At 46.3% G+C, this 144179-nt stretch overlaps 1 protein-coding gene across 7 annotated transcripts; it reads right to left on the reverse strand.

The window, feature by feature from the left end:
- Positions 1 to 8209: 8209 nt before the first annotated feature.
- Positions 8210 to 109891, reverse strand: TP63 (tumor protein p63; the record flags this gene model as incomplete). Of its 7 annotated transcripts, none has more annotated exons than XM_082767283.1 (14): positions 8210 to 11208; positions 12463 to 12556; positions 13446 to 13590; positions 14414 to 14571; positions 25148 to 25284; positions 26223 to 26305; positions 27082 to 27206; positions 28054 to 28163; positions 28492 to 28607; positions 30286 to 30472; positions 59745 to 59999; positions 91632 to 91764; positions 92520 to 92648; positions 109830 to 109891. In XM_082767283.1, the coding sequence occupies 14 exons, from the start codon at positions 109889 to 109891 to the stop codon at positions 10912 to 10914; spliced, it is 2031 nt and encodes a 676-aa protein (XP_082623409.1). In that variant the 3' UTR covers positions 8210 to 10911. The 7 variants fall into 7 exon arrangements, with proteins under 7 accessions (XP_082623409.1, XP_082623408.1, XP_082623412.1 ...); XM_082767282.1 differs by having other exon boundaries at positions 27070 to 27206; XM_082767286.1 differs by lacking the exons at positions 91632 to 91764; positions 92520 to 92648; positions 109830 to 109891 and adding an exon at positions 88208 to 88348 and having other exon boundaries at positions 27070 to 27206.
- Positions 109892 to 144179: the final 34288 nt, after the last annotated feature.

The raw sequence follows: 144179 nt of genomic DNA on the forward strand, positions 1-144179 counted from the left end.
GTTTTCAAAAAACCCTTCTGGCCCTGGGTGAGGCAGGAGGAGCTGAGTGGTTTCATGTCTATCTGCTCCGTGACAGTTACCTGCCTACAGCTCCTCTGAGCACAGGGGCCGGGCAGGGAAAGCTCAGCCACTCCACACAATGCTTTTTCCCTTTTTTTTTTTTCCCTTTTTTCTCCCCCTCTCAAGAGCTTTGAAAGCAGCTCTAGTGTGCGCCCATCAGTTCTTGCTCTGCCAGATGGGTTTCCACAGCTGCAGGGAAGGACTTTGTCACCAAATGTCACTTTAGCCCTGAGGAGCTCTGAGCGAACAGCTTCACAACAGCCATCCCCACACCCAAGTGTGGTCCCCATGGACAATTAGGGATGGGAAAAAGCATACAGGGATCTTTGCCTAGCTGTGCCCTGTGCTTCCCCAAGTATTGAACCCATATATTGCAGCAGCTCCACCAGCAAGTTCCTCCTCTTTTTGCTTGAGTTTCTGCACCGGGAGCTGCAGCGTTAGCCCTGCAGCCCGTGACTCCACTCTTCCAGTGCCTCGACGTGGCCTGGAGCTGTAGCAGCACCTCTTGGGAGGAACGAGCACAAAGCCACAAATCACATTGCTCTGGGAGCCCAACGAAGCCGTAATGGTTCCCCTTGAGGTGCGAGGCACTGCATCCTTTCTCCCTTTCCACGCTAATTACGCCGAAACAAAGGCGGGACATGCAGTGCCAGGAGCATTCCCCAGGCAGCGAGTCCTCCACCCAGCAGGATTAGGTGGGAGCCCCAGAGGCATGCGCACAGCATGCCGGCTCCTCTTGCTCAACCACCGGCGCCACAAGACAAATGATAACAAACATCTCCTGCTCTCCTGATGGGCCCAGCAGCAAGAGGAAATTTTCCAGGTCAGAAGCTGCTGCTGGGCAGCCCATGCCCCGGGTGGTGTGGTGGAGCTACCAGCCCTCAGCAGCTCTTTGGACCAGCTGTGAGCACCACCTAACAGCAACGCCAGCACACGGTGCTGCTGCCTTGGGCTCTCCTCTGCTGCCTTCAGAGTGCAAAGTGCAGCTCGCTGCTGGCACATCCACCTGCCCAGGTTCTGGCACTGCTGCTGGTGCTTTCTTCAGGATATCTTAGAGTTTTAAGGAAAAAAAAAACACAAGAGGACTCTTTGCTTCCCCTTCCCTCGGCAGCTGTGCATCAGGCACCATGATGCTGGGGTGTGGTAGCTGTAATAATCAGGCAGTTGTGGGCTAATAGGATCAATGGCCAGAGGGGTCAGGTGTAGGGCCTTTCTGCACTAGCCATAGAAGGGGAAAAAAAGCAGGGTGCTGCCTGGGAGAATAGGTCAGCTCTGGAGCATCACCCAGACCTTTGTCCTGTCCCAGCTGGAAACCCAGCCAGCATTGCTCCTCTCTCGCTCACAGCCAGCCAAAGCAGCATGAACGGAAGGAAAACCTGGCCCAGGATGTCTGCCTGTATGAGTATAGACCATTTTCTGCAGCTCAGTTTTGGAGGTGTGAAGCAGAGCCTATGGTACTGCAGTGTGTGCTCGGTGCCTTCCCAGCCCCTGTCTCTGGCCGGGCTTCGTCCCCTGTGAAATAGCAGAAGCCCTGTGCTGCTTCCCAGACAGGGGGGCACCACTACAAAACCATCAACCAAAAAAAAAAGTTAAAAAAAAATAAAATTTCCATCAGCTCTGTCTGCTCCTGAGGGGCCGCAAAGTGCCTTCATTTCCACTGCCCCACCTGCCCACCTCCATCTGCCTGCTGGCATCCCCGGCAGGGCTTTCGTTCATGTCCAATTTCCTTACCTCCCAGGCAAGTCTGAAATAACCCCAGACAGCCACTGCCCATGGCCAGACCGTCCCTGACTTGTCTTAATTACTCCTTGCTAATAGCTTTCCCTTGGGTGAGACGATAAGGCCGGGTGGAAGGCGTTGCCCCATCCCCTGGCTGCGGCTGGCCGAGTCATTGATGCCACGGCTGAGCAACCCCAGCACGTGGGTTCGGTGCGTGGGCTTTTACCATAAGGCCTCAGCCTTCAGTGCAGGGCACAGCCCAGCTGGCTGGGAGCCGTGAAACACTGGCTTCCCGGTGCCCCTAAAACAGCAATGTCGAGTCAATAATTAAGCAGACATAAAGGGGGGAGTATACATTATAATAGAAGAAACCGTCTTGATGCCCGGAGGACTTTATGCTGGAAGGAAGCTTTTCTGAAGGAGAGCAAAGTAAGGTCGTTGTGCCCTCAGCAACAGGCAGGCGCGGCCACAGGCTGCTCCCACCCAAACTAAGCCCTGCTCAGGGCTTAGCAAGGAGGTTGTGGCTTTGGGGGTGAGGTTAGAGCCAAAACTCCAGCAGGGAAGGGATCGGCTCATGTGCACCAACGCTCAGGGCTGCTTGTTTGTTGGAGTGCAGGAGCCCTGCATCACCTTCAGAGGGCCAAACACAGGGAGAGGTGCTGGGCTCCGTGCCACCGGCACCTCACCATGTGTTGGATGTGACCCTCCAGCTCCTGTTTGGGTGAAGGACACCCCCATGACAACCCTGGTGAGTACCTTCAGGTTGGCATCTCCTCCCCAGGCTCAGCACAGGCTGCTTGACCATGTCCTTGGCACAACGGGTGGATGCATTTATCTCGCATTTCTCCATGACGCATGGATAATTTGATGCAATTGTGCATCCACCCACACCTTTAATTAATCAAAGAGATTTTTTTTTTCTTCTTTTTTTCACGTAGGGCTGTGCAATATTTTGTTTCCTAACAGCCCTGCTCCAGAGGACTGGGATCTGTTGTAACATTTCTTACCCAATTGCAGCGCTGAGGGCTATGCAGCCAAGAATTTGGATCACATGTGTAGAAATCTTCAGCATTGTCTCCAGAGGCGATTTCCAAGGAATCAGAAGCCAAATGAATCAGAAGCTCACAGAAGAACTGGGGGGGAGGGGGGGGAACACAACAAAAATCAACCAACCAAAAAATAATAATAATCAGGCAAAAGCAACTTCAGGATGAAAATGGGAAGAAGTCAGCAGGTGCCCTGGGATGATGTTGAGGAAGGCCGGGAAAAAATGGAGGAAATCAGAGGCTCTCCTGGAAAATTGTAAAACACTGCTCTAGGGCATATCTCAAACCCGTTCTAAGGGATCTCCCCAGCAGCTTCCCTTTCAGAGCTGCTCATCTTGCAGCTGCTGATGGGGCACAGAAAAGTGCAGCCATGGACAGAAGATGGCCAGGTATGACAGCACTAGGAAATGCTCAGACTGAAGGCTGAGAAGCTGAAAATAAACGCCTGACATCTGCATGTCCTCACCTTGCAGCTGAGCAGCCAGCTCACACCGTTGCGCGCACCGGAGTGGTTTGGGCACCCTTCCCTTGAGTCTCCCTGTGGGCCACAGGAGGGACCTGGAGGCCAGGGCACAGTTGAGCAAGGGGAGCACCTTGGTGAGAGCAAGGAGCCCATGTGAGCTGAGCACCAGATCCTGCAGGAGCACTGCCAGTACATCCTCTCCATGTAAAACACCCCCATAGCAAAGCCCTGCGCTGCGGTGGGCACCTACCCGCTGCTGGGAGCTGCGCTCACGTTTGCCCCCAGCCCTCCCAAAATCTCATACGGTTCCAAAACAGGCAAGGTGAGCTTCTAAAGCACGCGCCAGCAAACTGAGCCAGAGCCAGCAACCCCAGCGGGGAGCCCCGGGGGGGAGGCAGCACCCCGCAGAGCCGTGCAGGTGCACAGTGGGGTGCTGGGTGCCGCGGGCGGGTGGGCCCTGGCGGGGTGCCGGGCTCCCCACCCAGACTGGCTCAGCTGGCTCCTGCGGTGGCGTGGGAGCCCCGAGCCGGCCGCCGGTGCTGCAGCCAGGTGCTGCAGTGGGAGTTCCTGGCTGCGGCGTGCGCTCGCTGCAAAATAGCTGGTGGTGTTTTCTCAGCTGGAGGAGATGCGTATCGCTGGGGCAGTGAGGACTTTTTTGCATTTTGCAGCCGAGGTGCTGCGTGCATGGAGGGGGAAGGTGGAGCGCGTCTTGCCCTCGGGCCAGGCACGCAGGGTGCTGCTGCAGGCTGGCCGAGGCTGCGGGGTGATGCTGCACCAGGGAGCCACGCAGGGCTGCTTCCCTCCAGCCAGCCTCCCGGGGTGCGTGAGCTCTGGCTCCAGAGGCAGCTCCAGGCAGAGGTTTTTGTCAAGCCAGGGCACAGCTTTAGCCTTTTGGCACCCAAGATCTGCCCGGGGTGAGGGCATTTGGCCCTGCTGCTTTGGCCGGGGACAGCTTCATGGCTTCGCCTTCTGCCTTTCCCACTGGTGCCGGTGCTGCCTGGCATGGGCACTGCTCTGGGGGATCCCTGGGTGCACAGCAAAGGGAAGGAGAGCAGCACCTTTCCCCAGATGCAGCTACAAGAAATGCTGCTCCAAAACCCCCACAGGTCACTCGTTTATCCAAGCCATGCAAAATGAATATCCAAGAGGCACCGAAACAGCTGCCGCGCATGGGATGGGTTTTGTGTGTGTCAAAATTAAAAATAATAATAATAATAATAAAAATGCAGTTCTGCAAAACTCGGCCACGCTTCTCGCAGAGGAGCAGCCCGGGGCGGGGCACAGCGGCTCCGAGGTGGGGGCTGCAGCCCCGTCCGTGCTGCTTCGGCCCCGGGGAGCCTGGAGCGCGGCCCCGGCAGAGGGCAGTGGTGCCCGCCCGCTGCGCTCCGCTCGTCTCGGAGGAAGCCCCTGCGACAAAGGAGCCGAGGAATGCGGGAGCGAGCTCCCCTCGTCTCTCTCTCTCTCTCTCTCTTCTCTCTCTCTCTTTTTTTTTTTTTTTCTATTTAATTAAAAAAAAATATATATATATTTTCACTTCTGCTGCTAGATATTCATTTCGAGAGTACTGGCTGTAAAAATAGAATAGGAAAAGCACCAGCTCTTACCCAGGTCTCCCAATATTTTTTTCTTTCTATTTTTTTTTTCTCTATTTTTTCCTTTTCAGCTCCTGCACCAGTTTCTTCTCTGCACGTGGAGCCCTGCAGCCAGCTGCTTGCCTGGCACACAACTCTGCCGTGGAAGCTTCTCTGGCAGAGCAGCCCCGAGCCTTAGGAACCCAGCAAAGCTGATTGCAGGGACAGAGCCATCCTGCTTAATATTAACAAACAAACTTCGTCTTCCCTTGACCTTTATGCAGGCAATAATGAGACCACATCTTCCAGGGCATGATTCAGAGTGGGAAGCTAATATGTTCTGAATGGCTCCCCGGGGACTTTCTTGCCACTGATGATGCAGGGAGCCTAATCTCCTACCCTAGGCAGTTGGGAGAGACAATGTAAGCATCTCCCTTGTATGCTGTAATGGTTGGTATCAGCCCAGCTGCCTGTGAGTAATTGCTGAGCATGCCAGAAGGCACCCACCTCATGTTAGAGCACGCATCCCCACCGTCGGGGGAAGTGGCACAGCCAAAAAAGCCGCTGGCTGCAGTGCCTGTGTTGGTGCTGAATGCAAAGAGCTGTGCACTGCAGTGGAAGTGAGAAAAAAACACAGATGAATGCTGCATGAAGACCCTCCCCAAAAATTTAGAGCTTTCAGGCCAAAATCCAGATGCCCGTGGGCTGTGTTGGGTGTTGCTGGGGGAGTGGGGTGATGCCCTTTGGCTTCGGTGCTGCAGGCACCCGGTGGCCGCACGCTGGCTCCAGGCTGTCCCGTGGTGCTCACCGTGCCCCAGGGGCAGGCAGATGCAGCCCCCCCCCAAGCTGTGTGTCTCCTGCCCCTTCCCCTCCCACCCCCCAGCAGCTTTTCCTTTACTCTCCCCCAGTCGCAGGCATCTGGCTTGCTTCATGCAGGCAGAGCCGACGGCTCCTGAAACACAATGCACGAGTCTGTGGGAGTGTTTACAAGGAAGTCAAAGCATTTTAACAAAACCAGCTGCCCCTTCCTCCCCCCAAAAAGGAATCGGACTGGCACACGTCTGTGGGGATCCCAATTGCCGATCTGGGGCAGCACCCGGCTATGCTCACCCAGCAGCAGGGCACAGCACGATGGGCAGCACCCACAGGCAGGCGCAGGGGGCTGTGGAGAGGATCCAGGCCCCACTACCAGAAACACATGCATGTAAACACACACAGGTACACAAAGCCAAAACCACCCAGGCCCACAGAGCTGATATTAATGGCTTGTGCTCAAGGGATAACATATCTAACCCAGAGAGCATGAGCATACAAAGAAGAGGGACCAATGGGACAGCAAAGTTGCAGCAAAGGGTAACTGCCATATACCTGAGTAAAATATTGGCACTTCATTCCTAAGGAAGCAAGCTGGGAGAAGGCTGAACTAGTCCTTGCTGACAGAATATATCTTTTCCTTCACATTCATCTGACCTTCACAGCCAATGTACCCGAGCCTCAACAAAACGGCTCCAAAACTCCAGCCTCCTCCCTCTGCTGTGTGCTCGGGAAGTCAATTCCCTGTTCTCATGGATCACAGAGAGCCAGAACATCCCAGGCCTCAGGCTCTACTCCAGCCTGGCTGCCAGGCGAGGCTGTAGGGCCCAAACTAGCTAGCTTCAGTGTGCTTAGGAAACTTCATACCTGCATATGAGTTATCTCATTATCCAAAGACAAAATTCCAACAGGAAGATGTGGAGGATGAAAGGGAGAGCATTAGCTTTGGATTCCTCTGCACCAAAACCATTGCTCTCGTATAAGCAACGCAGAAGTTTCTAATCTAGCGATGGTTCACAGCAGACAGCTATTGCAATCATCAGCAAACATGTTTCAAGCCTATCTGGTTAATGGAAACTGAAATCTTATTTTACCTGATTCAGTTTGCTCATCTAGAGGCAAGGAGCCCATCAGCTGAAACAGCAAGTTCTGGCAGTCATCGCAGCAGCACTTCTCTCTTTGAGGGTAGCATATTAGTTTTCAATAGCACATTCAAGCAATCCCTGCCTATCCAAGTGGAATAAGGGCAATGATGCCTCCAGCTAGCGATAGCCAGAGACAAGAGCTTCTCTAAGCCTTTGGCCAAAGGGAAAAGCAGCAGTGACCAGAACCAAAGAATTCAGGCAGGCATTCCCTGCCTTAATGGTCAATGTGAAAGTAACTCCCAAGAGAAGCGATGGCATTTTCCTCTTTTAAGATGAGTTTTTCCCTGACCTTTTGGTGCCTTCCTGAGCCCTTTCCTCCAGCCACAACCTCAGGAAAGCTGTAGGAGGCAGACATGGTTTTATACAGAAACCACTGATGAAGCTGGGCCATTAAGGTGATAGCCCATCAGACTGAAGCAGTATCAGGAGGAACCAATATACAAAGAAAAAAGCAAAAGGTAGAAGAGAAGATGAATGTAGTGATGCATGAGGTCTTTGATGTAAGCTAGGCATGAAGGACAAGCATCCCCAAACTCCAAGGGTGGTGCTGGATGTGGCAGTGCGAGGCTATTTCACAAACGGAGAGTAGGGAAAAGGGTAGTACTGCCCCTGCTTGTCCAAAGCCCAAATTCTCTTCTCCCCACCCCACGGGCACACAGCCTTGCCATGTTTGAGGAGGATTTTGAATATAAAGCATTTCCCCATACCCTGCTCAAAAACAGAATAAAGGCTGAAAGGGGAAAAAAAAAAAAAAAAAAAAAAAAAAAAAAAAAAAAGGAACTATGCAAATAATCCACAAGCCAGAAGCCTCTACCTTTCAGGGAAAGGCCTACAGGGGTCAACCATGCAATGTGCCAGAAACATGACAGATGTGGATGTGGTGACGCTTCGTAACACGCCCATGCAACATGGATGATACAGAAATATGAAAGGTCTCCCTGTTGAATGGGAAAGGTTTTTTAATAAACAAGAAGTGGATGCCTGAATTTCTTGCTTCAGCTATCTCAATTTTAATGGTGAACATGAAGCCAGCTCTCAAGGGAAGTACACAGAGAGGGGATTTTCCCTCTCCCCAGTCTTTGCAGAAAGACAGACTGAGTGTGCAACTTAATGGACCTAAGGTGGGACTGCATGAAATTTAACAGCCACTGAAACAGCTGCAGGTCACATCAGCCAAACCACCACCTCCTCAGCCTCTGTGTTGGGTCAAGGTACAGCTGCAAAAGAAGTGACTGGTGAGCATCTAAGGGGATTAGACAAACACACACATATGCAGAGGTGACGCTAGGCCCCGCTGCTCAGAGGAATAAGCAGCAGCACAGGCTCCTGCTCATTTCCAAGGCGGCGCACAGGCAAGAAAGGAAGCTGTTCGGGAATTCAGCATCATTTTCAGTCCGGCTTTTATTTTCATCGACTTCAACAACAGGGTGTTCCAAAACACACACAAATCCTGGTGCAGGCAACACTGTCATTGCTACAAGCATTGGTAGATCCTCAGCTCAATTAACCCACGGGCTTTGATGTATCAAAACAAAACAACAACAACAAAAATAATCACAGCTCTACAGGGGAGGGTAAAAGCTACAGCTGTTCAAACTCACGTGAAGATCCCAGTTACACATAAGTGCACTCCGTAGTGGTATACAGTGGAAAGAAGGTTTTCACAGCATATATTTTAGTCACTAGTGATGTAGCAGAAAAGCTCCATCTTACTGCTGATTTGAAAAGCAGATACTAATGTTCTTGCGCCCAGACTCTGGGCACGGCATTAACTGCATTAACCTTGGTAGTCAGAAGCTTCCTAGTTCCTAGAACGAAGGTCATGAAGGCATCAATATTTGTACAGTACTGAAGCAGCTCAGAAGGATTACACAATGGAGATGCAAAACCACGGAGGTGAGAAGGGCACAACCCAGCTCACCTCCAGGACCTTGCAGAGTACCCGCACTAACACTTTCCCCACGCTAACACTGCCCTGCTGAATGAATTCTTGCATTGAGTCAAGAGCAGGCTGACTCGCTCCTTTTGTAGCATACTAGAATGAAAAAAAAAAAAATAGACATAGTAAGTTTTCACACTGAGCATGTTAAATACTTTGAAATCTAGGACGCTGCTCTTTGAAGTGTTACAAAACAAAATGATAAAACAGGCTTTCGGTACCTGCCCCCTCCCCTCAACTGCAAAGTAACACGGGAATCTCAGTATGAAAAAATACAAATATATTTGTCCAGTGACGACGCCATTTGTTACACAGTATACGGTAAGCATTCTGCATAAAAACAATAATTAAAAAAACAGAAAAACAAAAAACATTTTAACGTGGTTCTGTCAGACCCAGTAGCCCAAGAAGAAATAAAAATTGGCATGTTATGCTGTAGGAAACAAAAATTACACATACAAAAAAATATATATACAAACTTTACAAGGTAACCATCTTACATTACCGCTCAGAGCTATCCAAAATAGGCTTGCACAGTTACCTAAAGGCAGTCTTTGAATGCAACCTGGCACAATGGACAGATGGAGGAGGATGCTAACAGTGTCGATTATGTGAAATAAGAGGCACACAGCAGGGCCCAGAAGACAGCCACTGCATTGAAACAAGATTATTTGGTTGTAGCAAGGTAGGATGACAAGTCCTTTAAAAGCTGCTTCTTCCATCTTTCTCCAGTAAAAAAACAAAGCCAGGCTTACTGTTAACAGCAAAAGCCAACCTGAAAGCAGCAGTCCTGAGCCAAGCCCCTTGCTTTAGTTTTTCCAGTCACACTACCTTGGCCAACATAAATGTGAAAATGTTCAGTTACTTGTCCACAGTATCACTGGCAGTCAGAGGAAATGCCTCAGAGCACAGCTGCTGTTCAACCAATGAAGAAAAAATAACAGAAAAATCATTTTTTTCATGTAAACAGGACTTCTGCAGTAGCAACACTCATACTACCACAGAACTGGTGTTTGTTCTGAGGCTGCTGGAAAACGCGTATTACGTATATTTTTTACTCTGCACTTTTTGTTGCTCATTATTTAGTCTATAGTCCCCAGCAACAAAATAACACATTCCAGGCTACTACAGGCATGTCTAAAGACAGCTCTACTTTAATTAACCAATCTAACAGTCTAAATAAAGAATTGCCCGTGTTCTGGGTAGCTGAAGCCCTACAAATCAGTGTGCAGCTCCCAGTAAGTCCTCTGGTCAGAAGACAGGCAGGCAAACCCTTGTGCTAAACTAACCAGGCGGCATATGTGGCAAAGCCTAATTCTCTAGCTTAAGTTTCAGTAGTAGTACAGAGTGGCTAATGTTGGGTGGGGGACAAGAGTCAGAATTACTGACAAGTGTCAGAATTACTTATGGCTGTATCGGCATTTATATCCTGACCAAAGCAAACCAGGATATACAAGTAGAGCGTACATTCAAAATGAGAAGAGAAACCAGGTTTGTTTTTCCCCTATAGAATGCAAAGGAAAAGGAAAAAGAGGGTTGCAGGTGGCCATAAGCTCTGGCCTGTCCAGCAAAGTGCATGTGCTGTCTCCGCTGGAGAATAGTACACATGAACAGAGCGCTCAGCTCTGGGGGAAGAGGCTGTTTAAGTGCAACATTCAGCAGACCAATTCCCATTTGTTTTTCAGATGAACTGTTGGTTTGGTGGCTTTGGGTATTGATTTTTACTTTTTTGGTTTTGGCTTTAAAAAAATGTTTAAACCTTCCTGCTTTTCAAAGTGGGATTGCTGGATGAGAGAGAGAGTTTGCAGGTCAGGACACCCACAAGGCGTGTGAGGATTCAAAAAGTCAAGAAAAGAAGCCCTCTCCCCAAAGGAAAACATGAAACAAGGACAACGCCTTCTCAAGAAGGCCAACGGCTTTCAAGGAAACGCCACCCGCCTTCCCCCTTCGCTCAGCTCCTCCTCTTGCAAGAGCTGGGGTGGAGGCTGCGGTCCAGGAGCATGGCCTGGGCAGCGCCAAGGGCATAACTAGCACGAGCGAGCAAGGAGGCTCCCTCCGCCCTTCGTCCGGGGGTGCAGTACCAAGCAGAAGGGAAGACAAAACGAAGGGCTGAGCAGTTTGTGGCTGAGGCGGGGCGGAGCGGGGTCTGCGGAGCTCACTCCCCTTCCTCCTTGATGCGTTGCTGTTTGTTGCGCCGGGCATCCATGTCGAAGTTGAAGTCGTTCCACTCGTCGCGGGGTGGGAAGGAAATGGTCTGCCGGAGCGTGAAACGGACCGCGTCGATGACCCGCTCCCCACGGGTCTCGCTGGAGCCCACGCTGACAGTGGAGGCGCCGCTGGGGGTACGCAGGAGGTGGGGAGGGGAGGAGAAGTCATGGAGCTGCCGGTGGTCCAGGATGCCCTTCCAGATGGCATGGCGGAACTGCTCCGGGATCTTGAGGCTCACCAGATCCTGCAAGGCAAGGAACAGGGCTTAACAGGGCAATCCCTGGGCAATCCAGGGGGTCTGGGCTCCGGTAGAAGCAGCCTCTGGGCCACCCTGCAGATGCTTAATTATTAACCCACGGTGGCTGTGATGCACTACGGAAGACAAGTCACTGATCCACTGATCCTGCAGGTGGTGGTTCACTGGCTCACCACTCCTGAACAAGTATGTGTAGCTGAGAGGCAGCAAGGACTGATGACACAAGGTCCCTTTGGAAGTGACACATTCATGCATAAGATATGATGACCTATGATGAAGCTAGAAGTTTAACTGGACTGCAAGGCCTCCAAAACTCCTTTGAAGAGTTCTACTGGTTGTCTGTGGTGGGGGATGCTGGACTGCAGAAGTTCAACAGCTTTGAAAAGTTCACTGTTCATTTCAAAGCCTGCAAGAGGATTTTAGAATTAAAGTTTGGGCTCCAATATTCAAAGCTCTGGGTCTGACTCTACAGAAACTGCCTAGATGACTTGAACAAAAGTTTAAGACAGAAACCTAAGCTTAAAACATTTGGATTTTGAGGCCCCATCAACCTCTGCGGGTACTGTACTCGAGGGCAGCCTTACCTAACTCTGGGAAATGTGACATTGGCTTTTGAAAACAAGTTAGCATCCAGCTTTGGTTAATTTGGGTCAGCTTTTCTAATTAGAGCATCAGCAGAAGGAAGGCAGCCCAGCCTAGGAAGCATCACAGCCTTGCAAAGTCTTGGGGCAGAAAAGGGAGGGCCAATCTCTGGAGAGCAGCAGCACAGGATAGGAGGAAGCAACCCTGCAGCAACAGCCATGCAAGAGAAAAGGCAGCTGGGCCGAGACATCAGTGGCAAGGGAAGATTGTTAAGGTAAGGCCAGAAAACAGAAGCAGGGAGGGGAAAAACGCAGACCACTTCTGGACAGCCTACTTGTCTGCAGGCGAGTGAGGTGTTTCAGAGGAGCATAAACTGAAACCAAGCCTTGCAGATTTAACAGGCGTGTGGGCTGGGGCCACTTTGGGGACTAAAAAGGACAGCAGTGGGGAGGGGGAGATGCACTTTCTCTGTGCCAGGCAAGGTAGTTACAACCACCAACTGGCACCGAGTCCAGCCTCTATACCTCCCGGTAAGTTTTCTGTCGTGTGCAACAGTCTTAAATCAAACTAATCACATAAAAAAATCCTGAGTCTGGATTTGACCTGTTTCTACAGCAGGGCCAAGACTGCAAACAAAGGAAATGGTGAGGAGTTACTTACATCCATGGAGTAATGCTCAATCTGATAGATGGTGGTCAGCCCCTGGGTCGTGAAATAATCCACACAGGATGAGCAGCCCAACCTCGCTAAGAAGCTGCAGAGGAGGAAGGAAGGAAGGAGAGAGAAAAAAGGATCACCCTGGCTGCAACAGCCCAAACCACAGAAAAACCAAACACTAAGCCAACCTGCAGCAACAGAAAATGAAGCTTTTACCCTTGGCTTGACCTCCTCCAAGACATCCCAGGCCAGCAAGCCACATCGCTGCCACACCAAACAAATGAGGGAGTCCTTCAAGGTTGGCTCCTAGTAGACAACCCTCATGGCAGCACCTTGCCTTAGCCGAAAGCTGGTGCTGCATCCCAGATGTCAGGGCAGGAAGGCTCCCAAAGACCTTCTTGCCAGGTTGACCCAGAACGTAGCTGAGCCCATGGCAGCACGCCACATAGACAGAGGGCTTCACCAAGGCGGTTGGTCTGGGGCTCAGACACATCATGCACCCACAGTACTTCAAATCATCACGTTCCTCTCTAAGTATAAAGGATCGTGGGGAGCATTTTTCAACCTGTTTGACTTCATGGAGGGCAGACGAGCTGCATCTCTAGGGAGGCTGGTTGTACTTCTGACCCCAGCCACAGCTTGCTGCATGGCCACAGAAGAAAAAAATACAAGTGTCAGTTAAAAAAAAAAAAATCTGCAAGACTCCCTGGCTTATTTCAGGGTGCCCTCTGCTCCACCAGTCCAGCAGATGCTGTATCCCTTGGCTTTCTTGCAGTCCTACTGTCCCTGTTTCTCTCAGCTGCTCAGAGTTGGGAGGGTTGAGGCTCAGGGCCCAGAGGGTGGCCCAGCCTCAGGCCTGCCGAAGCCCACTGGATGCAGAACTCCAGGAAAACGGGGTGAGGGACCTGGCAGGGGCTATTCAGGCTCCCGGCACGAGGCCTCTGCTCCCCATGGGTAGATGTGCTGGGCAGCCTGCTCCTGCTCACCTGACAATGCTGCAGTCTGTGGGGTATGGAGGAGGGGGAGTGCAGTGGGACGTTGAAGGCATGGAGAGGGGAGGAGGCAGCGCCTGCGTGGGGCTGAGGCCATTCATGTCGCCGGTCATGGCCATGTGGGTGCCCATCATGGGAACTGGAGGAGAGAAGGAGGAGCACATTGTTACCAAGGCATCCCTGCACCTCGCCTCACCCCCAGCACAGCGCAGCCCACAACCCAAGCAGCCTTAAACCCTCACACAGAGGAAACTCACGAGGAATTTAAGGCAGGGCCCCAACGACTGCACAAGGACCAGATGACAGACAGTCCTGCAGGAGCTCTCCCCTTGCCGAAGCCACTGCTGGCAGCGCTGCCTCTGCATCACCTTCCCTTACAAACAGGCTCTGTAGAAACCTAAGCAAGCTGTGGGCATCTCATCTTTCCCTGCTGCAGGAAAGGAGCAGGACTGAGCCAGCAGAGTAACCCAATACAGAAGCCAAACAGCTTTGTTTTCAGAGACACTGAGCACCCGAAGGGGATCAGCAACAGGTGTGGGCGAGAGCCCAGTGCTTTTGAAATTAAAAAAAAGCAGCACTTCTTAGCCTCCAGAACCATGTCTGTCATCCTGGATTTACAGGGCTGCTGGGCACTCTTCAGCAGCCAGGAGGAAACAGGTTACAGAGCTGGGAGCTGCAGACGTTTCCTTTGAAACTAAGAAGCGTCTTAATTGAAATGAAAGAAAGTTTGCCAATGTTTCCATCTCCTCTGCTGGGAAGGTCTTTAAAGACAGACAACAGTGCAGCCAGCAAGATTTGCAGCGTGAAGGAGCTCTGTTCACCCCTGTGAGGCTCAGAGAAGGATGCTGAAGCCCGGAGAAGACTTGCCCTGTGGCACAACAGCACCTCAGAAATGTCCAGTCTCCTTCCCCAGACCAGCAAGGAGCATGCATGGAACAGAAGGAGGAGCAAGGGTTTCTTACTGTTGGTTCCCATGCCGTCAGGGATGGTGGTTGGGGTCAGGGCATTGCGCTGCTGGGGGTTAATTAACTGGCTGACCGAGGGCAGCTTGTTCATGCTGTTCATTTTGCTGAGCGGCGGCGAGTTGGAGCCATAGGACGACTGTGACTGCATGGAGGTCCTGCAAAGCAAGGAGATGTTACAACAGGAGTCACAGCATTTGATTAACAGTGCACATCCAAGGGGATACACATTTTGTTTGTAGCAGGGTGAGGTCCTGCTAGCAAAGTCACTGACACTGTGGGAATGCTGTAGCTAAAGATCATCAGTGAGAGTTAGCATGAACTAAGCATTTTCCCCACATATTCTAGGAATTTAAAGAAAAAACGGTGCAATGCTAAAGAAAAAGGGCAGCTTTGCTTTTGGCTCAGATTTTGTATTTAAAGAAAAGTTTCTACATTACTTTTTCAGTTGAAGAGAACATACCCAAAGCCACCACACAGCTGCCAGAGCTTGGAAAAATGTTTTTCAAGCTCTCTTTGTGGTCAAATGCTTTTTTCCTAAGAACAAGAACTAAAAAAAGAAAAAAAAAAAAGCTATCTCAAACCATCCTAACTACCCCTAAATCTGACGGCAGTAGCATTTTTAGATCAAGACACATTTATCACCTTGGTTCCTCCAAAATTCAGTTTTTCATGTAATCAGGCTGTTATCATGTCTATATAAAACCAGAAGACAGACTCCACACACCTTAGGGAATGGACACCTAGATGCAACTTTTGTTGGCATTAAAAAACCTGGTATCCAGACCTCCAGACCCCACAGGCTGCTTGCAGAGAGTATCAGATTCCTGTAACTTTCCAGCAACACCGTTGACCTCCCTCAAGTCCAGACAACCCCCAGCTCCATCCCGCATAACCCCGAACTGGGCCAGAGACTTGCTGGCAAGCTCATCCCTACCCAGCCCCGATGGTCCCAGCTGCAATCCCACCTCGTAAGCGATCCGGAGCATGAAAACCGGGCTGCTTCTGAACGGCAGCCCAGCTCCGAGCTCAAGTTACGGCTGCGGCATCTCATTTGGAGTGGGGTCTTAGTCGGAATATGCAGAACACGACCATTAGAGCAGGCCCAACAGTACGCTTGGCAGGGCGCTGCTGGGCCGCAGGAGAGCAGGTTCTCTCTCTGCACACCAAGGGAGCTCACAAGACTGGGCAAAGACGCTCAGGAAGCGGGCACGCTTCCCAAACACGACATAACCCTCGCACAAACCTCCTTGCTGGGCTTGCAAGGAGCCCAGCGCCCATCTGGCCATACCAGAGTGACCCCATGGTGAGTGAGAAAGGGCACATTCCCATCTGATTCCCCATTGAGAAACTCGTTTGTCTGGGTCTAACTGGCTACGCCAATTCCTGGGAACTGGCTCTCCTTCTATGCAAAGGGAATAGTTATTAAAATAAGCAAAGTGTAAAGGAAAGAAAAGGCTTATTCTTGGGTAATTTATTAAAACCTTCAGCACTCAAGGTCAAGTTCCATACAATTACATCGTCTCCAGCTTCCTGCACTTTTTAAAACTTGTAACGTTGGGTGGAGAAACATCTATGCTAACAGGCTTGAATATCTAAGGCCCTGAAGAAATGTTACTTAATTACACAATTACAGGAGGTGCAGAAGGGTGTGAACTGTCCTTTGGCAGTAAAGATGCAGGACAAGATCCAGCAAACTTCATAGACTCAAGGAAGTGGAAAGCAGAAGCAGCTTCGCAAATTAATATTAATGATGGCAGCAACTCCCAGGGGGAAGTGAAACTGAGCCACGAAGTTCAGGCCCAGCTTTTCAGAACGAAGGGAATTATTCAGATCGGAGGTTTCACTTCAGCAATTATAAAAGTTGAGGCCAGTCGTAAGATTCGAGTCAGACGGACACTACCCTTAAGAGACCTCCAAATTTCGGACTAGAATTAATAGTTCTGCTTTGCAAGTTCAGGAACCTAGACTAACTGAGCTTCAGCTGAAATTCATATACACCTGAAGAAGCCCCTTAGGGCAGAATCTGCATGCCATGCAAGTGGGGAGGTCACCGTGTACAACAGCCTCCACAGTGAAATTCCAAATGAAACCAACAAAGGCTTCCCAAAAGAGATTTATTTTCACTATTTAAGCTCAGGGCAGGTTTTATTTTAGAGAGCTCATGGCTCTAAACACTTTTTTTTGGATACCTGTAGGTAAAGAACAAGGTTCTCCAAGGAGGTCAGTAGTGGGCCTAATTTTTCTCTCAATGCCACCAAGAGTGATCTCAACAAAACTAGTTATGCTCCTGCAGAACACTGGGGGAAAAAAAAAGTGAACAAGAGCCAAAAGCACCCTATGCAATATGAAAAAAATACATACTTCCACTTACAGCTTAAGGACTCCATTCTCATCTCTTTTGTACTCATAAGAATCAAGATTAGCTCTATTAAGACAATTAAACTCATGTCAATGAAACAGGACAGAAACAAAAGCATTTTTCTTTATACCCATAATCTTTTATACTGAACTATTCAGTCACATAAGCAGACATGAAAGGTCTAGATAAAGCCATTTAGCCAAAGAAAAGTCCCAAGATAAACCAAGATGCAAAATTTTATTCAAAATTAATGTCACACATCAATATAGCAACAGCCTCAGAAACACAAGAAAATGTTTTTGGTATTAAACACACAGACTACATGGTGTTTTGAGGATTCATTTAAAATATATTGCTTTTTTCTCTTTTTTTTTTTTTTAAACAGGTATTATAAGAATGTCATGCACAGTGATTTTCATTAAAATTATACTTACTATATCTCAAGAAAGATTAGAAGTAGGAGCATTAACATTTCTTTGATATCAATGCCAGCAAAACACATTTTAATATCAAGGTATAAGGACTTCAATTAAGAGACTATTATGCTTCTTGGAACAGTCTGATACAAAAGGCACTGAGTCACATTCTGCAACTGATTTTTCTCTCTTCAAGAGGCTATGTAATTATTTAGCCAATAACATTTGTAGTTATGCAAGCTCATATGAGGGCAATCAACTCTCACGCTTCAAGGCATATACTGATCATCTCAAGAGGTCAGGAAGGAACTTACTCTCTCCCACATATGAAGCACAGTTCAGTTCACAGGTTACCTTATATAAATCTGTGCTTTCCCAGCTCACTGGATACCAGCCCTGCACCAGAGGTAGAAAACTGCTTGGATAGACCAATTACCTGATTCAGTAGCCAAGTCCTTGAGTCCTCATTCACATTAGATGAGCACACCATAATGTAAGCAGTCTTTATGCAAATTACGAAGGTTCCCTAAGTGCAGGAGTAGAGCAGCTCAGGGTTGGAGAGTTCAAGATCTCACCCGAGCCCCTGTGCCTATGGCTTGCTATCCCTGAAAACTTAAGAGCTAGTTGCAATGCAGAGACCGAGGAAGAATTGAAGCTGCTCAGTTCTGGGCCTGCTTTTCCTTACAGTGGCCAGAGCAAGTGCATCAAGGTTTACATGGCAAGTTCATACATGGTCTATATGCCCAGTGGCAATTCTTTTTCAAGTAAGGTTGCCTACTGCATTGCATAACTCTGGGATGTCACTGATGCACTCCAGTAATGGCACAGAAGGGACAGATGATGCTCAGCTGCACTCATCACTTAGTCATGAAACCAGACACTAAAAAGCAACATTAAAAAGCAAGGAGATGCCCTTGCTCTCCACATCTCAAAAAGCTGCAGTTCTGTAACTACCAGTAGTGCATCTTTTCAATTGCTCAAGTGATCTGCGTGCTTGGTAGCCAGCTGGGAGCATGGAAAGGAGGAGCTCTGATGATGGTCACTAGGCAGGCAGCAGCTACAGCACAGGGCAAATGGTAGAAACAATTCCCTTTACATTTCAGGTATGGGAATTTCACAAGGCAAACAGTGAATGAAGCTTACCCTTCAGGGAATAAAGTTATGATACAGGGAGCAGACATACATTGACTAGTTGATAAAGACTGATACAGCCTGGGTGACTGCTAAGGACCACTTAATCCACTCAGTTATTCCTTGAAAGGAAAGAAGTTTCCTTTTTTGAAGCACCAGAGACAAAGGATCAAAAGAGAGTTGAAGGCTGGTGGCATTTTTCCCCCAGCTGCAGAGGACAGACTAAAAGGCAACTCTAACTCTTCCAGCTCCAAGTTATTTAATGGAAAAAGCTACACTTTCAGATAATCACCTAGTAGCTGGAAAGGAAACTGAGTCACCATTAAGACCATTTTCATAAACACCCTCTTAAAAGTAAAGAATACAAATAGGAAAGACATCCCAGAGAACAGTGGGATCCAAATAATTCAATTGCTTGTTTGGAAATCCCAGGTGCTGCATTGCCCACAATGGTACACGAGAATTCCCACAGGTCAGACCACAGGACAACTGGAACATGAGCCAGGATCTCCTGATGAGGGGCTGTGGGTGCCTCATACCTCCTGGTGGTTTGCTTCCTCAAACTTTCTAGTGGGCAGGCCCTGGAGTACAGTTCTGATTGACATTAGTGTACCCCTATCCCAGTATTTCCATATTGGCATCCACAAGCAGACAAAACCAAGATCCAGTGATGAACCTGTGCTGGAAAGACAGACTGATATTGCCAAACATAATCCCACATTTATGTTGCAGTTGAGGTTCAGATTCCCAGCTCCCACATGGAAAGTAGGGGTATTGCCTTTCTTCTCCCAAATAAAAAGGCACGGTAGTATCTTTTCTGTGATCTTGAAACTCTTCCTAGAGTTTCCAAAGTAAAGAGGCACTTGATTTGTCTAACTTTACACAAGAAACAATGGTAGAACTGCAACTCTATGAATAATCACTGCTAGCATTTACTTCACTATTTATATTTAATCACATTTCCGGGGGGCTCTTCTGCATCAGCCCTCCCCTATGGTAGAACAAGTCTTGTTAAGACAATGCAGGAGATATCCAGAGATGGAATACAGCTCTCAAGAGATTTCAGTGCGAGTCATCACCTGCTCAGATCACAGCTCTGCTGCCTGGAAGCAGATGATGCGATGTTCAGAGATAAGAGTCTTCTCCCACTGCATCAGGCATTCTTTCCTTGGTGGGTGGCCAGGAGGCCCGCTCTGCATTGGAAGGCACCTCCTCTTCAGGCTGTGCCTAACCACAAGTGTGTCAGTGCTTGGTATGCACCTGCTCCAAACAAATCCAGCATCAGTTGAGCTGCAGGCATACAGGTCCCCATTAGCATCGATCCAGCCACCGACTTGCTATTCTCATGGGCTACTGATCGCTGGCATTTGTGTCTGAGCTCTGCTGGGCAAACACCAGCATGCAGGGAGCACCTTTCAGTAAGTTCTTCATATTTCTATCTCCCACAGCCATGAACAGCAGCAGGTTCCCCCAGGAAAGATGCCACTGCCTGAGAACATAAGTCAAAGTACACTTCTCTACCAGCATTAGCAGTTGGTTTTCATGTGAAGACAAGCCAGAGCAAGCACCATCTTGGCAGCTCCTTCCCCATCTCCAGTATGTGCTCCTCGAGCCACAATCAGCAATGCCAGTTTAATTCCATAGCGTGTTACTTGCCTGTTCATCATTCTTCCTTCATGCTGATCTGGGGTTGACACTTAGAGATGAAGCTTCTAAAGGATGCAAATCCACCTTGTCAAGCCCCATACAAACAACTTTCAGAGGCAGAGTCTGACACAAGCAGTGCAAGGATTTACAAGCCCTTGCTGAGAAAGTCTCCTGCACAGGAATTGCTAAGCCAGTCTATTTATGGACACAAAAAGCAAGAACAATGGCCACTGACTGCAAGATTAATGGACAAGATGGGTATGGCTTAAGGCCACTTGGCTGAGTCAACTGCAACATATGCTGGCACTGCTTTCCTTTGAACTGAGGTCTATAGTGACTGGGTAAAATGTAATAGGCTTAATGCGTGCTCCAAAGCAATATGGTGCAAAGTCAGAGAGTGTCATACAGTCTTCCATACAATTTTGATGCATTTTAGATCAGACCTTTTATGATTAGAAATAAAGGGAAACAATTCATGACACCAAATTAGTGGGTGTTTCTACAGAAAAAAAATTGATTTTATATCTAGTGCCAATATAATTACTACCTCCCTCTGTCCAGCAGTACAAATACTTCAGCTACTTGCACTATTACTGCATAACTGGCATTAAAACAGGCCCAACTGATTACCACAGACTTTAAACACCCCACCCTCTTCCATCCCCCCAGCCCATGAATACTTTAATTTAAACAAGACGAGGCATTTCAAAATTGAGACCTGCTCAGAGAAACCCTGCTGAGTTTCACAAATACAGAAGTTAACAGGAAAGAGTATTAACAGATTACAAAAACAAGAAAAAGTTACACCAGGAAAGACAACATTGTGGTTCCAGACCTCCCAATGCCACCGGCAACAGCTAAGAGATCTGTAGAAGTGTCTGTTGTTTTGGCAAACTTTGAGTCCCTTCAGGAGATTACTCTACGTACTCCCTTGCTATCAGGCTGCATATTTGCCCCACTGCTCCTAGTCCTGCGAGCTGGGCAAAGCCACCCTGCCAGCTCGGTTTATGGATATACTGATGGTTTTGGGGGGCTGGAATGTTTTAGGATGGTATCGGTTTGTTTGGGAGAGTCTCTCCTTGAGTCCATGAGTTCACTCCTGAAGCAGGCCGAAAGGAGACTGTAGAGAAGGAACCAGAGAAAAGAAGAGATGAATTTACAGAACCCTTCATCAGACACCAAGAGAGAAACAGCCACCTTCCAACCTTCATGATCACAGAATGGCTGTGACAGAGGGAATAAGCAGACGTCTTTGCACCTACAGTGAGGGCATGCAACAGGCATATTTAGAAAGCTGGAAAGCCCCGGATACAAGCAAGTGCTTGGCAAGGAAGAAAACAACTATTTGATATGGAAATCAGATTTCTGTGTCCCAGTCTCACGGGTGCAAACAGTGCTCTGATACTGTTCCCAGCAGCTCTTGATGGGCTGAAGAAATATGAGAAGAAAAAAGCACTCAGCCAAATAGGAAGAAGAGACAAGCAGCTTCCACCAAGTTCATTTCAAACTTCAGTTACTTGAAAAACAGACACTGCGCTGGTACTAGGAAGAGAGGATTGTGCCTACTGTGAAAGGGCTGTAGTGATTATTTCTCCAGTACTCCCTCTTTCAAACCAAGGGACTCTCTGCACTGAAGCTGAAGGGTCCCTGGGGCTGCCAGCTAACACAAAGGCAATGCACCCTCAGAGCCAGCGAAGCGAGCACTGCATGTCTTCATGTGCCTAATCCCACACTTGTATTCTAACTTACTTTAATCTTGCTAATTCTCTAGTGAGATATAGAAATACCAAAAACTTGCTATCCAAGTGCCTTGAGTTCACAACACATGCAAACACAGCACTACAAAAACAAACCAAGCCATGCAAAAATCCAGTAGAGCTTCCACACCAAGACAGAGAACAACCAGGTGGAGGCATGAAGAACACCTTCCCTGCTGGCCTCCTCCCTGCCGTGGTAGGCACCAGACTCCTTGCAGTTCCTGTCTCAGCTGGAGCACATGAGGCACTGGATAGCTCTGCTTTGTCACACCTCACTTATGAGGTTAATCCCTTCTCTTTTGGGGAATGAACTGTGCTGCTCACTAGATTGAAAGGCAGCCAGTAGGTTGGTAGCTGCAGCCCCACTAACATGAAAGAAATATTTACTAAGGCTGTAAGAGCATGCTAGGATAAGAGTTGTTCTTAGTAGGTGTTGGAAGATTCTGCAAACTCCCTTCGATCATGTTATTACACATTCAAACGCAGGCTGTTCTGAAAACAGTGCTCAAAAGGGTTAATCCCTTTTTGTTGAATATGAAGAAGTGCTTTCCATTAAAACCTTGGAGACTGGGTAGTTATTCCTTGAGAATATTGACAGTGTATTTCACAGTAGAAGATTGAAAAAACTTCCCCTCCCCATGAAAGCGTGGGCCACCTCTGGTATCTCTGAAAACAGGAATTTTCTGGTGTTTAAAACCTTTCTGTCAAGTATTTGCCAGTGGCAGACCTTGAAAATGAAGCCCTCTAAATAAATGTGCTGCTCTTCAAATATGGGCCCCAGGATTTGGCAGTGAAAAAGGAAGAACAGAAACTGCAGCAAAAAAAATAAAACAACAAAACACCTTCCCACCTATGATCATGAAGGTATTTGGCATAACAGTAAATAAGAGAAAACCATGCACAAAAAAGCAAACAGAGAGAGGAGATGAGACAGAGAAAGATGTGGTCTGGAGCAACGTGGAGCACTGCAGTGTTTTTGATCATCTTGCGGGACGTGGATCGTCACCAGATTTGTCCTTTGTATTCCAGAACTGCAAGACAGCTTTATCTGTTGGCCTGTCAAACACAATGCTGGTCTGTTTGTGCCTGAGAGCTATTATACTTTTAAAAAAATCTGGTCTAGAGGAAATAAATTACCTTTCACCATGATATTATCATCCCTTATTTTTTCTACTCTTCAAAAAAAAAAAAAAAACAAAAAACGCACATGTGGTTAGCTAAACCTGCTTGCACACGATTGCTCTTATGCAAGCCAGTTCCTACAAATTACTTTCTCTCCCCATTCTTACAGCAAGATCTCAATTTTACAATTTTTTTTTTTTTTTTTGGGGGGGGGGGGGTGCAATCATATCTATCGAGTTTCTTCAGCCAAATTTCCCTTTTCCCTCAACACATTCTTTCAGAATTAAACATATATCCTGGTTTATTGAGGCAAAAGTACCAGAACCCACATGCACCTAAGAAGCTGATGCTTGAACATGCATTTCAGCATGGAGGACCCTACTTGATGGCAAGCTGTCAGCAGAGACAACTACTGTAACCCTGGACAGACAATGAAAAAATTTTTTCACCCCACTCCCAGCATCCTTAAGAGCTCTTAATCTTTCTCTCCAGTATCCCAGCACACTCAGCAGCTGAGAAAAATGAGTATATAACTGGACAAGTGCCAGGAGACATGCTAAAAGAAGTTTCATTAAATTAAATGGCTGGACTCATGCACACTGGTCTTAAAGGTAACACAAATGCCAACTTCAGTTGCCAGGAACCCATCCTATTGATATAAGAAGAACAAAAACAGTAATTATGGCAAAGCAACTGTCACCACCAAATGAAAGCTGTCATCTGCTGCTGTCCATTTCTGCTTACAGAACCATTTCTCAGTGGAAATGGCTGTAGTTCAGGTGGAGCTTTGAAGACATGCAGCTGAGTGCACAAAGGCCACAATGTCTAGCAGCTAGTAAATACAAGTTATAGTATATACAAACGGCTCAGACAACCGAATTTTACTTTATTACTTTTAAAAAGCATCTCAAAAATTGCCCAGAGCCCCTGGATGCTCCAGCCATTTCAGCACAAGGCTTTAACATCTCTGCAAGACTACAGCTGACACTAAGAACACAGGTCAAAATGTGAACATATGCAGAGATCTGGCACAAAGCCGTGGTATTGCAGAAGTCCTGAGACAAGGCCAAGGCACCAAAATAAATCCCTACAGGCTCAAATGGGACTTATGTGGTGCCTTGGCCTTGTGCTAACCTCTGCAAAGGAATGAGTTATACCCGCAGCCTCTTGACGCGTGAGCTTACCAGTAGGAACGCGTGAGATGCTAAGCACTACCGCTGGCGGCTACCTACAGCCCGGACGGCTACTTGCTGTCACCCGATACAGCAGGTGAAGCAAGGCCCATGAATGACACTGCTTACGGTCTGTCTGGGAAGTCACTCTCTGAACCAGCCTCTGCAACTGTAAAGCATTAGGAACAGAGAGGAAAATGGAAACCAGACACTTATTTGGCGCTTCTTCTCCCCATCCTCCTGCCACTTACACCACCCAAAGTAATCCTTGCGTAGCCCTGCCAGCCGAGTTCAGACAGGGACTATGTCTGCCTGAATGCAAAGTTTCTTACACACTGTGTGGAGAGTCAGTGACAAAGTACTTTTTTTTTGGTTGAAAAACACTTCAAAAGTGCACACAAAGAACCTTTTTTTGAAATGCTCATTGTCTAGAAAGCAACTTGATAAATGTTTTACCCTCAATCGTGATTTTCAGCTTCCACTGTTATAGCTCAGGAACCTACAGAATTTACATTTCACTGAAAGACAGACACAGACACCAGCCCTTCAACATCAGCAGTGCAGCAGTATGGTCTGAGCACTTGGCCAGGCTGGTGCTCACAGTCCCAACCATGTGTGCTTCTACAAAATGCTTTGTGAATTCCCCTGAGGAGACATGGAAAGGACTTCCACATTCATTGATGGTTCTCACAAAGAAGATGGGAGAACAGCACAGACCACTTTATGTTTCCCAGCTTGGTCATGCACATGTATCGGATAGAGATGGACCTGCAATCAGTCAGGGCCTGCACTTAGGGAAGAAGGACTGCTTTGCCCCACTGCACAGACAGGCAGGTAGGTTGCAAAACCTGGATTTCAAACTCAGTCTCTCAGGTTCTGGTCCAGAAATTTGGCTTTGTCCAAATTCCTGGCATTGATTTCCATCAGCTCTGAACACAGGGTTAATAAGCAGTTCCATACTGTTGGAAAGGATTTTTCCAGTGTAGTACGCTAGGAGTGCTTAGCCCTTGGTTAAGCACCTTATCCCTATAAACCATCGCACAGAAGCCTTCTGTGTCTCTCTCCTCTCTCTCCCCCTTCCCCATCATCCTTACTGCAGAGGTCACTGCAAACACACCCATACTCACTGCTTCTGGAGCAAGTGCTGGTGCTGCTGTTGCTGCTGCTGCCGGTAAGTCTCAATCGTGTGCTGGGGAAGGTACTGCATAAGTTCCAGGGACTCTTTGATTTTTAGTAGCATTTCATATGTTTCTCTTCCCCTCACCTGGATCACAGGGAAAAGAGTGAAAAAAACCTTGAAGGACTGCATCTAGAGTGACAGCCATCTTTGAGTTGTAGATTAAGTAAACAACCAGTGCAGAATGCAAATACTGTTTATACTCAATGCATAAACAGAAAACCCGCTAAGCCTGGTGCTAGAAGTACAGCAGATAAATGTAGAAGAGCTGATAATCTGACACCTCAGGCTAGTGAACATTTTGGGGTTATCATCTAGCTTGATGTAAACCTACACTAACCATAAATATTATTTTGGTCCAATCCATTAGACAAAAAATGTATTTACCTGCCTCATATCTGGGGATAAACCTTAAGTGCTTTACAGAAAAAGAGTAAGGAGTTTGGCTGGTGGGTTTGGTTCTCCCTTCTCCCTTAAGGGCACCATGGGGTTTCCAATTTAACTCACATAAACATGGTCTATGGGCAAAGCAGTTCAACAGAAAGTTAGAGATCAAGCTTGCCCTTTCTGTTCCTACAATTAATAGAGAATATTTTGCCTCTATCACTCCAGCACAAGGGCAGCACATATAAAAGGCACAGTAGCATCCACCTTTGTCAGCAAAAAAAAAGCAGAATTCAGCACATAATTCCTACAGAAAGCTCAGGAGCCACAGATTCAAAAGTATCTCAATACTCAGTCAACACCTCCAAGACGATGATCCTACCAGGCCAGACAAGTCCTTTGAGATATTCTTATATACCTTGCACAAGCCAGACTCAGGTCAGCAAACAATGGAATTTCCTTCCACATTTTTTGTTTAGAACATGCATTTAAAATAGATATCTCTGGGGAAATGAAAGTATTTCACATACCAGTTCTAGATGCTAAACATAGTTCTCTAAGGTCTAGGTGAGCAGCCAAGTTGCCTCAGATCACTAAGGAAGATACTAAACAGAGCAAAAGCAAAGATGGAGAAAACTCACTGGTAAGTATAAGAGCTCATCATCTGGAGAACGTCTTTTTTTGATAGATGTCATCTGTATGCCATGAGTTCCTTGTCGAAAAGCTGAAAGAAACACAAAAAACATCCCATTAGACAAAGAAAAATAGAAAAAAGGAAAAAAGGAAAAGAAGAGATATATACAAGAGACATCAAATGGATGGCTAATGCTTATGAGCTGTCAGTGGACTGGTGATCCACGACAGCAGAGCAAAACAAAATGAGCACAGAGAATCCACTGCAGAAATTAAGACCTCAAATTTGCCTCCTGTTAAAGTATGCCTCTTCGCTAAGCAGTCAAGTGCCATCACTGAGCATATGTGGAAAACCAAAGTTGAGTTTCTACCCTTTGTGCATCTGATGAGCATCTTGTATTCCATGGAGCAGAGAGATGCCAAAGCACCTTAATCACACAGCAGGGTTTATGTAGAGCCTTCATATAGATCCCTGCAACCGTGAAGACGTGCCACAGCAGGAGACACTGGCTAGAACGAGCAGGGAATGACAGCATGGCCCCAAGCGAGCAGTAAAGGTTCAAAAGTGGTTGGCAGGCCCATCCAAGTACCTTGAGGCTATCAGATAAACACGTCCCCAACACTGGTAGTGCTGGCTGGAACAGATAACTACTACAGGCAGCACTGCGAGGGATCCTGTAAACCCAGACTGTCAAACATGCACAGATGCTGTGCGCATCTGACAGACATCTAACACCCTCCTGCCTCCGAGTCCACATGCAGGAGTGCTCTGTCCCCATGGCACAAGTGCCAGGGTTGCACCTGCACCTGGTGACAGCACGATCTGCAATCTGCCCAGCTCTGCCAGCTACTTACGGCGCTTCGTACCATCACCATTCTTTGTGCTGTCAGAGACTTGCTGCTTGCGGATGCTGTCCTCATCTGCTTTGCGATCTCTGCCTGGGCAAGCGCAAATGCGGGCTTCAAAACATCGGCGGCCCAAGACTTGCCCGCTGCGAAGAAAGGTGAAAGAAGAAACATTAACTGATGGCTCAGACACTGGCCAGCAGCACCCCTCACACCCTGACAACAGGCCAAGCTCACAAGCTAGTTACCTACCCCTGCTTTACCCCTCCAGCTCAGAACTAACATGTCCCATCCACTGACAGCTCATCTTAGACATGTTCAGTAAATAATGCATAGATTCACTGGAAGTTATAGAAAAAATAAGAGAAGAAATCCACATCATCTATTCACAATGATCCAGCTGTTAACTCAGACTCCTATTTTGATCTTAAATGGTACCTATGTATGCAGGGGAGGGGTGACACCTCAATCAGAGACCTGGAGGAATCAGAATCATTTAGGTTGGAAAATACCTTCAAGATCATCAAATCCAATCATCAACCTGACCTAAATCTAACGTGATTAGCCAGAATAGTTACTACCTGCTTTATTTTTCCTCTAAGTTTGACCACTGGTCTCTACCCTCTTCCTTACATTTTTGAGAGATTTGCCACATTAGAGCAAGGGAATGAAAGCACTCTGCTCAGTAGACATAGAAACAGGGTACCTAGCTATTTGCAGGTGGGGGCTAGGCATACTCCTAAGAGTTAAAAATTTCTATGCATCAAAACTCCTCATCTGCAAAAACACTCATCATTTACTCCAGGTAAGAATGCAGTAAGGACAGAGTCCAAATGATTTGGACTAGACTATGCAGACAGACCCAAACTTCCCACTCCCTAGTCAGAATGTCCCAGGTGTTGGGCAACTCTTGCCTGCAAAGATGTGAAAACTGTCCCCTAAGAACCCTGCAACCTCACAAGCAAAGGGCTATATTTGTGACACAGTACTTACTCTCTAGTTTCCAGTGTGACGATGATGAGGATTGGGCGACGGTTCATCCCTCCTACGCAGCTACTGTTACACATGAAGTTGTACAAGACTGTTGTGAACTCTGTCCCAACCTAGATGAGACAGAAGGGATGAGCAGAAGAAATGGTGGATAGAAAGCTCTGCTTTTTGCAAGGTATCCCTCTGAAAATCCTTTCCACTCCCATGGCTGTGCTATAACCAGGCAATCATGGAACTTTCCCCACCACAAGACTTCCTTAAAAAAAAAAGTGAAGAACTCCGTCTCTGAAGGGATGAAGGTATTTAAAATACCATTTCTGATAAAGAGGAATTCAACCTGATGAGGATAGGGCAAGCGCATGACCTTGTCTCCTTTGCCTACTGGTAAGACCCCAACCCTTTCACATGTCAGGATGCCCCCACCCTGAGCTCACAACATACCTGAGGTGGCTCATATGGGACCAGCACGCTCTGTCTCCCAGTGATGGGGTCTTCTACGTACTGGGCATGGCTGTTCCCTTCCACCCTGATCAGGTGGCTGGGAGGCGCAATCTGCCCTGCAAGGACAAGGAGACAAAACCAAGACATTGTTTGGTGATGCAAGCTCAAGTGCAGGGCAACAGGATCTTCCAACCCAGGGGAACCCCACGCCTGGTCCCAGAGGTCTATCACAGCACATGTGCCTCCCAGCCCTTAAAGCATCTCTTTCCACGGTTCCAACTGCCAGACAAAGGCTATATAGACTTCCTCAAGCTCACACTGGATACCTGCGAGCAAACTTGAACATGGATTTCCCAAGATCCCAAACTAAACAAGCCCAAACATCAACTGAATGGCAGCTCAAGGCAGCTCTTCCAGCAGGTAACTGGATTTTTGCAGCAGCTGAAAGCCTTCTCCTCCTCCAACCCCAAAGTGTACATGAAACCAATTCCTTCGGGTCTCAACTCCTAGTTCTTTCCAAATAGTTAGCCCTCTTCTGTTCCTGCCCATCATTATCGATCCTAAGGAGTTAAAAAAAATAGAAACAGCCAAAAAAAAAATCTTTTAATTAATGGCCTGCTTGAAAAATCATGCTTGCTTACAGCAGTAGAGGGCAAGGAACATGATCTTTGTTTCTAGGCCCCTTTACAATAGTTCAAAAAAGTTTCCTTCCTGCAAGTTTACTTTAGTGTTTCTACAACATGAATTCTGAAAAACAAAGCCTGTTTTAGGTTCATCTAAATGATTCATTTTGTGTTTGAGCTGTTTATTTCTTAAGATACAGCATATTCAGAAATATTTTTTTTCAAAATAAGAATTCATAGTCTTTAAGAATTCATAGTTTTAATCCCTCCTCCCCTTCTTTAAAACTGTCACTTAACCAAGTATCAACTCAAAAGAAATCCAGTTCTGTTGGAAAAGCACTTTCTAACAGAAAAAAATGTGTTTCAAAACACCGTCTCACTTCATGCTGATTTTCAGATCTCAAGTCCTTGCTTGTTTTGGGACCTGTCTCGCTGGCTGCACTGTAACTAGCCAAGGGAGCTAGGCTCCCAGGACATGCTGCTAACACTTTTTTTTTTTTTTTTTTTTTTACAGTAGGAGACAAATAATGTATGTAGAATAAAACAGATGCTCATCTGAACTTATGTGAACTTCAGCAACCAAGGCAAAATGGAGCCCAGCCCATGAGTTTGCAGAAAATCCCAAGACATTTTCAAAACAGCTGCTACTTCACTAATATGAGAAGAAGCAAGTAAAAGATTAGAACATTAATACTGAACTGATAGTGTTAAGCGTACAGGAAGGTTGCCTGCAGTTGATGCTGGCACTTAATGCTATCCTACTAGAGATAAACAGCCCCTTCGTCTTTGAGGTGCGGATTAAGAACTGGAGATGATATTGCATCCTGTTACTAGATCCCTGCCCCAGCGACATGGAAGCTCATTCCTGAGCGCAAAAACAGCTGCTTCTCAAAGGAGCCCAAGTAGAGTGGGGAAAAGCTGCCAGAAGGGCACTGGCTGCCGTAGGGACAGACATCCATCCAACCTGGGCAGGCATGAGGTTTATTTCGGTATTTTCTTCCCAAGTACGTGCTCACACAGGAATAGCTAAAGCATAGCACAAAGCTTCCTGCTAAGCACAGCAGCAAAAAAGCTACAAGAAACACTGCAAGGAGGTCTGCTGCCAACAGACTGGCAGCGACACTGCTGCAAAACCCCATATTGGCATTCTCCAAAGCATTGCCCTCCTTACCCTCGTTGAACTCCCGGCTCAGCTCATGGTTCGGGCAGCGTTTGACCACTTCAGTGACGTGTTCAGCTTTCTTGTAGACTGGCATAGCCCTGATGACGGCTCCCTGGGGTGGTGGGGTCAGCACTTTGATCTGAATGGGACATGTCTTGGCGATCTGGCAGTACAGCTTTTTCAGTTCGGTGGAGTACTGAATGGGGGAAAAGAGCAAGAGAGTCAGGATGTTCAGCTAGGGGTGGAGGCATGCCAAAGAGATGGAGATGGGTTTATGCACATGGCTGAATGTACCTGCTATTCCATAGGCGTTGCATTTGTTCAGAGAAGAGCCACACAGCCAGACAAATGGCAAAAACAGACCTTTACTTGTTTTAGAATAGTGGAATGTAAGACTAACACCTAGTTTTCCCAAAGGCAAAAATATTCAGCAAGAGCACTGCTATTATGTGATCAAATACAATCTTTATTTCTCTTGTGCATCCCTTGAAAGAGGGGGGGGTGCACATTACCCACCTAACAAAGTGGAAAATATTCTTTTCACAACAGCCTGTAATCCTGGAAAGGCTGAAAACCACATGAAATGTTTCATCCTGTTTTGTAAGAAAAAACTCTTGTTTTTGAGAACAGTAAAAACCATGAACGCTGGAACTGAACACTGTTTGAGAGCAAGACTCTGACCAAGCTGAGAGTTGTGCCAGATCTGGTATTTATCTTTTTTTTTTTTTCTTAAAAAAAAAAAAAAGTCTCTCATACCCCTGCTGATCATTTCTATATCAGCATCCCCACTTTTAAACTCTGAGCACTGTATCCACAAAGTAGCAGGGGGAAAAAATAAAAAGATATCAAAGCTCTGGATAGCAAAACAACCCAAAAAGCTGGTCTACAATGGAACCTGAAGCACAATCCAGAAGCTGGCTCCAAAATGGAGGCAGCCACCATCCTGGTGTGTGCAACAGACACCTGGAACAGAACAAGAAGCTCCTATTCACTGTGCTAGTTCAGAGCATGTTAGGTTCCCTCTTCCAGGACATTCTGCTCCAGTGTGCTGGCACAGCATTTCCCTCAACTGTGTTCACATCTGGAAACCTTTACTCAGCAAAACGTTACGGCATAGGCTAAAGTCACTGGTTTATTTTTTTTAAAAGCCCTTGCTGAAATAAGAATATGCATTTAGCAGGAATAGTCACAAGGACACTTTGGGCAGATACTCAGTGAGGTTGTGATAGGACAAGGGGAAAGGTTTTGACAAGGGGGGAGGGTTTTAAACTAGAAGAAGGGAGATTTAGATTAGAGGTTAGGAAGAAATTCCTCACTCAGAGGGTGATGAGGCACTGGAACAGTTTGCCCAGAGAAGTCGTGGATGCCCCACCCCTGGAGGTGTTCAAGGCCAGGCCCTGGGCAACCTGGTCCATGGCAGGGGGTTAGAACTGTATGGGCTTTAAGGTCCCTTCCAAACCACGCCGTTCTGTGACTCTATGAAACCTGTAAGTGGTTCAGTATACCACAGTCTAAATCCTTTTTTTTCTGAATTTCCCTGTGAAAGGGACTCTCCAGTCTCTTCTGCTGATCCAAAGTAAGGCAGTTTTTGCTGATACCCCAATACAGAGCAATTCGTTATTTTTTCCTTGGCGTTCAGACACTCGCGAGTGCAGAGCTCTCCCAATAACTAAGCACATAACCCACAGGAATTGCTGGCATTTCCCTACTTCCATCTCTTTGGTTCCTGCAGAGAAAGAAAAGTGAAAGCCCCAAGGTGGTTGTTTTATTGAAAACGTCTCCAGCAGCTGTGGCTGATACAGCCCTGGTCCCAACTGTTCAAACAGAGCACCAACAGGTTCATACAGGTCGGGAGCACAAGTTGGCCATCCACCCTGCTGGGATGGGAAGAGCTGGCGCATGCATGGGTGGGTGGTGGGTGACGTGGCAACAGAAGGATTAGCTAGCGATATTCAGAGATTATTTGCATTTCAAAGTGTACACATTGCTAACACAGGAAAACCAAAGCTGGGAGAGACACTGGGGAGGAGAGGGGGGATTAAAAATAAGACAGGCTGGCCCCTTCCCTGCTCGCTCAATGCCATCCTGCCACATGGCAGAGGAGATGCTACAGGTATTTAAGTCAAGGAAAAAAAAAATCTCTAAAATGCAAAGGCCAAGTTGTGCAATGTATTTTATGTGCCTGCAGGCTAGAGATTAAGCCCACAAAGGATTTACCCAGCCCGCGGAAATGGGGAACATGCCAAACAATTACAAAAAAAGTTGCGAAACACATCTAGATGGTGATTTATATCAGACATCTTTTTAACCTGAAATTCCTTATTGTTTTTTAATTAAAAAGCAATTCCTTACTAAAGGTAAGAGTGAGCTCACTATGTTGTCTTTTCATCTCCTGAGTAAGAAAAGAATCACATTTGAAAGAGGAAGAAAGTTTAGAAAGCATACATGGAAAGCCTGAAAAAGCCACCGAACTGCTTGGATGTCTTACTGTCACTGAAGTGTAAAGAAACCGTGCACCCAAATGCAGTGGGCTGAAATGAAAGCATAAATATGGAAGTGTGATGGCTTGGCAAGGGCACAGCACACACACCAGGAGCAAACGTGTCTGGTGTCTACAAGCATTCAGAGAATTGAACAAATGGAAGGAGATACACCCCTGTCGTAAGCCCGGGTCAGGGACCAGAAGTAGTGGTGTTGACTAGAGTTTTACATCTAGTATCTTCACCAGCATTAAAAGAGAAGGGGAAATCACTGCTTCTGGAAGGACAGGAAAGGCACCCAATGCAAGCAAAAACACACAGGCTCCAGGTCAACCAGTGTTACCCCTCCACCAGCAAAGAATGGAATCTGCTCCCCTTCTATCTGCCCCCCAAGGGCCCAACTGCCGACCCCTTGAGCTACAACCAGCAGGGAAGCACAGGGCCTGCAGCTTAAATTTACAGACAGAAAACAGCCAAGGGCTAATGGGTTACAAAGAACAGGCCTCTCCGATAACAGAAGAGATGTGTGTTTGAGCTTACAAGCCCAAAACACAGGACTTGTAAGCCTTCAGACCCCAGAGCTCTGGCTAACACCAACTTGAGCCAGGCACGGCAGAGGAGGGTGAGCAGAAAGCCACCAAGCCCTGTCCTGCTCACCTTTGGGACACAGCTGGGTGCTAGGAGGCAACCAGCAGCAACCCACACAGAAAGACAAGGCAGGAGGTGAGAAGCCACCTTTGTTACACAACTGCAGGAGGAGTTCGTGTCTCCTGGGCGTTGCACAGGGCTCGGGGCCGTGGCACACTGAGACTTGGCAGGGACTCCACCTCTACCCCAGCACAGCGGCCCACAAGCATGTAGTCCTCAAGAGGCCGGTCATTTAACACCGGTGTAAATCTGTCCACGGGGTACCTGCTGTCAGACAGTAAAGGGCTTGAGTTTCTCATCCTGCCAACTCCACTGTGACCACGGGTAACCTGATGCCCAGTCATCTGCTGGCATAAATAGATGCCAACAACTAGGTCAGAGCAACTTGGTACTGGATCAGCGATAATCGCTATATCCACAGAGTAAGACAGGATATTGTATATAGATTTCAAAGCAAATAAGCATGAGAAAACCCCCGAGGCAGGAGCTGCCTGTGCATTCAGAGAAAGCCTGCAGGCAGAGGACCCCAAAACGCCCCACCTGGCAGGAGGTGACGGCCACCCTGCCCACCACTTTGCTACAGGAACTGACAGATGCTCACTGTATGAGAGATAAGAGCACAAGATCAGCAACTCCCAGCAAGGATCACGAGACTGAGATTCAGTATTTTTATGCCAGCAGCGGGGGAGGAAGAAGATCATTCTTTGAAAGACACTGATGTCAGAAAAGTCAAAGCAGAACCAACACTTTGCACAAATCCAGAGAGAGACCTGTCAAGAAATGAATTGCTCTCAATTGGTAACTTTCAGGTGTAAATACTTGAAATTAAGGCAGTTAACAAATCCAGAGCATGACTATTAACCAACAGACTTCTGCTACTTGCCTGAGTAGGGAAATTAATTAAGAGGAAAACTACTAAAAAGGAGTCTGACCTAAATCAACAAGCCTGTCATTTATGGAGATGACAACAGTCATTATGTAGCAGCAGGAAGGAAAGCTGTGCCAAAAGCCTGGGGAGCATGAACACCACTTCTACAAGACATACAGAGCAAAAAAGTTATTTCAAAACAAAAGAACGGAGCCTGGCACCACATTATCCGCTCAGGAGAGAGGTGGGGGGGAAAAGGTTTGGCTCCGATTCTTCCTTGGGGTTCAATTGCTGCAAGTCATGCCCAAATAAGCAGACTTCAAGAGATTGCTAAGAACAACAGCGAATTTAGCTTTTTGCTTAATAATATGTTTTAAAAGGAAAGAAGAAAACATTCCAGCGCCTGCAGCCCTGCCCTCCCCACCTGCCTGTGCAGACATACTGTATTACCCACTCTTGGCACCCTGGCTGGTAATTCAGTATCACAATGCACACACGCCAGCCACCATCAGGCAACACCTGTCTGATTTTTCAGCAAGCCCCTTCTCTGGAAGGTGTGTCAAAGGGTTTAAGGGAGAAAACAAAACACACTTCACTCCTCAAATGGAGAATTTTCACTACAACGACAGACATCTCCTGGAAGCAAGTGCTTTGTGCAAGACAAACTGAAATGGCTTTTCACTGAGCATTCAATTCCCCTGCAAAACTCTGATGTAGCAAAATCCCCCAAACACTGCTTTGGAAATCTACCTCTAGAATCTGCCTTACCATCTGATCCAGCCAAGGGATTACCGCCCTTAAGTCTTTAAAAGGAGTGGGGTTCAAGCAACTCTGCAAAGGCTGACGAATGTCAACTTGAAGGTGATCCCAGAGGCTGGCTTATGGTGTGACAGCCCTGAGCCCCTTCTGCTCAGATCAACGGGTCTTTTAAATCTCTCGCAAGCTTCTTTCAAGAAGTCACGTTTTAGTTCAACTCAGTTAAACACCAGAGTCATTTTACCTGACATTTTCAAAGCCAGCGGACAGCTGTGATTTGTCCACTAACAAACTAGCTTTGAGAAAGGAAAAAAGAATGAGTTGGAAGAATGAGAAAGCAACATTTACTTATGCTGACGTACTCACAGATGAGAACAAAGAGCCATGAAAAATAGAAAACCTAAGACAGGGCAAAGTTAATTCATTTAGGACAAAACACAAAAGGAGTAGGAAAAAAAAGTATATTTTAGAAAGAAAAAACAGTATTTATGTGTACATCTTAAATATTTTTGCTTTGACAAACTTTTTCATTCACAGAAATTGTTGGGAGCTGGGGGGCAGGGATGTGTGTGTGCACATTCACACTCTTAGGAGCAGATTTGTGTTCGCAACACTCAGCAGGGAAGTCCCCAGGGAGCTTTCCCAGGAGCACTGTGAATGCTGACACCTCCTGCCAGATGTAACCCTCAGTTCAGCGGAACCTTCACCCCATCGCTTGCTAGCTGTTGGTGCAGCTCTGAGGTCGTCCATCTCACCAGGCTCTAGAGAGCAGGCTTTAGAGTTTGCTGCTCGCAGATGTAGCAGACATTCAAGCCATGGACACAACAGATGAGTTCCACAGCCATCAGCTCTGTGTGTCTCCAGATCCTCTGTGTTCATGCTACCACCACACCAGCAAGAAGCACCTGTGAGCAATCCCCATCTGAGTGGAAAAACCACCATGCAACAACTGGGGAGGACTGGAGCAGGAGGGGATGCTGACAGCACCAGGCACACTCTGAAGACATTTACCAGATTTCTCTGCTGCAGGCAAAGGAAATAAATAACCCTCATCGTCCCCTTGGGGAGGGGCAGAGCCTCACCCACGGGAGTCTGCCTTCGCAGAGGCAAACTTCATCTTCCCCTTGAGCTCCTCTGCCCCTTCCCTGGCCCTGCCGCTGCACGGCCTGCACCTCGCCAGGCGCGCACGAATTGTGCTGATGAGCTATTAAAATCCTTCCTCCGAGCGCTTTTCCCCAGGAGCCGCAGCCAAAGGCCGCCTGTTGCCACCTGTCAGTCCTGGGGATTAATTACCTGCGCCGGGCTGGGAGCGGCACATTCCTCCCCAGCCTCGCCCTGCGAGATGTTGACATCAGGCAGGTGGGCCCCGCATCCCCCGGCCAGCAGCGCGGAGGGGACGGAGGGGGGGGGACACAATCCACGAGCTTAGTGGGGACAGGCAGCGGCTGTGTTGCAAGAAACGTAGGAAATTGGGAAAAGGAAAAGTGTCAAGCAGCGTGTCAGAGCAGCTCTGTGCTGCCTCAGGGCACGCTGTGCACCCAGCGCTGGACTGGACACTGAGGGCGGCTTGGAAGCCTTAGTAAAAAAAAAAATTATAATATCTTTGTTGACCTGCGTAGGTAAATGGGAACAGGGAGGGGTGGCTGGGAGGAGGATGGAGAAACATAGCCTCCGGATGAGGATTCAGCAGGATGGTGCCTGGCTCCCCCTCCTGCAGACAGGGCTTTGGGAGAAGGCACTGTGGTAGAGGCAGAAAAAACCCTGCAGGAGAATTAAGGGTGGGAAGGGGCACATGGAAACAGGTCTGGAAGAAGAGTTGAACACTGCTTCCAAGGAGCTCTGCCACAAGGTTGGTGGGTATCTGTCACCTCTGAAACGCAGCTGCAAGGCTGGGCCCTGACCCAGTCTGACACCAGCACCTCTGGCAGGATGCTGCTCTGCTCCAGCTCCCTGCATCACAGATGTATAGCAAAGGGGGAGGCACAACTTACTCCCCTTCTGGTTGATGCAGATCTGCTCTCACAATCCCAGCAGCTGTGCCTGACCACCTATTTGCCTTGGCAGAGAGAGTCAGCTCCTCACTCACCCCTCTGCTTTTCTCTATACTGCACTCACATCCAGCCCCCCATTACCATCCAGCAAATACCTCCCCCAGCAACACGCCACTCTTGGAGGAGACTGATGAAGTAGGTTGAGGAAATCATTCGTGGGGATATTCACAAGTGATCACGCTGCAGAGAACCTCTGAAATTCCCCAAGAGGTTCAGTTTGGAGCATCAGCTAAACTCTCACACCATTATGTAAAGTAGACCACTCATTCATGTGACTACTTCAGCATCTCACTTCAGGTTCCCCAGAGATTTTCATGCAAAATTACCTTGATCAGGATGTATTCTGCTTTAAGAATACTTCTCCCTAATATCACCATCAAAACCACAACAGAAATAAATACTGATATTATTCTCTATTGCTCTGTGAAAGTTGTAAATTTGAAAGCTTGAGGGCTTTTGCATTTCATTTTCACATCTACAGCTTTACTTCACCAACAAGTGAAGACCTCTCAAGGTTTGGCTTGAAAACTTTTTTAAAAAAACAATGAACTGAAAAGTATCCTATTTCAAGCGAAAAAGCCCTGATAGGAAACTACAGATGCAAGTTGGAAATCTTGTGCCTGTCTTTTGATACAAAGCAATGGCTATAAAGGAAGCCGTTATGACTGGATATTATTAGAGTTTTTCTTTGCTATTTTTATAACTTTTAAAATTAATTTTTTAAAACCAAACCCATAACACTCTGTAGTGAAATGACCTTATCTGATGTACCCAGCTCGCACTCTGCTTGTGTATCATATCCAGTTTCTCAGCCTGTTTCTTAACTGAAACTTTAGCCGGACCAAATAAGTTTCAGAAGCTAATAATGTCTAGTAATTTGCATTTCTGATAGGCTACTTCACACAGGAAAATCTGCAAGCGAGGTGAAATTATGATATGAAAGAATTTGTAGTGAACATGCTGAAAGACAAACGAGCACCAATGCCATACATCCTTCCCTACAGGGTAAGTGCTCAGTGACTGGGGCTCCCACATTACAAAACACATGGGAATTTCCACACTGGATGAAGTGGCTTCCAAAAGGACAACTTATTTTGCAGAAAGGTATGACTGTACCTCTGTTTTGGGGTAATAATATAAGTTTACATATATATAAAAAACACCCAAGAATTATGCCAACAGTAGCACAGCTGCTCTAATGCAATATAACAGGACAAAGCTGTACGTGCTGTACAAACTTACCAGGCTTTCAACACTGCACTGATACCCACAGGATCAGAGTGTCTCCCAGCGTGCTATTTTGCACATCCCTGTGATGTTACATTCACAGGCTCTGCCAATTAACTGAGAATAATACAGCCAATTTACAGGCCATCAATAAAACATTACATCTGTTATACCTCTTTCTTTGAAGGATGTTTCTCTGGGATCGTTTTGTAAATAAGTTCTCCCATGAGGTCTCATGCTGCATTGCTACACTTAAAGCATTACTTTTCTTCCCTGTTTTTTGAGGCATGGGGCTGGACGCAAGCTCCTTTTATTCTGTTTAACTCTTAGCCTCTCAAGCTGATGTCTGTACATCTCCTGATGACTTCTGTACTACAAGTACAAAACAGCATAAGCAGTCTGGCTATTAAACAAGATACTAACAAACACACAGTGTAGAAAGATCGCTCTCATACAGCCTAAACTCAAAGATTAATGTGTTCACATTTGCCAGAATAAGTGAGTGAACAAAGATGGGCTAAAGAATAAATTATGATTGGAATTGAAAAGCATCAGCTTCAATTAAAAAAAGAAGAAAGCCAATAAAGCCTGACCACAAGATTTTAATCATTAACGGAGCTCCTTCTGCACGCACTCTAACAACTTAATTGCATCTCTTCCCTCCTTTCGCAGCTCCACCATCCTCAGGGACACTCAGCTGCTTCACATCCTCCTGGCAGGAGGGGGACCCACTGCAGATGAAGTGCTGTGCTGTGATACCAGGATTTGCATCTATGCAACACATACACCTGCTTGCAAGTAATGCAAGTGCCCGTAGATATATGGCCACGTGTTTGTTTACATAAAACTATAAGCTGATCAGCATACCACCACATATCACAGCAGCTAGAGGCTGTAATGGTGACATAACCAGCAACAGGCCTTCCAGGTAATTCTACTCGTTATATCAGAAGCTATTCAAAGTTGAAGCTGAAAACTCAGAAGTGATTTAACAAAAACCTCACCATATGCTTAACTTTTGGCAGTGCTGTTAACCACTGCCTGCTAAGCAGGTGTATGTCTTTATAGGAAGATTTGTGAAGCTGAACCAGGACTTACAGGTCTTAGTCAACTTGTATTTTTTTTTTTTTTAAATAAAGGATCCCAGAAAACAACTAGAAAGAGCACATCCAGGCTCCCCACAGCATACCCACCCCACCATACACCACTGAGGCTGATGTGCATGTGATTCAGCAAACTCTAAGCTCCATTCTGCTCATTGACTGCTTTAAGTAAAGCCCAGGTTGGCCATTCCAAACCTCCTCTCCTAGTTTGGCATGGGGGATTAAACCTTCTTATAACCATCCGTCTCAGGTTCGGCCAAAGAAGAAAGCTGCTGTTTGCTTCCTTTTAGACTCCCAGATCTCACTCATATCATTTCCATGTTTCAGCACATTCCATCCTACCAGACAAACTCCAAAACCCTCTAACCAGCCAGAGGAAATGTTGTCTGGAGTAATCAGACACCAGCTTTCAGTGCATCTCCCAGTCACTTTTGTCCTCTGCTGAAAGAGAAAGGGTGAGGAACTAAATCGTGAGGAAGGAAAAACAACAGCTGAACATACACGTTGTCCCTATTGACTCTTTCTGTACATTAAGGTTGGAAAAAGCCTCCAAGATCATCTGGTCCAACCATCCCATTACTACCAATGTGTAAGTGAGCAGCAAATGGCAAAGCAAAAGCCCTGAAGCTCTCCAAACTAAGCCTGGTTCCATCAACATGGATTAGCTGCAAGAGCCCTACATAAGCAAATCAAGCCTTGCAGCCCTCTGCAGAGCATGGTTATGCTATGGGTCCTCAGCAAAAGCACCTCAGCAGGGCATACAGCCACAGGTTCAAACAGCTCCACACCAAGCTGAAGATCAAGGGGGTGAAGCAGCGTACAAGGAAATTTCAGACTGAAGAAGTAACTCTAATGCACTTTAGTTCCCCCATCTGCAAGTAAGGGGATTTCATAGGTATCTCAAAGGAAGGTAAACAAGTCATTAGTACAATATCTGTTACAGCAGAGGAAAACCAAGCTGGATGAGAGAACAAGTGAAAAAAAATACCGAAGTTGTTCTGGCAACATAGTCTTTTCAATCAGCAACATCCCAAGCCTGCAATTTTCACAGGCAGGCCCAGAGGTATCAGGCACCCTGCCACACAATGTACCAGCCATTCAACACCCTGGAAAGCAGGACACTTTGCTGAATGGTGACAGATTTCCACCCAAATTTTGGCTCATGCCAAAGGGCTGACCTACTTGCAAAATACTACAGGGTCAGCATGTTATAGAGGGAAGAGTTAGCGTGTCAAACACGGACCCATTACCCCAGCTGGGGCACTGACAAGCTCAGGAGAAATGCAACTCTTCTTTGCACACCTTCATCCTGACGGGTAGCTGCAGGAGAGAAAATTCAAATGACTCAAAGCTAAAAGCAGGTTTACTGTCTTCTGACCTCTCATACTGCATACCTTCCTCCAGGTACATTTTCTTTCCTTTACCCTTTTTCTTGACTTCAGCTCTAGATTCAATGTGCTCTACTTAGAGACTTAAAGGACAAGAAACCCCTGAAGAAGTTCACATGGGCAGTGTAATTCAATGGAAGCAACAGAAGCTAGATTTACTTCAAAAGAGGGAAGTTTTCAGCAATGTTCATCCAGAAAAAAAAAGCTGACAGGTCTGGCTGAGCACTTCTATCTCCTCAGACAGTGAATCACACCTTCAGATCCTGAACTTGTGCATGACACAGCCCAGAGCTATCCCAGGATGGCTCTCTAGCTCTTTTCTTCATCCAAAGTTTGTCCCTATAACCCAAACCAGAGAGAGCCTATGAGAGTTCTGGGACACCATAGACCAGACAAACATGGAAAATGGATGTATCTGAGACCATCCCCTGGGAAACATGGATTCTACTACAGGTAGTAAGACCCAAAGCCAAACACATGGGGTCTTTCCCAAGCACAGAGCAAGATATTTGCTGCCTCTACAGTAGGCTGAGCAGTTAGAACAGGTCGATGACTGCAGGTATTCTCTTGACTAGGGTGGGCATGCCTCCCTCAACGTCATGCTGCGGCCACCAGCACAAGTCCTCCCTCACTAGCTCCTGCACCCCATGGAGCAGGGCTGGTAGCCATCCAGCATGCTGAGGGGCTCAACTGCAAACATTAATGCTCTGATGGAATAAGGGGCTAAAAAGTCAATTTGCGTTCTTGAAAAAGACTTAGTATCTCCGATAGAGAAAAGTGATCCCCTTTCTCCCCTATTTACCGCCCTTCTCCCCCCAGTTTATTCCACCCGAGGGAAAGTACAGATATTTCTCCATTCCATCCTTCTAATAAACCGAAGTATTAATCACACCTATGGGAGGCGATGGGAGGAAAGACAGAAAGTATTAAATCTGACAGGCTCTCAAAGCAGCAATGCCAGTGAAATGCATCATTAAGGTGAGCAATTTTCCTGTTTACTTCATAGGCTCTGACCCCCCCTTCTCTCCCCCCCCCATTCCTCCCCGCCTAAGATGTGGGCAGGACCCATCAAGGCAAAGCTTGGAAGCAAGCGGCAGCGTCCCCAATTTCTACATAAATGCTGCAGGCCAAAGAGCAAAGGCAAGTTCCAACTGAGCCCTTGACAGTAATCAAGCACTGCGGCGCCTCTGGTCTTGTCTTGTGCATACCTTGCAAGTAGCATCATGTCTTCCCGCTGAGATTTCACTGGCAGCGCACACAAGTGCCTTGTTCCTTGGCTTCTATTTCAGAAAAAAGAAAGTCCTGAACACATACACACCCCTGCTTTTCTACTTTGAGGTAGACCATTTTCTTCTAAATCCTCGGCATATTGTAGGGCAGCCCTTTCAGAACACACTTCTGAATTTACAAGAAATCTCTTCTGTTCTCTTGCAGAAAGGCTAGGGTGAGTCCCTTGCCAAAAAGGCATTGAGTTTTCTCTGTTAACGTCCAGGAAACTTTCCTGAGTCAGATCTTATTACTTTTGAAACAAGGTACAGGTACCAGCAAGTCTCTTCCATGATAACAGCCAGGGCCTGTCCCATTTCCTGATCACATTACGCTCAATTTCCAGAATTACATCTATGCAAATATTGTTCTCCTGCTTGCAGAGCAGTTCATTGATAATTAAAGCAAAAAGTCAGCAAAGCTTTTCTGGCCAGGACAGACGAGGTGGTGAGCAATGCAACAAACCAGCACACAGATAATAAACAGCGCCAGCTTTTCTGCCTCCATACAAAGAGTGCTTGATTAAGACCCTTTCCTCCTCCTAAAATACAGGAAATCCAAGCTGAACCAAACCATTTCTACAGTCTTCTGTTTTCTGGACCTGCCAACCTTACCAGGCCATTTTCTCGTTCTGAGTCACAGAGAAAACAAGGATTGGGAAAGACCAAAAAAGTCACACCTAACTTAACTTGGTTTTACTGAGAACATAAAAAAGCATGTAACTGTCTCAGATCTACGTTAGATCAATAAAGCGTGACAGCAGCTCCAGCATACTCAGGATTAATACTGACTAAATCACACCTTTATACCTTTTTATTCATACAATTAAGTTTGGGGATGAACAGCAAGAAAGTCAGACGAGAATACAGTCACAAGCTATTTATGACCATTTGCAGGGTTCTGGGATCTGTATTTCATCCAGGCCCTCCTCTCTCCCAGCCCTCTCCTTCCATACCCAATGACCTAACTAAGCACAGTCCTCCAGTCAACTGATGTGGTTTCTCTTGAGCCTGCTTTCAAAGTCAAGACATGACTCAGCAAGGTGTTTAAGCAGATGCCTACCTTTAAGGATGGGAGCAGCCTTGCTGACTCCAACAGAACCCCATAGATTTCACAGGGAATATTCACGTGCTAGAGGTTATGCACTCCCTCAAGTGCCTTGCTGAACTGGGACCTCAATTTTCCTACATACCGTGGGAAATGGTTTGTCAAGAACCACACGGAGGAACACAGTGTCACTGCTGCAGCCAGCGAGATGTCCCCAGCCCCAGAACACTGCACCTCACCCCCAGGCAGCTGGCAAGTGAGGTTAATGCTGTGGCATCTTCTCTGCTAGGAAGATCAACAAGCCCATCCCAGGCTTGGGGTATTCCTCCAGCTTTTTCTTGCCAGCAGCCCTGAAGCTACGCAACTGCAGCGGCTATGGGAAGACAGCCGTTCTGCAGAGCAACATGCACACAGGGAGGAAGAGCTTACAATGGCTGTAGGAAACGTTACCAGCTGCCCTTCCTAGCCACCTTCCAAAATAAATAAATAAATAAATAAATAAATTTACAGCCTTCTGTTTTGTATCTCCTACCCCAAAAAGGAGAAACTACATCCTGGTTGACATGCAAGCCAAAGGAAGAGATGTAGAAACACTTGGAGTGAAAAATGGAAGGCTTCAGCACAGCATAGATGAAGTATGTTCTGGTAGATTCTTTGGTTATTACTATAATTTCAGCAAGAATGTAAAAGTGCATAAAGCAAGCTTGCATGGACCTGGATGTACTTTGAAGGCAAGTCTACAAGTCTGTTAAGTGAACTCAACAGGAATAATCCCCCAAATACTACATGACAGTTACAGATCTATAAGTTATTGGAAACAGATTACGGCAAGTTGTCTCTCAATACCTAGCAATTGATTTCATTTAGTAAGTGAAAGATAATCATGTCATCTGCATGACCTAACTGAAAACATAACAGCAATGAGTGCTGATTTAGATGCAAATCCTCATGACCACAGTCTGAAGATGGCTTTCCAAGAAAATACCAAACAGGTCTTTGTCCCTGCAGACTTCATTACCCTTGCACTGCTTCATTTGAAAGCAGCAGGTTCTGAAGACCCCAAGCCACAGACATTTTGTGAGAAGACCTCTCATTCAAAGTAAGACTGCTTTCCCAAACAAAAAGACAGTCTTTGTTACTGGATAACAAAGAGAACAGGAACAGTTCCCTGGGAAACATCATTTTAAAGTCAGATTTCCTAACTAACCACACCCAATTAGTAAGTGATGCCATATTTTTGAGTAATTTTGGAATCCCAGCAGATTTTTTTTTTTTTTTTTACTAGTTGAAGTTCTGCAATTGCCTTAATTTTCCCCCACCTCCCCACTCCCTCCCAAAAAACAACCTAGACACCCTCAAAAATCTTAAAAAGGTTGAAGGCGACTGGACGCTAACTCCTTCCCTCTCTAAAAAGAAACAAAATGGAGCAAAACAAGACAGAGTTTCAACATCAGAGCAAGTTATTGGCTCACACTGTCCGGCACTCCCGTTTTCCTTACAGCTCATACATGATGCATAAGAGAAAGGCGCAAAGCCTCCCCGGACAGAATGTGCTGTTGCTCTGCACAATGCTGCACAGATGAATTACTACCCTTGCAGAAAGGCAGCTCTGAGGTAGCTGTCGTGAATCTCCTGAGCTGGCACCGCTGCAAGTGCTTTTAAGGACAAGACTTAGGAACAGCCCCTTAGCAGCTCCGAACTTAATGCAAGCCAAGCTAGAAGGCAGTGGGTAAGGGTTGGACCCAACACGGGCAAGCTATTTGCAATAGAAGGGTAGCCTGTTGGTGTCACTTGATGATTTTCAGACAAAGCGGGGCTTTTTTTTTTTTTTTTTTTTTTTTTTTTTTTTACACCTCCAGGAGCAGATTCATGAAAGCTAACTCTCTCTTCAGAACTTTACCAGCTACTGCTGTGCAGAGGAAGACACCGTTAAACCACCAGCATAACCCAGACAACTCGCCATCCACCAGCTTCGCATCTGAACAACGGAAGAGTCCACAGGGAAATAAATATTCAGATCTACCGTTGCAGATGCCAACCCTAATAAAAACCCTAAATAGAATGAGAGATACGACAAAAGACACTATGTGGATGCAACTCTGCTATTGCCATGATGGCCAGGATCATCACTAAGGCAGCGTGCAAAACCTCTCTGTTCAAGGCACTGGGGGAGAAGTAATCCCAGTTTTACAAAGCTTGGAGGTGAAAGATAGACCCAATCCAGAGGGAAACAGTTGGCAAGGAGCAACCTGACAAGGGAGAAGGCCTAGTCACAGCACAACAGCTACCTGACCTGGGAGGACAACAAATGATAGAGGCCCAGCTAGACTGTAACTGTTGCCGCATATTTCTTATTTAAATGCAATTTGTTTAATCTCAAGTCGGATTCAACCATCAAAGGCTCTCTTCTGTAGCACACTGACAGTTCACTCTAAATCTCTGCACCTTTAATCCTTTAATTAGCCAACAAAAATGCTATCTCAACTCTTTCCCCAACCTAAGCTAATTTTCTGCATGGAGCTTCCAACTCCTGTAGGTTACAGGTTTTAGCTGCTCATGTAGCCAAGGGGAAAAAACAAAACAGCCCCCACCCCATTCCCACACAGGCTGATGTATGCTCCTCTCCATGCTGCTTTTGCTCTTCGGAGAAGTTCTTTGCAAAAGCAAGGGGGACCCATTTTCACTTTGCCTTAATGGGTTAGGAGGCATAATTACATCATGAAATCCAGACAAAGAGCAAGCAGAGATTTTGATGTGTAGCACAGGGGGGGCTGGAAGAACCCAAGGACAGAGCAGTGCTTACACAGAAATGGGATAAAGCCCATTTACAACATTTAGCCCAATACATAAAGCCCAATACAACATTTGAGTAAGACAGCATCATTCCGGTCATGTAGCTTTAGCCACCTCCTTGATGATTTTGGGTTGGGAGCCCCAAAGTAAGCAAACCAACCCCTGGATAGCCAACTGCTTTGGGGGCTCTGTCTGAACAAACATTTCTGCAGAGATGAGCTCTGCTACTGCTCCAAAGGAAGACTGCATGAATCACCAACACATCAGGAAAGAGCCCCGTTCAGGTCATTTGAGCCCCATTCAGGCAGCTTGAATTACACATCAGGCTTTTCCTGCAATCCAGCAGAACAAACTCAACCCCGCTCTGCTCTGAATGATGAGATGAGCAGTTAAAATCCTCTTACCTGAAGCCTGACGCATAGGGTGTGAGGTACGGTGTTCTCCTGAATACAAGCCTAAAGGCTTCCCAAGGTTAGATGCTCCCTACAGAGCATGGCAAAAGCAACCACTGCTTGCTCACAGGCTGCTAAAGGCATGCCCATAGCACAGCTGCAGCAACGGCTGGCTTGACACATGCTAACTCCATGTGTGACACACTGGGGAAAGGGCTTTAGGTACTGCAAAGCTCTCTCTGCACAGGCCCCAGACTGGCATGTCCAAATTGCAACATGCCAGAGGTAACAAACCCAGCCTGTTGCTGCAGCACCACCCAGACACGGCTTTTCTTCCTCTAGCCACAGCCTGGCAAGTCCACGCAGCATGGCAGGAAGCCTAAGGCTCACCCCAGGCTGGGTGTCCACCTGCTGGGCATGGACAAGCCACGGGAGGCTGTACTGGTGGCCAGCCAGGGAGCACAGGTGAACAACTGCACTGAGAGGCACCAGGGACTTGACAAACGCATGCAAATGCAGGGGTGAGCGTATCCTCACTCTGATGAGCAAATGCACAGTGGAAAAGCCCTGTCTACATCAAAGGTAGAGGACAAGCAATTCTGAATCTTGCAGTTCCTTAATTTGCTTGTGCAGTAGGTCGTCAGCAAGCATTTTGGCAGACAATCGGTGCTAGGCAAGGAAAGAAAAAAAAAAAAAAAATCAGGAGTTGACATTTCTCATTCTAGCTGGAAAAGTCCTTCATTTGCAGCCTGCTGATGCTGAGCACTGCCAAAACACTACTCAAGTAGTCTTACAACTCTGACCATGCAGAACAGAGTGCTTTAAATGTCTACCTCCTCTGGCAGGAATTTAGAGGCAGTACGTTCACATTCTCCACCTTACTCAGTCCAAATCAGTCCCTCCAGCTACCTAGCAAGGAATCCAGCCCACACAGTAAGGAGAAAGATCTTAAGTAGAAAGATCTTAAGTAGAAAGATCTGGCCAACAGTTGCTGCACCCCACTGACAGCAGACCCCATAGTCAGTGTCTACAAAACTCACAGCAATTGTATGCACAAGCTATGGCTGCATGTACATCTCTAGAGTCTGCTACGAAAAAGTCACGCAGAGCTCAGTGTTTAAGCTGAATACAAGAACCTCTACTACCAGCCTCACCATTTCAGCTGCTCCTGAGTCATATAACTGTTCTGCACTGCCACGGGCCTTAACAAAGAGGCATTTCAAGTGCACAATTACAGGCAGGCAAACAGCTCTGCTAAGTGCAGCTGCTAAATGCTCGTTCTACATTTGGTTCTTACAGAACACTGAGGACAGGAGTAGCTGGCAAGGACCATCTGATCAGGAAGCTGCCTTCTGGTGTCCAGGCAGCCAGCCTGGTAACTCGGTCTCTGCACGCTCTTTGATCGATGTATTAGGAAGCATCTCTCTGCTGACAGTCCTCAGGGTGTGCAAAGGTTGTAAACGGTTACCAGATTCACTCCAGGCCAGAAATCAGGATCATCCTGCAGCACTGAGATGAGTAGGATTTTCTGTTTTCTTTTTAAAAAATAGAATTCTGTAGTGCTCTGAAAACAGCTAATCAAATTATTAAAGTGCTTAAAAGTTTAATGAAGAAATCAAAGCTATTAAGCAAACATTCAGCTTGATGTCTTTCCCTTCTTACCCACCCTTCCTCAATGCATTCAAAACCACTTTTTGCTGTGCTACAACATGTTTGAACAGGTACTGAGATACAAACAAGTCTTGGCCCCATCTCATACAGAATGGATTGGTTGCAGATGTTCTCCTGCAAGCTACATCTTGCCTTCTGCAAGAGCATTCATCTCCAAAACACATCATTTCACCTACTTTGCCTGAAGCCAAAACTCAAAGGTTATTTAATTTTTAATTTTTTTTATTAACTCTAACATACCTACAGCTGTGCAAGCAAAACCCCATCTGGTTTTTCAAGGCACAAAGAGGTGAACGACTAAGTTTAGATAAATGTGACCAAGTTGAGGCAGTCGTCTTTCTGTTCACCTATGCAGCAGCCAACAGCAATGTCAGGGGTGCAATAAAACAAAAAACCTGCTATATTTCAGAGAACTCTGACATATTTCACTATCTTCCTAGGACAAGTCAGACATGAGCTCATACAGTGGCAGGTGAGTCAGTGACGAGTCAGACAAGAGCTCCTTAATTAAGCTTGAGGGGCGGATGATCCCTCGAAGGTGTAATCAGATTGGTATGGCCAGTGGAAAGAAAAGAAAAAGAGAAAAAACTGAGTGAACTGTTACACCCTTAGTGATCTGTGCCAGGCAGGCTGAAGGCAGCACGCAGCCAGAGATCCCCCAGCACCCAGGAATGGCCATCCTGCCCCACTAACCAGCAGCCAGTGCCTGCCTGCATGCTCAGTCCTGTTCCTCCTGGGAGCTAAGAGCAGGTTTCCCCAGCGAGCAGGTTACGCTGGGGTCACATCACAGGCATGGCACGACCCAGGGGGTTCAGGGTTAAGGTGCACCCCAGAAATTATGCCTTCAGAGCCAGGAGGGTGGATGGCAATAGCTCAGACCTGTGTGGTAGAGATGGAAGCAGTCACAAGGTGGTCAAACCCAGCCACTAACCAACGAAGCGGATCTTGGCCACGTGCTTCCTCAGCCCTTAAAGTACTACCAAGCAACCCCACTTAAGAGAAAGACCCTACACCCTACCAGTTCTTTGCTTCGGAAGCTTGCCTGAAATTCATTTCAAAAGACACATCAGAATATCAGCATATTAGAACAAAACAGCCCCATTAAACAGATTGAAATCAGCGGTGTGACTAACAGCATTGGAGCGTTTTGTGCTCACAACATCAGACGTGCAGCATGGAAATGGTTTGCTTCCAGCGCGTGTCCCTGCAAATGCAACCCTGAATCAGGTCACCCGTGGAGCTGCTCTTCCCGTCAGCCAGGGATCGCACTGCAGCGTCCTCTGCACACCAGTAGCACCAGTGCAAACCAGTTCTGTCCATCTGTGTATTGCACAGATCAGCTGAAAAAGTGAACCCAGGAACAAAGAATCCTGCCTCTGTAGCCTCTATGAGAGGCAGGGCAAAGGAAACCAACACAAGTGACTCAGAGAGGTCAGCACACCAAAGGGTTACCAGATGAAAGTTAAGTTTATTCATTTCTTATAGGAACTGTATTTTAAAGTTTATCTATGTGCTGTCTTAGAGAAACTTTAATCTTTACATAACTAACAATGGCTCTTCTGGAGCTTTTCCTAGACACCTTGTCACCTCCTTTGTGGGTGTCAGTACTGTAGAAAGCTTCAGTAGCAGACCTAGAATTGCACAGACTGATTTTTGTTGCAGTCCTCTTTGTTCACAAGGGACCAGTCAAGAAAATGACTAAGAATGAATAACGTGAGCAGTGCGCAGCAGAAGAGACGGGAAACAAGGAACTCATCGCAAAACCAGTCACCACCTCACTGATTAATGAACAGCTGTCATTTAGTGCTCAGCCACCTGACAAAATCTCATGAGAACACTTTTTCTCTCCCACCCGTGGCGATGCTGATGCTCAAAAGGACAAACGGAGCAGGCACGCTGCCCTGATGCCACCCTTGGGCTGGACACCGAGCCCAACAGCACCGCTCCCACCCCTTTGCTTTTCCAGCCCCATCTTTTAAGAGAGGAGTTCTGGGTGCTCTGGTTTGGTAGGAAGCATGGGCTCAGCTCTGTCCCCTTTCCAAGGAGGTCAGGAGCGAGGCAGCTTGCTGGCAGAAGCTCCCAGCCACAGCTCACTTGGGTGAGCTGATAAGCCCCGACAGCGGCAGGGTGTGTTTGCCCCAGCTCAGCACCACAGCAGCGCTCGCACATTGTAGCACTGCAGCTACATAAACAGGAAGAGGCTTTCCCTTCGCACCATGGCCCCTACATCAGCAAGTCTTATACCTGGTGCACCCGATGCAGGTAAATCTTGAGGGGAAGCAATGAGCTCTCAAGAGGGGAAGCAAAAATCCAGACACAACTTAGGTAGCTTCAAGCTTTAGCCTGGAGATGTGCTTTGATTTGCTCAGAAGTTGGTTTGTAAAAAGATTTGAGTGTCCTCTAAGTAAGTCAAAATAAGAGGCCTGAAAGCTAAGCCTAGTGATACGAGATGCAATGCAAGCAGCAGCCTCCAGCCGCCCCCCCGTGCATTTCCCTTGGGGGATCCAAATGCTTTACAACACAGGATCATGCTGACACCATCCTGACTTGGAAGGTGGGCACACGGAAAAGCAGGGGGAGAAACGGAGGCAGAGGGAACAACTTGCACAACATCGCCCAGATTACATCTAAATCGCAAGGCAGGAGCAGTGCTGAGGCTGGGCTCTGAGCCAAATCCACGGCTTGCCTGTGCTGCTCCCTTCCCGAGCATCTCCAGGCGATGCAGCCTCTCTCCCCAGGAGGAAAGCGTGGCGAGCCCCAGGCATGAGGGCAGCACACACGGGCAGGAGAGGAGGACCCATGCAGGGACGCTCCCTCTGCTCTTTAAGGGGAGGGAGATTCCCTTTCCTCCTCCAGCCTTGCAAGGCAGCATGGCTGTTGCTTCTACAGGGGAAAAAGCCAGAAAACTTAAACCCCAGTCTCCCCCCTCTTATTTCAGTGGCTGATGTGTATCAGCAGATCATGAAACGCTCCCTTTATCATACGAGCAAGTATTCTACTGTCCTTGGGGGGAAAAAAGCTATCGTAATGCATCTGATAAAACGAGGGAGAAGCAGCACTTTGCTTCTCAGGATGCACCGAGTTTTGCTCCAATGTGCAAGTGTTATCTGAAACAACTGGAAGCATCAGTTTGTATCAATACAGAGATGCAATTTCTCCACTCCACTCTATTTGTAACAGGATCCAAGCTCTTATTTGGGTAACTATTCTACTGTGTTTACAATAACAAGGCTGACACACCTGCACACAGCAAAACCTCATGAAAAGATTTCCATTGCATAATAAAGTTCATGCTCTTTCTATACAGAAGCCATCCCTACCCAGGACACTTTAAAAAATAAAACAAAGTAAGACTTCTTCATAGCATATGGTCTGCCAAAGCACTGAAGCTAAACCCTCAGTATACAGAGCACCATGAATAAAACAAAAAAAAAAAATGCTTGCTTCAGCACACCGCCAATCTGTTGCTTGTTCTGTATGAAGTTAGCAGGGAAATAAGATCTACATCGACTGCAATATTTCAACTGACCTAGGGAAAGGAGTGATCATATCCAAGGCTGGTCTTTGTTTGCAGGGTAAGCAATAACTCCTACACCAGCCAACCTGAAAACCCTTAGACCAAAAGTAACTTAAGTTACTCAAATATTTTTTTTTCCTTGTGTTTGGGGGTATTTTTTCTGGTTGAAGTATCTTGAAACAGTGTTCAATTGAGACACGTAATACAACTCAGGGGCATGGGGTAACTGGCGACTTTTTTTTTTTTTTAAGGAAACTTTAAGAAACTGTGCCCCAGAGTGGGCTGCCTCCTTTTTGGTCCAGCTTGCAGTGACGTTTGGCAAGGTAAGGTGGCAACTCATCAGATGCCTTGCTTGAGCCATGCTGCAGTTTGCATGCTTCGTGCTCATGAAATCCAGGAGAGCTCAGCAGCTTTTAGAGAGGCAACCCCCAAGCTCAACAGCATGAGACCCTAAAGCATAATAAATAAATAAATAGCCCAACACACTCCAAAAGACTACTAGTTGGGAAATACCATGGACTTCTGGCACCTTGGTTTCCCTTCTCTAAGATGGCGACTACACGCCTGATTTGCCTACCGAGCTAAGGTGTTTGCTGATTAGGGAAGTAATGTTTGTGCAGCACTTTGAAGATTTAAAGTACTACATTAATCCTACATGTTGTTCTCAGTAGAAGCCAATTTTTAACTACGAGGAGGAGAAAAAAAAGAAAAGAGGATTTAAATAGTGACCCTCCCCTACTTGTAGATGTTCACTCATCTCCCAGCACCAGCTATTCTTATCTGTAAGATGTTTTTTTAACCCTTCCTTCTCAGAAACCACAAGTCTCATTCAGCTTTTATTTGAAAAGTGGCTTCTTTCCAGACTGTGGCTGTTTCTTGTAAAGTTAATTCCTTTGGTAATACTGCTGGAGGCACATTGGTATGTTTAGTGTATGTGTGTATACATATATATTTTCCCCCTTTTCACACGGTGTTGTTTTTATATGTGTAGTGAAAGATACCTAATCCAGGATTACGATTCTCTTTATTCCTTTCTCATGAAAGTAGGTGGGGCTTTTTTGTGCAAGTTGCATTGATGAAAATTATGTTTAATTAACTTTTTCTCTCCACATAGACAGAAAGAGTTCCCATTAAGAAACAAAAAGAATTCTTGCACTTAATTCTCTCCCTCTGAATTTTATCTTCAGAAAGGACAAACTTTAAGACAACTTTTGCCAAAGCCTTGAGTAAAAAAAATAAAGGCAATGCCAGTAGAGCTAGAAACTGCTTGTGCAAAGCAGCAGACAGTTCTGCTGCCCTTGTGGGCCCTAAGGAAAGACACAAGCCCTTCCCACAATTACTTTCTCCATCCTACCATGCCTGTCCCTAATGTCTCAGGGTTTTGCACTTGCAGATCCTGGGAGACCTGTAGTGAGCTCTAACTGGTCTCCAGTTAAACTGGGAGAGTCAGCATAGGCACAGCAACCAGAAGACTAAATCCTGGCTGAAAGAAAAGGACATTCACACCATCAATTTAGATGCTTTCCTCGTGTCCAAATGTCTGTAGATGAAGCATCCCTGGGCACTAAGAGCTCCGTTCAGGCTCTTGAAGTCAGCTGTACGACAACAGAGTTCTGCCGTCGCAGAAGGAACTTGTCTAAAAGGGAGCATCCTTCAAAACTTACAACTGCAACAGCAGCTCAGATGGGCAGACTGCATGGCCTTAACAGGATTTACAAAACAACAGAGGAAAAAAAATGAAGAGCCAGCTCACGTCAAGACATTTTCTGGTAACTATTACAAGGAGCTGTACAGCTGCTTGCAAGGAGTAACAGAAAAAGATAACTGCTAATACAAACAAAATATACATGACAATGAGATTAGGGGGAAAAGGAACAATTACATTTTAATGGGAACCTAATGCACTCAGATCTCCTTTTACTCAAGCACAAAAAGCAAAACAGACTCCAGCAGGCCCCTCCTGGACTGGTTCTCACAGGGAAACTGGTTCTTCCCAGCTCTGCTAGCTTGAAAACACGTCCCTGCCGTGAGAAAGGCACCTCCTTCAAAGACAACAAGCCTGGCTGCCCTCTTTCCAGGTAGGTGACCTAGGACAGGTTTCATATGCCTCAACAGCCTTAACATCAGGCTCCGTAATATCACAGAGGGAAACACTCCAAGTTATTCAAACAGGAAAGTGTGGTCGACACCTCTTCATGCACGAGAACCATCACTACAGCCAAACCCCATCCTGTCTGCTCTGAGCAGGGAAGAGGTGTGTGCACTAGAAACAGCCTCTTTAGGCAGGTACAGCTGCAAGGAAGTTTAGGACGCCAATTCTTACCACTTCTTGCCCAAGATAAATGCCCAAATAAGGCAATGCTCCTGCTTTGCTGAGATCAGTGCAGAGCCAAGCCCTGAGCTCACACCATTGCATCAGTTCTCTAACAGTCCACAGCGTATGCATCAACAAGCAGCCAGGCTGCAGAGAAAACCTACGTTTAAAGCCATGAAAACATTAGCAAAATGTGTCCAGAAGATGACCAATTTCAGTGCTTGGAGACATCTGCAGAACCGTCTGCACAAACAAGCCTCTCTTTTACGTAGACCCTTCCCAACCGCCCTGTGCTAACAGTGAAAGCCCTCACCACTGCTGACTCAGAGCCTCCAAAGAAAGGTAAATTCAAAATCCTGAAACACGACTGCTTCCATTCCCCATTTCCTAACAGCTTTAAAGAATATTCAAGGGTAAAATTGGGAAAACTCAAGCCATGCTGAATATAAGACAGCTAGCTTGTAAGAGTGGCACGCTGTTGAGGAGTAACAAAGCTAAGATTTCACATGAACACCTAGCACAGCACCACGTGCAAGTTCACTGGAAGAGTCAGCAGCCTTCAAAGAGTTGTCACTTACGATGCAGAAAGTTGATCAGCAGCAGGAGCAATACATTACCAGTGTTATTGAAACAACTCATTACTTGAGCAGCTTAAGAGAACAGTGAACAATTAGAGTCAAGGCAACACCCTCTCACTGCTGCAGTGTCCCCATGCACCAACTTCTAACTCATTTTATATATATGGGGAAACAGAAAAATCTCATTTTATCAGGTGGTTCAAGACAATACATCTCAAAATGAAAATGGAATGAATGAAATTGAAATAAGACTGAGATGAACCAGCCAAGGAATCTGCACTCTCCACCACAGAAGCCTGTTCTTGCTAGCATGGACTAATTTAAGCGCGTTCTTTTTGCCCTCCTTAAAAACACAGCCTTTCCAAATCCAATCCCTCCAGCCAGCACAATCCATTTACTTGCTTTCTTGCATGTTGCACAGATTGTTATCCAGCTTTGCTATTTAAGAGTCTGAAATCTGAATATTTCATACAGCTTTAGGTACAGCTGAGTTTATTGAGAACAGGAGAACCAGGGTGCCTGACTGGAACGTCGATTGCAGCTTTGCAAAGCTCCACATTTCATAACAAAGCAAGGACCAACCCTGCTCATCTCCAAACTACTGCAGGGCATGAGAATAAACTACTATACTCAGGTATTGCCAACATTTGAATTATGCAAGTTTTCCAGGGCTAGCTGTCTTCATCAAAATCAAAAAATTGCAAATAAATTTCAGTTTCCATATAAAAACTTAAAAACTATTTCTGCTCTATCTTTCCTTAACCCTCGTGACTACCAAGAAAAGCTTTAGAAGATTTAGTAGATGCACCCTAAAGGCTCAAAAACCTGGGGGAGAATATGAAGAACCTGTTTGTCTTTTTAAAAGTCTCATGACTTATACGCTGGTATCTTGCTTATGGGAATGGGTGGATCCGATCTGTTTTTTTGATAGCTTGAGTTTGGCAGTAACGTTAACTTTTACTTACCTTGACACACAATTTTAATTTTTACTTTCCTGCTGCAGCCATGCTGTTCCCTGTGTAAGCAGCTCTGCTGGCAACAGGTGATTGCCAAACCTTTTTAAGGGGGAAAAGCCAGTACAGTTATTTATTTATTTACTTATGCTCAGAGTGGGTGGGGAGACCTGCACACAAGTTACTTCCACATATAAAAAAAAAAAAAAAAAGAAGTCTGAGGTGGCACACTTTTGAAACCTCTTGTTTGCTTCTGCTGCAGAAATGGGAGGAGATATTGCAAGCCTGGGTATATGAGAATTCTCACAGAGGAAGTATCCCACAATAAATGACAGCTCCAGATAAGCTTCACCCAACTTTACCCAATTCATGGGGCTTCTCTCACAACCTTAACAACTGACTGTCTCAGCATTACAAAATGATAACTGCTTGATCCTCTGCTGCATGGCTTCCCAGAAGGTTTTGCTGTAACATGAGCTCCTTGCCCCCAGTATGCATGTGAGAAACTTAGTTCAATTTAGACTGCTAAGGCTTTTGTTTTTAAACACTTCAAGAGAGTTTCAATTGTTAAAGGTTTTCCTTCTGAAAAGACTGATTAACCTGCTTATATTCTTACTTGTGTTCTCAGGTCATTAATTAAAAAAATAATCAAGGATGCTTATAAAGTCCTCTGCAATCCAATCTCAATTTGTCATCGTTAATTAGCTCAACATTGCATACAAATGAAGAGCTAACCTGATTAGACAGCATGTTTTACTGGAATTCCTACTTAAGGTCATGAAAGACTTCAGAGAGAAAATTTGCAATATTTTCAAAGTGAGCTGCTCATACATATGAAATCACTCTCACCTCGCAGCAACTAGAGTTTCTCTCCAGTTTTTAGCTAGTTCCCTCCCCCCTTTAATTAGGATCCCATCACAAACCCGAGCAGAGAAGCAATCCTCCTGATGTTACAAATCATCTCCTTACCAGCTTATCCTATACCAATCCTCCTGATTTTGGCACTGTCCTAGGAAAGTAAACCTGCCTGTAGAAGTCCAGAAAATTGGGAAAAAAACAGTACAAAAAACAGTTTTGGGGGGTGAGGGTGGAATGTAGGGTTGTTTGCAGTGAACTGGTATTTAGGTACTTGCTAGTAGTAGTTTCTCTAGAAGAAACCTGGAGATATACGTATGAATTCGGATCATTCCCTCCAAAGCTAAGCACACAAGTAACCAAGAAGGCTGATGCATCTTCAGATGTACGTCTTTAACCCTCGCAAAGCAGCTTTTGCTTTTCTAGGAGAAATAACCCAGTCCTCTCACCAAGCCCACAGCCTTCGCTCCCATGACCTAATCTAACATGACTCAGCCCTGAACAAGCTCCTCTGAGCTACAGCAAAGCACCCTGCCAGCCAGGACAGGGGATCCACCACCACCACCGAGCCTTCCCAGCAGGGCAAGGTGGGTCACCTCAGCTAATCCCCTCCCAAACAGGGGAAAGTGCGATACAATGAGTTTCCTTACTTCATACCGTTGCCCTGGGGAACACAAGAGGAAAAAAAAGAACTAAGAAACAAGGCTTTCAAGTTTTGGACTCTTAATAAGGGTGGGGCCATCTAGTAATTAAACTTTTAATAGGTCATTGCAGTGGAAGAAACTCTTCCAGTTGGGTAAGTTCCTAATCCATCATTAAAAAAAAGTCAACAGGCATTAATCAAAGCACATGAAGTCACATGGGGGGGGAAGAATGAGCAACTCAGAGAACTTGCTCTTGCTGAGAGGATGGGGCAATCCTTCTTTCATCAACATTTCGCGCATGTTTCCACATTTCTCAGGACAGCAGCGGGAAAGAGAGCCTTCACATCCCTCCCCGCCCACCCCACTGATAAAGCTGTCGAACACCTATTACCAACTGCTCAACAGCCCATGTGAAATGAGTTGGTGGATTAATTAGCACAAGGGCAGAGCTCTGAAGATGGAAAGATGCCTGAGTGTGAAATGCATATTGATTGAAGGTCCCCAGCAGCCACCACAAGACTGTCATCAGCCACTGACAGCACACAGCAGGCTGCTCCTGCACAAGCAGCTAAATCCAGGTTACCTGACTCAGCACAGGGACACCCAGACATTCCTCCATGATCAGAGAGCTGTTTAGGAGTCTATTCCTTCAGGAAAATAAAGACTTTTCCATAGGCAGATGGCAACAGCCACAGGCAGCACATCTTCTGTTTGTAGCATCACCCATGTCGGGGCAAAAGAAAACAAATTGTGCTGGTCCCCAGGCTGTTGCACATTTGATGATCAGTTACCAAGGAATACTTTGTAAGACCAGCATGAAACTGCATCTTTGACTACCACACAGATTCATATTAAAATCTCAGCCTCACTTCTGCCCCCCAGAAAGCCACTATCACTACAGTGAAACATCTCAAGTGTTTGCTTCATTTTAAGCTTGGGATTAGCTCACTTGTCTTCAGCTCTGCTGGAACAGTCTACTACATATGTTCAAAATGCATTTCAAAAGACCGCTTCTCCCAGTTGAAAGGACAGCATCAAACACATTGGTTCCCTGCAGCTGCATTAGATAATTCTTAGTACATATGTATCAAAAGGGAATGTCTTTTTCATATCTCCTCAAAGGACCCTCTCCAGAGCAGCTTGCAAAAAATCCAGGGGCAGCATTTTCTTGCTCTGAGAAATGGAAAGGAGACCTGACTGATATTTCCTTCCTTAAAGGGAAGGAAAAATAGTGTGTAGTGTAAGTGCAGAAATCTGGGCATGAAAACAAGCATGAATGAGGCATTGCTCCCAGTGCAGGTAGAGAGAAGATGCATTTCAACCTCACATTAAAAAAACTTCCACCCTTTTACCCGTAAGCAATCACAAATTTGTTCTCAAGCAGACATAATACATTTTAACCCCATGAAACAAGTTTTAAACAAGGTTATTGTTAGCAGCTTTAGACAAAAACTTTCTGAAAAATTTACAAAGGATGCAGAACTACACCAACTTACTGTTAAGTGACATCTCTTTCCAGCTGGCCACTCAAGAGCACAAAGGTTCCACTGCTTTATCACCAGCAGTGCCGAGGACTTTTCGTTAAATATAATCTAGCAGGAACTAACTAAATTTGAGATGGAAGTTGTTCTTTAGTGGGGAAGAAAATAACGTTCTTAGTTTTTGATTAAAAAGTCTTTTTTTGTTTTGTTAAAAAGTCACTGCTTTTGTCCAGGTAGAATGACTTCTGAAGATGGGGAAAAAAAGCTTCAGATAATCCTGATACCATTAAACAAAAGGTACCATAAAATGAAAGTACTCAAAAACAAAACAGTTTTGATTGAAGAAAAATAGAAGACAATTCATAATATGCTGAACACTGAGATTTGAGCTGATGCTTGAAGAATCACTATATGCATTTAAATAAAATCTTTTCACAAGGGATTCAAATCTGGTTTACTTAATTATCAGGCACAGCAGGGGTTACTGGTAACATAGTTTAGGCATTTAACTCTAGAGTTATTCATAGGACTGAGGCTCAATTTGTCTAACCCTCTTCAGTCACTACACAGAGAAGCACATATAGGGGATTATTCACTGCACCAAACTTGAGTGCCTGAAGTAGAGGAAGGCAAATATTGACCATCTTTGTAGTGGAGAATAGTGCTGTCTTACACATTTCTAGAGCCCTAAATCACACCAGGACACACAGCTCCAGCAGTGCTGCCTCCTAGGTTATGAGGTTGAGGTTTCAAGAGTTTGAACAACCAAGCCAGCTCCAGAAATCAAAACTTATTTACTATTTATTTTATAAATAGAAGTAAACAAAAAACCTACTACCACTACTCTGACAGCCGGAGGAAAATGCTAAGTTACAAAATTAACCTACATCCTGCAGGACTGACCAGAGCTGGTGACACTGGGGTTCTCACACTATCTACAAGGGGGACAAGACGTGGAGAAAGAAAGCCCCACTCTGGGTCAGATCAGGGAGCATCATCTCCATCCCGTACCTCCATCCTGCTGGCACAGCCTTGCACACTGAACCTGAACCTTATGCAAACCCATGGATGCTGAAGAATGCCAAGGGAAGCACTGAAGCTATCCTTAGGTCCATCTCCTGTTTATACTCCAGCATATGCTAGACCCAAATCGAGAGCCACTGTTTCATCACGCATGGTCTTTAAGCAATTGTCTTTTTGCAAGGCATTTTATTCACCCGGGATTTAGTAATCCTATTGAGGGTTAAATTCCCACCACACCCTCCCAGAGCAACCAAGATAAATCTCTCCCTTCTGTGTGTGTGACATGTCATGCACTTGAGAGGACACAGGTTACTCCATTCTTGCACAAGCCTGGATATGTATCAGACCAGCAGTGTCGCTATGAGCTGCAGGGCTGAAGCCAGTGAAGGAGCAAGGCTACGTTGCATCCTTACCGTCCATGTTGCTGACTTTGCTGTGCTGGACTGTTGAAATGATACATCGAAGCTGTGAGGTCCCGGGTAGTCTGTGTTGGAAGGAATGGCTGGGGAGGGCGAGAGGGCATCAAAAGTCGAGCTGGGCTGGGCATAAGGCGAGGGCGCCGTGACGCTGTTCTGCGTGTGCTCCGTGTTGTAGGGGCTGGTGGAGGAGGAGCCATTCTGAATCTGCTGGTCCATGCTGTTCAGGAGCCCCAGGTTCGTGTACTGCGGCTAGAGGCAAACAGATGCACAGAAGTGTTACAGAAGCAACCTTAGCACAGACTGGCTAGCAGCAGCACGGCCTTCGTGATGGAGGATGTACAGCATGCTCTCAGCACCACCCTACATGTGTTACTCAAAGAGGAGGAATATTTGCAGAGAATATACCCAATTTTACATCAGTGACTGAAACAAAGAAGTAAATGAAACAAAGAAGAAAAGCTTTGCACAGCCACACAGTAGATCAACAGCATGTAGCTGAGCTGGGAAATGAGATTGCATACTAGGAGATGATTCACAGGGCAGCAAGCTATCGCAGGGAGGCAGGCTCCCCGGGTCTACCAACACCCAGATCCAGACCTTTTCTTTTGCAGGGATTGCTATAACTTGATGAAAATCATCAGGTTCAGTACAGTGCAGCTGGCTCCATCTTCTACAAGGCTACATCATCCAATGGTCTTGTGTTCTACCCAAAGACCATTCCTCTTCTCACAGATCAGACCATACTATGTAGGGTGACACTTAGGAGCACTAACTTGGGTAGTAATTGTACTGGTCTGACTCGCTAGCAAAGAGGCCCAGAGAGCCTTTAATCATACCTATGCCTGGGACTCCAATATCAGGGATACTGAAAGCCTACATATGGTCAAGACGACATCAGACAAATTCTGATGGAGAATAATCCATCAAGGCAACCTACCTGATTTTATAATTTTTATCCACAAAAAATTGGGAGCTAGGAAAATACTCTAGGGAAGGAGTTACACTATTACACCATTCTTTTATTCCTCCAAAAAGAGCAAGCACTGGCTGCAGACACGCAGGACAGCAGGTGAGTGGGACATGTAGCCACGTACACGTAGTCTTGTTCTTGTGCTTGTCTGAAGGGCATCATTTGTGCCAATCTTAGGGACAGATGTCTGTGGTTCACACACACACACCCATCAGCTCAGGAATCACCCAGGGAACATGCAGTGACAAACACACCTAGTTCTGCCACTAGCAGAGGACGTGGCACACAGAAATTGGGCTCCTCCCTTCAGTTGAGGGGACAGGCACCCCATTTCCCTCCGCATCCTCCAGTTTCAATCCCACCCAGAGCTCTAAAGCTTGGGTATCTCCCAGTACTTCAGCCAGTCTGCCAAAGACCTTCCTCTTTACTACAGTCACTCCTTTTCTAGAGAGGCTCCAGGACAAGTCTCTATCATAAGCCAAGCAGCAGAGGCTCTTTGCCTCGCTGAAGCCCCAGGAGCACCAGCCTCACCTCAGGCTCTTCCTTTTGCTTCTGTCTGGAAAAGGCTAATATTTTTATGGAGCATTTAATCAAGAGCCCGAGGTGAGGCTGGTGTTCCTGGGGCTTCAGTGAGGAACATGGGATCTTGCAGAGGTGATGCAGCTTGCTATTACGAGCTGAGACGCAAAAAGGTTTTGTGGGGAATAATGTAGGGGAATTAATTTTGGGAGCTGGGATGGTCTGCAGAGGGAGCAGGCAGAGAGGAGGGACAGCTGGCTCATTCCCTTGCTCTGCCAGCAGCACACCATGTCCTTGGGCAAGCCACCTTGCCTCCCCCTCCACCCTCAGCCTACTTGAGGCTGCAAGGTCTCCAGGGCAAGGATTGCTCCTTGCTATGTAAAAAGCACTGCGCTTAATGGGCCTCTGCTTTGGCTAAGGCCTCCAGGCAGTGGAGTAATAAAAGCAATTACATATTGAGTCCTAATCCTGGATGAACCAGTGACTCTCCGTGTTGCCTCGGGTTAGTCATTTACCTTCTCTGCCTCAGTTTCCCCATCCACAGCAGCACAGAAGACACTGGATGTCCCAGAGCCTCTGTTAGAGAGCCCACAGCTAGGCTCCAGGCATGCGAAGTAGCTGTTGCAGGACAATGATCCAGATGGGATCACCTTCTCCAAATGGAGATTGCAGCTTTGACAATGCAGATGACAGTTACGTCTCATCTCCTGCAGGTTATTCAACCACCCATGACTTATTTAACGGACCTGGGATGTGCTTTTGCTGGAGGCTAGTTCTGTAATGAAGGTGCTGGGATGCTGATGTGCAGCACCAGGAACACTTTTGCTGGTCAATAATTTTGTACTTAGTCAAAAAAAAACAAAACATCTCTCCACCCTTCTGCTCCATAGTACAAACAAAGCAGATTTTTCGATCATTTAATCAAAATTAGTCCCACACCTCCAGCCCTAATAACACCTAAAGACACCTCAAAAAAAAACACCGAGGTATCGCTCGGTTGTTTTACTTCTCATGGAGATTAGCATCAGACGCGCTCCCTAACCAGCCGAATGATGAAAAGGCGACTGTGATGAAAACAGTCTCCTAAACCAGCTCAGACAGCAAAACAACAGTGTTTCAGCTTTCACTTAAAGACTGTTTCTCCTAATCCCAGACTGCTGAAGATTGTGGGGAAAGATGACCAAAGGGCCAGTCAGCATTAACAAGGCAGCACGGTCTGGAAATGCTGATGGTGCTGCCCAGACATCAATTAAAAAAAATAAGTACCCCATTAAAATTTAAGATATCCTTATGAGAATCAAAGATCCTTGTCATTCCACTCAGTCCAGGGGCCATCTGTCTAAATGTTACCAGCGGAGCAGCCATTCCACCGCATTTATACACTCGCATGCCACAGCCGAATGCCATGTCCCCATTTGCTCCTTAAATAACTATTAATCTCCTCGCACTTATCCCAGCGCTGACACGAGCAGCTGTCCGACTCCCCTCTTGTCTCCCTCTGAGTCCCACCAGCCTTTCACCTTCCCTGGCCCCTCGCAGGTGCCCCCCAGCCCGGTGACAAAGCGCAGGGAGCTGCTGGCTTGGCGATAAACCTCCCAGCTATGCCCCGAGGCGGGCGGCGCAAAGAGTTGTTTGCGCTCAAGGGGTCAACATCTGAATTGCTTGCAAGGCCTCCGGAGGAATCAGATAAGGCTCTGGGAGGCACACGCCTTCTGACAACACAACAATTAGAGGGGCAGCAGGCCCGGGGAAGGCGCGCGCTGGAATTCACCCGCGCAGCAGCTCCCGCCGCAATAAAACTCCTGCGGCCCAGCCGGGCCGCGGACAGCGAGCGCTGGCGAGAACAAAGACATCAAGGGCTGCGGGCACGTCTGCAAGGCAGCAGCCTCCAGGGAAGGCTGCAGGGCGTGTGTTTGCACACACAGACGCACACACAGCCTCCCCTCACCATGTACAGAAAGTGGTTGAATTCAGGGATCAAGCCTTGCCCGGTTGGAAGCCCAAAGTTTTGCCTGTACTCTGGTTTTGGTGGGGAATTCTTCTGAAAAAACTGCAGGATCTAGTCCCACCGCTGATGCCTGGCAGAACAAGAGTGCTAGCTAATAGAAAAAAGAAAGCACAGATTATCTAATTCTCAGAGCCTTGGTTCTCTATTTTGTTCCCCCCCCATACCAGGTTTCTGAAACTATTAATATCGCTGAGGCATTGCAAAAGCCTTCAGGCGAATTTAACTGCAAATAATTAGAGAGATGCAATTAGATCCTGACTACGAATTTTGGGACATCATTTCGATAATGCATCTCGAACTATCAGTTTAACTTCCTACATCCCATCAGCTCTGCTTTCAAGTTTTCATGCTAACTCATGCTTCTAGGTTAGGAAAGCCACGGTTTCACTAGAGACACCGCTGAATTAAGAACTGGGATTGAAGACTGCAGAATCGTTTAATCCCCAGTCCCAGCTGCAGTAGGGCACCTGCCACAAGAGGGCAATGCAAATGTTCCAGTGCACAGGACCCAAACTGGGAACCACCTCTGCAGAAGAAGTATCCCACTTTTTCTGGCTGTAGCCCACTTTCCAGTCCAATGTGTTAAGAAATAAGGCTATGGGATACACCTGCACGGAGACCCTCTCACTACCCACACACGAAGGAGAGTCACACAAGTGAAGAAAAGCTTACAAGGAAACTTCATAGAAGAAAACAAAAAAGCATCATCCAGCTTTTAACTGCTCAGCTATCAACATCTCAGAGTTTTGATGTTTTCTACCTGAAAATAAAGTTACCAGCCTCAGGTGTAGAAACCCTTGATGTCTCCAACTCTACTTATCAAAACCCTTCTCCATATCTCCAAAGAAACGTTTATCTATGCTGCGTACACACGCTGACAAAGTCTTAGCTTGTAACTGCTGGATCTACATGGCTCAAGAGCAGCGTTCAGCTACTCAAAGCCTTGCAAAACACCACCACTGGTGCTTATTCTTCAAAGATATGAGACGATGAAACCAATATAGTAAACTACCGTGGACATTAGTAACAAGAAGATTTTTACAAAGCATTTTGCTACTTCTGTGCTTTGCCCCTAACTGCACCCCAACTGATGCACCAAGACTAGCAGTTGGAAGCCTAGTAGGAGACAGTTTATGGTGATATTTCAGTGCTGGACAAGACAAAGATTCCCTTTCCTCTTGGAGAACATTCATCCTGCTGCTTGTGGAACGTCTGTTTTCCAGGGTGCTTAAGGCTCATCCAAAACAGATGCCTTAAGTGTATCAAAAAAAAAAAAGATTTGAATCAACCTAGTTTTTCAGACCTTCCCACAAGAGGATTTAGTAGGTGGAAATAAAGCACTTAAGCTCAACAGAAGTGCTTCTATCATAATTATTAATCAAGATAGTGCTGACTGCAGAACTGTGCAGCTTCACCAGTTGCTCAGAAGGCAGCTGATACAATACGTGATGTAGGCGAAGTGCTTGTGCCATTACAAAGAAGTGCCAAGAAATTAAGGGTTCCACCCATGCCCCTCAGCTAAAATCAGGGCAGAAGCTGAAACAGATATCTAACTCATCACAACGAGAGGTGTGATTTGGGTTGTATCTCTCGCCTCTTTTCTCATCAAAAAAGACTAAAAAGCCCTCCTGGACTGGTGGAAAGTCTGATGCAGAGAGATCTGTGGGAAAGATCTCAGACTGGCACTCCTTTTGGGAGGAACAGGCTCGCTGTGGACATCACCCAGGCCGCCTCCTGGCCGTGGAGGCGAATTGTATGCTCACTTCAACACCAGATCAGGCCCAGGTGCCTGCTGAGAGCCCGGGTGCTGGCAGCAGGTCACACAGCCTCTGCACTCCCCCCAGCTCCATTTCTAAAATGCCAGCAAAGCCAGCAGGTCTACTTTGAAGAGGTTTCCCTCCAGACCTACCGTACAGCTTAATACAAACGTTCGGAAGCCCTCAGATGAAGCGATAATGTGTACTTTTACCCGATGTGAAGAACAAGCAAGCAAATAACTTTGGTTCAACCAAAGATATCAACAGTTACCAAGATATGAGCTTTAGGGCCTGAGAACCTAAACTCTAATTACTATGGGTCATGGCTTTTAGCACTACTGCAAATCAGATCGACCTGAATAATCTTACTGTTGGGTTATTGCTTATTCCGAGCAGGGAGGAGACTCCTTCACATCCCAGCAGCATTACTGAGTCCTGGCATGATGGAGTGTGCTGGACTAGAAGTGGCCCTGCAGTCAGCAGCTCCCATCCTGGCTCTCTGACCAGCCACAGCAAAACCAGAAGTTTAACATCTCAGCTCAATTCCACCTGTAGCAGGGAACACGAGTATTTCTGTATATTGCCTCCTGAATTATTTAGAAGGGGATTTATTGAGCCATGCATTAAGTACAACCATGGTAATTTTAAGCAGCTAGGTACAGGAATATTAATGAAAAAAGACACTCTCCTTCCAAATAAAAGTTTAATATATCCAATATATTCCTGCACAAGTATTTCATGTTCAGCAGTTAAGACAATCCCAGCAGGTTGCCCAGACAATTTCCAACACCAAACATGCAAGCACAACCTAAAGAAAAACTCAGTCCTTCATTTCACCCAGATATTAAAAAATAAAAAAATACTAAAAACCAAGTAAACATAAGCAACCAACTGAAGCCATGCAACCTTGTTTAAAGTTCAGATATATAAGCTTAAAGAACTGCCTGCTGTGCATACCTAAAGCACCCCTTCCCTTTCAGGGGTGCCAATCAGCCCTTTGACAGCAGCCAGCTTGGTAGGCAATGCTGCACACACTAAACAGAAGGCAGCACGCACCAGAAATTTGCGAAAAACACACCATCATGCATGAAAATGTTGTGTTTGTATACGGGGGAGAAGGAGGAAAGGCTGGGCAGCTTTCACTGGAATTAGCTACTCCAGTGTGCATGTTACGCAATGTCTGTGCCATTCAGGTTAACACACAGCACAGGTTTAAGAGCCATACCTAGCAAGACTACCAGCTGTGTGCGTTTCCACTCAGACACAGCTCTGTTGACCTCAACAGAACTTCTCATTGAGTAGAAGTCCGAAAAAGCAGGCATTTGTAAGCCTGGAGAATAACACGGGTTCATGAAAAAACAGCATGAGGGCAAGCTTCCGTCTGCCCAAAAGGCTGCAAGCTTTGGAGTCATGTCGTTCCCCCCAGCTGCAATTGTTCTCCTTTTTAACTAAACTTTGAGTTTTGCCCCTTGGTTAATTCATTTACTTTAACTCAGCAAGAAGTATTTTTCAGCCAGAAGCAGGGTGCCTTTTAAAACAAGCACAGCCCAAAGCAGGAATGCCTGTAATTCCTGACTCCTACCACCTGTCACAAATTCAGGTAAAAGCGTTTGTCTAATTCAAGGATTAATAGAATGACAGTGCATCCATCTCACACAAATATTAACTCTGAACATCTTGTACTGTCTAAGTATTTTTCAATGCACATAAAAACAGTATTAATGACTTCCCTATAGTGCATTTTAGGCTTTTAATGCAGGGAAAAACAGCCCTCTGAATTGGGCTCTTGAAAGTGTTCTTGCAACAAAATCAACTTCGATTCTGAAAAAAAAAAATCATTTTGTGTAAGCTTCTAGGCTATGCTTAGCTATTTTGAAAATTCAGGTAGTCTAAAATAGAAAAAAGTCCAACAACCACCTCAGTGTACGCATATACAGTCATTTCTTTACTGAGCTTCTGCACAGCGATTTGGTAAGTAATTGAAAACTATATAAACAGACAAGAAAAAAATTGTCATCCTGTGAGATACCAGATATAATAGGACACAAGAACTCCATGATTTTAAAGCAAATTGATTAATAACCCAAAACACTCAGCTTACTAGAACTAAATCAGAGGCCAAGAGCTTCCCGTGTTCTCTTATTACCAGCTGGACAGCACAGTGTCAACAAAGATCTGAGGAGCCAGAAAGCACAGACTATTTGGAAAGGCACCCCTCGTGCTCCCAAGAGATGTAAACATAACTGAAGACAAAGACCTACAACAGGAAAAACAGAAAAAGCAAGGCCTAATTTTTTTTTGCCTAATTTTAGTGGCCAAGCAACTCTATGACCACAACTCGGCAGAAACGCCATGAACTGGGTTTGTACAGCAATGCTGAGAAGTTGGATCAAAGAAAAAAAAGTAGCTTTAAATATAAAATCAACAGATTAAAATACAGAATTGGGGTTGGGTGGGCAGGAAAGGAAGACTCCAGTAGTTGATTAAAGTTGCCTTGTTTCTTGAACTCTTAACTGGATGGTAATCATCGATGGCTATCAGTCATTTCTGACATGCAGCATTTTATTGCGTTGAGAGGGCAGCATTAGGCTGGACAGGATATCTGTGTGTCATCCACGCCGAGAGGCAGACACTAACCACCAAAGTATGGCCATAGGGCACAAAGACAATGAATAATCAGGGTCCGAATAGCACCAGGAGCTGAAGTTATTTCCCAAATTCATCATTATGCTCAATAAAAGCAGAATACGTCAGTTTTCAGACACCAAGGTAAAATACTCCAGCTAGGTAGCATTTTAGTCAGAACGAGAAACTCAGATCATCTGCAAGTTAAATAAATCAAGTAGTTAAACAAAAAAAAATCCAAAGAAACCACGCATAAACCCCCACACCCACTCTTTGAAGCGTGGTACAACTACAGAATATAAGAATTCAATAAGAGTTATAGGAGGGCAAAGGGCAAATTAAAACAAGTTACAGCAAGCAACAAAAAGGGTTATACTGCAGCATGAGAGTCCCCACAGATTAAAAAGGAAGATCGACCAAATTTTCTATCATATTCGGCCAATGCATCTGTCCAAAACGGGACAAAACACATGGATAACATCTCAAAGCCTGAGCCACCAAACAGACCCAAGCAGCACCACTGGCTGCAAAGCTTGCAAGATCACATAGGGAGCTGAGAGGACTGGCTGCCAAATCCTGATTATACCCCAAGTGCAGAGAACAAAAGGAGGCAGGGCTTTGCCTTCTAACACATGGCTTTATTTGGTATATTAAAGCAGCTCCTGGCCTGCACCAAGCAGCAGCAAGCTGGCATCACCTGCACCCGAGGACCTGTTGGGATTCAGTACAGTGGCACACAAAACCAGGAAGCCACCCCAAAAAGCTGGCCTTTGAGAATGGGATCAGTGTGAACGTGTGTACCTACAAAATGCATGCAGAGGCAGTGCTCCTTCCACAGCGACTTAATTCTGTAATTCTTGCAGCCATCAAGAATGTTTTCTCAGCCATTTAAGTCACATTACCATAATGCACACATACAGAATTTCCATGGTGCTCTGTTACGGGCCCTCCAGTGTTGAATAACACAACCAAAATCACTTCCCATTTTTTCCCCTTGCTGTACAGTACTGCTGACTTCAGTATTCACATGAGCGCAGGAAGGCAGATCTCCAAATCCGCGCCTTGCCTTGAGACACTTGACTGTGAAGGATTTTCACTACCCAAACTGAGAAGTTGATGGATTTGTTGTTCAGTACAGAAGCACTCATGCTAGCAGAAAGACAGGAACTTTTTCTGCTTCATTTCCATAATATTAGTGGATGCTTCTTGCAATAAAGTAGTTAGCTGAACTAACTGCAGGGTATTTCCAAGTTATTTGCAGCCACCTGACTGCATGTGATTTCAGTAGCCAAATGCAGAAAGGGGTTCTAAACTGTTGCTCATTAAGAAAACAATAATAATGTACCCATTAGTCTCCATCCAATACCATGCTTAACTCTTTACCCCTCCAACTTGAGCATTGTTACTTCCAGACACTCAGCACAGAGGCCTGATAAAGGTTAGCCTCAACACTTTTCCCATCTTAATGTTCACGTGGTGGCTTCCTGGTTGCAAAGTGACTAATATTTTAGTCACTTTAGATCATACCTAGCCAGTGTATTCTAGCTTCCTATTCAGGAACTTCTTGCACACTTACCTGCTGCTGGAAAAGGGCTGGGGGGAAACTTTTATACTATGGATAAAATGGAACAAACTACAGCAGTGAGGTCACAATAAAGGCTTGCAGAGGCTATTAGAGATTTTGGGAACACCTGAATTTTCAGAATCCAAGTTCTACATAGCATTTAGTCAGGATTTTCATTACTTTGAGCAACTGCACACCCAAAAGATATTTTCTGAAGCACAACCAACACATCACAAGGTTACCTTAAAACAAGCAAAGAACAGGCAAAATGATTAAATATTTCAAGTCATTCCCCATACGGCAGAGAGACCCACTGGCTGACTCGACATTCTTGTTGACAGCGTGTTTATATGAAGCCACAGGCCAGGAGAACCACTCCTGTTCTGTTCACACCAGCTCCTGAGGCACCACAGCCCCCACACATCAGTTCCTTACGCAGCTGGACCTCAGCTCTGCAGCACAGGGATTTCCACCCAAGAAGCGCGACCAAGAAGCCTAGCGCTGCACCTCCTCCCCTCTCCCTGTTCCCAGATGTCGGCAAAAGTCTTTGTATTTACTTCCTAGATGTGGATTAAAACTGAAAGATTCCTATCTGCCGAGACACAATCCATCCCTTTCATTCCCAGACACTACCCCACCATAAAATATTTCCCCTTCCCTCCCTAAACTGGGCGTTTCCTCCCACTCTCTTGCCCTTGGTAAAAACATTCGTCTTCTTGCCATCTTGAGGAACTTGGACTCATCTCAAATTTCACCAGGCCCCCTTGTACACCACTTCCCAAAGTCCTTGGGGGGAAGTTTAATCCGGATCCAAACTCTGGAATCGATCCCAAGAGGCTGCTGGGCTCCAATCAATGCACTAATTTTCAAGCGTGCTCAGCCTTGCCACCTGGGTCCACTTCCAAACAGAGCAGACGACCGGGCACAATCTCAGAAATACATCACACCTCAAGCCATCTATTCTGGATACTAACATGCACATCCTGGTTAAAACACTGCTCCTTCAGTTGTATCACTAAGGCTCCAGGTGAAACAGCAGCAGCAGGGGATTTGCAGAAAAACAAGATATCATTGAGTATTCTTGGATCAACTCCCAAATCACTCAAAGTTGATATAATTAAAAAAGAACAAATGAAAACAACAAAAAGCATCCCGTTTTTGTTACTTGCTTGTTCTCTGTGAAATAGGGAGCTCATAACAGTCAGTAATTTCAAACATCAAGTTTAGACTTCAGTTCCAAAAGATGATTCAACTCCACTTTGCTAACACCGAGGAACTAAGGCTTGCACATATTTACTGAGCCCTCCCGAAGAACCACTTATTATTGATTTTGCTCCTAACATTAGAAGACTAAACAGAACTGCAATTGTTTTAAATCCCATACTGCTCTATTTTCTTCTTGCACAAAGCAATTGTAAGAAGCCAAGCTAAACCTGGAAAGCTGCTCACCAGCTTAGAGCTGTTTAGAAGAGAATCAGGCCTCCCCCAGGATCCAGCCTGGTTATAAGAAATAGGTTCAACCCTACATTTTGCTCTACTTCCTTCTCTTTTGGCTTGCTGCCACATCACAGCCCGCATACTCCATTTGTCCTGTGCAGCTCTACTAAAGCTTTGTTCTACGGCTCACCCCTATTTAAGAGCTATTCTCTATTTCCTCTGACAGTTACAATGCCTTCTCACAGGACAACAAAGCTGTGATGGGACGCTCCATGTGGGAGAGCAAGGACTGGAAGATTACTTGCAAGTTATTAAATAATACAAGAAAAAAAAAATAGGACATTTTTTGAAGAACAGCAAATTGATTCACTTGGAGACACCCTCCCAAACCCCTAACCATGCCTGAGCTCAAGTATCACTAAACATCACAGCCTCAGTTGTCAAGGCACTGCAAGTTGATCACAGCGCTGAGATGGCAGAGAATCTAGGAAAGTGTGCGCAACTTAGAAAAATTTGAACTTCAACGCCCTTGGAGAGCAATTATTTTCCTTTTAATTCCATTAGATACCAAAAGTGATGACACTAATCCAGGTCAAGGCATGCAAATAAAAGAGTTTGAGCTTACTTCTCCACTGGAGAGGTTGAAGTGGAGCATTAATGCTGGTATATGAGAAGCTACTCTCCTTTCAGATGATTTATGCAACCTTGCTTTAAAAGAGTTGCACTCATTTTATTGCCTACTCTGCACATTCTCAAGAGGCGTTGGAGGCAGTGCCAGAAAAATAACAGGGCTTAACAATGTCTAGCACAAATCCATCGGTGCAAGAGTTCCTTTCTGAAGCGTTTCCAGATTTTTTCAGTGGGAACATTTTGTAAATAGAACTTAAAATTTGCCTTGAGCCAGGCAACACCCGCTTTTACTCAGCCCTTCACGATAATAAAACAAGCAGTTTCTCCACGAGCTATAGCCAACGTCTTCCAGAGGAAAGAAAGTGCAAAGCACGTGGTTTACCAGAGTCACCCTCTCACATCCATGGCTTTCCTGTTGCGGGTTGCCATATCTTCCTGACCGAGCTAGCAATGTTTCTGCATCATGCAAAACAGAGCCGCGATTGGAAATAAACCCTTCTGCTTGGCATAACTTGGCAGATACAACCCAAACGGCCACCACCAGATAGAAATGCATACATGAGGCAGACAAAGCTTTCTTTTGTTGTTTCCTTAACGCTTTTCTTCTTTCTCTGTCCCTGAGCAATTTCACTTCACTTAAACCGTTACTTAAAAAAAGAAAAAGTAAGAAGAAAGAACACACTAAGGGAGCCACACAATAACACAGTAACATAGCTGTGCTTGTGTTAGAAGAAATTCAGAGAATTCACGTGTTGGTGACAGCGTGAAAGACTGAAGCCATCAGCTTTGTAAAAATAACCAGTTAAAAAAAAAGTTCTTGTATTCCCCATGGAAAACACCTTAATAGAAGTTAAATGGATAATTTCATCTTGTCTCAGCTAGAGTTAGCTTACACTAGCACTATGACCTTATTTCCCAGAATTTTTGCCAAGTCACAAACTGAAAATGGACCATCAGTTACAACTACCAGTTCAAGATGTAAAACACCTTCAATGCGAGGACTGCTCCTTTCCATCTCACTGTGAATACTTTACTTTAGAAATTTAGTGTAAGTTATATCCACCAAGTGAAGCAAGTTAATTTGCCAACAACTGAGAAAACGCCCTGCCCCTAGTATCAGGCTGCTTATTAGTCCTTGTTTTGAGCACAGAAGATTGTAAAATGGAAATGCAATTTCTAATCTGATGTCCAATGTAATTGCTTTACTGTGCAAACCACAAAACATGCTACTGAGCAATAACAATGCTTCGCACACAGCCAGGCTATCCTGATCTCTGCAGGAGTAACACACGGCACACTCAGAAGTTAAAGCTGTGCAGACAAGACATCAGGTTTAATTTTTGTCTATTAAAGGACATTCTCATTCAGTCATCCCACTCACGTGCAGGTTAATCACTTATTTCTGAGCTACACCCACATTTGGCTGCTGAAGACCAGTCCTTCTGCCTAAAGCGAGGAGATGATTCCTCCAGATAATACCCCCAATTCACTGTTCTACATAGGATCACGTTAGTTCTACCATCAATGCTGATATCATCCAAGCTTTTATGCATCACATTACAAACCAGAAGACCACCCATGGCATGACAAACCTGTTCTGAGAGCTGGAGATTAGACCCTTGTGGGAGCCAGACTCAGTTCTCGCCCAGAGCAGTACTTCTGTTTCAGCTGGCAGGGAGATGGGAGCACATGGCAAGAGGCAGGTCTCAGCTTCCTGCTGCCCATTTTGAGACTACTTCAATTTCTTCATTGGAAGACCCAAAAGGGGCCGTAGCATCTACCTAGCTTCTCCAAACAAAAGACGAAGTACATGCAAGTCTACCTTAGATTTTCCATCACGGGGCAAACCTTTGCAACTGGACGGGTTTTAAAATTGCTCAGGTACTTGGTTATACAGGGCTTTGACATCCTCATAGAGGACCCCTGGATGCTGCACAGGCCTGCACAGAAGTCACATTACAAAAGCTTTGGTACCTTTAGTGCAATTACAGCAAAATTGAGGGACAAACACACAAGGAGTAAGTATAACTGCAACGGGACACTAGTAAGTAATGCAACCCTCAACACACCTCCTCATTTCCTGCTCCCAGTGAGGGCCTGTGCCCAAATGTGCAGATGTTAATTTCATCTCAATGTTCAGGAGCCCCTGAAAGGCATGCTGCTCCTACCCAAACCCCACACTGCTCATAGAGAAGTTTCCTCCCAGGCATCAGGAGTTAATATCTCCCTAATTAGAGCCAGCAGAACTCCAGAACACCTTCACAAACAGAAGGACAAGGAGAGAGGTTCAGGCTTAGCCAATACCTCCCTGGAGAAACTCAGTAAGCTTCGTCTAGAGCCCTACAAGCACTTATCCCTAGCGTAGGGTGAGATGCAGGGTACAAGAAACAACGCGCAGCTTAGCCTTTCTCCCCTGTACCTACAGACTGCAGGAAGGCAACGAGACAGCCGCTTTCCTGGGAGTGACCAGGTGGCTTCCCAGGAAGACTGCTTCCTTCCCCCCAGGCTTGGCTGAGGGCCACAAAGCAATGCAAGGCAGAGCAGTTGCCACAGGCAGTTGAGGTGACCACTGAAAACTGGCCAAGGAAAGCAGCACCAGTGGGGCCACGACTTGTTCCTCCTCAGGTGGTGTGCAGCCAAGTTCAAACTTGGTTTAGCTCTAGTCCTTTAGAGCAAGGACTCTAAAATCTAATCACATTTCTACTCCACATAAATGAAGATGATACTCAAGTTCAGCTGTATCTCAGTTTCTCGATTCCTTAACCTGTAATTAAGGTCTGCTAAACCAACATCCCCAACAGAGGAACATTTCTTGTGCCACAGTAAGGTAGTGCTGCTCCCTCAGGACATGCAGCCCACAGACCCACCTGACTGCTTCAGCCAAGAGCAAAGACTTGCATCCAGGGCACTACAGGTCAAACACTAGCATCTGAATTATCATTTAACAATTTATGAGGTCCAGCCTTCTGAATAGGTTATCCTAGCCCTGAATCAAAGATTTGCAGCAATCCAGCCTATTTAATTTCCAGTACGAAGGAATGTTGCCAAAAAAGCCATGCAGCAGAGCACAAGAAGTTTTAAAGGTTTTGTATAAAACTCATTTCCCCATTCCCCTCCCAAAACTACGATAAAAATCTTAACGGAAAGAGATTCTTTAATTTGCCTCTCTCCCACAAAGAGCAGGAAGATCTTTGGGAAGAAGGAGATAATCAAAATTCACAGCACTTTTTTCTTATCAGTGTTTGAACAAGTCGTGTTTATTCTTTTGGCAATGCTTTAATTTAATTCCAGCAAACACACCAAACTCTCTACATCATCATCTCGGCCAAACTCCAGAAGAATCGGTCCCCAGAGGAAATCTCTCTACTGCTCTCATCCTCTTCTCCCAGCACCCAGGAAACCTGGACAAGACCGGGCAGACTTGCTGATACCTTCTGTGCAAAGCATTGAAGGTTTATAAGCACACCGATTTTGGGGCATGTTCCCCTGCAGATGTTTCTGCACAATACCTAGAACTGCCAAATGTGGAGACGAGGTAGGAGAGACATCTGATACCCAAGAGATCCTGTTAAACACCACCTCAACACCCCATTACAGCCACTCCAAACACACTACATCTCTATTTTTCACACTTCCTAGTTAAAGATAAAGGAATGGGCTGGAAAGGATCTCCAGGGCCACCAAGTCCAGCAGTTTGCCAACAAAGAGCTCGACCACACTTATAGTCAACCCAGATCAAACGTTGGACTAGATTAAGCTGGAAAAAGGCTGGGGCAGGTTCCACCTCCAGCCTTTTGGGGCTGTTACTGACTCCTCAAACACCCCTCGACCAGATTTTGTCTGTTTTAGAGTACTCATCTCACTGAGGCATTCACCACTGTGCCTGTGGGCATGGGCCCCATGGGGCCGCAGGCCATGGTGCAAGCTCGTCGCCCTGACCGGGCCTTGCACAAGGCCCAGGCCATGGGGTGGAGCGGAGCACAGAGCCAGCGGGCAGAGCATGGTGCCCATGAGGAGCCAGTGCTGGTAGGCAAGGTGCCCTGATACGCAGCGTGGAAGGAAACAAGATTTAGTGGGAGAGGAGCTGCCTGCTCTCCATTTTAAAACTGGATTTCAGTGCAAAAAAGTTTGACTTGCCCTCCCCCACCTTAATAAGGTTTTTACCCATTTTTAGACACAATCTACGGTCCACACTAAGTTTTTCATGAGTTTGAGTGGCTGCTTTTTGCTCAGACGAGCAGCAATGCTAAAAATCTAAACTCCAACAATACTTGCAAGAGATTGCTAATCCTATTTCCACACTGAGAGCTGAAGGTATTTTTTAAATTCATTATTAGTTTTCCTTTGAGGAAGCCATGCAAAAGCCTACAATGGGCAAGGTTCATCACCCCTAATATATTTTCATTGAGCATTAACAGGTCCCCAACTCGCTCAAGAAGAGTCACCAGAAAAACTGCTCTCCCTCAGAAACACAGCCAAGTCAATGTTAATTGGGTTTTCTTTCCACAGCACGCAACGCTTCACTGAATGAGCAAAGTCAGTGCATCATGCTCAAATCTAAGAGGAAAAAAAAGGCTAAAGCCTTTTACAAGGCTCCCCTGACTGCCACCATGATGAGCAGCATTTGAGCGGAGCGAGAACGCTCTGAGTGCATCGCTTTGACAGATGAGCCCAGCAAGTCAACCATAGGGACTCTACAGCCTCGCCGCTGCTATTCAGCGAAAGTTGATCAGATAGCAGGAGACAAATAATGCCAAGCAAACACACCAAGACGTGCTCTCCCCCCATTTAAGAGTTTATAAGTAACCTAAGGAAAAAAAATATATAGTCACTGGTGTCTTCTGGGCTGCAAAAGCAGCTAGGAATGGAAAGCACACCGTAAATTTGCACGCCCTGAAATACAGGAGACCTGGAAAATACACAGGTTTCAGTTTACCCGAGTTACAAGCCTGCCATCCCAGGTGTGCAAGCCCTAAGTGTACATTTAACAGGCTTTTCCTCACCAGCTATCACATCTCCTATCTGCACTCTCGGCCATGCTATTCCTATTTTGTTTTCTTTTCCGAGTGGCTGAGCTTCTGTCTGCTGCAGGTCCCGCACCCCATGCCCTCCACTTGAAGCATTTTCACCAGAAACACACACGCGCACACACAGACGGAGCGGAGCTTTTGCTGCATCGCCATTCTGACGAGTGTCAACACAGCTGCTGTCTCCACTGGAATGTAAACCAATATTGTTGTTAGATCTGCCTCAGCTCCAGGTAACTTCCTCAAAGACTTTCACAGTATGCGGCAGTTTGCTCAATTTCTACCTTACAAAAACATCAACCCGCGTGGTTAGAAAAAAAAAAAAAAATCTAAGCTGTATCTGAAGTTTGAGTTCAACTTGCGCCCGCCCATATGGTGGAAAAAGGTTGCATCCATTTTACACAAATTTATTCTCTAATGTGCTTAAACAGACCCATATAAAATATTTTTCTGCTGCAAGTCACAAGGCGACATATTAACAGCACTGTGTAAAAGAGTTATTGGTGTGGACGCTAACACAACATTCGCGGCAAAGAACCTCTGTTAATATATTATTTTACTTAAAAATGTAACCAAAGATGGGGATTACAATGCATTTTTGGTTTACTTCCTAAACATCATCCACTTCTAACAATGCGCAGCAATTTTGGCAATAAAAAGACTAGTTAATGAGTTATGATGTAGTCAACACAGATACTGTTCATACTGCTACAGGAACAGAATCTGTGTGCATTGGTCACAGTACGCGACTGCTTCGACTTGCTTTTCTAATGCAAAAGATATATATATATATATTTAATATGTTTGGTTAATCAAAGTTCTCCAAACAAGTTCATTGTCCTAAATGTAAAGACTCAAAGCTCATTCTCACTCCAGTATCCAGCCCAGCAAACTACCTGCCGTTTGTAAAGGCGTAAAAGTTTCAAAAAAAAAAAAAATAAAAATCAATGTATATTCCATACCTAACAACAGGGCTACAGGGGTAAAGAAATTGCAGTTTGACTATAAATAAAATATATTAAAGAGATCACAACTCAAACCTAGAATCCTTACCTCGCTATACTGGGACTGGGCATTGTTTTCCAGGTACAACATGTTAGCAGTCAAATTGATCAATGCTGCTGTTCTTTCTTCTGGCTCCAGGATTTTGACAAACACCTCCCACCCCCTAGAAGACCCTAAAAGTATGTGATGCTACTTGGAAGATAACAGGACTCGGAGTGTGCCTCTCTGCATAATTTAAGTTTCCCTTATATACCTAACTATAGGCGAGGAGGAGGAGGTGGGGCTCTCCTGCCTTACCTGTCCAATCTGTCAAAGTGCCACCTGGAGTCCTCCACTCCAATGGAGAGAGGCCTCTCCCAGCTCATTAAGTAGTTAGAATTCCTTATCACCAATCTCTAAAAAGCGAAGGGAAGGGGGGGAGAAAATGACAGGAGGGGAAAAAAAAAAAAGAAAAGAAATGAAAGGAAACTATAACTTTCCCCTGTCACTTTTCTACAAGTTTAGGAACTCAAAAGACAGCCACGGAGTTGCTCCAAAGCAGCCACTCCAAAAAAACTTCCATTTATTTATTTTCCAAGAGGAGTCTAGTGTTTTCCTCAGGCACTGGCTTCGCTGCTACCAAAGCCCAAAGCGTTTGGGAAGGGATCAAGGCATAACATTTGAGACCAGCAGGGCAGTAGCGCAGCCGAGCCTCCAGCTGCTGCGGCATGCAGCTTTTGGACAAAACACACAAGGGGCTTTCTGAGAAGCAATCCTTGTTTTGTGCACCATAATCCCGCCACATGCTCTGTCATCCGTGTGCTTTCATCCACGCTCACAGGACATCACCTCGCTGCAGCTACATTTCTTCCCTCTTCTGCACTTGTATGTAATTCTGCAGTAAGCTTAGGAGTAAAATCACTTACAAACAAAATTATTAAAAAATTAAAAAACAACTTAAAGAGACTCATGATTATGAGAGAATACATGGGAGAAATTTTTGGGTATCCTCCAGCAAAAGCCACCCAAACACTGTGCCCAGAGCAACTAGAGATTTTGGAAAGACACCTCAGAGCCCATCTGCGGTAAAACTGATCTGCTGCCTGCTCACTCTGAACAGCCCTGACGTGACTTCTCTCTGAACAAACAGATACCCCCCAGCCTGCCCCAGGTCCCTGTGTAGGTGGTCCCGCACGTGGGTTACAAAGTCTGTGCTGTGCCAGCAGCCCCGTAGCAGAGCTGCCCCACAGTCTGGAGCTGTGCACAGGATCCACAGAGCCACCGCTGTCTACGCGGGATGCACGGGGAGAACAAAAGGCAGCTCCTTTCGTCTGCTCCTGGAAGAGCAGGCGAGCTCCATCCAACGAGGGGAAACAAAACACCTTTCTAAAGGGGTGGGGAAGGGGGAGAGAGGAAACCAAACATCCAGATCACAGAGCAGCCGCCTGCCCTCCCAGCCTAATGACAGTGCTCCAGACTTATTTGAGGACCTGCTGTGAAGCAGACCAGTGGCTAATTGCTAACTACGCACACATTGCTTCGGCCACTCACAATGAAAACTGAGTCTCTGAGTGCAACTGACCCGTGGGGGGCTTTGTAGAAATAGGGGGAGGAAGAGAAGTCCCTGGCAGACCTGCAACCCACGCAGAGCCCAGCCAACGCCTCCTGCCCAGGGAGCTGCTTCTGCTCCCTGCTGCACCAACTCCCTCGCCTTCGGGCATCCTTTAACCCTAACGTCTCTGGGCTCACAAAGGGAGGACACCAGGTTCACAGGGAGATCAGTGTAAGCAGGCTGTGCTGCTCGTGAGCACAGGGTGGGAATGGCTACCCGGGCTGCCCTCCCCAGCACGTTACAGCAGGAGCTGCCGCTGCCTTCCTGCCACCCTGAGAATCAAAGGACACAGCCAGCTCCACCAGCTACTTTCCAAAACTAATAAAACAGGGCAAAAACACTTGCAGAAAGGAACTGGCAGCAGAGCAAACAGCAGAGGATCACAGTGCCCTCCCTACCCTGCAGCAGCTCCTTGCCATAAGAGGCTGAGCAGTTGTCTCACTCCGCTCTCACGCAGCGTGTTTGGCTCAGCACAGGACTGCTGGACACCAGAGCAAAGGGTTCAAGCATTTACCATGCACATTGCCTCTCCCTCCTCACCGAAAAGCACAACGCAAGGAGGTGCTTCCCCGGGATGGTACTTCCAGCAATGGGCTGCAGGGAGTAGCACAGAGCCCTCCCCAGCAAAGGGAGAGCCCAACCTACCACCAGCAGCAACACCCCAGAACAACTGGGGCCCCGCACACCCTCAGCACTCCTGAACTACCAGGAGGAGCCTGCTGGGCCCACAACAAGTTTCCTACATCACTGGAACAATTCAGGAGAACACTGCCACCTCCCCTTGCCTTCTCCATCTTCCCCAGCACCCCTTGCTGTGCTCAGTGCATTTCTGTGATCTCAGAAAGGGGTACAAGCCAGAAAACCACAGACAGTGCTCATCTGGAGATACAGGCAAGGTTTGCAGGGCACAGCCACGGCACCGTTAGCCAAACAGGTCAATTCACAGCAGCACTGCAAAGCTTGATGGACATCAAGCCGGAAGTCACCTGTGGATTTACTGCTGTGTAATAGCAGGGAAGTGTTATACTGAGCTCAGAGGGACTGGCAGTTTTGACCCCTTAAATCCTGTCAGGTTTTTGATACTTGCCCATGAGCTCAAAAGCTATGAAGAGGAAGGGGAGAGAAAGAATAAGCCAAGATGCAGTCATTGATCTCCCAACCTCAGCAAGTCATTGCAAAAAAAAAACTCATTTACTAGCTGTGCTACTGAACTCAGAAGATCCTCCTTTTCCAAGTCATTAATGCAGCACTGTTGTGTTGGGTATCTGCTATCTTCTGTCCCACAGGTGGCTGGAGGTGGTTGTGGGTGAAGCAACACCCAGATGCGCTACACAGAGATATGTGGAAGTTTATCCAGCGAGATCTGCATGTCAAACACGAGGAGAAGTGTATATAGCATGAATAAATTGACATGTCAGCACAAATCCCTGCCCTCTGTACACACAGCCCCGACCTGGCTCGGTGTTTCAGAAGTATTAGCCTGCGTTATCATCTTGAAGGAGATGCTTGACAAGGGGCCTTTTGCAAACAGCCCTTCACAGGTGCCACAAAGGAGGCCACCATCACCCAGGCATGGGAGGCAGAGGTAACAGAGCATCCCCCAGAGCTTCCAGGCTGCAGGCAGGAGACAGCACTCAAAAATTCCAAAAACTAAACACGGATGAGTCTGCTAAAACCTAGAAAGAGCAAGGCAGCATCTTTTAGATGCTGTCAGAGAAAATCTCAACTCCCTGCAACTGCAAATGCTTAAGTAGATGTCACAAAACTAAAGTGATCCCCTTCAGACTGCACGCTCACTCCTCTGCAATGGGTCTGTAATTATCATTTCTGAGCCTTCTGGAAAAGGCTTTCCTTCTCCAAGGAGAACATCGTAAATTCTGTTGTAACTGTAATGGTATAAAGTCACATGCGGGCCAATCTTTGGTGTAACAAGGTATAACCTCTACCTACAACCAGCCCAGTCAAAGGAAGCAAATTGTTGCAGGAGAAGGCCCTCCTTCCACATGTTAAAATAAATTATTTTACCCCTATTTACCCCTACCCCCTGCTCCGCCCCCCCCCCCCAAAAAAAAAAAAGACAAAAAAATAATCAACCCAAAGCATCAGTCTGGGCTTCAACCTTTGGATGCTCTTTTTGGCTGAAGACAGAAAAGCAAAGCAGCTGATGCTTGGAAAGGAAAATCTCTCTCCCTCTAAAGAGGAGACCTCCAGCACTTTAGGAAACCAAAATAATTACCATTAGTTAGATTGGAAGGTTTCAGGTGCAACCCTCCCAGGTCTGACTCAGTTACTCCAGAGAGCTTCTGGCAACGCTTTGCAGCTCCCACTGGTATGTTGAGAAACAAAGAACACAAACAAGACCCCTAACTTTCCAAAACGAGGCATCGGCCAAGTCAAACTGCAGATTCAGGTTTTTCTTCGGAATGTGCTTTCCACATGCTGTTACACGGTCTATCCCAGCATCTCTGCCTGAGTACCATTGGCAAGTTTTCGGTAACCCCTCCTGGAGAGGCAGAAACTGTGCTAAAACATGGAAATGAAAAAAAAAAAGCAATCGCCACAAGTCTTTTTAATGGTAAGGTTAATTGGAGATTGTGTAATTTCGGGGGGGGCTGGGGGGTTGCACGCACCTGCCTGCTTGTTAGGTGGCTTCATGCAGAATTTCCTGCAGATCAAAGGGAAAAGTCTGCTCAGACCTCTCCACTCTGTTGTAAAAATAGTATCTGGATCAACCGCGTCACTGTGGACTGCGACATCCACTCAGCTCAGAAATGTTTACAAATTAAGACTGAGATAACAGAAGGAGGAGGAAAAAATAGAATGTGTGGGTTTTTCCCCCCCTCCCTTTGCTACATATGAATAACTGCTGAATGCTCAAAAACGAGCCTCTGCCAATTAGCTTGGGGAGTTTTTCCAGTGAAGATTTCATGGGGACACGGGTGATGGACAGTAAGAGCAAGCAGCCAGGTTAAAGAGGGAAAAAAAAAAAAAAAAACAAAAAAACACACTTCCTTCCCAAAAAAACTAGCACAGAGGTGGTCAGCTGGCCTTCGCTGCTCAAACCAAGCAGAAGAGGTGAGGAAGAAAAATTTCCATACCGAAACAGGGACTTTCCCCATTCAAAAAAAAAAATATATATATATATATAGCAAGACAAAGTTGAAAAAAACACACACCAAGAGATGCAGTGGTGGGCAGGATGCTGCCTTTCAGCTGCAGAAAGCAGCTGGATATGGCCTCTTGCACAGCCAGCAAGCCAGAAAGATGCCCTGATTGTACTGCAAGTGCTTGCTACTAAAGGACAATCCTTTCTTCCAAGGACATCCAGCTGCATTTTTCCCCCATTTTCAAAACTCAGGGGGAAGACTGACTTGCTGAGGGCAGGAGGAGAGCCCTGCTCCCGGGCTGCCTGCAGCACAGGTCGGCTTCTCCCTCCCCAAGGCAATCGGCTGTCACAACAGGTCTGCCCTCCGACCCTGGGTAAACATCTGCGCACGCTGCTTATTTGAGCTCCTCTAGCTTCGTTATCTCCCCAGAACACCCCCAGGGCTAATTAGAGAGTTAATGGCATCATGTCAGGAGATAACGCTCTGTGGGGGGAGCGGGGAGAGGGAAGGTGGAAAGGAATTGTGAAACAAAACCAGTTCCCTTCACAACCGCTGTGCAATATTGGTTTAGGAAGGGCGCACGCAGCCCCCAGGGACTCTGCCCTCCGGCTGCCGAGCTCCATTTAATAAGGGAGCAAAGACACTCCTCTGGAGAGATTCAGCTTTCCAGCCAAGATGATGCAAGGTCCCCACGTCTTCCCTACCAGCTGCACAATCCAGCCACCTCCAGTCCTGTCTCCTACTCCTACCAAGGGAGGTTATTCCCACCAAAGCCAGCAGACTCCCTTCCTGCAGTTGGGAGTACAATGCAGGCTGGAAACCAGGTAACCAGATCGTTTATCAATCCAAAAGCTCTGTTTTATTCCTGGTGCTCCTTTTATGTATTTTTCCCCCCACATTTGTGTACCCTGGTAAGTCCTTAAAGAGAAGTTGCTTTTAGTAAAAGTGCTTAGGGATAAAAGGAAACAACCTTCTGCAGACAGAGACCTCTGCAGGGCAGCTGATCAGCTTCAAACCCACTGGCCAGACAACATTTCTGCACAGATGAATGCAAAATGATGGGCCAGCAGACACCTGAGCATGGAGCCATGGCCAGGGGACTTTGGGGATTTAAGCTTTTGCCACCAGCAGCTCTTTTGCCTGATAGCTCTCGATGTTCAAGCTTTATTTTTGCTGAGGACCTTTGGGTACACACATACACACACCCCTCCGCCCGCCATTCACAGAACATTTTGCAGAAGTAAAAGAGAAAGTCATACAAGAAAATTCAGGAGAGTTACAGTTCATTGTGTGATTCCCAAGCAGCAAAACCAGACCCATCCCTCCAGCTGGATGTGGGCATGGCACAAGCCTCCATCCGACAGAGTGATCTGGCCAGGGAAAGGGAAAAAAAGAGATAAGGACAGATTAGGGAGCCTTTGTTTTTAGTTACAAGAGAAGCAACTGTTGACAGATCAGGTTTGTTCTTGCACAAGCAGCTGAGGGGAAAGTGGTGTTCTTCTCTTATCTTGTATAAACTACAGATCACTCGCAGGAAATGCAAAGCTGTTAATAAATGCACAATCATAGCAGTTCTTTACAGCCAGGCTCTAGTGCCTTGCCAACTCCACACACACACACTCCATCCATTGGATAACATTTAAAGAGAGCCACCAGGCTGCAACAATTTGAGATTGGTCTCCCAGACCTCTGGCTAAACTCTGACCTTGCACCTGGCAGCCACCAACACTCCTGGCACAAGCACATCAACATTACCCCATATTCCCCCGGTGCGTTTGGTCCCCAGCTCTCAACTCCTGCTGCAGGACCTCCAAACACTGCTGCCACCATCCCAGCCAGGCACTGAGGCTGCTTGTTCCTTAAGTTTCCTATGCAGAATTGTTGGATTTTGCCATGCTGGTCTTTGCCTGCGTATCCTCTGCCTGCTCTCACACACCTCACTGGTATGGGGACAGCCACAGGGCTCAGTTATGTGGCCAAGGATCTTCCCCAGTAGTTATCACCTTAGTTTTAGGCTGCTTTAATTTTAATCCAGTTTGGACATCACCGTGTGGTCCGCCTTACCTAACCATGACTGCAGAGAGAAAGAAGGGTGCTTGAGGGTACCTTTCCTTCCTCTTTAAACAGGCTGGAGATACAAATCCTTGTTTCAGAGATGACATAGTTGCAGTCGTTACCAAAGACTCCTTTGATCTTTCATTAATCTCTGCAAATTCAGATGCTGATTAGCAAAGGGTTTATTCAGCAGTGACTGAACCTACCCAGGCCAAAAACCACTCCTTAATCTCTGCTTCACAGAGATTGATTTAATTTTCTGTGACTGCCTGACAATTCGCTCCCTCGTTAATTTAAATACTATCAAATCAGTGACACTGAGGTGGAAAGCAGACAGTAGAGGCATTCAGAGGAAAACATTACCCAGTCCACAAGTCTCATCATAACATATTGGAGGAAAAATAATAGTCATTAACAGGACTGCAGGCAGGATCTGCAGAACCACAAAGCAACACAGCCAGGCTTTGGATGCACCAGGCCTTCTTCAAAGCAGGAATCCCAATTAATGCAGGAGAAGGCTTTAAAAACAAGAGCTACACCCCAGAGCGACACAGACACTTGGGCCATGGTGGATCAGGAAGGGGAGCAGGGCACTCCCAGGGCTGTGCTCCAAAGGAGAATCCTGCGAACCTCCAGCCCACTCACAGATTGCTGCACAGCCCCACACCGTGCCAAACTGGCACAGCCAAGATGGGCACAGTCAGTGCTGCAGCCTGGTAGCAGGGCTGTGAGGTGCCCATCCACAAAGTGGACGCCACAAAGCTCTGCGAGGTTTTCATTTGGCTGGAGGTGAACAGCTCAGTTCAGCACCCTACAGAAGTGCCTCGTTTCCCCTTTTCCACCAAGTAGGTGGCAGGAAAAAACAATCCAGGTCATTGGGAATTTGGGGGGCGGCCACATCTGTTGGCATTCAGCTGGTCTCCATGGGATGATGAAATGCCAGGTGCCCTAGTCATTTACTGTTTCTGGGCTCCACAGTAATCACAATGTTCCCAACTAATAAAATGGGAAGTACACTTAGTTTAAAAAAAAAAAAAAAAAAAGGGGATCCTATCAACTACAGACAGCCATATACAGTGAAGTTCCCAGCAAGGCAGCATAATCCCTAAACTTACTCCGGAGGCAAAAAGTGCCTATGGTCTGTTGTTCTAAGATCAAGATCCTTTTTAATTAAGCATTTCTGCACTCCTTTTAAAGATGTAAAATAAGTGCTAACACGTTATTGCTCCATACCTACGCAAGGAGCACGTGCAGCACCATGGAAACCTTTGGAGGCAGGCCTGGCTGCTGGGGGAAGACGTCTTCTGAAGCGACTGCTTCTTTTGTTCTGACGTATTTGCATGTAGGCAGATGACAGCATTTGCAATTGCAACACTCTTCCACCTCGCCTGCTGACAGCAATACGAGCTGGGGATTTAAAGCCAGCTCTCCTGAGGAGCCAGGCTCCTCTCCCACTTCAGCCTCACACTCTGGCATGCTGCAGAGCACCCCACCACACCTGGCTCATTTCCACTAGCCTTGTGCTTTTTAGCTTCAAATGAGCTTATTCCCTCCCAAACTGGAAATGAAGCCATGTACTAAATGGGTAGAAAAATATTACAGTTCTAAATATGCTTCCAAGATGGTCTTTAACAGGGTAGGCATCATCTGTTTGTTTTCTCCAATGCCGTTAATTAAAAAAACAAAGCACTCAGTGTCACCATACTCGCTGACTGGCTGCGTTCCTACAAAAAGGAAACGCAACCAGCCCTGGTCTGCAGCCAGAACCTGGGCAAAAAAAAGCACAAGAATGGGAGCCATGGAAAATTTTAAAGAAACGAGTAGCTCTGGATCGCTACAATACATAGAGTGAGAAGAGTCATCAGGCTTTGTTTTGCCCAAATTGAATGCACATTCTCAATATGCATGCTCTATCTAAATGAATTGACTCTTTCTGGATTTGGATCTGCAGCCCTAAGTGTGATTAGATCTGAAGGGACCCATGCCGCATGAGATTAAACATTCAGCAGTATTATAATGCCAAGCCTAAATTAGGAGAGCTTATAAATTCAGCTGCAAACAGGAGAGGTGCTGGAGGGAAGCTTCCAACAGAATAATGCATTTACTCATTATGGAAATGCCTTTGCATAATCCCAACTTTCTTTACACAGCTATGGAACGAACAAATACCCACACAGAAGAGAAACTTGGCAGACCTCAAACTCTCTCAAGCACAAACCAGACAGTAATAAAAGCTTTGATCACATATCTGTGCTGTACAAAGTCCTTGCTTCCTTTCTATGGTCAATCTGGGAATACTTAATGCATGAAAGCAGACAGCCACACAAGCCACTGCCACATCTACTTATCAAATCAGACCTCACCTCCAGGTGCAAAACCATTTCCCAACAAACTTCAGGGCTGTCACACCTGCCAGGGCCCTGGGGAGCAGACATAACATGTCACCAGCCTCTGCACAGACGACTCTCCCTGCACTGCTCAGCCACACCACACCACCTCCCTGCCTGCTGCTGGGACAGACATTCTCCCTGTCCTGCAGCCCCACCGCCACCTTCCATCCTCTTCCTCAGCCATTACCTTGCAGCAAGCAGACTTCTCTTCTCCTGACCCAGCAAAACACTTAAGTGAGCAACTAAATTAACAGAGATGAGAGCCTGCCCTTTAGTATTAAAGCACTGGATAGGACAGGCACAGCAAACCCTTTTGAAGAGTATTTTTTTTTTTTTTTTTTTTAAATGCCTGTCCATCACCTTCTTGCTCAGCAAAGCCTGATTCTGACCTATCCTGAACAAGCAGTAGGCTCCTTGGGACACAGGAATTTAGTGCATGGCCTCCAAATATGAATTACTGAACTGATTTACACAATGCTAAGGCTGAAGGCGTGCAGAGGACGGTGACCTGCTACCCAAGGGTCTCAGCCCCACTCTTCTCCAGCTGCATGGGCTGGTGCACAAGGTGACTGGGGTGGCTCCCCTGATTGCCCACAGCAGGTTGAAGATGTCTGGGAAAGGTCTCCATTCCCCAGGAGGAAGTACTGAATACCAAATCTGAGACCTGTTTCTGGTGCAAGGACTGAGAGCATCAACGCTTCCATGTTCAGAGGCTGCAGCCAGCTTCTCCCACAGCCTATTTTTTCCTCCACCTCCCTGTATAAAGGAGAACATCGGTCTGGGCAGCAGAGCTGCAGAACTAAAGTTGTGACTTAAACACAAAATACACACTGCACCTCCCAGACTTCTCTGGCCACCAGGACCGGGACACCCCCAGCCCACAAAGCTGGGGCCTGAATCCCAGGAGGACGCTGCCCTGCCCGAGGTACCCACACCACCACCCCAAGGTGGGAGCTCGGTGGGACAGGCAGCGTGGTGGTGTCCACCCAAAGCAAACACCCGCGACAACAGAAGGTGAGGAAGGACAAAAAAAAGCCAGGAATTCTCCCCCTTTTGTGGGGAGGGACAGATACAGGTTAAGAAAACCCTGACCAGAGCTGACTGTCTGCAAAAAGGCATTCCACTGAACTGGTTAGGCAAGGGGCTGCGAGGACGGCTCGCTCAGGGGCATGAAAGGAAGGTATGTACCTGGGGGAGGGGGCCGACCCACTCCATTACTCGGGACAGCGTGCCTGCTCCCACCCGGGAGGGCCCTCAGGGTCCCCAGAGCCCCCAGCACGCTGCTGGGCCAAAGGCAGCAGACCAGGAGATTTCCAGGCTCTGCAAGCCCCTCCAGTGATGCCTTTTCAGGATGCCACCCGCTGAAGTTCTTAGCCCAGGCCACCTCTGTTTGGGTCCCGACTAGCACCGGGGAACTATTTGAAAGGAATTCCGAGGGGTGAAGGAAAACGATTTTATGGCAGGCTGACAGCACGCCGGGAGGGCTGCAGGGCAGCGCAGGGGTTATTGCACTGCCACACGCCCGTTCCTCGACAGAGGTCCCCGGCCCCCTCCTCCCCGTAGCTCCAGGGTGCTTAATCAGTCAGAAGAAATCAATTTTTCATACAACATCACCTGGCTCCTAGCGCCACAGGAGACAGCCTCAGAGACCGGCGTGCCTCCAGGCCGGAGGAGCAGCGTCCCCCTGCAACACAGGCAGCTGGTCAGGGGAGCATTTTTGGGGTGAAACCCTACAAAGAGCAGGTGGCCACGAGGATGCACATTCAACTTACCTTCCTGGGCATCCGCAGCTCCCTCCCACACCAGGGCCATGGCACAGACTAAGCGCTCTCCGTGCCCGCAGGGACCACCAGCCTCTCGTCCCCGCTACGTGAAGAGGCAGATCTCTGCTGGGGCTTCCCAGCCTGCCTGTGGTTAAGGCCACAGGAGCAAAAGGGGCACAGCCAGCAGCCAGGGCAGCCAGAAACCAGCTGTGCAGGACATTGTGAAAGAGCTGGTCAAATCACACGACCAGGGGAAGGCTGCTGACTGTCTAATTTCACACCAGACCTACAAACCTTCTTCCTGTCCCCCTCCAGCTCTTTTCATCCCAAGGTAGTGCCAGTCACCAATTTCTCTTAGTCCTTTCTTCCACAGGACGCAGGAAGGATATTTCTTCCTTACAAACAGGAGCATGAGAATGGCAAGGTTGTGGTTCAGCCAGAGACAGAGCCGTAGCTCAGACAAGAGGGGTTTCTTTGTCACCCAACCTCCTCACTGCACTTGCAAGGCAATGAACACAACCACAGGGTGTTCAGCAGGGAAGGATCCACGCTCATTTTCCAGCCCACCAGTGGGACAGCTTCTTCAGGCACTGCTTTGAACACTGAAGCTCCAACACTTCTGTTGTGAGCAATACCAAAACAAGCAAACAACAACAACCACAGCTCCCAGCAGAAAGACTCCTGGGATTGAGGGTGGATATCTTTTAAGGCTGAAAATTTCATTTTTCAGCCATAAGTTGAGTGTAGGTGCAAAACTTATTTTAAACCCTGGTGGGATTGCCTTCAAGTCCATGGAAGGACAATTGCTTCAAATAAATGAGTCTTATTTGCTGTGCATCTATTTAAACCTCAGATGGTGGTACATTTTGGACAAAAGCTTGCCTCGCTCTTTTCCTAAGACTAGTCTAATAATAAAAATCAGTCTGCCTTGATCTCACTGTTCATCTCTCAGGGCCCCTCTGTTTCTGCTGCATTCCTTTGTGTTTATCTGCCCTCTTCAACTCTTTGCTGCAATCAGCTGCGTGCGGCACCTCGTGTCTAGGAGTGACACGGCTGAGGTTACAGGAGAGACAGGTGCAAGGGGAGCTCTTGCCCCGCAGCTATCCAAAGGAAAAGAGAAGCTGGAGGGGAAGAGGGTTGTAAGGTATTTCAGATTAAAGACGACAAACAGCAAACACCTTGCCCCAGGCTACACATTCCCTGCCAGTGCAAGCTGCAGAGGCTGCGAGCCCCAGAAACAGCAAAGCAAACACAGACTGCTCTGCAAGGGGGAGTTGTCACCTGTCAGGGATGTTTGCAAATTTATAGGGAGGTGGTGGTGGTGGTAAGGGGAGTAAAAAGAGCTTTCCTCCTTTTAAGAGACGGGCTGTTTGCACAGGTTTGTGATGCATATTTTGCTTTGTAAAGGCTTTTGTGCAGCTCTCAACTGAGTGAAGGTGCTGTCTTCCCGTGAAGGCAAAGTGGAACATTTGTTAATGAACATGGGGACACTCAGGCTCAAGCAGCTCTGAGCTGCTGCCTTACAGTAAGGGTAAGGATGGGATGGAATTTTCCCTGCTCCCCCTTTGGCTGATCAAGACAGTGAAAAACACTCCTTAAAAATGTCACCATGCCATTTGGCCTCTCCAGAGATGCCTCCTGCAAGGCTGGGATTAAAGCCATCATAAGCAAGAAATAATTTCACAGCAAAAGCTGCCTGCCTTCCTCTTCTGGCCCCAGTGCTCAGTTCAGCAGTGGTCAGAGAGGACAAGAGGAAGGGATTTCCCACTGATGTTTCACTGCACCACAGACAGGAGAGGGAGACTCTGAACAAGGGCTTCAAGCAAGCCTGCCAGCTACTGCAGCACTCTGCTGACAGCTTGGAGGAGCTGGAAATGCAAAGGCTTTGCTAGCACTCAATGCAGCAAGTCCAGGTATGGAAGGAGCAAACCTTCTGTTGGCAGCTTATAAACTATCAGGGATTGCTTCCTAAGGGAGAATAATTAGCTCAAGCCACCCATTTTGAGAAGTAGGTACCCTCAAAACATGGGGAACCTTCTGGACTAGCTACTGAAGCAGACACCATTTTACTAGAGCTGTGCTACAGCACTGGGAAAAGAAGTGTCCTTCCAGACTCAGACTGAAGGCTTGCATGCACACAGCGCTGCCCCTCTGAGCCCACCCTGAACATCAAAAGATGATCAGACTTGACATTTGTCACCTCTCTGTGCACTTGGAATGGCTTTACCACATTAGCCAAGCAGATACCCAACCTCAGCATGGCCTTTCCACCCTCCACAATGCTGCAAGCAAAGAGGAATACACTACCCCATCCTGTGCCATTTTTCAGCAGCCACATCAGCCAGGCAGTGTTCTGGCACCAGGGACTGCCATCAGTGTGACTTGGGAACCCTTTCACTGCAGATGCAAGCCTCGGGGTTACAAGCACTGCCAACCAACACCTCTGCTGCAAACATGCCACGGTTGAGCACATAAGAGATGTTTTTCTATTAGTCAAGGAATTAAGTTTCTCAGGACAGAAATACAGAGGCACAAGAAAACATACAAACACTAACACAAACTTCAAAGTACACAGGATTTATACCAAAAAGTATACAAGATTCAGGAAGAACAGAAACTAACAGCTCAAACTCGTGAAATACCTCCTGCTCCTGCCTGCAAGAGCAGCACCTGGCTTCATTACCGGAGCAACTGGTAAGAAGAGCTCTGCCTTTGGCACAAACTGACATGAACCAGCAACCACCAGTGCCTCATCTGCATTCCAGTCTCAAAGTACACTGGTGAGACACCCACAGCCAAGACTAGTTACAAATGCTCACTAGCTCTGCCCATCTGGAGACGCAAATCTAAAAAAACAGTTAGGGTCTGAAACCAAGTCTTCTCTTGAAGGCCAGATACAAGTGAAAAACAAGTCAGTTAAGAACATCCTCAAGTCTCACTGCTTGGTCAGCAGAAATGCAACAGTACTCAAAACAACTATTTTAACCCTCGGGCCACATAAACAAGCCCTAAGCAAGGAGACAGCAGGAAGAGCCAAGTAGCCAAAAACAAGCACAGGAGACTCCTCAGCAATTCCACCTGTTTCACCGCCTCATCCCTCTCTGCTGCTTTTGCTTTAGCAGGAGAAGAGCTAGTCTGTTGCAGCCCTGGGGAGGCACAGAGGAGCCTTTCCATGGGTCTCTCCCAGTCTCAGTTAGCCACAAGGATTGGCACTGCAGTTCACCACCAGTTGCCTGTGGCACCATGCTCTCCTAACCAGCTTTAATGGGTGAGACACAACAGGCAGATCAAGAAGGAACTTCCTCAATCACAGAGAGCAGCCACAGCTCCACCCAGAAGGGTAAAAGATCCTCAGGGAAACACATCAGGAAGGGTTTCTACTGAAACCCCTTATCTTTCTCCAGAGGTTAAAGAAATCCTTCTCTCTACTCACCCACATCGGGTCACTCAGCTCCGTATCCTGCAGCCGGACACAATCCATGCTGATTTCTATTTTATTTGTAGGGCCATTTTCAGATGGGTCATCAATGAAGTTCAAATCAATTGGCTGAACTGAGCATATTGGCCTGAAAGAAACAGAGTAACCCAGTTAAAACGGGCCAAATCCTGTCCCTTCCAACTAACCATGTGCCAGGGTGTCCTCCAGGATTTAGGCATAATCAAGACCCAGTCTCAAGACAAAGCAAGAGATTCCTAATGAGCACCCACTCACCACGCCTGTGGCAGTCCCTGAGCAGGACTGGGCCTGGAGGGATGTTTTATTTGCCTGACTAGAAAAATGAGGCAAGACTGCTGGAGTTAAATCACTAAAAGACAGAACTCAGGGAGGATTTATAGCAGTAACTGTCTCAGTATCAGTCACGGCAAGTCAGGAATGGGAACAGGGTTGGGTTTATTTCCTTCAAAGGACCTGACAGTGAACTGTGCACCATCATCACCTCTTCTCTCTTCCTGGCATGAGGAAGAAGGAAACTTGCTGCCAGGACATCAAGAAATAGAGAGTCATTACCCCATTTCCTGAGGGGGAAAAATGTCACCTATCCAGCTTATGTGGTCATACGCTGGAAAACAGTTGCCACAATAACCAAAAGTCTCAAAGAAAGTCAGCGTCAAGAATGATCCCTGCATCTGTTCCTCCTGGCCCAGATAAAGAACCTCTTCACAGCTCAAGAGCTGTCACTTGGACTCACACCCACATCTTCTAAGTGACAGGTACACAGGACTCTGAAATCCCCGACGTCAGTTCCCTGAGCAACCTAACTGCACAAGTGTCCCATCCCAAAATGCTTTCTTCCACAGGTTCCACCGAAGGATTACTTACTGCTCCAGGAAGTCCCAGATATGCTGGATCACCTCTGGGCTGAGGAACTCCCTGGGCTGCGAGCTCTGGGACATGGCTGATCTGTAGTAACTCTCCTTCCAGGAGAAGTGGCTCGGAGTTTCTACAAACCTTACAAAATAAAAAAAAATAAAAAAAAAAAAGGAAAAAACACACAAAGATATGTTGAATGCATAAGACCAACTTGATGAAAACCCATAAATAGAAGCTATTGTGTGAAAAAGGAGACACACTGAATGCCTGGGACATTCACAGCTGTACAATGCACATTCCACACTGCTGCAGATGCTGTATTTAGACAGCAGAGAATCTGGCCACCCTTCTCAATAAGTTAAATACCTCTGTGTCCACCGGGATGCTGAATCATAAGGAATCCCAAAGAGGGGGGAAAACACCTCCATTTTGTTCCTGAAACATGAGCTTTTCACCTAGAGCAGGGACTTTTGAGCAGCAGGTAAAGCACTTCAGTGGTGCACAATTCCCCTCTGCCCAGCTGTCTGTAGATTGCAGTACCTTAAATCATTTACTGACTTCACCTACACCTAGCCACTGCAGCAGAGGTCTTGGAGTAAAACAAATATTCTTGAAAAAAATCTGAAAAATTGCTGTATTTTAAAAAACAGAATAAAGTTCTACCACATCAGGATATGCCTGCTTCCCTACCACCTTTCACCTCCAATCATTTCTGAACCCACTCGGCTGATTTCTGCCAGATCTGCTAATTACCTTGGCCATTTTTATCCCCTTAAGCTCCCGCAAGCCTCACAGAAATAGGTGGGCCCAAGAGGAGCGGTGACGAAGCTGGAGCACTCGCGCCTTCCACAGCTGCACATTCTCATCCCACTGGCCCATTTCTAAATTGAAACACAGCAGCTTTTATGCCCGGGTCAAAATACTCAACGGCTGCAGGGACATGAGGGGGAATTTCTCGAATATATTTGCACTTGACAAAAAACTCTCAGTTCAGCTTAATTAAAGCATGGGTCAGGTGATCGCTTTTCCTCCTGCAAAGATGGGGGCACCCCACAAGATTTTCATATAAGGGTTGTTTCACCACAATGCTAGTAAACAGCAGTAGCCCCTGCCAGAGGAGCAGCTGTGACAGGAGCCAAGACTATAAATGGATTCCAAGGAGAATTAGACTAACATTTGTTTTGGCACATTTTGGTGCTGTTTAGCACAACAGTCTAAACAAATTGCAGGGAAGACCCTAACTTATTAAGCTGCCAAAATTAATAAAGTGTTTCAGATGGATGAATGAACAAACTACAGTTGTTCTTTTGCTCTACTTTTTTCCTGAAGCATCTATTACTGACGGCTGTCAGAGGAGCAATCTAGCTCTTTAGTGAATTTAAAAGGCCTCTCATGTTTTGAGAACGACTCGGGTCTGCAAAAAGCTGGGTTTTCCTCACTGCTGCTGCTCACAAACTGCACGTTGCCTGAAAAGGGCAGATAGCTTAAGAAAACTAACAGAAATCAAGTGGTTTCAGCCCCCAGATCACAGCTGAGCGTGCCTTAAAAATAGGTGAAAGTATCACTTCGGAGGTTGCTCATCTCTTTTTTTCCTCTTTTAAATAAAAACACCACCTTTTAAAACATCCAGGGGGGGAAAAAATATCAAAAGTACCAAAGCTAATAGCTCTATCTCCCTGATGTGAGCACATACCCACACTAAATGTGAATAAATAATCGCGAGTCCTCCGAGAGCAGCAGTTATCCCACAAAGTACCAGAAATTACTCCTTTCAGGCTTTCAGTCTGGTAAGGCACTTTCAGGAGTGCCATATAGAAACCCAGACAAACAGATCTAGCCTAAAGCCTGCTATATAAGCTGAGCAGCAGTGCTACAACAAGCTTTGGAGGAGAGCAACAGGACAGCTTGGCTTCAGGTGAAGACCCACAGCTGCTCTGCCACTTATCGCAAGTAGCCTTGACTTAAACACTAACAAACACTTTTTAGGAACTCATTCCCAAGGTACTGACAACAGCCAGCCACACCGGCTCACTATTACTTACACAGGAACCAATTTCACCAAAAAAATAAAGTTTTCATGAAAGACCGTCCTCAGAGACCTTCATTCTTCTGAAAATCCTCTGAGCAATGAGGTTGCTGCATGCCATGACATGTCCCAGGTCTGGTTCACAGCTGCACAAAGTCCTAGGTCACAAGAAGACCAAGCAACCAATTCAGCCCTGCCCCCTTTGCAGCAAAACAGAAGTTGCTTCTCACACACCTACCCCAACCTAGCACTCCCCACAGCACAGGAGAGGAGGGAGACACTAGCTACACAGGGTGATAGAGCCAGAAAGCTTCTTATTCTGCACCTCTGAACTTTCAGGGTGTTGTATCACACCACCAAAGGATACAGCTGATGTGTCCCTGTACTAAACCCAACTCTAGTCTTCTCTGGAGAAACATTTTCCAGCTGTGTCATTTTCATACCTGTACCCCAGCCAAGGTCCTAGCATACCATTTCTAAAAAAGCTCATCAGGTTTTACCTGATGGCCAACAGACACATTTCCCCATATCAAACAAAAGAAGCTCCCTGGTTAATGCTTTCACAGAAGCAAGATTTGAAACTCCTTCAACCCTCTCTGCATACAAGCTACACTGTTTCCTTCCCTGTGATGTTACCAAACTCTAAACTTGGTGTTATTTACCTTAAGGAACAGGCTTTAAGAGTCGAATAGCCTCTACCAGTTTACTAAAGTAAACAAATCTGATCTCCAACTACAAAAAAACAGCTGAAGACTGAGCAAGATCTATGCACAAATTTCACTACTCCAATTAATTGCCTTTCCCCACATCAGCAAGCCCTCAGCTTCAGTAAAATAATCCCTGAGTGCCTGAAGTTAATCACAAGAGAGCATGACTTTGCATTGTTTAAATTGCTCCTACCAGCTGCTGCCTTTTTTTTTTTAATTTTATGAACAGACACTTAAACAACACCCCTTTCACCCGCAGCCGCTCATACCAAAGCTCATCACAGGAGATAGTGCTGCTAAACACAGCCTGCTGTACCAAAACACTGACTGTGACAGGACAAAGCACCCTGGTAAGCCCTGTCAGGCCCGCCCTCTGCTTTAAATCCACAAACTATACACTTAATTCACTGCATTAACGGCTGAAATAGTCAGCAGGCAGCTTGCCACAAGCTATAAGCACACCAAGGTGGAACTGCAAAGGGATTTATAGCCCCCATTAAGCTGGGAGCTGAACAGGACATCACACTCATGAACCCTCTCCTTTAGAAGCCACCAAGGGCTCTTTAATTAAAAGAAATAGCAGTTTAAATCTTCTCTGAGAGACATAATCTCACCAAGAGCACAGGGTTTGCTGGCACCGTGCTGTGGCACTGCTCCTCAGCCACTAGCTCCCAGGGTAGCCTCCTGCTGAGGCCTAGCCCAGCCCTACCCTGCTTATCCTGCACGAGCTGAAGGAGTCACAGCCCAGACTCCAGGTGAAAGCACTTTGCCAGATTCACCCTGTTGATTTGAACATTGAACATTGTTGATTTGAAGATTGTTTCCCCACCAGAGTGGGGCTGCAGCCCAGCTGATGCAGTTTGCCATCACACTGAGGAGCAAGAACTCTGCAAACTGGCAGAGAAAGCAGCACTAGCTGTGCCCACACAGCAAGTAACACCAGAGCACCAAATAACACCAAATAACTCCCCTGGAATGTTAAGCTTTGCATTTAAAAAATAAAACAAAGTAAAACTAGCTAGCATAGCTTTTAGCTTTCATAAGCTTTAGTCCATCAACACTGCTGAGGGTCCCTGCTACCAAGCCTGGTAGAAACAGCACTGTTTGCTCAGCTCAGCACCCTTGAGCCAGGGGGGAAGCCAAAGGAAAAGAAGGCATTGCAGCTCCCACTATCTCATTCTAACCACATACTTCCTACTCTTTATCACCTTTTTCCCCTTCCCACGTTTACATCAAAAACATAAAGGAGAAGCAACAACACACAACAACAACAAATCTCTTTCTGCCCCAGAAAACAAAGACAGAAAAATGTTAAACTCAACTATTGCAATATAGCAGCGTTCCCCACCTAAACAGCTAACTTTCACTATGCATAACCTTTCTTAGAAAGGGCTAAAACCAAAACGTTAAGGCTTGACTTACCACTGGGACAAGGCAGGAGGTCCCGTAGAAAGTAAGACCTGGGTTTTATACAGAGCATGCCCAGACCCTCCTGCGTAGCCTCGACCTTAAAGGCAGATGTGTCCTGCTTTCTTCTTTCCTGTTTTTCTCCTGCTTTGTACAGGGTTAGACCTGATGCAGGGCACAACTTAGCACCCCTGTGGTGCATGCTGAGGACCCACAATCTCCTTACAAATATAAGGCTACCACAGCCAGGGGATAACATAGTTTTCTTCAGTTTCCCCTCCAAAACACACTCGGACGCTTCAATGCTCTCTAGACTACCCCCAAGGTTTAAAGTTAATTACATTGGGAAATCAGAGTAAGATATCTTAGTGAAATTTCTAGGTTGGCTTTCAGATCTGAGCACCTCCCATTTTCCTTAGTTTCCCTGGAGCTCAGCACCTCTGGCAAGTGTTTTTTTTTTTGAGTTTCTCTTTCCCCCCTGCAGTGTGCAAACTCTCATAAACTGTCAGCGTGGCTTATAGATTCTGAGCTTCATGGCTTCATACTGGTTCTCTGCATTATAAAACCACAGTGTGAAATCTTGTGGGAAGAAATCATTTGCAGTTGGGACAAATAGAATGATTTGGAGCTTTTTTATCGTCTACTGGCAAAGTAAAGAATAACTCTTTCTGCTTCTCCCCACCAAATGCCTCTCATGGGTGTACAGTTTTCTGTCACTGGGTCTGTAGTACTCAGTCAGTGGACAAAGCAGATGGGGCCAGAGAAGTCTGTCTTTGTAAGCTACAGATTTTTCTATTTGTTCACAATATATATTCCTCTAAAGGAGCTGAGGGCAGAGTACTTAGGAAACCTTGATGCAGAAAGAGCATCAAGTCTTATTAAGAAAGCACTTCCACAGTATACAAATGAACCAAAAGAATAATTAATAATGTCTAAATAATGATATCTAATGTGTCTCATTTTATTCATAGCTCTCAAAGTGCTCTACAAAGGAAGACAGAATAATTACTCCCATTTTACCTGTGGGAAAACTAAGGCACCAGGAGGTCATAGGATTACTCATGGTTACTCAGCAAGCCAGTCGTGCAGCCAGAAATACAGCCTTGGTCACCTCAGTGCCAGCCTGGTGCTGCACAGAAGGAACTGATGATTTGGGGTGTCTAGGCAGAGACATTGAAAAGACCCTCAATATCTTCAGGTACAGTACTTGCTGCACTTCCTAGAGCAACAAAGCGCCCAGACTTCATTTATCTTTAGGCACCAAAATGCTGATTCCCAGGAATGAATATTAGGGCTGCCAAAACGCTGTGACTTGCTTTACACCACGCTTGGAGTTCAGGGTACAAACAGGATCTAAATCCAGATGTCCAGGCTAAAACCTAACCTTTCTTCCTGTGTGCTTACAGCAGTTAACCACTGAACAGCCCCGAATTCATGCATATATTAATATATTAGCTCTCTATTGCCACGAGGTGTGGGCTTGGTAGGGAAGCAAGACACAGAGCAGAGCAGTCGGCAGCCTCAGATTGGCTCTAGCAATCCCAGTCCACGTGCTGGTCTCTGCCTTCTCCGGTTTCACATGGAAGGTCATCAAACAGAACAATAAACAAATGATTATAAATTCATGGGAACTATGCTTAGCTGCCTGGATCTTGCTATTACTTGGATGTGTAGTCTTAAAGCGGGGAGGGGGCTCTTTCTCGGACCTCACCGTTGAAAGTCGAGGAATTGGCAGCGCTCGTCCTGCCGGAATTCCCCCCGCTCTGCATTTTAACACTGCCGTGATTTGTAGACATCGCTACCTAATGAAGCGCACAGCTGTGCAAGAGGAGAAGGAAGCGGGGGTCTGGCAGCACGGGACAGGCGTGTGCCTGGCAGGCAGCGTCATCTGGAATTCCCCAGAGTGAGAAGCGTGCTCAGCCCCCCCGGTCACCCTTGCCTGGCCAAACACATGATGGAGAACTTCTGCAGCCAGCCGTGTTCCTTGCCATGATCAGAGGGAGCAAAAGCCCATAGGTAGACAGGGAGCCCACGAGAGGCTGAATCCCGTTGCAGCAGAGGCAGGTCCTGCTGAGCAGCAGGCATAAGCATTCATGCTCCTTTAGATTTCCAGCCCAGCTTTCAGATTTAGCTTTCTGCAATCTAGATCTCCAGCACTTTCTCTAAATCCTTCAGATTGTCCTCCCATATAACACTGTTCCTATGTGTCAATCCTATAAAGTAGTTCCAGATAAAGGGTGATGGATGCATGGGTTTGGAAGGGCAAATTTAAGGAATAACAAACACTGACACAGGATTAGTATTATTTCCTTTTTTTTTTTTTTTTTTTTTCCCCAGATCCCACATCTTTTGGATGTTTTCCAATCTGCAGTCTCACTGAGAAACATATAGACCACAGCATGGGTTATAGGAAAGGGCTGCCAGTAGAAAAGTGATCCAGCAACAGAGATGTGCAGTAGAAAACTGAGGAGGCTAACTGCCCAAAGGGTGAACCCCAGGCTCAGAAGCAGCCTCCAGCTTAGGAGATTTGGGGAGAATGTGAGTGGAACTAGGAGTGACAGTAGCAAAGGATTCTGTGACTCTGCTGGGGTCCTGGGGCCCTACAGCATCTATCAACGACAGCCTAGGGAGGACTGGAGCTTCTTCCTGTTCTCTAGGCAAATGATACCTGCATTGTACATACCCTGCTTCGGCTATGAGGTGTATGATATTTAGAGGAATTAAAGCAACTTTGTCTCAGAGGAATGCTAACTGCATCACTTCAAAGAAACAGCGTTCCAGTAGAGTCTGCTGTAAGCGCATCCCAGTTTCCCTGTGACTTAATTTTCTCTTTTGGGGATGTATGTGTGTGAGTGGAGCAGAAAGGGGGAGGAAGGATGGTTCGGCTTTCCGGTTGCTTTTTGCTCAAGCCTTCAGTGCGAGGACAAAACTGACCTATATCAAAGAAAGTGAAACTGCCTGCACGGAATGATCCTCCTCATTCACCATGCTGAAAAACACGAGGGGGATTTTCTCCCATTCATCATCTTCTTTCACTTAGAGTCATCTTGCGTTTGACTGTGCCCGCAGTGGATGCAACCTTCTCAGCTCCGCGGCGTCCCCTCAAAGCACGTTATATCACTGCAGCCCCAGCCCCATGCCAGCACCCCGCTCCAGCAGAACTCCCTGGGGAGAAAAGGGTGCTCCGAGCACCAACAGAGCCCTGCTGAGTGGCTCTCGGCCTGGGCACTGCACAGCCCACTGCAAACTGAAGCCAGACAGCCTCAGAACATCAGCAGCAACCCAGGAACCCACCGCCGCATCTGCTATCTACATCTTATCATTACCAGCCTGACAACAGTGACCGCTTCTACATGTCAGAGGTATTTCTTTGTCCTCAGGGCTTCAAGCAGCTAATTGCTCCACCAGCACCAGGCATCATCCCCTAACTGTCACAGCAAAGTACCCCTATTTCTTTTTCCTCCATCCATTAGCATCCTGTGAACTTTCCCAGACCTCTCTTATCTCCCACTCACCCTGGACACCCCCTTCTCCACCCTCAGCTTCTCACCCATCCTTGGAAACTACCTCCTCACCCGGCCGCGGACATTCCCTCCCCTCTGCTTGGCCCAGACACCCACTCCCTTTCTCAGCAGGGGCAGAGAGAGACAATGCTCTGGCCAAGGTGTAAGCCCTGCCACAGCACGTCCTCCACCATAAAAGACGTTTTCCTGCCTGCTGCTTGCTAGTATGGGATACAGAGCCCTCATAACCTCCAAAAAAAACCCCATGAGCCTGAGCAACCCACTTCAGGAAGCCCAGTGTTAGAGCACAAGGCTGGGGCTTGTGCCCGTCTTTGCCCTTCCATTTCAGAGCTACAGCAATGCCACCAGCTTTGCAAAGCACACAGGGTCCTCCTGGCAATCCGTACATCTCCAGGGAGACACTGTTCTGAGCCTTTCCCAACTTATATAGTAAAAGAAAATTTAAATCTCCGTCCACTTTTGAAAAGCACTGTAAAACCGATTAGGAAGCACTCACAATTGTATTATGTTGTAACTCACTTTTGCAGCCAGTCCTCACCCCAAGCCTATCTGCAGCGATGCTTAAAGGTGGTGCTCATCTGGAGAGGGAGCGGTGGGAGCTGCCGGGCGGAGGGGAGAGCTTTGCTGCACCGAGAAAGTCTCACAAGCGACAGGAGCGGAAAATCCAGGCCCAGCCCTCGAAATTCTGAGGTAATTTTAAGCCAAGTTTGAAAAGAAGAATTGCAAGGTAGACTTTACGGGGAAAGTGTTCAGAAACATATTCAAGTCCATTAAAAAAGAAAAAGAAGAAGAAAAAGAAGAAAGAAATCCCTTTGGCCTACAAAAAAAAAAAAAAAAAAAGTTTCACCTGCTCAGTTTTAGATACTGCTGTGCAGTACAAAGGGAGCCCCTGATTTCATCAGGCAGCTCATTTCTCGAGGTGAAGGAGGAGAAAGGAAAGCATTAAATGCCCATAGCAGCCCAAACCAGCCAACCCCATCCCTTCTGGTTATCCAGACCTCTGTAACACCAAGGATTAGTAACAGAAAACAAAACAACCCCAGGAACATGAGTGTGAGTTCACTTTTAAGATTACAGTCATGACAAAATACAGCTATTACAGGCCTTCATCACTGCACTGTAGTGATTTTAGGTATGGAAAAAGGAAAATTAAACAGTTCTGAAAAAAACTATGGTCAGAAACCTGAGACCTTCCTGAGGCTTTCTGAATCCAGTCCCCCCTTTGAGCTTTGCTTATCAGTATTTTCCTTCGAGCATTTACCTAATAATAATTTTTGCAGCAGCCTGTTGCTGTCCATTTTTTAACAAGGAGCTTGCTCTTAATATTTCCCACAGGAAACGAGGAGGCCTGGGTTTTCCCTCTTTAAACTATTGTCTGCTAAAATTTTGCAGTGCTGCGTGCAGCCAACATCTTTCAGGTTTCACTAGCCTACCTCCTCCACCACCTCCAGCACAGAGACCACAACACAGAGCCAGAAATCGCTGTATTTATTACGGATGGTAAAATAACTCAGCCAAGCGCATCAGAGCTTCAGAGAGGCAGCCAGGGTATCAGGAACAGGCTCTCACAAGATGCTCATGGCTCTGGAAGAGGCCAGAGCTTGGAATTAGCATCTCCTCCTAAGGGCTGAGCATGCACAGAGCAAGTGCCAACCACCAGCAGCACAGTGCCAAGCAGGCCTAAGAGAAAGCCCCCAGATGAAGGGTTTGCCACAAGCACGGCCAGTCCCCTGAGCCAGGGACGTGCACGGTGCCAGGGAGACATCTTTGGGTTCCTGAGCAGCTTGCTTGTCAGAACAATGAAAGTGAACAGAGCAACTGTTACAGTCAGTGCAGCCTTGCTTGAATTTTTTGATGTGTGCAGGAATCCAGTCCTCTCTCTGCCAGGGCCTTCCCAACAGCTCTTGGGGTTGGTTTGCCCAAGGGGGAGGCACTGGGCAGTCCAGCACGATGAGCAGCGGGTGCTGAGATGCTGCTGTCCCCAGCCACACAGGGCAGACAGTCCCCAAACCTGGCTGCCTTGAGGAGGGACTGGTGAGGGGACATCCCAGCAAGGGGACATCCCATGCAGGTTTCGATTCAGTCCCCCCATGGGGAGGGAGCAAAGCAAGAGAAATCCTGCAGCCCATGCTGGTTTTCAGCCCTGGGATTCCACACGTTTAGTCATACAAACATAATCAAAGAGGAGAGGGACAGCTTCCCAGGCTGCAAACATGAAATACGTGATTCTTGTTTAGGACAGGAGGGTCTCACAGACATCTACAGCAAAAGACTTGTGACATTTTGAGCATTCAGGCAAGACTCTCGGCTCCCTGCAGCACCTACTCTTCCGAAAGTCACCTTAGTCTTTGGTTACACAAACTCTTTTATTGATTAACCACACAGGGGACTTACAAAGCCTCTCAAGCTCTCCCAGGAAGGTTGAATTTTACAAAAATAAAGTAAATCATCACGATAATGCAGAAAGTCCCTAGAACTCTTTAAAAGCAGGAAACTGCAAAGAGCAACATCCTGTGGTTCAGTAAATAATTAAAATGCAAACCAGAAACACCAGCAAAACAGATGTTAGGTGCAGTCCTGCAAAGTGAATTTGGTTGAAGGTCTCACTTGTTACCTCACAGCCAGTCTGCTAAATCCAATGTACTTTAGATGATTAAAAAAAAAATAAAAATAATAATCTTCCATTCCCTACCCCTGCCACCACTGATGTTCCTACAGGAAAATGAGGTCTTCTGCTGAATATGATGCTGGCTGCATTTTTCAGCTTGTAGCAACTCTGTGGCAGGCCAGCTACTGCTAAGCCCTAGGAAAGAGAGAATCCTTCTCCCAAATATAGGAGCACTTGCAAAAACCTTATTCTATGTCACAAATTAGCTGCAAGACAGGGCAGATGAAGGACAAAGAAATAACAGATTATAGTCCTGGAAGACAAGGACAAGTAAACTGCCTATTGGAAATGCTGCTAGAGTGTGGGAACAATACCTGCCGTGCTCACGGAACCTTCACTTGTGCAACTATGCCTGGCATTAAGAAATTACAGGCTTGGCTCCCCATAATTTTATCAATACATTGCCACACCCAATGTGATTTATCATTTTTGCTTGTGATTATCTTAAAGCACTAGCTCCCAGAGTGCTGTGAGTACACCAGAATTCCCAGCTCCACCAACAACAGGAATAATGTTGCCAGCCTGCATGTTTCGAGAAGAAAAATTCAAAAATAAAAATGAATAAAGATGGAAGAAAATGTAAAGGATTTTTTTTTATAATATTATGTTTTTATTCTTGTGTTATCTGTCTACCTAATGCTCATGCTATCTCTCAGAGCTGCTGCTCACATTGCAAGCTTCTTTCCACGCATTGTTTCAGCATGCATCAACTTAGGGGCAGACCAACATGCTAAATAGGCATCTTTAACCTCCCCCCAACAAGGTTTCGTAAACAGAATTATTTTTGTGTTGTATAGAGCCTGTTGAACCCCTGATCGCTTACTGCAGGGTTTCCCCCTGCTCACTCTTTGGGGCAGCTGTTCCCTTTATAGCTCCATGCACTAACTGAATTCCCCTTGCTCATCTGCATCAGCGTTCATCGTGTCAGGCCACCTGTGGCATTCAAACACCTGATAGGAGTTGACTCAGCAGCAAATTCCCACAGGGTGATGGTCTGGTACGCCACGGGAAGTCATTGCAATCAGGCACCAAGAACACACGGGTAAGCCCTAGGAACAGGTACAGATGTTTTGTGAAGCTACACAAGCATGTGGGATGATATTACCTATCTATTAGCAGCAGATCTATTCAAACAGCACTCAGAAATTCATTAGAATGAAGCATTTTCCTTCTAATTATTTCAGTTTTGATCACAGGTTACAGCTCCTCAAAAAGTTAAAGAGAACAGAAGTGAAAATGTGTACGGCAGTGTAACTGCTGGCTCCCACCACAATGCCCGAGTTCCCATGGAGGTTTTCACAGAAGTGCACAACTAACTCAGAGCTCAGTTCCTTTTGAAGGCACCAAATAAATACCCAGGTTTCCTTCATTTCTTACTCCTTGATTATAAAATCCCTGTTTTATAAGAGGAGCTGTTGCAAGTCAGCTTGTATCAGGGAGCTACCACACAAATCAGCATGGAATTATATTTATAGCACGTACCACGAACACCCTAAACATCTCTAAACAGATGAGCTATTGAGAGCTTGTTTCTTTAATCTCTTCAGCTTTTTTTTTTTTTTGGAAGTTGAAGTTGAGCAAGATCCTATGAATTAGGTATTCTCTCCTCAAAGGAAAAATGACCACATGAAAGACTTCACACATTTTCCTTCCAGTCCTTTGAGAGATGGAAAAAACAGAAAACGGTCAATTTGGTTCTCCCTTAATCCTTTAAGCAGCACTAAAAGGACCTCCAAGCAGACAAATATATATATATATATATATATATATATATATATATATATATATTGTTGACACTCTGAAGAGCCTGTACTGCTTTGAAGAGGAAAAGAGAAAAGTTATGTCTCTGGCACTGACTGGGAAGGATCTGTGACAGCTTCAGCACAACGTGGTTTCTCTGACACAGAGCAAAGAGGTCTGGTCGGGACTAAATAGAGGAGGGCAGTCAGGGAAAAGCAGACTGCAAGGGCTTTGCTGGAAGAGAGAACTTAAGAGAAATGAAGTTAACATGCTGCCCTTGAGCTGTGTTTTGTAAATCTGCACACCACATGCTGTCCCCTCTTGCACCCCTGCTCCAGCCAGGGAACCCCCTTAGGATTTCTACCAGGGGTGAGAGCACAGCCATGAAGGTGACCACCACCTCCTGCACACAGGAGAGCATACCAAGGCCAAGAAAAAAGCCTCTCCCCAGCTCCCCTCCACTTTTCCCTCCTGTACAGAGCCAACCCTGCTCCTCCAGAAGTCACCGACCATGCCGAACACACCACGAGCTGCTCAGGACCATTTCTGGCCCCTCTCTGTGTCTTTGGAAAGTACCTGCTGCACCGCTGGCTGTTTCTGCAAAAAGACCTATGCGAAGCCACGTGGCTTCAGGCCTCTCTGCTAGTATGGCAAATCCGGGCTCCCATCGCAAAGGTGACAGCAGATTAGACTTGTCAACCCTGTCATGCCTGGAATTAGGTTATTTTATTCAGCACCACACAGTAAGAGGAAAGAGGAAAAGCACTTGGTTACCTAAATGCAAGCGCTCTGCGGAGCTCTGCATACAAGATGAACCCCTCCTGCAAGATATTAACCTGTTACAGCTTAAACACCTCTCTGCCCCAGTAACCCCAGCTAATACCCAAAGGAAAGGATTGCTGCTGACACCAGCACTGATTCACGGCTGTGAAGGGACGCAGCTGCTCACCGCTGCCTGGGATCAGGAGGGGCAGCTTGCTGGTATTGCTTGAGCGTGCCCCCTTCCAACCCAAAGGGAGGAAACCTGCTGTTTAATTACTAATCATTAATGACAGGAGAGCATTGCCTATCAGCACTGATGAGAGGTAGAGAGTTTTTCACATTTATGCTGCATTGCAAGCGTTAACATTGGCGAGGCTCCTATCTGATAATTGACATCTGTTTGCCAGCCCTGTCTGATAGGTGTGGGAACTGAAGAAGAAAGGTGAAGTGACACGTGCAAGGCTCCTGATGAAAGATCCCTTTTGAACCCAGGAGTTCTGGCCCTGCTCACCAAAATCTGTCTGGATACAGCACCCAGCAGACAATGCTGCTGTGCCCTTCACTTCCTTCCGTGCCCAACTAATTTCTGACAGTTTCCCTCATTCTCTTCTACCAGATTTTCTACATAATCAGTTGCTTGTTTTCTCCTTTGCTTGATTGTTGTGTTCTTTTTGATTTATTTATTTATTCTTAGCAATTCCTCAGCCAAAACCCAGAGCCATGCCTCAGACATCCAGTTTCCCGCATGGCCCCGTTATTAGTGAGATTTGGGAGGCTGGGCTCACATCGCGCTGAGAACACAAAACCAGAAATGAAAGAGGAAAGAGCAGTTAGTGCAAGGGGCCTTTCATTCAGAAGGGAGGAGCGAGCCACAGCAAATGCCTTCAAAACACTGGCAACCCGAAATTAGCCTGGGCGCGGGGAGGGGGCGAGCAGGGCAGGCAGGACCCCGTGCAGAGCACGAGCAGATGCATTCCCCACAGCCCCAAAAGGAGGGGGCTCCTGGGCAAAGCACAGCCTAATGACCATTATTTCCAAGAACACAAGTAACTTATCTGTAAACATCACTCCCCCAACCAGGCATTAGCTGGAAGGAAAAAAAAAAAAGAAAAGAAAAAAAAAGGAAAGAAAAGAAAAAAAAAAATCAGCTTTGGAGAGCGAAACTAATTACACAGCTCTCAACAGCTGGACTTTGATCATAATTACAGTGCCGTCTTCTTGCATTAGCGTCTTTCAACTGCAGCTAGGTGGGCACTTCTTGGAAGGTGGAAATCCCGCCCGTTTCACATCAGTTGTTTTATGACTCAGAGCTAGCCTGGGTTTTCTGCAGCAAAGGATGAGCTTTGGCTCCCACGTTACTATCCGAACAACAATTCATGGGGTCAGGCTTCAGTACAGGTGCCTCTGTCCTTACAGCATCTCCTTCCCAGGGTCAGGAGTCAGAGCACTGAGCCTGCTCTATCACCGATTTCAGGCATTTCATGTCAATCCCTTTATAAGGGAAACAAGCAGAAAAACTTTGAGGTTTTTGTCTGATTCTCTTGCTGCTCAGTTTTAGCATCTTGTAGATCTTTCTGCTTAAAGGCAGAGCTGAGTCTGGATGTACCTTTCCAAGCTCACCCCAGGCAGCCACGTGCTGTGTCTGCATCCCTCATTTCTGCACGGGGTTGTACGTCCTTGCGGTGCCCCATACCCCTGTGCTCCCTGGGTGCAGCTCCAGCACCAAACCCCAGCGGGGCGCATACAGGAGGAGATTGCTTGTCCCATGTCCCAGTCAAGCTGTCTGTCATTTTGCGTGATGCAGGGAATGTTTTTGTTTTGATAAACATTTGCAAAGAAATAAATAGCCTAGAGAGAGAGGGGGCAGAAACTGCTGAGAGTGGGACTGGGGTTGCCTAAACCCTAAGGGTCAGTGCTGCCAGTCCAGGCACCCAATCCTTTTTCTCATCTATGGCACTGCATTACTGCACTGCTTGGATGCAGTGCGGTGAAACAACAGGCAGTAAGCATGTGAGCATTATAATGCCACATCAGTGAACCCTTCTGAACGTGAACTGGGTTCATCTCTTGACAAAGGAAATGTTTCAGCTGGCTCCCAACCCATCTGCCTGCCAAACACCCCCAAAGTGAAGGGATTCATAGACGAAGCAATGGTAGGGGATAAGTCTAAGTCACACTTCTTTCCCCTCCACCCCGTCCCATGGCTGCTGGAGGAGTCAGCCTGGGACACATAACCCAGAGCCACCTCCACCATGGAAGGAAGCCCATGCAACCAGCAGGGTCGGACAGGAACAGGGCACAGACCTACAGGGATGTCAGCACGACCACCCTTCCTCCCTTTTTAACAGGGTTTCAAACACTTCTCACAACTGCTATTTTGCCAGCACGCCTCAGCTCAGTGTTATAGGTTTGCTGTTTGTGTTGTTATTACATATAATTTTAAGGAAAGATATATTCATGCAGCCAGAATTGCAAAGAAGCACATCAGTATTAGCTAAATAAAGCACTTTGACCACATCAAAGCAAAAATGTTTCAAACTGTAAAATAAATGCAATTATGAAACTGTTTAATTTTGTTAAATCAGTCAGAAGAATGTCACCCAGCGTATCATGAAAGATATCCAACTGACAGAGCTTAAAGCACAAAGTGTGAATGTCCTCACACCGAGAAAATTATTTCAGGGAGCAACTTCCAGCTGATTTTGACCACGCAGAGCATGGCCGCTAATATCTGGACAAATGCCACTCTCAGTTCATGAAAACAGACATGCATAACAGCTGAGACATGTTGTTACTCTAAGCCAGATCTTGATCAGGTTTTATGACTGAGGGGTGTCACAAACTTTATCTGTCCCAAGCTGTCCCGAGGCTTCCCACAGCACAATGGTCACTCACAGAAACCCCTCATGCTGCTAAGGAGCTGCATTTCTAGAGAAAGGCCTGATTTGCTGGAGGGTACAGACTGAAAGGTGAGAAAAACCCATTCCAATAGTTCTATAAAGGACAGCCAAGGGAATTTTATTCTTTAATTCCTGCTCCCGATGGGATTTTTGCCTGAGCCGCAATGCCAATTCTACAAACCCATTCTTTGACACAGGATGGGATGGATGGGATGGAGTTCAGAGCATCTGGAAAGCTGTCCCAGAGCTCAGGTACCCTTGCTAGTGCATCTCTGAGCTTTCCAGTGTTTAAATAATATATAAAAGACCCCACTGCTCCAATCCCCAATCTGCCCTCCTGGATGGGCGCTGCTCCAGCATTGCTCTCCTCCTGGCCACATGCAGCTCCCGGGTGGGTTTGGGAGAGCAGTGCGTGGCCTCACAGCCCCGTGTTCGTGTTGTGGAAGGTCTCGCCGGGGAAACCAATACCCCCGGCCCCGTTCCACATTCCTCCACTGCGGCAGCACAGCCAAGGACCGCGTGCTATGTCCCATCTCCCCTCCTCTCCTTCGCCGCCACCGGCCCCGAGGAGCGCCGAGCAGGGTGGCACCGAGCGCCTGCACGTTAAGGGGGAAAAACAACAACACTGCGACAAGTCATAATAGCAGGGGAGGAAAAAAAAAAGTAGAGATCAGAGTGGCCGAGCCCTCTCTTCAGCAGACGGCTATGCAACACATGCACGGTGCAGAGGATGAGTTAACAGTTAACCCTTCTGTGGATTGAATGCTGTGGTGAGACCCCAGGCAGGGCTTTTGCAAAGCACAGCCAGAAAGTAGCCTTAAAGCAGCTTGACAAGCGACTGCACTCGGAGGATTTCACCTCTCTGAACTTTACGACTGGAAAAATACCATCTACATGTCATTTACATGCTTAAATATAGTAGCTCCTATTGGGAGAAACAAACAAACCGACAATGTGATATGGTGATACCTCATGCGGACATGCTCTTTTATCTGCTGGAAAGTTATAAAACACAGCTTAACAACAAAGCTAAAATAAGAGTGGTTGTCAGGCTCTATATTGGCTGTTAAACAGAGTGAAAAAATATTCTTTGAGAAGCGCTTTCTCTTAGGAGATGTTTTTTCTTCTCTGCATCTTTTAAATGATTTATTTATCCTTTAAATTCCCAAATCTCAGAGCTTAATAATTAAGCTTATATTTTTTCCATGAGCTTTTCATTTAAAGAAACAAATAAACACACTATAGAAAGCAAAAGCAACTCCTGCATGTCGCAAAGCACTGAGTAACCTTCACCTCGAAAATACAGGGAAAAGATACTATCAGCTTTCACGTTATTTATCATATATTTTTTCCTCTAACGCCAGAGAGGAAAAGGCTGATATCTTAAGCGGATGCCTATAATTAAACAGTAACCTGTTAGAAAGCCAAAAATAATAATAAGCTCCACTGAGCATGAAGAGAGCAGCACATTTTTTCCGCGTGCAGCCCAGCTGCCGCCGGACGATAGCAGGAAAGTTAACAATTACACAAGACACCGAGATCAAACCTGCGATAGGAGGGGGTTACGTCACGCTCAGGGACTCACCGCTGGATGCAGGGATCGGCGTAGTACTGCAGGGTGGTGAAAGGTGCCGCTTCAAAATTCATTTCCTTCCAGCCCCTCTTAGGGTCCGAACCAAAAAAAAATAATAAATAAATAGATATAAAGTCAGCCGGCTAAAAGCAATAAGGTCAAGTGGTACACGAGATACAACTTTAGAGATTTATTTTGCACTTGCAGATGGGTGGGATCTCCCGGGGACGTGGCCAATGGGATTCATCAAGTGACCCGAGCATCACCACCAGTCCCTCCTCGCCAGCTGGGCATCTTCTGCGGGGATATTTTCCCCTCCTCTCAACATCCTTAATAAACTTGGGAGTACGTCGGCCACACTTGTTGTTGGGAGCTCATCTGGGGCATCTCTGAACTTCTGATCTCGCCGGTCATTGGTCGCCTTCCTGCCTGACTTCACGGTTTAATTTTGGCAGCTCTTGCGATTTTGCAAACTTCTGTGGCCGATGGTCATCCTCCTCTCCAGATGGCCGGAGTTTCCTCTGCTGGGTGCAGCACCCGCACCAGATTTTGTCGTGCTTTAAAAGCTTTCCTGGTCAGCTCTGTGGCTAATACCTGCGTAACGCTGCCTGGGGAAATTTTCTTTTTCAGTCTCTCTCTTGTCACAGTTCAAACTGTCTGTTGTGGTCATAGTTTCAAAAGCTGAATGACAAAATATGGGGAAATTCCTCATTTAAATTTAACTCTGAACTTTTGCTCTTCTTCCTCCCCTTCCTGCCTCCCCTATCCCTCAAACATCTGATGTAATTGGTAATGTTTTGCTCTGCATCTTTTCACTGAGAGCTGAGGTATTTGTGTTAGTGTTCTTAAAATAATATAAATGTTTTTCACATGAAAAATTACAATACTTTCAAAGATCCTGAGAAGCAAGAAATAAAGAAAATAAGCATGGTGTCTTTTTCAAGCCACTGAAGCCTAAAGAAACATGAGCAAAATTAAGTCCACTAAACCAGACTACCAAAGGTGAAAGGAAAATCAGATCTTCCTGAAGAAAACTGCAAGTAAAGAAGGGAATCTTTAATTCCCCCCACCATTTTTTATTTATTTTTTCTGTAATGACACAGATAATCATTCAGGAAAGCAACCTGCTTTATTCCCCTGTTTTTCCCCCTCCACAGCTCGTCCAAATAGTACAGGCTGTAAACCTATCCTGGTTTTGTGGTTTTGGAGAATGAATGAAATATGAATCAGGAGCTAAATTAAAATGGATTCCAGCAGGAAAAAATAGCACGCATATATCTATGCACCAACGGGGCCACGTCTTTAAGCAGACACGTATGTTTGTGCATGGGGAGAGGGGAGGGTGCTGCCCGATAGCTCACCTACTGTGCATCTTTTGTGCTGATGTCAGCACAAATGCCAACCTCCCGAGCAAAAGTCAGAAGCCCTCTGAGAGGGCAGTGATTGCCTTGTATTTTTCCCCTTGTGCTCTTTCCTCGTAGGAAATTTTGGTTCGAAGAATGTCATGTGGAAACATTTTCTTTGCTGCCTGTGCCAGGGTGGCAGGGAGCTATTTCGGACTTGACATTCTCCACCCACACTCAGCCTGATAGCTCCTAACATCTGTGAATTGTGAATCCCGTAAACTCGCAGGGCTGATCCCTGCCCAAGTCCGAGCAACTTTCATTATGACAAGTGGCACTTGCCAAGGCAGAGAGGCTGGAGATGAAGGCTGTGTTTATTAACGGAAGTTAAGGATTTCCTTGCTGCTGGATGCTGCTTCTGCCTGACCCGGAATAAGCACACAGAGCAGGCAAATCTTGGGTCCATGTTCCCCTGGCTCTAGGACTCAGCTTCAATCTGCACTCCCAGGGATGTGTATGGATAATCAGCCTGGCTGGGAGGCAGCAGGCTGGGCTCAGACCCTTACTACAACCCATGTGGGAGCATCACTGAGACCCCATGGTTGTGCCCATGGACAGACCAGAAGCCTGTTGGATTTCTTCTAGCATGGCCCTCTGGGGTCTAGCTCCACACAAGTGGTTTTATGCAAGCCATCATGAGTGCACTGATTCTGAAAGAGTTGGCATTTCCTGCTCGATTTCAGCCTAGAAGGCAAAAGTCTCATGAAAAGGAAATGCTGCATGAAAATGGTGGTTCTTGAGGACTCCTGTTCCACCCGTTTCTCCATGGGAGCTGGAGAAGTGCTGTTCCCAGCACGATCCAGGTGCCAGGACCAGCACAGTGGAAGCAGGGGAAGGCTGCACAGCTCCCCCCCAGAGATTCAGACCTGCCCTTCTGGTCTTGGCCAGTCTCCTCACCTGGCATGTGCCCAGAGCATGCCGTGTGGTCACATCGCTCGTCCCAAGGGCCCTGTGAAGTGCACGGGCAGCTCCTGGAACTGGTGCTGCTGGGCTGCCTCTGCTGATGAAGATGAACCTGACCCTGGCTCTTCCGCTACATTAACTCTGCACAGCAGCAAAGGTCTAAAAAGCCCAAATCAGCAATGTCTGAAGGAAATTCACCAGACATATCCAACATCAGCATGCCCTTCCATGTGCCCTTTGCTTCCTTGGACCCATTAAGCACAGGTTTGTTACAGCCCAAACTACCGAGCCTGTGATTCCTGCTTCCAGTGCCGAACATGTCTAGCAGCATCCCAGTCAAGCAGAGGCAGTTAGTCTCCAGCTTGTAATTCACACCAAAAGAATATCTTCTCTTGAAAAACCACAATTAACTTAAAAAAAAAAAAAAAAAAAAAAGCAGCACCGCATAATTGTAATGAGTAGTAGTAGCTTGGAGCAGGGCTCTCTTCTTACTTGCAAGGCACCAGTGGGAGGGGGTGTCTAGCAAGGACATTTCCATACGGACTTCAAAAGAGGCTACCAACTGCCCAAAGTCCTCACCAGCCCTCATGCCTGGGGTTGGGCAAATGCAAATGGTTCCCAGTTTGGCTCATTTTGGCAGCGCGCACAGCATCGGGCCACCTTTCCCAGAAAGCTGGACGTTTTCAGCCTCCCACAGAGATTTGGCTGTGTTTTGAAATGGCTGAGAATGTCCACCTTCTGCTTCTCCCAGCTGCAAAAATGGAGCTGTGTGAGCCAAAAACTACCTGCAAGAGCATCCTCATCCCCCTCCCCCAGCCCCAGCTTCCCATTTTCCCCTTGGTCACAGCCAGTGCTGAGCTGTGGGTTCCCAATGAAGAGCGATTTGGGATGAATTTGGGCAGAGATAGCAGCCTTTGCAGTCAAACCACGCTGAACTCCTCTCAGCTGCAGGGCGCTCCTTGCATAGCACAGCCCGCAGTGGAAACACAAGCCACAGGGTGTGTGCATGTGTGTATTGCCAGTGCCCCGTGCATAGCTGGGAGGCTCGCAGGGCTCAGTGGTATTTGGCCAACCCCATTCTCACCGCCTTGGAGAAAACTCACTGGGAGATGGAGTTCTTGCAGGAGCAGACCTCAAAGGTGGTCAGCTCATGAGGAAAAGGGGTTTGTGATAACTCTGTCATTCCCTGCTCTTCCTAAGATGTCTCCAGGCTGGTTCAAGGGTGATGCTAATGTACCAGCAGCAGGCACGTGGCCTGCAGGAGGAGGGTGGAAGCCAGGGTGTCAGGGATCTGTCTGGCGAGCGGATTTACAGCCCAGCCTCCAGTGCCTGCGGTAAGCAGGCGGCGTGGGGATATGCGGAGGAAGCATGTGTGTAGGTGGGCAAGAATGCGGGGCATTGCTCCGCCGCCACTGCTTCCACGTCTGGGGAAGAACGGGCAGAGAAACAGCTGTGCACTACTCTCCCGTTACCCTTCCGTGCACCCACCCTCTCCTCTTCAGCTTCTCGCTGAGATGAGCAGGAGAATGTTTTAGCAAAGGGACTCCTACGGACTTATGGTGGTCACCCCACCATCAGCCAAACCCAGTGCCAGGATGCATGCCAGCCCCTGTCCTGAGCTAGGGTGAAGTGCAGAGAAACAGCTCCCTGACACCTCCGTGGCTCCAGTCCTGATCCGTGGGTCTGGAGATATCTGAACGGTGTGGAGCTAAGGCAGGCAGGAAGGGGAGATGCCAGCTTTGCTCCCAGCCACTTTTGCAACTGCGGGCTGCAGGATTTGCCTGGAATCAACCCCACCCCCTGCACTAGGGGATGAAACGTTTCATTCGCAGCATGGGATTTCCAGGGGAGTGGTTGTGGTCTTCCTTTTTTCTTTTTTTTCTTTTCTTTTCTTTTTTTTTTTTTTTTTTTTTTTTTTTTAAGTTAAAATTAATTTATTTCAAAAGCAAGAAGTTTATCTGTGGGATATTTGGGGATTTATATTTATTTTTGTTAGAAATATTTGGAGAGGGAAATAATTCCTCTTTGCTCAGAGCAATAAAAAGTCTTTATCTTGTCTATCCAATGCGGAAGAGGTCACGAAGTGTTAATACCCCCTTTGAGCACATTTTCCAGTTTCAACTACATTTTACTAATACGTAAAGGTTTCAAAGATATTAAGATACTAAGAATTTCACAAACAGAATGAAGCAGGGGAAATACACTTTAACTCCAGCAAAAGGAAAGAGGTAACAAATATGGCCCTCACAGACTTCAGAGGATCTACCCAAATGCCACAATGATGGGAGAAGCTTCCATAGATTTTCGTATTTTCCCTCCAGCTGACAGTGATCACTTGTCCCACTGCTCCAGAAATGCCAGACATTATACAAACCTTTACCCCTGTCATCCCCAAACTGAGACAGGGACTCAGACAACAACAAACTGCAGAAAAACCTGCAGTTTTACACAAAGCTTTCCCCCACCACATTCTGTCCAGTTCCTGGGCACTGGAGCTCTGCACTACGCTCGTGTTGGCTGCCAGCTGCTACCAAGGGCTAGAAGGAAACGAGGGGGAGCAGCATTGAAAGCCTCCTCGCAGAGCAACCAGAACTACTTTCAGAGCTGTCTGGTTGCTGTTGGTGGCTCGTCTGTCACATCCGTATTGTCAGAGCACCATCCACCTGCAGTAAACAGTATAGGCTGCTGCTGCTGTCTGAGGGAACAGCAAATGAGGCACAAACCAACTTTGTCCCCAGGACCCTGTCCCAGCAGGGACTCAGGTGACAGGGACTGCAGGAATGTGGCTAACCTAAGGATGAAAAGTCCTGCACGTTCTGCCCCCACATCACCACTTACTTTGTGGTCTGTCTGTCCATCAGGACTTACCCCTGTCTGAGCAACCTTGAAACTATTAAGACCTTTAAGTGATCCACAACGGCTTTGACAGGAGCTTCTCATTGCTTTCTTTTCTACTCCAACCCCACAGCTTGCTTCTACCCAAGTGCTTTATACTCTCCTCTAGGTGTCCTGCGTGTTTTTGGAGACTTCTAAATCCAGTGGGGGATTTAGAGGCTTGCCTTGTTCACTCCAGTCTTTACAATCTCCCAGGTCCCAGGGACTGGTACCAGAAGCAAGCGCAGAGCACCCATCTCAGCAGGTGAAATGGGACCGTGCTGTGGGCATCCCACCTGTGCTGGCCTCCGCGGATTCCTTGGGATTACTCCAGCCAAACAACCTGCCTGAGGCTGGCACCACTCCTAACACACCTGCGTTTGTATCTCAGCTGTGTGCTAAAAAATCACCGATCCCCCCTCACAGGAAGGAGAGACAACATGAAAGCAGGCTTGAAGTTGGACGTGCGTTTTGGAAACTGCGGTTTCAGTTTTCTCACTGTTGAGAGAGTCAAAGAAAAGCCCAACTGTAAGGGTAGTGCTATCAGTGAGGAACATATATGAACACCAGAGGGGTTTCTCTTGGCTCTTCCTATACACCAGGGCTCTTCTCCCCATTGAAAGGGAGCAGAAGGAGCCAAGCTCAGAGACCAACACCAGGACACCACCACTCCAAACTGCAACTGCTGCTCCAGTTTGTCCATCCCCCTATTGTGCCAGTCCCTATGGTATTGGGAAGAAAGTGGGACAAAGATAAACCAGAAACAAAACCAAAAAGCAGACTCCTGTCCTCCAGACTCCAGCCAGCTTCCCATTAGTGCTTTGGTCCCTGCCCTGTCCCCAAGATCCGGCAGGACACTGTGCACCTCTTATGGGAAACTCCCATCGCTAAAGGCGGAGAGGGAGAGACAGAGCTGCTGGGCAGAGGGAATTTCCCTCCCTGACGTCCCCGCAGCTGTGCCACCATCTCGAGGCGTCCCCGAGACACAGCGGGGCCCCAGCCTGGGCTAAAGCTGGGCTGGAGGCTGGGACAGGTGGCAACACCCCGCCGTGGGGTCTGGATTGCATATCAAAGCGGTGGCAGTGGCTGTGTAGGTGGAAGGCTTGGCCTCCCCATACAGCTGCCACGCGACATGTCTGGCATTCTGGCCAAAACTGCGCCGCAAATACACACGGCGTCATCGCGCCCGCGGGGTTGAGCCCAGGTTGGGGACAGAAACCCCGGCGGCTGCATCCTCCGGCTCTGCTGCAGCACCGTGCAGCGGGGTGGGCGGCAGAGCGGGGCAGGATGGGCAGCTCCCTGCTCTCATCTTTCACTTTGCTAGCACAGGCTCACCCTCAGCCTCTCGCCCCAGACACGTTCCAGGTTTTCTCATGCCCTCTGCTCCAATCTCCAAGCTTTCACCATCAGAAGCCATAGAGGCTGGTGAAAAGGTATCAAGGCTGTTTCTGTTTCTGAAGTCCTAGTGACGGCCAGCAGCACCAGACCAGAGTTAATCAAAGAAGAAATTTGTTCTATGTGAAGCAAGGTGAAAGCTTTCAGCATGCTGTCTGTACGGAGAGATTCATGCAGAGAAACTCACTAGCAAGGATGGCATTTGCTGTCAGCCTCAATGCAGGAAACAAAACTGCTGTGGACTGAATATTGCTGTATCACTTGTCTTTCACTCCCTCTAACTTTTTCCTTGTGAGTCAGAGCTGAGCTAAATCTTCACAATGTCTCATTATTGCTGCTATTGTCCCCTGGTGTTTCCTTATCTCCGCATAATCTGCACACAAGCAGAAACTTCTCTGCCTTTTTGGCAACTTCAGAAAATAAAACCTCCATGCAGAAGCATAGCTCTCAATAGATTTTCTAATTTCCAAACAGGATACACCAAAAACTCATTGCTTGGCTGGCAGGACTCTTGTTCCCAGCATTAAGGATATTGCAATCCAAGGTGTGAGCGCAGCTCCTGCAGGCATACCCAAACTAATGGGATTAAAGTCAGTTCAAGAACCAGTAGCAATTAAAACAAAAACACCCAAAGCGTTAACCAGCAATGGAAGCCCTGGTTGCAAACCTGCACATCCTCTGCTGAAGCCTGCACTTCCACACTTCCCCAGCCGGCAGTAGCCAGCTCACCAGGATTACCATGAACGTGGGTGTTTTCACACAGGTAGGATTTGCCCTCCTGACTGTGCTGGGGATGCAGCCTGGCAACACTGCTTGTAGGGACACTGGGACCTTTCCAAGGCTTACAGCTTGCAAAACAGTAAAGAGAGGGCAAGCTCAGCTCTGCTGGGCAGTCCACTCTCAAGATGAAGAGCAAAATCCACTTAATCAGTGACAGTGAAGCATACAGCCAGTGAAGTGAGGGTTTGGTGTGGCTTGAGTAACGTGAGAGTTAAAAAAAACTTTTTTTCCCCCTCTTGGAGCAAAGATCAAGAAAGCTGAAGAGCCAGTGTTTCATGTCTTTATGGAGAAGATAATGACCTAAGGTAAGTCTCTTACATTCCCCCCATCCTTGCACTTTGATGTTAATAGCCCATATAAGCAGCCTTGGGAAAAAAAAAAAACAAAAAAAAAACACACAACCCTAATGTGATATAATCAAAACTCTGCACCTCACTTTTTTTTTTTTTTTTTTTTTTCCCCCAAAGCAAAGATTAATTTAGATTAATTTCTGCTGTGACCCAGCCTAAACACCTCATACATTGCAGCCTTGAAGCAGGCAAAGGATTAATCCTCTGCCCCAAGCTCTCAGCCCAGCCTCTGGCTTTTCAAATCAGGGCAAATTGCCCCACTGCCGCAGGACGGGGTAAGCCGGTGCTGCTCTTTGCTAGGAAGCAGACCTGCCAGAAGCACCGGGCTGGCGGGGTGATGCTGCTTGAGGTCCTCACCCAGCCCAACAGCGGGGCCCTACCACACAGGCAATCCTACACTTTAGAAACCCTCCTCCTCGGGGATCAAATCTTCAGGGCAAGAGGTGTAGCATGCAGACTCACTGACTCTTTCACAGAATCACAGAATCACAGAATTTTCTAGGTTGGAAGAGACCTCAAGATTTGCAACAGCTCCTTGCAAAAAATGACCTCCTCACGTTGCTGGCAATGCGATGCATTCAGCAGCACAATGCCTTGGAGGGGAGTGGGCTCAGCAGTGCCCCTGTGCTGCTGTCCAAGTCCAAGGGGCCCACTCCCAGGAGCCCTGGGGACCCTCTGTGAGGTCTTGCTGCTGCTTCTGGCTTGTGGGGCAGCAGGTCAGAAACAGTCCATTTGGGACAATGGACATGTGGGATACTTTTTTTCCTTTCCTTTTATTTTTCTTTTTTTCCCCCTTTTCTTTTCCCTCCCTGCCTTCCAGTTTTCCTGTAGAGTCCTGTGAGCATAAGTCTTAGCAATGCTAACCTGGGTGTCCCATTCCCCATCCTCTTACAGCACCTAAGAAGGCTGAGCAAGCCAAATCCAGCCCTTCACATTACCTCTCCAGCCCCTGCCTTTCCATAGCCTTTTCCAGGGGCTGCTTAGAGCCTGTCATCTCCATGGGTACAATAGTAGAGTTCAGCTCTGCCTTGCAGGGATGTACTGACTCTGGAGAACAAGGTTCTTATGTTATTGTAACTTATATTATATATGTTATATATATAATACAATATGTAATAATAATATAAAATAGCATAAGACCAAAGTTCTTATATTAACCCCCAGGCCCATATTTGGGCATGAGTTGGGGAGCATTCCTGATTTTTTAAGTAACCCTTCCCAAGGGTAGGGTATTGAAGCACGGTACAAGTGACTCAGGCAACAGCAGAAAACCTTAATGCCACCAGCCTCCTGCTGGAGGATTCCCAGGCAGCCTGCGGAGTCTGCATTTGCTCTGCAGCAGCTTTTGCAAGCCCTGTGGAGCCCACCTCCCACACACACGGCTCCCACGCCCAAATCCACGGCAGCTTGAGACAGAAGTGGAGAGACAACTGAACTCAGCAGACAGGAGAATTATGCCGTGCACGTGGCACGCTGTCACACAGCCACCGAGCAGTTACCGGCTGCGTGCCAGTAATCCCCAGAAAACAGCAGGTAATTGGGGCTCCCTTCACCCTGGCTACACAAGAGGTGCCACCCAGGTCCTCCTGGGACAGGGCCACCCTGGGCTGATCTCAGCTTTGAGGAAACCTGCTGCTCCGCTCAGCCCTCGCCAGTCTGCTGGAAGCGAAGCAGAGGACACGTGGCTGATCTGTTCATGAACGTCCCAATATCCCAGGTAAATGCAGCTGAATGTTTTAAATCACCTGAGAAAACGGGGAAGGGAAAATTAAGACAGCTTGCTCATAACAGCGTTTTCTCATCTCCTCTGGACCTTTCCCGGAGACTAAGAAGTGCATTTGTTCTCCTTGTGGAAGAGCTGGCCTCTGGTACACTTGGCAGGTTGCATTACAGCCTTCCCTCTGCCCTAAATATATATAAATACATAAAAATCACTTCCAGTCTACAAAAGCCCAGGCCTGCACTGCTCACAGTAATGTCTCTCCATATTTCTTTGTCTGGCCCCAGCTCCTAGCCCTGTCTCCCAGGAAATGAGCAGCTTTTCCACTTGCTTCCAGTCTGCTGCCATGAGATGTCTAATGACCCGTGCTTGAAAGCGGTGTTAAATATACATTAAATTATTATTACCGATAATGCCATTTAAAGCAGCTTTGTAAATAAAATGTATTCCTAAGAACACATAATTAATGGCTCTTTCTAAATAACTTATCCTAAAGCATTAACAATCAATTATTAAGCAGACAGGCTTTAAAAGCCTTTGCTGCTACAGATTGCAACATGCAGATCCTGTGCTGTTAAAACAGTTCATGTGCCTTTTTCACATACGATTTCAAGTAACTAATGTAAACAAGACCACACAATATAACTTAATACATAGCAATCAAAAATTTCCCCACAGTCCTTTAATACAGAGCCACGTCCCTACGTAAGAAGTGATGCAACAGACTTTCCCTGAAGTCCCAATTCCTACAACTGAAGCTTAAGCCCAGCAAAGAAAGAATTAAAATTATTTGGTTGCTGCTGAATCACTGGCTGCATTGGGTTATTTTACTGTGCATTAGACTTTAATTACAACTAAGCTCTAGCCATCTGTTCTCCCTAATTATACGTGCAACAAACATTTCACAACTCCTACCGTTAAAGAGACCTAAGAGAGCTCAGTCTATGGTGTACGAGGTTGGCTTCATCGGGACCCTTTGCACTCGTGTTAAGTGCTTAGGAAGAGGACAGCACTCTGCAGATGAAGTCTGCAGTTTCTATTAATCCCAGAGGGCCTTTGCTACACCAGCTTTCACATCTCTTGAAAGGACGGGGAACCTCCCTTTGCGCAGAGAGCCCCATTAGTGCTACCTGCTGGTGGCCTGCAGCCCCGACGTGGCTGGTGCCAAAAGAGCTCTGCACAGGGAAGAACAATTCTCATCTCCTGCTAAAGGCTCGTGCCCTGGAGCCTCATCATCAGTTACAGCATTTCAGAAAGGACTCAGGCAGACAACCTCTGGGATTTTTTTTTTTTAATTTTTTTTTTTTTTTTTTTTTTTTTTTTTTTTTTTTTTTTTGCTATGGAGGCTGAAGGTGGTTCCACACCTAGCTGTCCACCTGGCTCCTTGGTGCACTGCTCATTCCTACATCACACGCATCCTACTAGGACAAGTCCCTGTCAGTGCTTCAGCTGTATCGCTTCACGGACCAGCCTCCCAGCCATCACCAGGAAAGGTGGCACTGTCTTTAGGTGTCACGCTGTGAACAACAGCAGCTAAAGACAAGGCCCCCACCCTACCCCTTGGTGCCTGCTACAGCATTAACACTCCCAGCCAGGCAGGTAAGTGGTGGTTAGCCCAGGAGGAGAAAGCTGCTGCAGGCTCTGAAGCCCCTCAAACACCTTCCCAGCAGCTCTGCCCACTACCTAGAGGCACAGAGGCCTGACCGTGCCACTTCCTCCCTCCCCGTCCAGAGCTGCAAGCAGACTTACAGCCACGGGGTGTGCAGGTGCCTACACAGGCTGCCCAGGCAGCTGCCCAGCGTTTTATAATTACCCACACCACCACTGACCTAGGCCATCCCTTGACCAGCAATAAAGCCAGATGCCCAGCCTCTGCCCAGCAAACTGCAGAGGCATTATTCATCACAAAAGGATTTTGTTCCGTAGCAGCACCCTGCAACTGTGTGCCCTGATGTGGAGAGGAAGGGGACTTCTTTTCAGCTGTGCCGGAGAGGCTGTTCTCATGCCTGGGGACAGCACAAAGCAAGTACACAGGAGAATAAAATACTGGATTGATAGGACTTGAAATTTGAATGTTTATATTTGTTGGTGTACCGAGGAAATAAAGCTTTGTAGAGGAAAGAGAGCTAAGGAAGGGAAGAATAACCCAAAAGAGCCCACAGTTTTCACGGTGGGATTTTGCATATTTGCTTTTAAATTATCTTCTCTCCTGCATCCCCAATAAGTTTTTAGATGAAATCCCGTGGTTTTCTCACCACAACCATATGCAAGGCCTTCTTTCCATTTCAGTCTGCTTAGGTATATGCCCAGACTTTCACTCTGAATGTAATGTCAAAATGAATTAAAAAAAAAAAAAAAAGAAGAAGAAGAAGAAGAAGAAAACAACCAACCAACACTGCTCTGCTGTGCTTTGACAAGGACCCAAAACCACCACGTTTCTTGTGGTTTTCTTCTAAAATCATTATGACAGGGTTGAGTGGAATCACGAGGCAGGTTTGCTGAGTGGTTTGGTTCTGAGAATATAACAGAGTCCAGAGTCAGAGCATTTATCTCTGGCATCGGGCAAGGGATCACGGTGTGGGTACACAGAACCATGTGTGCACACGTCCTAGCCCCCAGCTGGTTATATATCACACAAGGCGATAACATGCACACTGAGAACAATGCTGCAGGAGACACCAGGCATGGAAAGAAATAATTCTCCATGATTTCCTTGAAGTTAGTTGCAGAACTAAAGCCAGAAAGTCCTGCTCCATAATTCTAGCTCAACTTCAGCCCACAAACGAATCAACAGCAGAGTAACAGGAGTTGCTCTGACCTGGAGAAGCAGGCCAAAGCTTAGCACTTTCCAAAGATCTCCCAAAGCTTTCCACAGCCATATGCTGAGTTCCCTTTGGCCTCAGACAAGCCACAGTCTTATTTATCTCTGCAAATCTCCTGCAAACCTGTGGCTTCCCCCCAACACACACCCCGAGATGATTGTTTGGGTTAGACTTTGATTCAGTGGCCACCAGAGGAGTGACCAGAGCCAGCTCCCACAAGGACAGCCCATGGATGAGAGCACAGCCTGAAGTTCAAAGCTCAAATGTAAGCAGAGGTGAACTCCTATAGGCACAAAACCAGCATTAATAGGACACATGGCACCTAGACCTGGGCTGAGACTTTGTCCTTACTCAAGTCACAACAAAATTCTCCCCGATTTAAGTTTTTCGCTATGGGGATAATCTCTTCAGTTTAATTAATAGGCAACAGCTATATCTTTCCCCTTTTGGCACTTTCCCATTTTGCATGCCATGGGAAGTACTCAGCAAGCTCGCAGCCTAAGGAAAAGGTGTTCAGAAATCCCTCTTAGCATGGGAGCTGACATCGTGAGCAACTTTCCCTGTGCTAAGAGGCTGGCATAGACGCTGCAAGCAAATATCTGCAGAGAAGTCCGATTAGGGAATCTGTTTAAGGAGATTAAGTAATTCACTGTGGCATTTTTCAAGAGCTAAATTAAAAGGGAAACAATCTCTTAATTGAAATGATTTTTTTTCTTACATAACAGGATAAAGAACACCTACTTTTCTTCCCACAAATGTGCAATTTTATTCAATATTATTTCTGTTCCTGATCTCCCTTTTTCCACCCAGTTGGTTTCTGCATCCACCTGGAACTGCCCTGATCAATAATCTAAGCGCAGGGAGAGGAGGAAAGCAGCGCAGTGAAAGAATGCAGCCCAAACGGGAGCTGTTCGCTTTGAATCAGCACATCAGATGTATGTTTTTACTCATAGATGTAATACAAATTCTGAATCAAAAGCCAGGATTTTCCCCACCCACCACTCTATATTCACTGAGCTTCACCAAGCAATAAATTCAAACCATTGCACTGGGAGATTAAGTTATGCTCCCTGCATAGCAAGGACAGCTGCACTGCACTGAAGATGCACTAACAATGTAGATTTTTATTGATTTTGTCTGATCTCAACACTGTTGACCTCAGGACGTGTGATGCTAGATGAAGATTAATGGTGAGGAATCTGGATGGGATTGATTACCAGCTTCTACAGACACAGATTCAGTGTGTCTGTGGGGTAAGAATGTCGTCTTCTGAGCAGGCACATAGCGAGGTCTACCCTGACCAGATCAGATCCAGCTCAGGACCAAAAGCCACGTAGATACATGAGCCTGGCTGAAAGCCCAGGCCAATAAACCCTGATCCTCAGCCATGCCCAGCACCAGCCACACAGCCACACGGCTCAGACCAGCCTGGCTTTTGGCCAGTCCGCCCAGATGGAGCTCACATCTGCCTGCAAACACTGCACGGCCATCCTCTCCATCAGGTGAGGTGTGATCCTCTGCTCGGGGTGTGCACCATCCCTCGCGATGCATCCAGCATCACCTCAGGCCAGGCCATCAGTAAACTGTAGGAGAACTACCTGCACATTCATAGTGGCTGGGAACCGTGCAGTCCAGGCTGGAGAAGGCGTTCAGCAGTTTCGGGCTGTCCTTGGGTGCCGCAGCTGACCTAAAGCAAGTGATTTGTGGGTGATTGGACAGCAGTAAACAAGTCATCCTGCCTGCAGGGGCAGAAAGCAGCATAAATAAGCGAATTACAGTAACTTTCCAGAAAAGAAGAGAGGAATAAGTGGAGACCTGCTCTGAGATGAGTAACTGGATGGAGTCATCTGCCCTAACCGCAGTGCACCTGCTCTCAGGCTCTCTTGCTCCAGCCCTCAGCACCCTCACCTCGCCTTTCCTGCGCTGCCACATCAAGGCAAGCACCAGGCACCTCGCTGTGCCCCAGGCAGCTCGAGAATTCCCAGCAGTGCAGTCATTAGCAGGGAAAGGGGCAAAGCTAGGACATGGAGCTGGGAAGGGTAAAAGAAAGGGCAAGGAGCCTTGGGGCTCCTGCTCCTGTTGTCAGATGAAAAGGCGAAAGAGCAACAGCCCCTTTCTGAAAACATCCACTGCCCAGCAGGAGCTACAGACGAAGTTTGCCCCAGCAGGAACACAACTGGTGCTGCCCCATTAGCGTGGCTTTCCAGGGCTCTAGTCACAAAGAAACAGAGAACAAATTTTGCCAGGATTGCTTTGCCATGTTGGCAGCTGGCTAACACAGGCAACTGCCTGTGGTTGCAGTGAGCCCTAGAGGTAAGAACATCAAAATGGCTCTCACTAGGTGTTTCTGGAGAAAATCAAAGGGGTTTGGACCAGCTGAAAGGTTTACAAAAAGATGTGTAAGAGTGGGGGGGAAAAAAAAAAAAAAAAGACTGTCAGCAAGTAGGAAAGCAGCCCTGAAGCAATGAAAAATAGGAAAGCGTGATTATAACAGACTGCATCCAGCACAAACGATAGGCTGGAGTGCCAGAGTGAAGGCTGTAAGGCCTCTCTGAAAACATGCTTCAGCACAGGTCTCTTCCAAAGCTGAAAGTGTAGGTGTAGAAACTGAGGCTGGCAGAAATGTGTGAAGTGTGCAACAGATCTGAGGCGCCTACCATTCACAGTAGACCTCTGAAGATTTATTTTATTTTATTTTCAGTTTAAGTTGTGCCATCCTCATAGAAGGCCACTGAAATATGCGAATGGATCACCAAAAATATGGATAGGAGCAAAAATCAATCTACAGATGTGTGAGGGAGCGTCCTAGCAAGGACACAATGTCATTAGTCTAGTTTCTACCAGGTATCAGGAAGCTATTCCTTTCCTTTCAGATAAGGTCAAGTGGCCTAAGGAGTTACCATTATAGTTCTCTGGGACTGATGGGCCAACTGTGGTAGGGCAAGCACTGCTGTGCTTGACACAGAACATGTACTGTAACCTAAATGTCTTACACTGGTCATGCCGTCAGGACCTTTTATCTTCAATGAATGCACCTTTGCAGCAGGCACCATCACAGAGGGCTCGGGCTCAGCGAGTCTGGTCAATCAGTTCTGCAAATGTCACACGGCTTCCTTAAAGGCTCATACCAGTGCAGCCACACGTGCACATAAACGTCCACTGAAGGAGCAAACACAGCCCATAACACATGCAAAGCAAGGGATGTTCTGAGGGAAAAATCACGAGAAAAGTTCTCAGCTGCATGCTAACTCAGATGCCAGCAGCCACGAAGCTCTTCATGATGAACCCTTTCTATTTGTGAAGCACAATGCATTCTCAGAAATGCTGGGCGCAAGCATAAGTATGGGTTTTAGTGGAAATGACCTGCTAGGTATTGAACACTGTGAGTTAATTGCTGGTGTCATGAAGAACAATGCATACAACACTGTTCTAGAAACATCAGAAGTCAAAATATTAATCTATGGCTTGCAAATGAACGTCGCTCCAATTACTGAGATGTTAACTCGTGTTTGCAAATACCAGAATCCCCGGGGCTCCTGGGATGTGAGGAACAAGACAGCCAAGCTGTTCTGACCCAGCGTAGCACCGGGAGCACACAGGGCTGCTACAAACTAAACAGGAACAGACAAAAGCTCCTCCTGCCACAGACAGGCAACTAAGCGCTGCGGTGACATCGTCCTGCTCTGGCAGAACAAGGTGAGGACAAGCCACATGAAAGTTAATTTATCTAGGCTGGAAAACCAACTGAGGCTGGTATTGTGAAACAGTCACCTACCCCTCTGCAGTGGCTCCTGCTCGGCTGCTCTGTTCCTGACCAGAAGCAGCTTTAACTCGGAGCAGTTCAAAGACAGCTCATCGTCCCTGGGCAACTCACCCTCTGTTTTGCAACCTTGCCCCCATCGGGAGTGATTCTGTGCACTGTGCTCTGCAAGACAAAGCCCTGGTTCCTAGACAAATTCAGCCTTTCTAAAGCAAGATAATTATACCCAACATCATTAGCAACAAAACAATTAATTCCTAATTCCCAAGTGCTCACACAAATAAGATGGAGATAAGAAAAAGAACAAACCCTTTGAAAACGCAGCAGAGCATAGGGTGCCTGCATACGCCTCACTTAATTATCTATTCAAAAGGAACAAAGCATCTTCCGTGCTGTGACTCCTAAAATTAATTAGTCTCAGTTCTCATTAAATAATGATCCAGTTCAGCTCTAATTAAATTAGGCTGCCTTTGACAATCAGTTGCTGTCAGCTGCAGCAGTCTAGTTAGGGAACGTAAGTAGCTCTTCTTCCCAGCATCTCTCTCAGGTGCTGGCGGAGGCAGAGAAGCTGGCAGCCTCCTGCAGCCCCTTTCCTGCACCCAGGATGTGCACAGGACATGGGTACAGCTGGTGTTCCTGAAGCCTTCTGGACTTCAGGTCTTCTGTCACCAGAACTAATGCCTCAGGGTGACCTAAGCTCCCTGCAGCAAGATGACATGCACTCAGCATTGTATTTCAGCATGATCTGCTTTTTGTTTTTTCTCCCTACTGTTCTCAGCCACAGGTGCTCCACATACCTGTGTCTTCCTTTGCTCTGGCTGCCCAAGGATACTGGAAAAAAAAAACAAACAAAAACAAACAAACAAAAAAACCCACCATATTCTTAGCTTTGGCTAGAGAAAGGAAGACATGGAGGTTCTGCCCAGTCACAGAGAGCTTCTTTAAAAAAGGATGGGGGAGGAAGTTTTCCACAGTACCCTGTCATCACTGATGCTAACCCAAAAAATCTGCCCTGCAGGGGTTCAACCCTGACTTCAACATGCATTCCCTCCTGCACAGAGGCTTGGGGGTGGTAGGGACTGGGATGTGCTTGGGATGGAGGGATCTCAACCACAGCAGCATCCTGCTGGCCTGGTGCTCTGCAAGTCTTGTTAATCTGTAGCTGAAACATGACAATTTGCTTCCTGCATTTTCTGCTCTTCCTTCCAGCCTGGAACAGAGTGAAGGGATAGGACAAAGACTGATCTATAACAGGGCCTGAGGAGTTGTCACAGCAGACCAAGCTCACCAGGTCTCTGCCTGGAGCACTTCACTAGGCTTCAACATCATCCAGCCTTGGAAGACCCCAAGAGAAAGTTGTTAGTCTTGCATTTAGTAGCCTGGTGCTTCATCTTCCATTAGTTTGTCTGATTTTAAACAGCAAGAAGCTTTTTGTATCTACTGCTTCCTCTAGTAAACGGTTGCATGGTAGAACTGCTCAGTGTGCCATGATGAACAACTTAGATCAAATGAAAGAACCCGCTTCGGTGACTTTCAGGCACCGTCTCCCGTGGGCTGCTCTGAACTTGCATCTGCCAGCCCGATTTTAAACTTTAGCTCCTGAGACTAAGAACACATGAAGTTCACCTTCTCCACGCTGCTCACCAGCTCATCGGTTAAGTGACTCCTAATATTATTTACACTCTCTCTCACAATTTATTTTTTTTAGTCCCCACCTGCTTAGCCATTTCTTTTATAGAAAATGCTTCAAAAGAAGTGATTGATGATTGAAGGCAAAGTTTGACCAGAGATCCAAACACTTCCCAAAAAACCCTGGGAAATACAGGGGTGGGAACAGCCACACCAAAGAGCTTTTTCTCCCGTAACATTTTACAAAGTACATAAGAAAGAGATATGGAGGCAGGGAGATTAGAACTGTTTATAGATCATCAGCAGCAAACCACAGATAAACATTTCAGAGTTTGCATAATAACCCGTGTTAATGTGCTGCCAATAAAACGTGACTGAATAGTAACCTTGTAAAATGAAGTACAGCTGTCCAGCAAATAGCCACTGCATTATTCAGTCTAATTCAAAATATTCACCTCTATAAATGAGCATATGAGCATCTCCCTGGCACTCTCGCACCTTTATTTCTCCAGGTGCCACTCAATGATGATTTTTTTTGGTAAATGCCTATTCCAGGAGAAAGGCAAATGGACCTGCTGCTTCCCCAGCCACTCATTTCCCAGGCAAGTGCTGCAGCTCCAAACCCCACCAGACCTCCACGCTCAGATCTGTGGAAACTTGCAGTGTTCCAGCAAGTTAAAATTACCCTGAACTCCCTGAAATCTGAGAGCTCCCAGAGTGCCCCTACATTAAGGAGATTACACAAAAATGTGAAATGCTCAAGCCATTTGAAATTGCCATGTGATCAGCACAGGGTAAAGGGACATTACTGGACTGCTTTGAATGATTCTGTAAAGCCTCGTAGCTTGGGATTCAACGATCACTAGGAGATGTACACACATCCCTTAGGAGGTATCAGGCAGATGGACATGGGCAAAGATCGACTGTGGCAGAGAGAAAGAGAGACTCCTTGGCTCAGGTAAGGTGTGTGCAGCAACTACATCCTGATGAAGCAACTCGCTTCACTTGAAAAGACCTTCTGGGGATCAATGAATAAAACCCATTCTGTGTAAGACTATAAATGTTACATTATATAGATTATATATATATATATGGTGGTGATAGTTAGGAATGGGAGAAGCTGGGGAGCAAAAAAAAAAAGAACAAAAAAAGACTTGCAAAGATTTAGACATTTCCTCAAACATAAGTAAAAAGAATATGTTCCCACTCACAGCTCTGTAGCACGTGTACGGAAACCTCCAGAAAGCTGGTAAGATACCTTTCTTCAGAGACTGGTTCACCGTATTACAGTGCCTGAACGCTGTGTTCCCACCTCCCACAGAATCCCCCTCACAAGGGTTTGAGCAGAAGGCACTGTCTGTGCAAGAAATCTGTCCAGCTCCCACCACTGCTGACAGGTTCAGAGCAATACTGAATTCCTACAAGTTCTGTGCTACCCAGTGGCTGGGTAGAGAGAAACCACCATAGATGCCCTGTGCTCTTTAAAGGGAAGAGCTGCAAGATGTGGTTTTGTTTTAATAGATATGAGAATTTGTACACGAGAACATCTATAAAGTTGGATGTAGGAGAAGTACCAATGGGAGAGACTATTTTATTAGATGACAGGGAATCCACTCCTCCATCAGAGGATCTCTCTGCTTTGGACTTCCAGTGCTTATTATTACATTGCAGCCCCGATATAGTGGGCTGGGGAAAGAGAATGATCTAGGGTAAAAGTGAAACAAAAAAAAAAAAAAAAAAAAAAAAAAAAAGAAAGAAAGAAAAAAGCCTGCACTAACCACTAGATAAAGCCCTAGGAAATCTGGCTTTACTGTCTTTGCCAATCACAGAACTACTTGCCTGTAGTTAAAATTGAAAAATGTCTTGATCTGTCTTGGCAGGGAAGGAAGAGAGCCTGGGAACATGCTCATTTTACGCACTTTTCCCACTAGCATGACAGGGAAATGGTGCTGGTGGTTTTGCTGCAGAAGGAAGTAACATCAGGCTTGCACCCCAAAGGCAAGAGCTGGCCTGGTGGCGCACAGAGCAGATGGGTTTGCAGGGCCTCCCCAGCAGACACAAGTGACACAAAGTGGTTTTCAGCTGTGCTACAGTGCTCATTACAAACATTTCTGCACCACTGCCATGAAACTACCAGTGCTGGGCTTTTGGAGGGATGCAGTCCTGAACAAGAGTGAACACTGTGCTCCGGAGAACAGCCATGCACTTGTACCCCTGGCCCCAGAGACACCCACCTCACCACTAAAAAAAAATAGAGTCATCAGTGGGCTGTAGGATTAATTGCTTCAGAGATGTAAATTTGGACAAGCTACTGCATGGGTGTGTTATTTTGGATGCCGAGTATCCTTTCAAGTTTCTATCATTTGTTGCATTAAGGGAAGAGGAGGCAGGGAAGGAGGAGACCGAATTCCCCAGCTGAAGCAGAAATACAGCTTCTCAAGCCGCAAAATGAGGGAGTGTGCAATGAGCACATCCCAAACTCAGAGCAGGGGGTGAGGGCAGAATTGTTCTCCTCTGAAGGGTCTAGTTTCAGTAGGGTGAGATATGCATGGTGGACTCTGACTTGGCCCACGAGTCACAGTAAGAGGCCACCCTGTTCCTGGTAAGCCAACACAGAGTAGAAGCTGTGCTGCCTCCTTTCTCTGAGCGCAGCTCTGGATCCAAGGCTTTTTTTCAAAGCCAGTGAAAGAAGTACCCAGAGCTCAAATTTATGCAGCGATGACGAGCTGCAGGAGAAGGATTCCACTTCTTACATTGCACATATGAGGATTTCAAGGAGCTAACAACTTCTTCTAATCAAAAGCCATTTTCACCACAACACTCAAAGCCTTTGTGTGAAATCAAGATAGTTTCTATTCCAATTTTTCCCTGGGTAAACTACTGCTCCTTACGTGCCAAGCTGAGTAAAAAGAGAGTAACAAGTTTTAACATTTTTCTCTGCTATTAGTCAGAGAGGAGAGCTAAACCACTGAGGCTTAACTTTTCCACAAATATTCAGTCTAATTAAAAAGAAAAAATGCATAGGAAATTTTTACCAGTGTACCTGGAAACAGGGACAGGGGATAGAGAAGCGAAGACAACTTGAGCCAAATCAGGGCCCTCTGCTCTCCTACAACAAGGTACATCTCTGTGATTGAGGTGTGGATTTTGCAGAGGTTCAGTCCGGGCTGAAGGTGCCCAGACTTCGCAGAGTTCCCACACAATAGGAACAAGAGCAAGAATCTCTCACGCTGGTTGTGAACGTTTCTGCAAGGCAGTGCCTCACCCAGTTTTTAACAGGAAACTTCCCATTAACAAAAAGAGAAGGATGATGAATGAATGCTTAAACGCTCTCCAAACAAATGCATTTCTAATTGTTTTATGATATTAACCATGCCCGTCACACAAGCATTTCAGGGAACTTATCCTGTGCATTCAAGATGGACTGAAGTGGTTCTGTGGCATGTCTACCCACTGTAGAACATGCTGCACAAGCTCCTTGGGGACAATCTGGAAATGATGTTTTGGTTGGCTACATCATACCACAGGCATGGTGAAAACCCAAGAACTGCATCCACTTTCTCATAGCTTTTGCCAGGTATTGATATAAATGGGGAAAAAAATAAATCAGTCTTTTGTTCCACAGAGATGAATGCAAAGTCACATCTGATCTGCTGCGACTAGCCCACAAGAGCAACCCTACACTAAGGAACTTGTAGGAATTTCCCACTGACCACCTGCTCTTGAAACTGCAGGGGGAAATCCCACACAATCTAGGATGAAGGGAGCTCAGTTAAAAACAGCCCTTAACAACTACAGCTGCAGGTTATTTTTAATTGAATTCAGATGATGAATGTGAAATAGATGATTTCAAGGGAGATAAGCAGGGAGATTCTTACTCTTGTCAAGAAGGTACAGAGCACACCCTCTCCCCAGCTTGCCCAGAGAGGAACTTTTTAATCACTGAAAGAAAAATTGTCAGTCCAAACTATCAAGGTTTTAGCCCTCAAACTAAACCTAGGGTGAGTCAGCAGGAGATGCTTCTCATCTCCAGGCAGACCTTGATGGTCCCAAGAAGTTTTATCCTTCAAGGAGTGACTGTAGAGCTGCTGTCCAGCCCTTCAACCCACATTGATGCCCTCGGCTCTGGAGGAGGGAGAGGAAGGATGCTCCTGCACTTACTGCTCTGCAGCTCAGCACAGAGCTTATGAAAATGCTTGGGTACCAATAACTGAACTATGGCTTTTGGTCCTGCAATGCTGCCAGCTGCTTTTCACTTATCACCATGCATTCAGATGAGTAATGGGATGCTGAAACACATGCTTTGTAGGCACAATGGATGCCCCTTGGCATTGACAGAGGATATGAATAGACTTGACAAGTCTGGGATATTTTCCACAGAAGCTGACAAAAACATTCATTAAACTAGAGACATTTTATGTCAAGCTAAATGCCAACAGAACAACATAGAAATGTGCACAAACTACTGAGGTGGACATCTCCCCACATTATGACATCTGCTATTCAGATTCCAACTTAATTTTATCTATGTTTGTGGCAGAACTGCAAAAACAAAAACGTTAGACTCTTGTTACACAGAGATGCAAGTAAATTCACTCCAGTAGAACTTAATCAATGCTCATTTCTAAGGGAATGAAAAGAGCACCCATGCAGCTCCTCCTTTAGCCTCAACTGCAGGGCAGACCTTTGTGTGACTTTAGAAAAAAAAAAAAAAAAAAAAAAAAAAAGGACTGTAAATTCATGTGTGCAAAAGAAGGGGATGAGTAGAGCTGGAGAAAAAAAAAAACCAACATCACACCACATTCATCATCACACCATGCTTATGCCTAAAAGCACACACGGTATTTCATAATGTAATTGTAGAACAAATAAAGTAGAGCCAGATAAATACTGACAGCCTGTGCTACATTCTCATGACCATCTCAAAAGCATTTTAAGGCAAAGAGAAACAAAGAAGATGGATTTCTACTGAGCCACTTCCTGAAATCTTGAAGACTACTAAGAGTAAAAATGATGTAGACGCACTACTGAGCAGGCACAGATCATGCATGGATTGTGCACGTCCACACTCAATACATGTTTGCTGGGAGCAAGACATAGCTCAGCACAAGACGGAACCAACCTATTTCTTAAATGTACTCCACAGACACCATATAAACAAGAAATGTCAGTTATGACCTAGATAGGTGGGATTTGGGCTGGCAAGTCCCTTGCAAACATGTGCACAGATCTACACAAAGCCTGCCCTGCCATTCTCTCTGTTAGAGATGCAAGTCAGTTGGACACATTAAATACACTACAAAGAGGAAAGGAAATCCAGCAGTTATCTGCCACAAAATAAAACGTAAAGTAAATTCCAGGAAATCACTACCCAAAGAACTAGAGGAAGAGACACCCTGAAATCTTACATCCCATGGAGCACCCCCCAGCAGCCCAGCTTAGCTGCTGGGCTGGTGAACGACCTGCCCAAAGGGAGCGTCGGCACGCTCTGCCCTGGCTCCAAGCAGCTGAGCACTGTTAGCTTCCCAGAAGTAGCAGGCACTGCACTTCTGCCTGGAATGTAAGCTGATGTGTTAACTAGCTATTGAAATTAGTAATCCTTCGTTGAGTCAACAGTTAGGCAGTTGCTTATATCACCTTACAAGGAAAAAAATATTGACATTCTTATACTGTCAACAGATCTGGAAGTAGGCAAATACAGACAGAGATAGAGTATTCAGATAACCTGCCAACCCCTGCCAATTGCAAGCAAAAATATAAACATAAGGCCCTCTGTTTTATGAAGATTTGCAACAGGGTAACAGCTGCATGAAGAAGCCTAGAAGCATCTTCCAGGCTGAATTTAACGCCAGAGGAGCATTATTGTTTTATCACAAGATTTTTCAGGTCAGAAGAGCCACCTTAAACCAAAATCCCCACTGCCCTCATCGATGTTATCCTGCTCATTGTGGTTTATGGACAAAATGGACACAGATATCCCTAGTCTAAGGCCCTCCCCAGATTTCAGGGATATAGTACATACCTTTGCTCTTCATCACTCGCATTTTTTAACACAAAGGAGACAAATAATTTTAGAAGACCATAGACCAGAAAACATCTTGGATTATCCTGCCCTATTCTTTCTTCTGTGCCCCCTCCCATTGCTCATTCTCCTGTAGCTCTTTCTTCCACCTGTATCTGAGCAGCTCTCCCTCAGCTACCACCCCAGAGGGTCTTTCCCTTGAGCACAACTCTTTATACGATTGGGCTACAAGATTCTCCCCATGCCACAGAGCCTAGGAGGTATTGATGCTTAATAGGCTACTCCTGTGGAGTACCTCTCAGAAGGTCTTTCCATTAAAAAGAAAAAAAAAAAAAGTTTTTACAAAATCAAGCTAATTGTTTTCCTTCCTAGACCAGCTGGAACAAGGTTGGGTGAGGGCCTGGTAATACTTTCAGCATTGAGCTGCATTTAATACAAATGCAAATGTTAGAGCTCCTTTGCTGTGCAAAGACCTATTCTTTGCAGAGGTATGATCGCCAATGTTACCTTAAATGTTACCTGTTACCTCCGTGATCCTATGATCTCTCCAGGCAGCCCCTCACTCTAATTTTTCTGACTCAGCTCAGAGGAAGACTATTCAATTGCTTCCCTCATAAAAACCACACAGACTCTCCAACAACGACAAGTGGCTGCTTAGGCTAACCACATGCATCCCCACAGCCCCTACTTTCTAACACACTCCTGGCAAAGCCAAAGGGATGCATTAGTTTGTGGTCCTGTGGGGAGTAAATCTCCAATGGAGTTCTGAAGCCCACACTAGTCTAGGATTAGCACGCACAGAGTAAATACTGGCTGGCGTTCAAATAATTAACCTCAAGGGAGGGCAGAGGTGCAGACATTCAAGAGAAAGATTTTAAGATATCAGCCATGCTTTTCACATCATCTATGAAGGTTCTGTTCTGAGGACAACTGTGTGCCAGATTTAGGTTTGTGAGGGGGAAGAAGACACAATTTAGGCTGGGCCTATCAAGAAATGGGCAAAGGTTCAGTGTGAGCTGCAGTTTCTTCTACCTGAACCAGTTTGCCCAACCCTGGAGATGCTGCTCAAGATATTACCTTTGCTGAGGTTCCCACCTGACATCTTTCAAGGAGGGCAGAAGGGCTCAGAGAACTTCAACTCCACCTTGGCTTATAAACCTGCCAAACATGTTTCTTGGCAAGGTAGCAGAGTCATTTCCCCAAAGGCATGGCGGTTTTGCTTTGTCTTTTACCAGTTCTAGCCCTGTGGTGCTAGCAGTTGTCACTGGGAGACAATCCTAAACCAAGAAAGCAAAGCAGAAAATAAAAAAGTAAATAAATAAAAAGCAACAACAACAAAAAAAAGTTGAGACCACAACTATACACAAAAAAGGACACTTTGTTGAGCAGACAAAAGCCAAGATGGATGAAAAAAATAAAAATGACTCACTTCTTTTCAAAATTTTTTTCCTTGCTCCAAATAAAAAAACAAATGGTGGAATAAGTAATTTCCATTGTATTTAGCTGCTCTCTGTGGTTTTTACCAGTAGCCACAACGGTCTGTGTTGACTTAAGTATTATTTATAAGGTACAAGGAATAAGTTGTGGAAAAACCAATTGGGGATTTGACAAACTGCAAGAAAAGACCTTGGAAGTTTTCTTGGTCTTCGCTGTGCCTGACACTTACCACCACCAGCAACTTTCTGTCTCATGCCTTTTTCTGGCCCTGATTGGAGAGTTTTGCAATTTCTTCATCTTCCGTATTACAGACTAGGAGAACCTTTGCAGGAAAGCATCCAACAGCAGTGACAGACACTCTTTCAGCAACCAAAAAAAAAAAAAAAAAAAAAAAAAGAAAAGAAAAGAAAATGAAGAAAATGCAGGCATCTCATTCAGATTAATTGTTTCTCTGGAAGGAGACCTGCAGCCATCCCAGCTGGAACAAGATCATCATTCCCCAAAACACACAGTAAATGCAGAGATGCCTGAGCAGGCACATGGCAGCCTTGGATTACTGGGATTGATGAGGGCAGCAAGGGTACTTCTGTGCTGATGGTGCACAAACCAATTCAGGTCTGGAAACGATATGGCCACGTTTCCAGGCACTGTTGTGCACACCCAGTCACTGTGTTTCTGGACAGGAGTAACATGCTGAAATGGCACTTTTCTAGCCTGCAGTTATTTACTGGCTCATATCTCCGGTTGACAGATCCCTATTTTATGCCCTACAATGGTAACACCACCTGGTTCCTCCCATGGCAAAACCACCTGGTTCCTTTCTCTTCCCCTCATTTTTCTTAGCTCAAACAGCTTAAATTAATCAGCAAGGCCAAAATTTTCATTTTCAACTAACTTTTCAGAACTGTTTCAAACTAGTTAATACCTGAAGACACAGGAAATGTTTTATTTCCATCAAATTTATCACAGAAGTTTTATTCAGTGTTTCCAGGTTAATGTACTGTATTTGTTTGGAAGAAAAACATTTTTTTTTAAAAAAAGTCCACTTTGTTTCATTAATATCTTGACAGTTTTTCCCTCTTAGGATGAATGCAAACATATCTTAGAGCTCCCCAAGCAACAGAAATGTTCTTTCCTCTCCAGTACTACTCTGATAGCTACCTGAATATATTGGCTGCATATTGGGACCTGGAGTCGATTATTTACAGCAAGTCTGGCCACCTTTCTTAAAAGGTCCTTTTCATTGGAAATAGCAACAAGGCAACCTGGGACGGTAACAGAGGAATCTAGTCAATGCCCTATAAAAACAAATGCTCTGAGCCTGACCATTAGAACATCACAGGCTTGTAAAGTTTGCGGAAAACTTTTCTGGTTTGATTATGACAAGACAACCCAGTTGCTCCCCTTGCCTCACCTCTGAATTTGTCTCAAATCAGGGCAGAAGTCAAATACAGGCAGCATGATTCATGTGCCTCCCACCTCAATCCACCCTCTTCTTCTTGGAAAATGAGTTGTCATTTGCTCTGAAGTTGTATTTCTCTCAAGTTAACGTTTATAGGAACCATAACCTGTTTGCTGAGTTGTTTTGGCATAAATCGGTCTATTAGTGAGACAATCTTACTGCAGAACACAGCAGGATGGTGATAAAAAGGGCTTTCCTGCAGCAAGACCATGTGGCCCTTGTGCATTCAGCTCATCTAATTTGTTTTTTACACTCCACAGCAACTCCACTGGCACACAAATAGAATCAGAATAGAACCCAAACTGACTTTGGGTCAATCAAATAGACTTTTGAACTACGCAGCTTTGTCTGCTGTAGGAAAATCGATGCTGGACACCCTAAATCAAGGCTAAGAGCAATGCAAACTTGAATAACCCCAGAGCGATCCTTACCCCATAAAAGAACTGTAGCTAATCTCATCTACTGTTAATTAGATCAAAGGAGAGAAAGAGAGGCCCGGTTCCAAGACCAAGGAGATCTGGACATGCAGCAACTTCATTTTCTTTGAATCTTGTGTCCATACTGATGCTCATCTAAATTTTCTTGGCAAGACTGCTTGCAGTCCAGCTTTAAGCATGTCCTCCTTCACTACTCTCTCTAAAGTAAGATATCCTGCCCGAGGCTAGCAGCCTCTTTGGTTTGTACTGGTCCCTCATCAGAGTACATGGAACTGCCATCTAATTCCCTGGCTCCCTCAAGCAAGCCCTTGATACTATAAATCTTGGGCTCATTGAAATTGCATATGAAATCTTCATTGGCTCAGCCATTGTTAAGTCATGATTAATAATCAAAATAATAAAATGTAAAAGAAAAGTTAATTACACCCATCCTGGTAACTAAAGTGAATAGATCTCTTGCACACAAAACAAATCCCTGTACATTGACTTCCTCTGAGTCACGCCCCAATACACCCAAGCCTCGCCTCACAAAGGTATTTCTCATGTCATCGTAGCCTAAAGCAAACACCTACACTCTCTCGAGCCTACAGAAGAGACAACCCAACCTTGCACCATTGGGATCAAAGGTGCAAATGCCACCATCTTCCCCAGGATGTCCTGCAATTAGCAGGCGATAAAACGGAGATGGTAGCTTGACCCAAGGTAATTTTTCTCAAGAGAAAGAATGAGTGATGGCTTCTGCTGTAGTTTAAGGCTCCAGACATTGGACCAGCTGCAACAAAGGAAAGGAGGAGTCAGCTCCTCTGTTCTCATTCAGCTCTGAAGATCATGGCTCAGATGGAGTGAAATGAGGCTTTTGCACAATCTGCCTCATTTCAGACTGGGGCTTGCAGAGATGCTTGGAGAAGCGTGTGTCGCTCTTCATTCAAAAAACAGACACGGAGAGAGAAAAAAAGATGGAAGAGCAGACAGACACAATGCTACAAGAGCAATGACGGAAATGAAAAAACAAGAACAAAAAAGAGGGGAAGGCTGGAGTGTTGGAAACACTTTCAAGAAGACAGCTGTCTCCAGTTTGTTTTGTTTGTGTTTGTGAGCATGTCCCCATCTGATATCTCCATCTGTGGTGCTACAGAACACCCCTGGACAAACACCTTTTTCCAACACCCATGGGCAGGGTGTCTTACAGATGAGCACTTTTTGTGCAATGGCCATCCACAGAGCAACCTTGCACAAGCTCTAGCCCCTGAAGAGTGGTGTTTCCAACCAGACCTAGAAAATTTAATAAGGATTCGCTCTCTCGAGTTAAGAAGGGCAGGTCATGTTACGGTCACATACTGCCCTTAGCTTGTTTCAGACCAGACTAGAGTGAAGCCTCAGTAAATCTCAGCCTCCACAAAGTGACCTCAGGTGCCTCTGGGCTGCAGCTGCTTCTCACCGCTGTGTCATGCGGCCTCAGCTCCTTGGCTAGCCAACTGCCTGCTGTGGTTGCCCTGCCAAAGCTGCAGTACAGCTGGACATCAATTCCAAAAGCTCACAGCTGGAGCCATGACCTGGTGCACCACCATTATGCTGTTATCACCCAACACACTCTGCACTTGCCCCATGCTGGCTGCTTCACCAGGAAGATCCATATGTCCCAACAGAAAGCCCTCACACTTCTCATATCTTCCAAGTACCTGCTAGTGACAAAACAGAGGATACTCTGCCACTACGCTCTCCCTGGGGCCACCAGGATTGTTGAGGGGGGGTTTGGTGGGCCACCACCACCTTCGAGGGGGTGCCAAGCCCTCAGTCAGGGTTGGAGCTGACCCTCAGTCCAGAGTTATACAGCTGTTGTGCTCTGGGTTGGACGATGCTTGTCCTGGGCTATTTTGGGTAGCTTAATCATTATTTATTTAGGGCAAGATTCATACTTGCAACGTTCAAGCCTGAAGCAACAGCTTTCATGCCAGCAGGGTGACCAGTATAAACAAGGCCAGAACCAGGGGCATTAGACACAGAAAGAACACTAAATGAACACTCTTCATGGTCAATGTATTATCTGCAGGGCTTTCCAGCTTCAGCAATTAGAAGCAAAAGTTAAAAAATAAAGTCAAAAAAGTGAGTGAAGAAGGAGTTTCACATCACAAACAGCTGTGTGTGGCCAGAAACCATTCCACGGTTCTGTGGCTGGGTCCAACTGAACTGGATTTTCAGCAATAGTGCCCTTGAGACAAGATGAGAAATTGTGAGGGTCCTCACCTCCTTCTCAGCTCACAGACATCTACTGCATCCCTGAATTTATAGCTGCTGAAAACCCCAGGAGACTGAAAGAGGAGATGAGGGGAGCAATTACACCCACATCACTAACTGAAGTGCTTTGGTACCTGTCCGTGCCAGCAGTGTCCCTACCTAATTCCAAATGGTATGGAAAAGGAACATCATTAGCAGCATGCAGCACGCTGATGTGTTTCAAAATCTTTGCTTGAATACCGACAGCCAGCCAAACAAGAGCATGCTGCAATGGCTATCGGCCCCATCTACAAATAAGGGCTCTCCTGATTTCGGTATTAGTAACCTGCAGTGAGGAATTCTGCCTGCGGAGCTGCCAGGCCTGTGCCAGGCAGACAAACATCAGGGTTTCTTTGCAGCACCCAAGCGCACAGAGACCCAAAGAAAGGTGATAGTGATGGCACAGTTGGATAGTCCCGAAATACCAGTTTCCCCATAAATACGCAAATCAATTAAAGGTTACGAAATGCAGTAATTTTCTATGGGTGTAGCTACATGCTTCTCAATTTAATGAGCAAGTAAATGAAGTTGGGAGAGGGAAAGCAAAAACACACTTTCAGCTTCTATTGTTTTGTTCCTCCAAACTTCACAAACCTTGGGTTACACCTGGTGACCCTTATAGGACCTTCCAGTCAGTGTCATCCTGCAAACTGTCATTTCTGCCTGCCATCCCCCTAAGCCTGATGGCTCTTGGCAGGAGGGAGCAGTAGAACTGCCTGTCAGGCACAGAAAGTCTGGCAGCGGATGCAGCATAATCAAACTAATTTTGCAGCGAGACTGAGACGTGCGGAAAAGAACAGGGCAAGAAAAAAATAGCAGAAAATATTCAGGGCTGGAAATGAGACTCTCTGATTCTAATAATGCCCCGATTTTTTTTTTTTCTTTGATTAATATTTTGACTGTGTTCCTTTTCCAAAGTCAGATAAGGCACATTAAGCATCCAGAGGGGTTTCATATCTCCTGCAGGAGAACATCCCTACCCTTACACAAAGGACAGACGTCCTGGATGTTCCTCTCTGTCAAAGAGCAGGATCATTTCCCAGATGACTTCAGGTTAACTCTTTATGATGCCCCAACTTTGCTTCTTATGACTTGATCTCCCCAGTATCCTACCTTTAAAACCAAACATATTTTTTTTGGAGCTTTAGGGGCAAGCATTCACATATCCCTATGAACCTTTCAGCTTGTTTGCCTTGTTCACTTTACACAGTGGAAATTTTTCTAATTCAGAGCTATGACAGGTAACTTTACACTGATTTCGTTCTCTGATTGATTTTTTTTTTGTGGTCATCCTTTGCAGCAACCCAATTTTTATGGAGAGGTGATATGGTGATTCATTTTGCTGGCTGCCCAAGGCTGGGGGAACAATAAGGACTAGCCCATGCACAGGCAATAATAGGTTTTCTGAATCATTCTGCAACAATTTCTTGGCATTGCACTTGGGAGATGAGATACACCTCCAGATTTCTCCACTCCTCAAAATAGAAGATACTGCCACTTGGGTACATTAAGTAATTGATAAAGTAGGATTAGAGTTGCTCTGCCATTACAGCTGTTCATAGAATTTCATTATCCTATTTGCTGGTGCACAGACCCGTATTTGGTTACAATTTGCTGCGTACAAATCCACTGCTGTGATGAGCTTTGTCATGCTGTGTGCCCTAGTCCTAAGCGCTCGGGCCACTTTCAAGGGTTTGGTCCAAGAATCAGGAACTGATGCTCCTAGACATGGCCAGAAACCTGACATTCCTTCCAGGAGAGGGCAGCAGTCTTCACTCATGACTCAGAGCTGATGAAACCACTGCTTTCTGGTCACCGGCAGTTTTGACAGCTAAAATTAGAGATTTCTGCTGTGCTGGGATGCAGAAAGATGCAGACTACTTTCGTTGAACTGACTTCCAACACTAGCATATCTGAACAAGGTGTTTAGCTAACATATGCATCAGCAGGATCAATAAGACAGTATTCATGCCCTGGAATAATTCCTGTTTCATTTCAGTTACAGAAGGGAAATCGTGAGTGTAATTGTTAACACAAGACCAGTCAATCTTAACAACCTTAACTGTGCTTCCCCAAAGCATATCTCAGCTTTGATATTAGAGCTGTTCATTGGACTCCTCCTGGGGTCAGTTCACTGCTGCACAGCCATCCTGTTCTCCATGTAATAGGGCATGGGGAATTCATTTTACTTCTCACAAAGAACCACTCCACAACCCTTAGTTTAAATTTGCATTGCCTTTAAAACCTTTAAAAAGAGGGTTTTGGTAGGCTGGAGGAGCTGGCTTTGCAACATGCTTCTAAGGCAATAATGCCTTTCACATTCTGTAACATCTGAAATATAGGGATGACATAAACCCCACGGAGGCTCATATCACCAAGGTACTGCTAACTCGAGCCCTGCAGCCCATCTCATTGGGTGCAGAGGACAAACGCTGCACCCAATCACCCTCCCACAGTAAGCAAAGATGCTTGGATACTTTGCCTTGGAGTCACGTCCCGCCGTCAGTGGTAACCCTAGAAAGACTGTATTTTCAGTTTGGTCATTACATAATTTACAAAAATATCCCAGGCTGTGATCCCAGCACAAAGGGCACATGACAGCACAGGTGGAGCTCTGCTTCACCTCAAGAGGATGCTAAGTGAAAACCAACGTGGAGATCAGTGGCAGCAAGGGCAATGTGTCAGCATTTGGCTTTCTGGAGAGGTGGCCTGGTGTTTGGAGAACATTTATAATCACTCTGGGAGACCTGAACACATCTCCCTGCTTTGAGACACTTCTTTTCAAACCAGAGGCATACAAGACTGGACTTTCATTTGTTTGTTGGTTTCTGTTTTGTTTTAGAGTGAAGTTCTGAAGAGAAATACCTTCAAGATGGATTTTTCAGCTATTGCGATGACACAACCACACAAGCATGCCAGAAAAATCAGATGGTCTACTTCCCATCCTCCTGTGGCACTGGTAAGGACACGATGCTCAGGTGTGTGATAAAGTTGCTATTGCATAATGAGCTATTCACGTCACCCAACACAGAGCGAGTGATTATGTCCTGGTCCTACTCCAATGTAGCTTGGCTCTTTCTCCACACGCTAAGGGTAATTTGCTACAAGGTAGGTTTCCATGTGCATACTGTTATCCTACAGCAATGGATATTATTAAATGTCTGTAACGTGAACAGTGCCTGTTGCCTCCCTGGCACAAAGAAAGGCAGGCTTGACCTCACCAAGCACGTAAGCACATGCTGGCTACCATGCAAGCCGGCCAACTTACGTCAGTATAACTGCTTTCATGGCCATGTGTTACACTGCAACAGCGTCCATGTGTCAAGGGCACGAACACGAAAAGTGCTTGCACACACATTTCAGTGGGTCAGGTAAGCTTTCCGAGAAATACTAACCCACAATCAGCTCACTGTGAAGCACAAGCCTGACCGTGTAGTTTGTAAATAGCTTCTGCATCTGGAGGCAGGATAGCTTATTCTTATGTTTCTCTTCTCTATATTTATATTAGGTAGAGATGTGAACTGACTGAAAAATTGTTCGTTTTCCTAGGGAGTTGCATCTGATGTGGTAAGCAAGAAAATCTCCTCAATGAAAACTTTTGAAAATTGCATGGCTTGTGAAACAGGAGGGATTTGGGCAAGAAAAGGGTTGCTGCTATGGGAAAAATAAAGCTCAAAAGGAGCAAAGATCACTTTTACAACCTGGGGGAGAAAGGATACTGAAAATCCAAAAAGCAATCATCTAGAAAAATCTTGAGAAGTGTTTGCATCTTGAGAATCTTTTAAGTCAGACACCTCTGCATCTCTCTGCAGCTCAGTTGTGGGGTTGTGTGCCTGATGTTTGACACTCAATGCTAGGAGCCAGGCTTGTGGGTCATTACCAATCTCAGCTGAGCCAACCTTCCATGATTTTGACAGTAATGCAATTGCTAAAAGCCCAGGCAAGACTACCCAGAAAATCTCACACATGAAGCCAGTCACTAGATCGAGCTGTAATTCCCAAGTGGATGTAAACTCAGAAACTCTTAGCTTTTAGTTTGTAAAATACTCTATCTACAGAGAACAATATGAACTAAATAGTACCTCAGAGCTGGGCTGTCTTCCAAGCTCCATCTCACCTCTCCTGAGAGCCTGACTGACAAACTCCTGGTATTGCAGAATAACAAATGTTTGAAGCTTGGTGCCTCTGGGTGCTCCTCTGAAGCCTAAGGTACTTAAATACCTGCATCTGTAGTATTGGATAAACACTAAGTTTCATGGAATGACTTTGCTTAAAGGGCATTGACTATATGTATAATGAAGAACATTTTTCTTTCCCCTCATACCTCCCCAAAAAGGGAGGAGGGGATTTTTTTAATTTTTTTTTTTCTTTTCATTTATGGAAGTCCCTGGAGAAAGACAAGGAATGTCACAAAAAGAGGCACAGTCATCCTGAAAGCATTTGTGTGGGTATCATGAAAATGTTGTGGGCTTCAGCTAGCTGAGGAGCGGAAGCTGTGCTTCTCAAGCAGGTGACTGATGAGACACTCCTGGCAGCTGATTACTAGCAAAGAGTCAGAACAATAGTTGCGGTGAAGAGCATCTGAATAACCAGCAGGGTGGATATATGGCCAATGAAGTCTAGGTGAATAATTTCACACAAAATAAATTTGTAAAACTGTTTGCAAAACATGACCTCATATTTAGAGAGAAAATTTGGTGATGAATTTTGTCTGTCGAGGTGAGAGGAGATGAGTGTATTGGATTTCAGAGGCAAAACACGTTTTATGAGAGTCACTTTTCTATTCTACTGCTAAGTCTTGACCTGACATACCTTGAACACAGCACAGTCCTGAGTGCTGTTTGGAGTGAAAAGGCTATGGCCTGCCAGGTAAGAGCTGTATTTTGAGCTTTTTCAGGAATACACTGCCTGCAGCGGATTCTGAGCACATCGAATGCTGCAGGGTACCAAGTGTCACAGTAGGACAACGCACACTCTGCGCAGCCTAAGCAACATATAGAGAATTTCTCCTAACTAGACCCAGTTAGCTGTGAGCTTCAAGGAAATTTGGGAATTTTGGATCAGATCACAGCTCATTTGCAACTGAAAAAGGAT

Source organism: Aythya marila (assembly GCF_965140915.1).
Source record: "Aythya marila genome assembly, chromosome: 9".
Lineage (NCBI taxonomy): Eukaryota > Metazoa > Chordata > Aves > Anseriformes > Anatidae > Aythya > Aythya marila.